Source organism: Chiloscyllium plagiosum, unplaced genomic scaffold (genome assembly GCF_037043375.1).
Source record: "Chiloscyllium plagiosum isolate Xiang-an unplaced genomic scaffold, Cpla_swu_hap1 HiC_scaffold_28, whole genome shotgun sequence".
NCBI classification, from domain to species: domain Eukaryota; kingdom Metazoa; phylum Chordata; class Chondrichthyes; order Orectolobiformes; family Hemiscylliidae; genus Chiloscyllium; species Chiloscyllium plagiosum.
Genome location: NW_028270166.1, coordinates 14711639 through 14855817, shown reverse-complemented (window position 1 = coordinate 14855817; position 144179 = coordinate 14711639). Strand labels below are relative to the sequence as shown.

At 39.8% G+C, this 144179-nt stretch overlaps 1 protein-coding gene across 1 annotated transcript; it reads left to right on the top strand.

The window, feature by feature from the left end:
• Positions 1 to 25462: 25462 nt before the first annotated feature.
• Positions 25463 to 138209, top strand: LOC122565383 (guanine nucleotide-binding protein G(q) subunit alpha). The gene is made up of 7 exons (XM_043721311.2): positions 25463 to 26049; positions 97382 to 97566; positions 110745 to 110899; positions 122104 to 122232; positions 124591 to 124720; positions 125062 to 125215; positions 130644 to 138209. Exons 1-7 carry the CDS (start codon positions 25914 to 25916, stop codon positions 130832 to 130834), a joined length of 1080 nt encoding a protein of 359 aa, XP_043577246.1. The 5' UTR covers positions 25463 to 25913; the 3' UTR covers positions 130835 to 138209.
• Positions 138210 to 144179: the final 5970 nt, after the last annotated feature.

Below are 144179 nucleotides of genomic sequence, written 5' to 3'. Positions count from 1 at the left end.
CAGCATCCGACCCTATCCCTCCAAACCCGTCCCATATATATTACCATCCAGATGCCTTTTAAATGTTGCAATTGTACCCAGCCTCCACCACTTCCTCTGGAAGCTCATTCCATACATGTACCACCCTCTGAGTGAAAAGGTTGCCCCTTAGGTCTCTTTAAATCTTTCCCCTCTCACCCTAAATCTATTCCATCTAGTTCTGGACTCCACCCATCCCAGGGCAAAGACTTTGTCTATTTATCCTATTTATGCCCCTCATGATTTTATAAACCTCTATAAGGTCAACCCTCAGCTTCTGACTCTCCAGGGAAAACAGCCCTAGCCTATTCAACCTCACTCTATAGCTCAACTCCTCCAACCCTGGCAACATCCTTGTAAATCTTTTCTGAACCCTTTCAAGTTTCACAACATCCTTCCGATGAGGAGGAGACCGGAATTGTAGCCAGTATTGCAGACGCGCCCTCACCAACATCCTGTACCGCTGCAACATGACCTCCTAACTCCTATACTCAATACTCTGACCAATAAAGGAAAGCATACCAAATGCCTTCTTCACTATCTTATCTACCTGGGACTCTACTTTGAACGAGTTAGGAACCTGCACTGCAAGGTCTCTTTATTCAGCAACACTCCCTTGTACATTACCATTAAGTGTATAAGCTCTGCTAAGATTTGCTTTCCCAAAATGCCACCCCTCGCATTTATCTAAATTAAACTCCATCTGCCACTCCTCTGCCTATTGACCCATCGGATCAAGATCCAGTAATCTGAGGTAACCTTCTTCGCTATCCACTACACTTCCAATTTTGCTATCATTTGCAAACTTACCAACTATACTTCTTATGCTCACATCCAAATCATTTATATAAATGATGAAAAGTAGTGGACCCAGCACCGATCCTTGTGGCACTCCACTGGTCACAGGCCTCCCCCAGTCTGAAAAACAACCCTCCACTACCACCCTCTGCCTTCTACCTTTGAGCCAGTTCTGTATCCAAATGGCTAGTTCTCCCTGTATTCCATGAGATCTAACCTTGCTAATCAGTCTCCCATGGGGAACCTCATCGAACGCCTTACCGAAGTCCATATAGATCACGCCCACCGCTCTGCTCTCATCAATCCTCTTTGTTACTTCTTCAAAAAACTCAATCAAGTTTGTGAGACATGATTTCCCACGCACAATGCAATGCTGACTATTCCTAATCAGTCCTTGCCTTTCCAAATACATGTACATCCTATCCCTCAGGATTCCCTCCAACAACTTGCCCACCACCGATGTCAAGCTCACCAATCTATAGTTCCATGGCTTGTCCTTACCACCTTTCTTAAATAGTGGCATGATGTTAGCCAACCTCCAGTCTTCCGGCACCTCACCTGTGACTATCGATGTTAGAAATATCTCAGCAAGGGGCCCAGCAATCACTTCCCTAGCTCCCCACGGAGTTCTAGCGTACACCCGATCAAACCCTGGGGATTTATCCACTTTTTTGTATTTCAAGACATCCAGCATTTCCTCGTCTGTAACATGGACACTTTCATGATGTCACCATCTATTTCCGTACATTCTATCATGTTCTTCTCCACAGTAAACACTGATGCAAAATAATCGTTTAGTATCTCCTCCATCTCCTGCAGCTTCACACAAAGGTTGCCTTACTGATCTTTGAGAGGCCCTATTCTCTCCCTAGTTACCGTTTTGTCCTTGATGTATTTGTAAAACCCTTTAGATTCACCTTAACCCAATTTGCCAAAGCTACCTCATGTCCCCTTTTTGCCCTCCTGATTTCCTTCTTAAGTATACTCCAACTACCTTTATACTCTAAGGATTCATTCAAACTATCTTGTCTATACCGGACACATGCTTCCTTCTTTTTCTTAAGCAAATCCTCAATTGCTTTAGTCATCCAGCATTCCCTATACCTACCAGCCTTCCCTTTCACCCTAACAGGAATACACTGTCTCTGAACTCTCATTATTTCATTTCTGAAGGCTTCCCATTTCCAGCCGTCCCTTTACCTATGAACATCTGGCCCCAATCAGCTTTTGAAATTTCTGCCTGATACCATCAAAATTAGCCTTCCTTCAATTTAGAACTCCAACTTTTAGCTCTGCTCTATCCTTTTCCATCACTGTTTTAAAACTAATAGAATTATGGTTGCTGGCCCCAAAGTGCTCCTCCACTGACACCTCAATAACCTGCCCTGCCTTACTTCCCAAGAGTAGGTCAAGTTTTGCACCTTCTCTAATAGGTACATCCACATACAGAATCAGAAAATTTTCTTGTACACACTTAACACATTCCTCTCCACCTATACCCTGAACACTATGGCAGTCTATGTTTGGAAAGTTAAAACTCCCCTACCATAACCACCGTATTATTCTTCGAGATAAGTGATATCGCTTTATAACTTTGTTTTTCAATTTCCTGCTGACTATTTGGGGGTGTATAATACAATCCCAACAAGGTGATCATCCCTTCCTTATTTCTCAGTTCCACCCAAACAACTTCCCTGGATGTATTTCCAGGAATATCATCCTCCTTAAGTAGAGATGTAAAATTATAGTTTATCAAAAATGCCAGTCTCCCTCCTCTCTCGCCTCCCTTTTTATCCTTCCTGTAGCATTTGTATCCTGGAACATTAAGCTGCCAGTCCTGCCCGTCCCTCAGCCACATTTCTGTAATTGCTATGGTATGCCAGTCCCACGTTCTTAACCATGTCCTGAGTTCATCTGCTTTCCTTGTTCGGCCTCCTGTATTGAAATAAATGTCCGACCTTGTTCTCTGCTTTATCCCTGCCTGCCCTGACCACTTGACTCACTTCTTTTCTCAACTGTACCAGTCTCAGGTTGATCTCTTTCCTCACTACCTCCCTGCATCCCACCCCACCATACTAGTTTAAATCCTCCCGAGCAATTTGAGTAAACCTCCCTGCCAATATATTAGCCGCTTCCAAATCAGGTGAAATCCATCCTTCTTGTACAAGTTACTTCTACCCCAAAACAGCTTCCAATGATCCAAAAATGCGAACCCTTTGCCCATACACCAACTCCTCAGCCACGCATTCATCAGCTTTATCCTCCTATTCCTACTCTCACTCGCTTGTAGCGCCAGGAGTAATCCAGATATTAATACCCTAGAGGACCACCTTTTTAAATTCCTGCCTAACCTTCTATATTCTCCTTTCAGAACTCATCCTTTTGCCTTCCTATGTCATTGTACATGTTGTAACCAATGACCTCCTGCTGGTCCCTCTCCCCTTTGAGAACATTCTGCACCCTCTGAGACATCCTTGATCTTGGCACTAGGGAGGCAACACACCATTCTGATTTTTTGCTGCTGGTCATAGAAACGTCTCTCTGTGGCTCTGTCTAGAGAGTCCCCTAACACAATTGATTGCTTCGAACCCAACGTACCCCTCATTGCATTCGAGCCTGTCTCGGTACCAGAGATTGGACTGTTCATGCTACATTCCCCTGAGAATCCATCACCCCTACCTTTTCCAAAACAGCATACTTGTTTGAAATCGAGATGGCCACAGAAGACTCCTGCATGACCTGCCTACTTCTCTTACTTTTCCTGGAGTTAACCCATCTATGTGACAATATCTGCGACTTTTCTCCCTTCCTATAACTGCCACCAATCACACCCCTTTGCTCCTGTAAATTCCTCATTGCCTCTAACTGTCGCTGCAGCCGATCCATTTGCTCTGATAGGATTTGCAACCAATGGCATTTGTTGCAGCTATATTCCTCAGTAACACGTAAACTCTCCCTAAACTCCCGCATCTGACAAGAAGAGCATTTCACTCTACTAAAAGCCATTTTTGCTTCTTCCAATCTACTCATCCAGAAAATAGCACAGTCTTATTCCTCTACAAAACACAGCTTCAAGCTAACTTAATACTTATGACTCCAGAGGCATATCTCAATAAAACATATAATCAATAAAAGAACTCACTCTACTCAGATTTACAGCAAGGCTATACTTCAAACTGTTCACTTATCTGTTTCTGCGCTCTGACCTCCCCCAGGCAGGTTCTTCCAAGATCAGTTGCGAATTTCACTGTTTGTTAAATTTTCCTAGATGCACTCCAATGTCCAGCGATGCACGAATTCAAACAGCAAAGGCAGTGACTGTGCAGATTCACTGCTGTGTCAGTTTTCTTTCTGTCTTTCCTTCACTGACCATGTGCTGCCTTTGTCTGTTCTTCTCCCTTTTAAAAGTGTCGTTGTTATGGCTTTTTTATTCTCCAAACTTCCAAAACAATGCAACAGCATATAAAACAGCAAATGCTGCTGTTTTGCTGTTGTATTGCTAATCTTATGGAATCTTCCCTGAATTAATGGAATTTTGAAAATTTAAAACTAACATCTGAGCTATCTGACTCACAACTTCTATGAAGACCCAAGGAAGAAGTCTATGAGAACCCGGAGTGATTAACTTCAACAATTTGATCAGCACCATTACCAATAATCTTGAGTTCCTCCAATGCCGACTTATTAATGTATTAATATTCTCCTTTGTAAGGATCAATGCATTGGTATGATCAAAATTATTACTCAAACCACCTTCATGTTCGCTCTCACTCCTTAGAGATCCAAAGCTTTCCCCTGCCCAAGTCCATGTAGCACATTTAGTTGCGCTTAATGCACTCTTCAGCATGAAAACCCTTTTCAAACCCTTGCATCCTTATGCACCAAGTGGCAGGTGGCTAAGTGAATGGTGTGGCGAGATGAGGAAAGTGACTGGCTGATGGGTGGCAGATCATAAGGGGACCTGATAGATCAAGTGTTGTGGGTGGGACAAAAGTATGGAATTGGCTTATCAGGTATCTTAAGCAGTCTGAAAAGCACTTGCCTTTTGGATCTTCTTGCTCCTACCTCCCTCAATGGCCAGGTTTACTGAGCTCTGAGGGATCAATCCACAGCACTTAAATCTAAATGGCCAACCCTCTCTTTGAGAGTGGTCACTCAGCTTATTCAAAACCCTACAGCAGTTAAACCCCAAAGAAGTAGATTTGACATACTGAGATTTGGTTTCATAATTTTTCCAATGTTACTGCCCTCCACTGCAGCCCCAACAACACCCCAACCCCAACCCTGTCTCTAGCATTGCTGAATATTTACTGCTTTATTTCAGAAAGTGAATGATAAGTCTTTGTAACAAGCTTCATTGGGGGATGATGGAAGTGGAAAGTGAGAATGTACGCAGATGTAGATTGGATGGATTCTTTTTCTAGTAATCGCCCTCAGAATGTACACAAGTAAAGAGTGAAGTAAAAGCAGTCTCCGCGGACCTACTAGACTACATGGCAGCTGTGTCATTAGAGAAAAAACTGATGGTGGTTCAACTTTAGGTCACACCTCAGGTGAAGGGACAGGTTAAGAAGGATAGACCTTCATGGTAACCTCAGCCGGTGTGGGAAATGAACCCATGCTGTCAGCATTACTCTGCATCGCAAATCAGCCATCCAGCTAACAGACCTCTCCACCCAAGTGGAACTGTTCAGACTATAAGATGTGAGTTTTGCAGCAATTAAGCTTTTACAGCAGATTGCTATGTACTGCACAGTATAATACTTCAGGCCTTGTAAAACTTAACTATGTGCAAAATCTGAGCATGCACTAAGCCATGAGATAATAAATATGACATCAACAATGGCTTCTATGGTGTCATCTGAATATTTCCTCGTCATTCCACTACTATTCCTCTCTGTGCATAATGAAATCTTTCGAAGAAAAGACACTGAACAGCTTTCCAATTGGAAAGTAATACAGCTTATTTTGTTTTTTAGCACTGTGAAGAAATGATTGCTAATTAAGTATGTGCAGGTAACATTGAGAATTGTGTTAATACAAGGTACAACTGTTTCTGATTATCACCTTCAGGTTAACAGTAGGTCCATTCCCTCTGAGAGGATAAAAAAAGTGTATATCATATTAAAATTAAATACAGTAAACTCAATTTTGAGCATAATCACTGGAGATGACAGAAGGCCATTTGTTAATCATGCATATCTAAGAGAATGAATGCATGTGATTCGCCATTTTCAGACAACAGGAAGCAACATAAATCATTATAAATAAGTTATAAGGAAAGAGGCATTGGCATTATCTGCTAACTTGAGAAATGCGTGGCACTTTCCAACCAAATTTGGTCCATTTTATTTGATTGTGTAAACTATTACAAATACACAAGCTTCCATCTAGCTTTTGTCCAGCCTCCCTCACTTGAATGCCTTGGACTCCCTACTGGGTATGGTTCTGTGGATGTGCTCCACTATCTTTTCCAAAATGCATTCTTCTTGTGTGAGCAGGGAAAAATGAAAGAAGGTCTTGCAATCAAGTTCTAATCTGCACTTAACCGATGTTCACACGTCTTCCTTTCCCACAGTGATTGGTCAAAGCAATCAGGAGTGAGAGTCCTGAACTTTGATGTTTCTCTAACACAGACACACTGGACCCAAAAACCCATAAAAAAGGAACATGTTGGCATTTGTGACTAGGTGTATTTTCTCAGGCCATTTTTTCTGAATCTGACAGAGGTTTACTGGTCAATACAAAAGGTCCCTTGCTTTGCCCAGTATTGGCAGTAGTTGTGTCAGTAGGGTCTGCCTGACGCTGTCTCATTATCATTGCTAATAAATTTCTGATCATCCAATTTCCCTTCCTGGTTTCACATTGTAGCTGTTAATGTTAACAGTTTCCTCTTTTCTGGTGCTGCCCTCGCCTCAATTTTGACATAATCACCTGGCTCCTCACACTCACTCTTGCGCAATCTATGCTTTCAAACTATTGTCTCGCATTGCCCACCTCCTTTTCCTCTCTAAAGATCTCAAACATTGTCACTTCCCTAATCCACGCTCAGTTTCCTACAATTCCATACCATTACCTCTCCAATCAGGTTACCACCTGCCACAAGACTGAAATGATGCTTTCCTTAGGACCATGTTTTGACCAGAATCATTCTGTCTGGTTTAAATTTAAATAAAGCTTGGTGATTAACTCATCAGCTAACTGATGCATTCTCCTTGGCAATGCGTCCACTAATCTTACTAAAGTCACAAGTGACATCCTGTGCTACTGTGACAATGTGCAATTTTCTAAAACTCAAAATTCTCCAAATTGTATTCAAATTCCTCCATGCTCTCAACCTTCCCATGTCTACAATCTTTTTCGGTCATGGAGCCTTCCAGGAACTTCTCACTCCTCCAATTCTGGTCTCTTACACCATTGTAATTTCGTATGCCCCAACATTAGACATCTACAGTCTTTTGAACTCTCCTCCTTGAAAGGAAGTGGAAGCAGATTCTTCAAGCTTAAGACAGAAGTAGATAGATTCTCAACTGGCAAGGCGTTGAAATATTGTTGTAGGCAGGCAGGATTGTAGAGTAATCAGAGTAATTCAGCGATGATCTTGCTCAATGGTGGAACAGACTTGGAGGGCCCAGTGGTGTTTTCCTAATCCTAGTTGGCATGATTGCATCTACATCTTTAGAAATTCTTCTTTAAAACTACTGCAACCCAATCTCTCTCCCCTTTTCAAAACCTCTTAAACCTATCCTAATGTCACCTTATATGGTATGGTGTTAAATTTTGTTTGATAATGTTCCCGTGAAGCACCTTGGGATGTTTTTGCGACACTGAAGACATGACGAAATGCAAGTTGATCTTCAGCAGATGCCCCACCAAAACTACACAGTGGTAGAATGAGGACTGCTGTAGAATTTCTGGACCACCAAGAGTAGTATTACAAGTACTGCTGAGATAAGTTAATTGAGCACGGAATATAAACTTGAACCCTTGAGTAAGTTAGCAGTCATTTATTGAATCACAAACATTTTATTGCTCTGCTTAAAACGTTGAATGTTCTAATGGTGACTCACTAATGCATGCAGACACAAGAAATAGTTTGTTTCATTTAGCACCATGTGATGAAAATCTTCAGTCTTGCAATATTGAATTACCAGTTATCTTCATACTGTTTAGTGCTGTCTTAACATGAATCACAGAAATTTAACATTGCCGGCACAGCATGCAATTAGGAAGCCTAATAGTATGCTAGATTTTCCTATAAAAGGATTTGAGCATAAAGAAAATAAGTCTTACAACAATTATAAAGGGTACTGGTGAGATCACACCTGGAGCACTGAGGGAAGTTTACTTTTCCTTTCCTTCCTTTGGTAAAGAGACATAAATTATGCGGAGTACTTCAGGTATGGTCTACCAGTGCCTTGCTCTCCTACAGCAGGATCAGGCAGAACTTTCTCTCAACTGGGGTGCAGGTGAACAAATTTCAGAAAGATAAGGTTTGTCACCTTATTGCAGGGAAAAACATGTATTGCAGGGAAAAAGACAACTCCATTGCGATAAATTGATCATTTAAATGAGTAAATAATAGAAATGAGCTAAAAATAATACCAAATCTGCAGAGCTAACAAACCTTTTTTCATTTTTGGCTAAGATGCAGAGCTAAAAACAGAAGTAGACTAGGTACGAAGTCTTCATCACGAGGGAATTTTGTGGGGGACTGAACTGAGCTAGTTTCATTCACTCATCCCTCCATAAGGCATCCCCGGTCTGTCACTCACTCACTTACCTATCCGGAACCATTCAGTCTCTTGCTACCCAGCATTTGGTCAGTCAGTCACCCACCCAGCCAGCCTCACCAGTCATCTGATGAAGGGCTTTTGCTCAAAATGTCGATTCTCCTGCTCTTTGGATGCTGCCTGATCTGCTTGGCTTTTCTAGCACCACACTCTCGACTCTAATCTCCAGCAACTGCAGAGCTCACTTTCGCCTCACCAGTCATATACTCATCCACCCATCCAGCCTTATTTCCAGTTAGTCAGTCGGTCACTCACTTCTCATCCAGCCACTAGTCATTCTCACATCACCCTGAATAATAATAAGACCATGGTCTTTCTTCACTGTTTCTTGGCAACAGCTCCAAGCTTTCGTGCATTCCTCAGCACATAGCCCTGGACCCTGGAACATGCCAGTCTGCAACACTCGGCCGAAGGTAGCTCTTTACACTGGGAAGACAAGAAGCTTTGGACAGACCAAAGAGCGTGTCTCATCGAGTTGATGGTCCTCCAGATGCAATTGACATTTGTCATGGTGTGCCTCCATTCCACAGATTCAATACCATGGACCTCAAGTAAATAAAATCACTCATGTTGGGCTGCTCACTGCTCTTCCAATTATAATCACCCACATTTTCTGCTGATTGGTTCAAAGCAAATGTGCAAATAACTAGATTGATTAAAGAAACAGCAGGTTTAAAGAATCTACCAGTTCAACTTCCTGATAATTTTGAACAACATTCTCACCCTATTATCTCCAGGACAAGCCTGGAGAGGGAATGCAATATTGGTTCACTGGACTGGCTCCTGGGGTGAGGGACATGTTCAATGAGGAGAAAATGAGAAGACTATATATATAATCCCTAACTGTTGACATAAGAGGTGATCTAATTGAAATTTGTAAAATTCTTGGAGTTTAATAGGGTAAATGCTGACAAAATAGATTCCCTTGATTTTGAAATCTAGAACATTAAATCACAGTCTCAGAATAAGAGGTCAGTCATTTAGGATGGAGGTGAAGGGAAATTTTTCCTCATCTCAGCACTGGCAATCTTTGAGAGTCGAGAGATGTTGGTAGAATTTTAGACATTAAGAAAATTATGGGCTGTGGGGATGTAATGGTGGAGCTAAGGTACAGGGTCAGCAATGGTCTTATTAAATGGAAGAGAAATCTTTAAGCCTCAAATGGCCTACCCAAGCTCCTATTTCTTTTGTTCATGTTCTGTCACACAATACCAATCATAACTTCACAGGGATAGGGGTGTGTAGGGGTAGTTCAGGCTCAGAATTACTCAATACTGGATCCATTGTTGCTGTGGAATTCTTTTTACGTGAGTTTACATTCGTGAAGTTTATCATTTCTTTGGTCTGTCAAAAAGGTGTATTGTCAAGAATTTCTTGCATGGAAACAAAAATAAGTGTTCATATGCACTCCATCATGAAGTCATGTCTTGTCTATCTCGAATGTGTGGAAGATGTTTTGGCTACACCTTAATTAAGTAAGTATTTTATTTTATGCTGGTGATGACATAATAAAGGACTGACATTCCAATATAAATAGAATCTTTTCTCAACCTTCTTCCCCAAGAATATTGTCACTGACAGTAGTAATACACCTCTTGCATAACAGAAATATTTGTGATTCAGACTCTCGCATGAGTGCATGTTCCATAGTGTTCCTTCTATTGTTTTCTAACTGTATCAACATTGTGCTATTTATGCTCAGTGAGGTGTAGCTCCATGACATCTTTCCAGGGGTTTCTCCAAGGTCCTAAAGCCATTATACAACAAAGGGAGAATGACTGCCCTTGATATCAGCATTTAACCTCAATGGTATCTGAGGTCCAAGCAAAACTTCAAGCAATGGGAATAAAAGAAAAAAATTCTGCACTGCTTGGAGACATACCTAACAAAAAGGAAGATGATTGTGGTAGTGGAGGTCAGATATTGATGTCGGAGACCCTCAGGTTAGTGTCCTAAGTGAAATCATTTTCATTCACTACATAAAATATCTTCTTTCTATCCTAAGGTCAGAGACTGGATGATCACAGATGATTAGATATTGTTTTTGACTCTTTAGATACTGAAGCAGCCCATGTTCAAATACAACAATACCTGGACAATATCCAGAAAGGCTGATAAAAGGCAAGTAACATTTGTGCTGTAGAAGTGCTATATCACGTCCAATGCCAGTAAGAACAAATCTAACCATCACTCCATGACATTCAATCATATTACCACTGCTGAATTCCCCATTATTAACATCACAGGGTTCCCATTGATAGAATCTGAACTAAAATAGCCATACAAATACCGCAGATACAAGAGCATTTCAGAAATAGGTATTCTGCAGTGAATAACTCACCTCCTACCTTCCTATGCCTGTCCACCACTTACAAGGAATATGTCAACAGTTTGCTAGAATATCCTCCACTAGCCTGGAGAAGGACAGCTCTAACAACATGCAAGAAGTTCAACATCATCCAGGACAAATCAGCTCAACTGACTGGCATCCCACTTATCATCGAGGAGAAAGTGAGGGCTGCAGATGCTGGAGATCAGAACTGAAAATGTGTTGCTGGAAAAGCGCAGCAGGTCAGGCAGCATCCAAGGAACAGGAGAATCGACGTTTCGGGCACAAGCCCTTCTTCAGGAATGAGGAAAGTGTGTCCAGCAGGCCTGGGAACCCTCCAACCACAAGGGATGAACTCAGATTTCTCCAGATTCCTCATTTCCTCTCCCCCCACATTGTCTCAGTCAAATCCCTCAAACTCAGCACCGCCTTCCTAACCTGCAATCTTCTTCCTGACCTCTCCGCCCCCACCCCACTCCGGCCTATCACCCTCACCTTGACCTCCCTCCACCTATCGCATTTCCAACGCCCCTCCCCCAAGTCCCTCCTCCCTACCTTTTATCTTAGCTTGCTGGGCACACTTTCCTCATTCCTGAAGAAGGGCTTGTGCCCGAAACGTCGATTCTCCTGTTCCTTGGATGCTGCCTGACCTGCTGCGCTTTTCCAGCAACACATTTTCAGCTCCCACTTATCATCTTCAACATTCACTCTGTTTACCACTGATGCATAATGATAGCATTGTGTACCATATGCAACATGCACTGCAGTAATTCATCAGGTCTCTTTCAAAAGCATCTCACAAACTTCCAAACTCTACCACAAGAAGGATAAGGGCAACTAATACATGGCGATACAACCATCTGCAAGATTCCCCCATTCTCCAAGACATATAACATCCTAGCTTGGAATAAAATTGCCATTTGTTCACTGTTCCTTGGTCAAAACCCTGGAACCTCCTTTCCAACTGTATTCTGGGTGTCCCTGCACTCCAAAAACTGTAATGGTTCAAAGGAGGCAACTCACTTTTTCAGAGAAATTAGGGATGGACAGCAATACCTGGCCACAATGGTCACATTCAATGAACTATATAAACATAAGAGAACTCACATTGTAATTCTCCAGAGTCAAGGTTGTGCACATTCGAGGCATTGAGGACCTGTGTAGAGACAGTCTCTTTCATTTTCAATATGTCAATCTGAAAAAACACTCATGTGCATAACAACAAAATCTAACTTGGTACATAGCTTACCACTTGTCAGGATGAATATAACCTTAACAGTTCTTAAGAGGAAGAAGAAGGCTTATGTTAGGATAAGATGTGAAGGCTCAGTTAGGGCCCTTGAGGGTTACAAGGAAACCAGGAAAGACCTAAAGAGAGAGCTCAGAAGAGCCAGGAGGAGACGTGAGAAGTTGTTGGTGGATATGATCAGGGTAAACCCTATAGTTATCTAGGGAATAAAAGAATGATGAAAGTAAGATTAGGGCCAATCAAGGATAGCAGTGGGAAGTTGTGTGTGGAGTCAGAGGAGATAGGGGAAGCGCTTAATGAATATTTTTCGACAGTATTCACTCTAGAAAATGACAATGTTGTCGAGGAGAATACTGAGATACAGGCTCCTAGACTAGATGTAATTGAGGTTCACAAGGAAGAGGTATTAGAAATCCTGCAGAGTGTGAAAACAGATACGTTCCCTGGGCCGGATGGGATTTATCCTAGGATCCTCTGGGAAGCCAGGGAGGAGATTGCTGAGCCTTTGGCATTGATCTTTAAATTGTCATTGTCTACAAGAATAGTGCCAGAAGACTGGAGGATAGCAAATGTGGTTCCCCTGTTCAAGAAGGGGAGTAGAGACAATCCAGGTAATTATAGACCAGTGAGCCTTACTTCAGTTGTTGGTACAGTGTTGGAAAAGGTTGTAAGAGATAGGATTTATAATCATCTAGAAAAGAATAATTTGATTAGGGATAGTCAGCACGGTTTTGTGAAGGGTAGGTCGTGCCTCACAAACCTTATTGAGTTCTTTGAGAAAGTGACCAAACAGGTAGATAAGAGTAAACCGGTTGATGTGGTGTATATGGCTTTCAGCAAGGCATTCAATAAGGTTCCCCACAGTAGGCTATTGTACAAAATGCGGAAGAATGGGATTGTGGGAGATATAGCAGTTTGGATCAGTAATTGGCTTGCTGAAAGAAGACAGAGGGTGGTGGTTGATGGGAAATGTTCATCCTGGAGTCGAGTTACCAGTGGTGTACCCGCAAGGGTCGGTGTTGGGTCCACTGCTGTTCGTCATTTTTATAAACGACCTGGATGAGGGCGTAGAAGGGTGGGTTAGAAAATTTGCAGATGACACTAAGGTCGGTGGAGTTGTGGATAGTGACGAAGGATGTCGTAGGTTACAGAGAGACATAGATAAGCTGCAGAGCTGGGCTGAGAGGTGGCAAATGGAGTTTAATGCAGACAAGTGTGAGGTGATTCACTTTGGTCGGAGTGAGCGGAGTGCAAAGTACTAGGCTAATGGTAAGATTCTTGGTAGTGTAGATGAGCAGAAAGATCTCGGTGTCCAGGTACACAAATCCTTGAAAGTTGCCACCGATGTTGACAGGGTTGTTAAGAAGACATACAGTGTTTTAGCTTTTATTAATAGAAGCTGTACAAAACTCTGGTGCGGCCGCACTTGGAGTACTGTGTACAGTTCTGGTCACCGCATTATAAGGAGGATGTGGAAGCTTTGGAAAGGTTGCAGAGGAGATTTTCTAGGATGTTGCCTGGTATGGAGGGAAGGTCTTACGAGGAAAGGTTGAGGGACTTGAGGCTGTTTTTGTTAGAGAGAAGGTTGAGAGGTGACTTAATTAGAGACATATAAGATAATCAGAGGGTTAGATAGGACGGACAGGGAGAGCCTTTTTCCAAGTATGGTGATGGCGAGCACGGGGGGGCATAGCTTTAAATTGAGAGGTGCTAGATATAGGACAGATGTCAGAAGTAGTTTCTTTACTCAGAGAGTAGTAAGGGTATGGAATGCTTTGCCTGCAACGGTAGTAGATTCGCCAACTTTAAGTACATTTAAGTCGCCATTGGACAAGCATATGGATGTACATGGAATAGTGTAGGTTAGATGGGCTTCAGATTGGTATGACAGGTCGGCGCAACATCGAGGGCCAAAGGGCCTGTATTACGCTGTAATGTTCTATGTTCTATATTAAGCCTAATTGCATTCAGGACAGATCTGTTCTCTTGATCAACTTCCTATCAGTGAATTCAATATTCACCTTCTACATGACTGGCAACAGTGACCACACTAAATATCTTCAACAGGGTACATTATAGAAATTCACTACAGTTATTTTGACAGAATCTCTTTCCCCTTACACTGGAGAGAAGGTCAAGAGCAGAAATGTCATAGAATGCAGTCACCTCCAAACTCCCTTCCAAGCAACACACTGCCTTGACTTGGATGCATAACGTAATTCTTCCAAGCAAACAACTGAAGATGCTGGATATAAGAGATAGAAAAAGAAAATGCTGGAAATCCTCAGCAAAGTCAGATAGCAACTGTCAAGAATGAAAAGTTAATGTTTCAGATCACATACCTTTCATCAGAATCATTCTACTGCACAGTTTTATTGACAGGATTTCTGAACTAAATGAATCAAGAAAAATGGGTTTGCTTGCTGATATGTAGCCAGATGTGTACATCGACAGATACTTAACCAGATCTAAAAAGTTGCTATTTACATTGCTATTGACAACAATTCAGTCGTTAGAAATTTAAATCAGTTGACCAATCTGATTAAAGATCCATTTCTACATTTTGGTCAAGGAACAGAACATTTTTGATTTCCCATTCAGAAGCAATGTCTAAACATAATTAAGGTTGAACAAGCATGTTTAGCCATCTGTAAGATCTTAAACAAAATTAAAGCACAACTATTAACTATTGCAAGTAAATAGGTACATAGAAGATATAGTGATACCAGATCAAAATAAAATGTACATGATTCACGAAGGATTATTAAAGGAATTATTGAAAGTTAATGATATATGCACGTAGTAAGTTTACTTCAAATTATGGGTGGCACAGTGGCTCAGTGGTTAGCACTGCTGCTTCACAGCGCCAGGGTCCAGGGTTCGATTGCTGCCTCAGGCAACTGTCCGTGTGGAGTTTGCACATTCTCCTGGTGTCTGCGTGGGTTTCCTCCGAGTGCTCCGGTTTCCTCCCACAATCCAAAGATGTGCAGGTTAGGTGAATTGGCTCTGCTAAATTGTCCATACTGTTAGGTGCATTAGTCATGGGTCAATGTAGGGGAATGGGTCTGGATGGGTTACTCTTCGGAAGGTTGGTGTGGACTTGTTGGGCCGAAGGGCCTGTTTCCACACTGTAGGGAATCTAATCTAATCTAAATTAACCCAAAATCTTACACTGTAGATAAAAACAAAAAAAGTACAAGAATTTATTTGGTCAAGAACTAAGAAAAAACCTATACAAGTAAGAAACATTTCAATAAGTTTCGTGAAAACAGGGGAAAAAAACAATTTTATGGCTACAAGCTCAGATTTCATGCAAAAACTTTATGCTGAAAATTGTAGCTACATATTACAAAGTAAAGAGACACTGTCTTAAAATGCATGGCATTAAGAGTAATTGTGAACAACATTTTAGACAGTGGCTTGCTACTAATTACTGGAGGATGACCTGTTCCAAAATCATGTTAAGGGACTTAATTGAATTAAGCGTAGCACAAGAAATTTCAGGTGCACATATTAAGTACGAAAAAAACCTAACCTACCTTGAGCTTAACCAGCAATCTTACAGGGAAAAACAATTACTCCAGTGTCAGAAAATTTACTTCAGATTGTTATTAGTTGGAGAAATTAAATCTTCCTTTTCTACAATTGACTTTTACTGCATTGTAAATGTTAGTGTTTCCAATCCAGCTGTGTCTGTCTGACTATTCAAAAAGCATCATCACTGATGTACTCTCACAACATTACCTTTCACTCATCAAAACAGTGTCCCTCTCCAATCAAATGATCATTCAAGGCATCACTGTAAAAGGTGTCAGAGATAGCAACCTACAAACCTCACGAGAATTTGTAAATATTGGTGGCACATTCCCTCTCTCTGAAAGTGAAGGGAAGGCAGCAAGAAGGGTAATTAATTGGTTAAGTTCGCTCTGGAGAGATGTCTGGCATCTCTCCACCACGTCAATAATTAAGTGCTAGAAAGAAGGTCCACTGGGGACTTTCTTCATTCTTCAGCTATTGAAACCCCTAAGTGGTATATTAATAGCCAGTTAAAATCCTTAACTCACCATTGGACCAGGCTAGGAAAGGGTATCCTGCCGAAGTAACCATGGTGACCAGAGTCATAGAGTCACAGAGATGTACAGCACGGAAACAGACCCTTCGAACCAACTCGTCCATGCCGACCAGATATCCCAACCCGGCCCAAACTCTTCCTATTCATATACCCATCCAGGTGCTTTTTAAATGCTGTAATTGTACCAGCCTTCACCACTTCCTCTGGCAGCTCATTCCATACACGTACCACCCTCTGTGTGAAAAAGTTGCCTCTTAGGTCTCTTTTACATCTTTCCCCTCTCACCCTAAACCTATGCCCTCTAGTTATGGACTCCACCACCCCAGGGAAAAGACTTGTGTATTCAGTGGTTATTTCAGATTTTCAGCATTTGCAACATTCTGCTTTTGTAGATAGAGTCAGGAACAAAGGGGCATAACCTTAAAGTCTACTCCTACATAATTCAGGGATGCTGCCAACAAGTACCCTCCTACTCAGTTAAGCTCACATTTAAATGACGAGCAGCATTGAGCAACATCGGCTGGTCCACCAATGCTGACGTGAATGAACAAGGGTAACCTTGCGCATCACAAGTAACAAAGTACTCAAGACACAAAGGCAACGTAATCTCATGAATTACAGAATCCCTACGGTGCGGAAGCAGGTCCTTCGAGTCCACACCAACTTTCTGAAAAGCATCCCACCCAGACCTAATCCTATCCCTGTCATCCCATGGCTAAACTATCTAGCCTGCACATCCCTGGACACTACAGGGCAACTTAGCATGGTCAATCCACCTAACCTGCATATCTTTTGATAGGGTGGGGGGAAACCAGAGCATCCGGAGGAAACCCACATAGACTCAAGGAGAACATGCAAACTCCGCACAGTCACCAGAGGGTGGAATCGAACCCAGGCACCTGTGAGGCAGCAGTGCTAATCACCTTGCCAGCCCTTCCTTTCTGTTTAGCTGAAATAGAGAATCCATCTGCCACTATCTCAGCTTTTTGGGCCATAAACTGAATGAGTCAAAACTGAAACAGACTAAATTCCATTCAGAGTGACAGAAGTCAAGACAGAGGTCAGCCACAGTTTAACTAAAGTGAAGGAACAGGCTCAAGGAGGTTGAAAGGCTTCTTTGTGCTCCTAGATAGGATGCATTTTCCTTTCTATATTCCTACATTAAAATATGACTCAAAAGTTAAAGCTAAAAACTAAGTGGATTTTTAATTGTGATCCAGCACATAATTTAAATAAGTTAAACTGAAAACAATGCAAGGACTTATTTAAGAGATCTGCTAGAGGTTGGCTGACTCTTTAAGTGGCTCAACTTTTGATTGCCTTTTAACAGCTCATCTCAGTATTCATTTTTGCATCGTTCTGAAGGTGTCATTTCCAAAAATCATTGAGGTGTCGAACTATCACATTTTTAGTCCTAAGAACGTAGTGTACTATCTTTTGCTTTGACTTTGTATTAGTTGCAATGGATTGCAACTTTGGACAACATTACCTTTGTATTCATATTCTGAGAAAACACTAGAATGGTATCTACCCTGGTCCAAGCATCGGAATGTTCTTTTAAATGGGTTAATATCTCTTGCGCCATTCGTTGATCCATAGCCCGAGAGCTTGGAAACAGACCATGGCGACCAAAATGCCAAACTAAACTAGTCCCACCTGCCTGCTCATGGCCCATATCCCTCCAAACATTTCTTATTCCTGTACTTACCTAAGTATCTTTTAAATGTTGTAACCACACCCACATCCACCACTTCCTCATGTAACACTTCTAACCTTCATCTTCCCACACTTCGTGTATTGCTGACCTCTACCCCTCATCCACTGTCCCTCCTATATCACTGACCTCAACCCCTCATGAATCACTGTCCTCTAACCCTCATCCACCCACCTTCTTGTGTATCACTGACTTCGAACTCTCATCCAGTCATGACCTTGTTCATCAAAACCTGAAGCGTGTTCTATTTACCCTGGTGCCCTGGTAACATGAGTGACAGATGGTCAAGAATTAGCGGGCAGCTGTCATCTTTATGAACCAGAAACTGCCATCCTCTGATTGAACTGAAACTTCTAACAAGACCTGTCTCCACTGTTGAGGCCAATGATTGGCCGAGAAGCTCATTTGTCAACTCCTTACAAATAATTGGAGCTTGATTCAGTGAGCTTCACGAATGTTGAAGTGATGATGCAGTCACGACTGAACATGCCTGTCCCCACATGAGTCACAACCTGAAATTCTGGATATAAGTTAATCTTTTCAAAAACTGAAGAAAATGTTTTAAGGATGCACCCTCTGTCAGAATCTAAAAGGACAGGCATCCCCCTCAGTGTTGTAGAGAACTGTTATAATTCCAGCTGATGGACAAATCAGATCCAAGGCTGCAACCTGACTTGATTAATTACAAATTTGATTTTTTCAATTTGATCACCATGTTGATCAACCTTTGAACATATTTCCAAGAGGCTGTCAAAGTGCATTTAGAGAGGGAACTTCAAAGTTTGTTCGACACAAAGGAAAAAGAACATCAACTATTTGACACTGTATAAGAACTCTTTGAAAGGACTTATTACTAACACAACTAAAAAATCTAGCTCAATTTAATCCTTAGCTGGAATCAGAATGCTCCCCTCAAATATTACTACTTTTTTTTCCTTGCTGTAAATTTTTCTTGAGCTAAGTTACACTGTCTGACTTTCCTCCTTGTGATGAAGCATTTTAATTCTGTTTTACTTCCCATTTTGTTTACCTCTGTCCATTTCATTTTGCTTTCCTAACTCCTCTCTTCCCAATCGAAGTTTTATTTTCAGCTCTTTTCCTTTCTTTCTCTTCCCATTCCATTACTCTTTTCTTTGCATACCAACTTTTCCATTTCTCTACTTTTTCTCTTTTTCTTTCTCATTCAACTTTTTCCATTTCAGTTCTGAAGAGTCACCGGATTTGAAATGTTAACTCTGCTTACTTTCCACAGATGCTGCCAAACCTGTCAAGTTTCGCAATTTCTGTTTTTGTTTCAAATATTTTAAGTATTTAATGAGCACTGCATAGTTTTATCAAAGTCTGGAAAGGATAGAAAAGTTATGAATGATGTGAAAGATAATTTCAATTATATTGATGAACGGTAACAGCATGGCAAAAAATGACTTGCACTCCAGTGGATGCCAGCTGATGTGAATGTTATGGAAAAGAATTGGCTAGAAAATGCCACAGAGTGGTACTGTATGAAATTGAATGCAACACCTTCAGAAGAAACAATGTCCAAACCATGACTACTTGTCTCCAGGTAATCATTTTACCTGGTTATTTAGGTTTACTGCTGAAAATGTGTTGCTGGAAAAGCGCAGCAGGTCAGGCAGCATCCAGGGAACAGGAGAATCGATGTTTCGGGCATAAGCCCTTCTTCAGGAATCTTAGGTTTACTGAGCAATAGTGTATGCCATGATTTTACAATGTTGCAGGGTAAGGAGCTAGGTTCCAAATCTAGCCCCTCCTGTACGGGGATCCAATTTCATTTTCTTGATTTGGAGACAGTAAGAACTGCAGATGCTGGAAGTCAGTATATGTGAAGCTGGAAAAGCACAGCAGCTCAGACAGCTTCTGGGGAGCAGGAAAGTCAGGAAGTTTCAAACTATACACTCAGAATCCATCAATTTATCTAACAAGCCTCCTAAGCTATAACCTTGAGGTTTGATATTTATGAGTGTTTTTGAAAGTCTATGTTGAATTTGGATCAAACAAGTAGCTCAAACTAATAATGGAAATTTAGATGTGGCAACAGGAAGAATGGTTAAATCACAGGCAAGTCTGAATTATGCTTGCAGATAAATCACTTTATGCTTTCAATCCCACCAGTATATAAGTCAGCAAAATATACTGTGAATATGGAGGAAATAGAGAAATACATTGGAAAATTTGTACCTAATTCAGAATGACTATGTTTAGGGCTGTGGGGAATGGCATAGAAAGAAGTAAATGAAATGTACAGTATGTTCAGTTATAGTGGGTGTTGGCTACTAGAATGGAAGTTTTAACAGGTTAGTCTGGATTGAGTACATCATTAGAAAACTGAAAGCAGAAGATGTATCTGACTGTGGTCACTGTGTAGATAGTTAATTTTGCTAAACATGGAAATGGCTGAATGCAAGATGAGTGCAAAAGGAATGCTGTCTTACTACGAAGTAAGCAAAAATGATGAGCAGATTAAAAACGTAGATAGGCCCATGACATTTCAATTACAGTCAAGAGGAAATCTCAGTAGAACAAACAGTGCATCTCAGAAACTGACGTATAAAGCAAGTGATATGTTGAAAGTTAGCAACTCAATGCACCAAGATTTTGATGGAATAACAGTGAGAAGAAACATTGATTGTAGCATCTATGGGCTTGTAATGATGACAGCATGAATGTCCATTCAAAGTCCTCTTATGTGTGCAAGCAGTGAAATAGAAATAGCATATTTTCAACAGGTAGCGCTTGACTAAATGCTTGCTCTCCTCTTGACACAAGCTTGGCAGACTGAATGACTACCGAGCAGTCCTAATTAGGAGTATGCTGCTCACGTCCATTACGAAGGGCTTGAAAAGTTGTCCATAAATGCTTCACTAACTGCTGGCACATTTTCAGCAGCTAAGGGGAAATTTACAGATGTGATCAGAGAAATAAAAGAAGCAAATATTTATTTGGAGCCAAAAACCAAAAGAATTGCGAATGCTGGAAATCTGAAATAAAGCAGCATCTGTGAACAAAAATCAAAGTTAAAATTCGGGTCCAGTGGCCCTTCTTCACAACTGATATTCCAGCAGTTTAATTTTTGTATCCAATCAAAGCAGTTTGAAATGCGAGAAAACTCCATAATATTGAGTCAACAAGACAACCTGAATGGGAAGGTGTGCTGCTCATGAATTAATATGGCATAATGTCAACAGTTTAGTTGAAAGTTGGTTTAAAAAGATTGCTAAAGTATGCACTTTCTTCTGGTTCTGATGTTCCACGGAGAACTTAGGATTGTCTTTGCTGGGAGATCTCTGACTAAGTCACTGAGGACTATAGAAATTTTATTAACTCATGAAAGTTGACATCTCTACACAAACCATGAAAAACTTGGATTAAACAAAATAAATTCCGTGGAGATCCAGAGCATGCAATCTCATTGATTGAAACACTGAGCAAATCAGAGGAGAGTTATTGGTAGGCATATTACCAAACCTCCGACTCAACACCGCCGTCTTTAACTGTCCTAACTGTCCATCTTCCTTCCCACCTATCCACTCCATCCTCCCCACTCCTCCAACCTATCACCATCACACCCCCATCTGCATCTACCTATTGCCTTACCAGCTACCTTCCCCTCACCACCACCCTCCTATTTATCTCTCAGCCCTCTTCCATATCACCCGCACCTCCCCTCCCCCCCCAACCGCCACATTCCTGATGAAAGTCTTATGCACGAAACGTCAACTCTCCTGCTCCTCGGATGCTGCCTGACCTGCTGCGCTTTTCCAGCGCCACACTTTTCAACTCTGACCTCCAGCATCTGCAGCCCTCACTTTCTCTCATATTACAGATAAGTCCAACAGTTAAGAAACACTATTGCTCGGTATGTGTACAAAATCTCACGTGTATGAAATTCTGAAGGGCATAGAGTGGAAAGCGAGGGAGAAATTTATCCCCATTGTCGGGTCAATAACCAGGGGCTCAGTTTGAAGGCAAGCAGCAAGTGGTTTATTGGAGATGAGGGGAAAAAGAAAAATCATTCAGCATGTTGCAGGTTTCTGGAATTCACTGCCTAAAAGAGGTAGAGGCATTTAAGAACTATTTTGATGAACACTTGAATCACCATAGCACAGAAGGATAGAGATCAAGTGCGAGAAAACATGATTGGAATAGGTGGATATTTAATGACTGACATGAACATGAAGGGCTGAACAGCCTTTTCAGATGCTGTGAAAACTCCATGACATTTAACAGATTCCTACACATAATGGGTGGCTGGTATGTTATGTCGAAGAACACCAACAGCATGGATTCAATTTCCACATTAGCTGAGGCTATTATGATTGGGGGGGGAGGAGGGAGGTGGTGTGGGGGTGGGGAGAGAAACAAAACAACTGCAGATCCTGGAATCCAAAGTAGACAGACAGGAGGCTGGAAAAACACAGCAAGCCAGGCAGCATCAGGAGGTGGAGAAGTCAACGTTTCGAATGTAATCCTTTTTCAGGACTCTTATGGTGGACTCTCGTTCTCAACCTCTCCTGTTCACCTGAGGTGTGGTGACCCATAGGTTAAACCACTACCAGTCATCTCTCTCTAAAGAGAACAGCCCTCTGGTCTGCTGGGACTCTGGTGACTTCACTGAAAGTAAATCCTGGAGATCACAGCAGGTCAAATAGCATCCACAGAGAGAGAGAGAGAGAACGCTAATGTTTCGAGTCCAGATGGCTCTTTATCACAGTTCAAGTGAAGTGCCGAGGGAACACTTTATACTATAGTTTGGGAGAGATAGGGGTGGGGTTATTGCATGCAAAGTGCTGATGCAGAAAAGATGTCGATTGATCAGTTTAAGTGATTGGAATGTGAGAATGGTAGAACAATGGTGTCTCCTGCCAGACTTGAAAGGACTTGAAGTGGAATGGGCGGGGGGGGCAGGGGGGGGGGGGGGGGAAGAGGATATGACAATAAGCTAAAAGAAAAAGAAGAAATGGGAATTGGTTCACAATTAAAACACATTGAACTCAATGCTCATCCTCATCTAGTCTGAAGAGATGTTGTTTTTCCAGTTTGTGCTGTGATTCACTGGAACACTACAGCATGCAGAGACAGACATGTGGGCAGGATGCTGCGTTAAATTGACTGACTGCAGGAAGGATGGGGACCTGCTTCAGACCATAAGACATCGGGGCAGAAATTAAGCCATTGGGTCCATTGACTGGTGGAGCAGATAGGTTTTTCAACTCAGTTTTCCCCCCTTTATCCCCATAATCTGTGATGCCGTTGGCAATCAAGAACTTGTCTGTTTTAAATACATTTAATGACCGGGCCTCCACAACCTTCTGTGGCAATGAATTCTACAGATTCATCACTCCTGGCTAAAGAAGTTTCTCCTTATGATTAGATTCCCTACAGTGTGGAAACAGGCCCTTCGGCCCAACAAGTCCATTCCAACCCTACGAAGAGCAACCCACCCAGACCCATTCCCCTACATTCACCCCTGACTAATGCACCTAACATTATGGGCAATTTAGTATGGCCAATTCACCTGACCTGCACATCTTTGGATTGTGAGAGGAAACTGGAGCACCCGGCGGAAATCCATGCAGACATGGGGGGAATGTGCAAACATGGGGAAAAAGTTGCCCAAGGGGGAAAATTGAACACGGGTCTCTGGCACTGTGAGGCAGCAGTGCTAACCACTGAGCCTATCTCCATTCTAAAAGGTCTTCTCTTCACACTAAGGCTGTGCTGTCGGGCCTTTGTCTCTCCTGCCAATGGAGGCATCTTCCCAACATCCACTCTGTCCAGGCTGTTCAGTATTATTTTGTAAGTTTCAATCAGATCCCCCCTCATCCTTCTAAACTCTATCAAGTATAATCAGAGTCCACACAGGCCAGATGTGTTCTGCAAAGTGGTCACACAGTTTGCATTTGGTTTCTCCAATGTCGAGTAGACCACATTGGGTACAGCAAATACAATACATATGATTGGAAGAGGTACAGCAAAAATGCTGCTTGACCTGGAAAGACTGTTTAGGTGCATCAACGGGCAGCACAGTGGCTCACACTGCTGCATCACAGCACCAGGGTCCTGGGTTCGACTCCCACCTGTCTGTGTGGAGTTTTCACATTCTCCGTGTGGGTTTCCTCTGGGTACTCCGGTTTCGTCCCACAATCCAAAGATGTGCAGGTCAGGTGAATTGGCCATACTAAATTACTCATAATGTTAAGTGCATTAGTCAGGGGTGAATGTAGGGGAATGGGTCTGGGTGGGTTGCTCTTTGGAGGTTTGGTATGGACTTGTTGGGCCGAAGGGCGTTTCCACACTGTAGGGAATCTAATCAGAAGGAGAAACCTGTGCTAAATTACCCACAGTATTAGGTGTGTTTGTCAGGAGTAAATATAGGGTAGGGGAATGGGTTTGGGTGGGTTTCTCTTTGGAGGGGCGGTGTGGACTTGTTGGGCCGAAAGCCTGTTTCCACACTGTAGAGAATCTAAACAGTCAGTAGGGAGGTGGTGAAAGGGCAGGTTACATGGCTTTGGAAGTGTGTGCGTGCACGCATGCCTGTGTGTTGGTGGCTGTGGAATGGAGTAGGGTGTCCCAGAGGGAACAATCCCTGCAAAATGCACACAAGGGGAATAAGGGGAAGATGTGTTTGATGGCCGCATTCTGCTGGAGTTGTCTGAAATGGTGAAGAATGATCCTTTCAATGTGGAGGTTGGTGGGATGAAAAGTGAAGACAAGGGAGGGTGACTTCACCTTTACTCAGAGCAAATTAGAGACATGGGCAGCATTTATTGGTCAACATGTTACAGGTGAGTCAAGACATAGTTGGTCAGGGATAATCTCAAAGAACATTCTTCAGGCTTGCAAACAAATACAAAACGATGTAGACACGTTCTCTGCAAAACAAGTTACAAGGGAGGCTGCAGCATAACTTTTTGTTCTTAAATCCACTGGTCCAGATACACACAAAGAAAAACATAGCCAGTCTGGCAGCATATATAGAGACAGAAACAGACTTAACATTCCAGATACAGTGACTCCTAAGAATTGATAAATTTCGCCAGCAATTTCTGCTTTTGTATCAGATTACTAGCGTCCGAAATTCATTGTTTTATATTAGGCTAGGACTTGATACCAAGGCACTCCTGGTCCAAATACTACCAGAAGATCACAAAAACCCCTTCGACGCTCTCTACACTGACCTCCCCTCACAGCCCGTACCTAAACGAAAGCTTAGAGACGCGCCTCCACCCAAGACGCATGCGCCAAACAGCAACGGTCGGAGCTCGTGGGGGGGACATACCGCCTACCTCTTCCCGATTGGTCGGTGGGCGCCGGCCAATCCTCGGCGCCATTGGTTGGAAGGCAACGCCAGTCAAATACAGTTTCCCCGCCTCCTCTCACCCCACCCTCCGCAGACTCAGACACTCACTCGTTTCCCCCCACTTCCTTTTACCCACAGCATTCCCTTTCTCCGCCCACATTCCCGCTCAGGGCTAACGGCGCGCCTGCGCATTGTCCTGTCTTCCCCCCCTCCACCCACTCCATTAGCCTTCGCTTCCGGCCGTCAAGTTGGCTCGAGCGGGTAGGGGTGTATGTATGTGTGAGAGAGAGAGAGTAAGAGTCCGCTGAGGAGGAGGAGGAGGGGGAAGACATTTTATTATTGTTTTGCTTTTTTAAAAAATATGTGTGGACAATTAGAAGAAAAGACGATTTAAAAAAAATCTGAAGGAAAAACATCAAGGGAAAAGAGGAGGTGGTCAAGAGTTTGAGAGGGAAAAATATTTGACGGAGGAGGGTTATGTCTCCACAGTGAAAAAAATAACCCGGGGGTCTTTTGTGAAGTGTTTTTTTTGGAATTCCTTCCGCCTCCCCTTTCCCCTCTTCCCTTCATGTTTGCCTTTCTGTGAGGAGAAAATCATCCCCAAAATACCTCAGGCTTCATGACTCTCGACTCTATCATGGCGTGCTGCCTTAGTGAAGAGGCGAAAGAATCCAAGAGAATTAACGCCGAGATAGAAAGGCAGCTTCGCAGGGATAAGCGGGATGCACGCAGGGAGCTGAAACTGCTACTCTTGGGTAAGAAAAGCCATGAGGAATAAGGTGTGGAGGGGATTGTAAAGAAGGGGGGTGGGGGGGGGGAGTGCCTTCATTGATTCCTTCATGTTATATTGCATCTTTATTTTTGTTTGTTGCTAGTAATCCCCATGATTTCAGTCCACCTACCACCGCCCCCACCTCCTTTCCTTATCATCGTCCTGGTTTCATTTTTCAGTTTGGGCATTAACACACACCCCTCAAAATTAGTAAATCAAGGGTGGCTTCCATCTTTTTTTTTAAACAAGGATTTTTTTGACATTTCATTTCATCTCACCCCGTCTTGGTGTTTGCAACTGTTAGCCCTCCTGCAGCAGCCGAGGGGATTGGTAATAAGTCATAGAAAGGCCTAGGAAAGGCCTGGGGTTTTCAATGCCAACAGTTTACAGATACCTAGCTTGTTTCTTTTTGTTTTAATTTAAGATAATTATATTTTAAAATGTAATCAATTTTGTTCATTTCTAAAGTGTTTTGGGAATAAAATTTAATTTTAACTGAGCTGCTTAATGTTTAATTATTTTGCTTGTCAAGTTAATTTTCTTTTGCTTGAAGTTAAATTAATATATATTTTTAGCTGGTTATGTAATTTGCACTTGAATTCTTTGGGATGTATTTTTGTGTAGTGAGCTCTGCCATTTTTATGTTAGGGCATTCACTATTTCTGTAAACCTGTTCCGTTGTGGTTTTGACATGCTGGAATATAAAAAATCTAGATGAAGGCTTTTTCCAGATGTTTCGAGATTTGTAATAGTGGGGGATCAATTTGTTATGCAACTGAAAATACTAAAGGTTTAAAGTCTTTGCATGTGTGGTTTAAGTTTTTCGAAGGAAGACTGTAGGTTTTGCTTTCCGATGACACGCTCAAAGTCTTACTAAACTTATCATGATTGTACCTTAAGACTTTAAATTTAGCTATTAAATCAGTTAATTCAAACAAGACTTGGAAATGTTATTCTCCAATGTTCCAGCCTAATGTTTGAAAATGTGAAAATCCAAGGAGAGCAATGTTTTCATAATACTGATGATCCCTACAATACTGCACTATTGCCATACCAGTGTTTTTAGATATACAGGTGCAAAAAAGGGCATCGCATTCTAGAGCATCAACTAAGTGAGACTCCTTTCAAGTGATGATCTTTGTACAGCAGTTAGAGGAATTAGAAACAGTTATTTAGCTTGCCTTTATGAAGAGGTCTAATAAATCAGGCTACCCTTGTGTGTTTGGTGATCAGAAAGATTGACTTTAGCAAGAAAAGTGACTAAAGTTGAGATTGCTTTTCATGATAGATATCGAAAGTGTGAGGAATACTGCCTGCCTTCAACACTCAACTGATAGCATTACCAGATGCTCACAGTGAATTCAGTATTACAAGCATATATATTTCAGTTTATGTAAATATGAGACGTTAAAGCCCATTCCTTGTCATTCATCAATTTTGAACAGGAGCCGTGTTTTCATTATCTTTCTTGTGACTCCAGACTGTGTTGATCTGTGGCAATAATTAAGAAAAATCAGTTCAATATTTTTGTTTTCTAGGTTTAACTTTATATTTCTTCCCTTGCAGTTTGTCTTGATGCAGATTACAGTTTGTTCCAGGAAGAGGATGCGCGTGCAGCTTGGTTTTGGGCTTCTGTCAGTGTGACTGGAGGTGGACCCAAATATAGTTGTGTGGGAATGATGCTGTCTGAATTTCCCCCAACCAGAAATGTTTAGTGCCTGTCTTTCAGTTAATGACATGAATGCATCGAACTGAATGAAAAGCTACAAACCCCACTCTCTGGCGCATCATGTTCTATTTCTCTTCCTTTTTTAAACATATTGTTTTAGAAACCGCATTCAGTAATTTCTTATCATAGAAGTTGATTGGCATTTATTTAGTTTCAACTGTCATTTTGCTAAACAGAAAATACATTTTGAATGTTATTAGATTGCGTACTCAATGAACCAATATAAAAGAATGGTTGTAACTTGAAGTTTGCAAATTGTAAATGAGTAATGTTTATTGTAATTATATGTAGTTGTATATTTCAGAACACAACTACATTTATGTATTTTGGGGAATGAAGAGGAGGTGCAAGTGCGGCCTTTTGGCCTTCATAGAAGAGAAGGGAGATAGATTTATGTTGTGATTGGTGAAATGTTTGTGCTTTCAACTCAGATATTCAGAATTTAGTATGAAGTCTATTCCAGACAAGTGAGTGGTGATAGATCCATAGGAACATGTTTCAATCACGTTATGTCTGAGATACAGAAGTTATAAGATGTAGGAGCAGAAGTAGGCCATTCAGCCGATCGAATCTGTCCACCACAAGATATTGCATTGCTCAGTGTTCCAGTAACTGGACACTCTCTTAAACTACAGAGCTGTTGTGGGAAGTCTTTTTACTTAGTATGTTGAGATGATTTTAAGCTGAACTTGAGGCATGTTGTTGAACTGTGCAAGGGGAGTTTTACACTCCAACTGATTATGCACTCCCTGATTTGTGAAAAATGTCAAAAAAATTCCATTTAATTCCTAGCAGTAACATGTGGCATGTCAAAAACAAATGCTGAATCAAAAGTTAAATATATTTACTGTGTGAAATTACACCATTAATGTAAAAATATTGATATTTAAATGGGCCGTTTCTCATCATTCTAATTTGTTGGGAAATTCTCATACAGTTCCTCCTTACTAGAATGAAATCAGTATCCCAGTTAGATTTTTTTCTTCTGAATGTTGTCTGGCAATCCCATTTTGTACATTATAACACAATGAAATAAGAGGATTACTGTTCATTTGTGATTATGGTAGAACAGTTTGAAATGAGAAATTAGAAGTATCATGGAAAACTTGAACTTTGGCACATATTTAAGTCTTTTAGATTTTTTTTGTAGTGTAATAATTTGAGTTCATAACAACGAAGTATTTTTGCAAACTTTAAAATCTAAATCTTCAGTTGGGAAGATCTGTGTAAACAAATTGTGTTTTGGGAGGTTATGTGTTTGGTCACCTAATGGCATAAATTTGGTGTTCTAAAGTATTATTTTAAAAATTATAATTGGGCTTTGAGGTCTGTTTCACTTGTAAAATAAGTTTCTTTTTTGCCAGGTGTTTTGGGCATTGTCACAACTACTGCAATGAAAATTTGAATTTAAATTCAATATTTTCATATTATTGTATTCACATTTTTAAAAAGTGTAACAGACAACAAAATATGTATCAAAGTATATTCTAGGTGGGTTGGAATGTGTACACACATTTTGGTTTAGAAGTGATACAATGTCCCTGCTCTAAGGTTGATTTGAAGTCCTTAAGCAAGCATATGTTTGAGAAAGGTCAGAGTTTTTAAATTTGAAGAACAGTTTAGATGGAACATCTATGGATGTTTTATATTGAGCTTATTTACTAATTTTTGGGGCAGTCTCCGGAATAATACGTGTTTCATCATAAAGTCATTTGCAGATATGCTCAGGATTGCACCCAATAAGTGTTTAATATTTTAAATGTCCTGCATGGTACAAATGCCAAGTGAACAAACAGGGTTAGGGTTAAAATTAAGGCATAAGGTAGCAATAATATGTACTTTGTTCCACTATGCACCAAGAGAGGTTTTGCAGTAATGAAGTGATTGGATAATTTTGGGAAGGGAGAGACTGTATTGATACAGTGATACAGTGCTTGGTGGAACAAACAAGAGCAATGGCATTTTTTTGCACCTCGAATATAATAGAATGTCCAAGGAATCCATAAAAAAATCACTGAGCTGCATGAATTGAGGACGGATGACCAAAGGTTTAATCGAAGGCACATATTTAAATAATGAGGGTGAAATGGAGGGATTTCTAGAGCTTTAGGGCCCTAAGAGCTGAAGGCATGGCCACCAGTGGTTCCACAATTAAAATTGACTATGTTCAAGACCAAAATTGGAGAAGAGTCCGGTGGAAGGTTGTTGGGCTCCAGGAGGCCATGGCTTGGAAAGCAAAGATGAAAATTTTAAAGTAGGTGTTGCTTAATTGTGGACTAATGAAGATCTTTGCGTAGAATGATGGTAGCTGCACAGAACCTAGTATGAGTTGGGTTATGGACAGAGTTTTGAATAATTGGAATCCTGAGTAAGGTTTTGTTGGATGTTGGTCAATGATATGATGCAGTAGTTCAAGGTAGCAAAGTCCAGTTTCAGCAGCAGATGAGCTGAGGCAAAATTCTGACGTGTTTAAGTGGGAATCCAAAGAGAGGGAAAGAAAGGAGAAATTTTCAAAACCATGAATAAAAATGAAATGTGTATGGAGGCCTTTGAAAATAGAACAAGATATGCTAAAATTGAGGATTTTGGAGAGACATTTAGAGTGTAAAAATGGCAGAGACTAAATGGGTGACTCGAGGGAAAGCCAAAATCAATGGTTGAATGAAGCTATAGAGAGTTCTGTAACCTTGAATGAGAATTTAGAAATATGATAAAGGCATTGGGGGAGTAGGAAGTCACTGGAGACCAAAGAATTGTAGAATAACATTTTCTGCGTCCTTGACATTGATGGAGTGATATGGACCCTGTAATTGTCTTTCATGAATGCAATTATTTTGCACTATACAGCAGATTTACCTTTTGGTGAACTTGTGTATAGTGAAACACTTTGTACTTAAGATTTGTTGAGAACTGTCTTTAATAAATTGTGCTGAACGGGTGTTCCATTATAGTTGTAGTTCCTCGGTATTGAGGATTAATTTCGTGTATGCATCAATTTAGTTGCTGTAATTAAATGTATCTTACTGTGCATTGTTTGTATTTTGACTGAAATACACACAGTTGGGGAAAGTGCTTGAGATTTTTCAGATTACCATAAAATATGATTATATCTTTGTATATAGATATCATTTACAAATTGAAACAAAAGACAGTTTTGTAAAAATCCCTGGATAGAGGATTGGCATAAATTCATAGTTACAATTTTCCATTTCGTATCTTGGTATTGAATTTTTTTTAAAATGCATTTTCTAGTTTTCTAGTATCACTGTGTATACTCTTTTCCATTTGCTGGATGACGATTTTAAATGTGTGGTGGATAATTTTCTCTTTTGAAAGTTAATAATCATGGATAACTGAAGGTACACCAAACATTACGCAGAAATTTTGCAGATGGTTCTTGTGTGTTTTAAGTATAGAACGCAGTTTGAGGAGATGAATTTGTAGACATTGTGTCTGTAAATGTGAAGTTCTTCCAGTAGGAATGTCACATTGTTTGGAGAGTATATGAGTGCATTTCAAAAAATAATTCATGATGAATAAAATGAATTGGATGCTGCCAAAATGTAGCACTTTTGTAGTTTTAAGTAAATAACTTCAAATAGACTAAGTCTGTGCAAATGAATTAAATGTTAATTATACAGCATGTAGTAGCAATATCAGACCTTGATCTATATATGTGGAATACAATATTTCTTGCTTGTATGGATTATGCTGTCAGAATTTGGGATTACATAAAAAAGGATAGGAGAATGCTCATACAGAATATAAATGCTGACACGGAAGTGTTGACTGAATACCCTGTTTCTGTTCTATAAAATACTTCTCTAATACTTGGAATAACTTCTGCATGAGTAAGTAAGATAAGAAAAATTTAAGCAATTGGGTGTTTGCTTTAAGACTGGTGGGCTTTTTCGTGCTATTATTATTATACGTGCACTTTCAGTACTATCAGTAGAATGTTAGAACTAAGTAATTTAATGTTAGTTGTCAGCATCCACAGTGACTTATGGCATTATCTATTTTGTAGTCCACTTCAGCTGATTTTAGTGAGACAGTGTTTTCCCCCCTACCTGTGAAGGGAATGGTCACCTCTTATTTGTGATTTTGATTATAAGTTACTGGTTATGATTTGTGGGAATCAGTTAATTCGGTCGGCTGGATGGCTGATGCAGTGACGCCAGTAGCATGGCTTCAGTTTCTGTACTGGCTGAGGTCACTGGCCTTCTGAACCTCACTCTGAGCCTGAGATGTGGTGACAGTCAAGTTAAATCACCACCAATTATCTCTCACTGTTGTGAGAGTAGCCCTATGGTCCTTTGAGGCTATGGTGACTGTAAAAGTTATGGAATGCACAGAATTCAACAAATTCACGTAAATGTTTTCTTGTAAATGGTTTTATTTAACAACATAATTTTAGTTCCCTTTGCTTCATAAACTATTTATTTCCCCTCCCCAAAGGCTACTTGCAAGTCTATTTTCTGCCTCAACTGTTTTATCCCTTGTTTGACCTGCTGAAAGATTTTAGTTTTTTATATTTAGTATATTTATGAATTCTTTTGGATTTTGCTCACTGGAAAAACAGGTTATCTCGAGAATACAAAACTTTTGTTCCCAGATGAATTAGGTTTTTAATAAATAGTTATACTAGTTTGGGAAGCTTCTATAATGCATACTGTGAACATTGGTTCCTGAATAGATTTGAACTATGAACAACTTCATTAATGCTGCTTTGTGGTTAGCTGGTAGGCTTTGTTGTGGATTCTGAGGTTAAGTTTTTTACACTAAGCTGAAGCTGATATCTTGCTTAGATTGTCAGTTAGTACTTTTTTTAAATGAGGCTCCAATGTGAAAAGATTGAAACTTGTACATTCCTACAGTAAGCACTAATTCCCAAAAGTAGTGGTCTCCCATAAGACGAATCAATGACAAAAGTTGTTTTGAAGACGAATTTGTGGATGTAAGAATGGTCGTGATGAATTACCAGTTAACCCATTCGTCTCCGGTTTCATATTTTTAAGTCTTTTCTCCTTGTTTCAAATCCGTGCCAATTCTCCTGACCTCATCAAATCCAAGACATGGGTCTCTACTGTGCCTCTGCAACTGGATCCTCAATTTCCTGATCCACAGACTGCAATCAGTAAGAATAGGCAACAGTACCTAATTAATGACAATCCTCAACACTGGCACCCTGCAAGATTACATGCTCAGCCCCTGCTGTACTCTCTGTACCCTTGTGACTGTGTGGCCAAATTTCATCCTAACTCAATCTACAAGTTTGCTGACAACACCTCCTTTGTAGCCTAGATTTTAAACAATGGCGAGACAGAATGCAGGAAAGAGAGTGCATGTTGGCGTGTTATGGAGATAACAACCTCTCCTTCAATACAGCAGAATGAAGGAGCTGGTCATTGACTTCAGGAAGCAGGGTGGAGTCTATATTCCTATCTGCATCAATGAAGCTGAGGTGGGCATGACACCACCTCTTTCCTCAGCAGGCTGAGGAAATTCAGCATGTCCATAAAGACTGTTGGCAATTTTTATAGATGCACCATAGAAAATATTCATTCCAGATGCATCATGGGTTGATATGACAATTGCTCTGCCCAGAAACTAGAGTTGTGAACACAGCCCAGTCCATTATGCAAGCCAACCTTCCATCCATTGATTCCATCTATACTTGCTGCTTTGGAAAGGCAGTCAGCATAATCAAAGACAACTCTCACTCTGGTTGTAATCTGCTCCAACCTCTCCTGTCAGGCAGAAGATACAGAAGCTTAAACACCCGGATCAAAGATTCAAGAACTGCTTCACTGCCATTATTAGACGTCTGAATGGACCTTACAAATTTCAAATTTAATGTTCATCTCGCTCTTTGTGCAGCTGTAACATTGTATACCCTACTCAGTTCTACTACCTTTACGCATTTTGGTATGATCTGCCTGTACTAGATACAAAACAAAACTTTTTACTGTACCGAGGTAGACATGACAACAATACTGGCATTTCTTCTACAACGCAATTGTTGCGTTCTTGTGCAACCCCGTGCTATATAAAAATTGCACAATAAAAATAGCATTTAAAGTGTTGGCAATGCAATCGCGTTATAGCCAACACGCGTTTTTAAAGTTTGCGCTTTAGAAACACCGTCCCCTATTCGTCAATCATGTTACAGCAATTCACATTGACAAAACGTGTATTAGAGTCGAACGACTTGTAAATCGAATCAAATCCTAAATTGATGCAGCTTTCCTCAGTGATTACAATGAAATTTACTTTGACGACTCGCTTGTACTTTTTTTTCAAGGCCATTGGCTCAGTGGCAATATCCCTCACAGCCAAAAGTTGTGGGTTCAAGTCCCATTCCATAGCTCATTGGCAGCAGAAGGAGCATTCATGTTCAAACAGCTTGATAATTGGTATAGTTAATGCTCCAACCTCTTTGCCAATATGTCCTGTAAGGTTGGAAAAGTGTGTGTGAAGATGAAAGCAAACATACTAACCCTCTATGCATAATTTTTTGAAGTATTTCTCAACTTTTAGATATATTTTAAAATAAATAAAAGTAAAATATTCATTTTGGTTAAGAGAGGAATATCAGAATCTTATCTTGCTAGTTAATGCAGTTGACATCTGTAAATTCAGTCTGTGGGTTTGAGTTTGGAATTTTCTCTTAAATGAGAGCGTAACATTGTCCAGCAAAGTTGTATTGTGATACCAGTCCATGTATGGGGCAAATGTTTCAAATAAAATCAACTTTGACTTAGGTAGTAAGTACTAGAGTTCAAAAATCTGGTAGTTGTAGATTAGTTGCATTGCTGACTAATTTTTAATTTTGGAGCTATGCCAATTACATGTAAAATTTTGAGTACTTTGACTTGTTTTGGCCCACAGATAAATATTATTTAACTTTGCACAGAAAAAAAATCTGATTCGAGAATTAGTGTTTTCCATTACTCTGAATAGTGTTCGGTGTTGGCTGAAACCTGTAGATTTAAATAATTTTAAATAGTGTAAATTTGTACAGGTGGACTCTCTTTACCATAGTTGAAGACAGAAATTCCGCAACTATTATTGTCAATTTAAAATCGTGGTTTCCTGCAAACATGATTAACCTACCATTATTCACTTGTAAAGGATAAATTGACTTTCATGTAATTAAACCACACTATGACATAGATTAATATAAGTTTGGGAGGAAGAAAGAGCAGCACATCTGACATTTTCTAACCAACTTGCTGCCACATTGTGGTTGAGCTTAATATGTTAAAATGTGCTTCTAGATTGATTTACATATTTAATTACATTTAGTATCAATATTAGGCTTAAGGGTCACTTTAAAAACGTAAACAGTAGCTTGATCGTATCATAATTTTTGTTTTCTACATGAATGGTTTATGAATTTGTCAGGATGTGGAATAGAGCAGTCAGAAGGGTCATTGATATCATGAAAGAAGCTTTATTTAAGCCAAGTGTTCAGCTTTTTTGAGTTAAGCCTGACAGCAATAACTCACATTTATGTTGGACATTTTGCATTTGAGCAGATCTTCATGAGTGCAGAAAATTGGAGATGTCACTGAAGAAATAATAAAAGGTGAATTTTGAAGTGGCTTTTTGAAGATGAAGAGAGATGTAATTCAATGAAAAGAATTCCAAAAATGGAAGGATAATGGTGGCAGAAGGTTTTTCCATCAGTATTGGAGAAATTAGATATCTGCATTTACTGGATAATGGAATAGTAAAAATGTTGGCCTAAGGCTGCATGAAATTGTAGACCTGGAATCGAGCATTGACTGAAGAGATTTGAAGAGGAGGAATTTCGTCTTAAAATCCTTATACTGATTGCATAACTAACTGGTTGGTACTGAGGAGTTGAGGTGTGGGATAGTATATGATGTGTTAGTTGGGGATTTGTTTAAGATGAATGAGGCTGATGAGGATAATCCTGTAGAAAATGAACCTTCAGATAGTGAAAATGTGGACTAATCTTTAAGCAACATTTCATGATGATGAAAGACAGGTGCTGTTCTGGAAGTTGAAGAAGACATGGAAAACTTAGTTCGTCTAAGGTGATATTAATGCATTAAACACGTCCAAATTCTTTAATTAGAGGACCACTTTTTAAAAAAAATTCAGTAGCTATCTAATACTTATACTAAGGATGACTCCAGAACATTTTAATAAAACATTTATTTTCTTAAGTGACTACTGAACAAAATGTTTAAAATCTGTCTTTGTCATGTGAATTGCTATGCAATTTCTGCTTACTTGGCTGTTAGTGGAATTGATACACGATGTTTTGAATTTGATGAGAAGTTGTAAAACACCACATCAGCAAGAGAAGGAAAAGCAGAAAATCAGAAAAGTGTGGACCTAAAAATGAAAGCAAGCCAATCAATGAAAGCAGTAATAAAACAAAGAACAATGAATGCTGGAGATTTTAAACCAAAACAGAAATTTCTAGTGAAATTCAGCAGGTCTGCCAGCATCTTTGGGAAGAAAGCAGAGATCATGTTTTGAATCCCGTGACTTTTCAGTGATACTTTCTCCTCACAGATACTGCCAGACCACCTGAGTTTAACCAAAATTTCTGTTTTTGTTTGAAAGGTGTTAATCTGAGTGCTAGACACAGGAATGGGGTGAATATTTTTCTTCACCCTCCCAAAGGGCTTTGTTTGTTCTGCATTGTTAATCTCATGACTAAAATTGTTTTTATATTGTTAATATTGCACTGTTTTTAAGACTACACCCTTTGTATAATTTTCTGGTAAATCAGCTAAATTTCCTATGGATATACTTGAGTCATACAGTTGTCGACGTTTCTGATGGGCAGATGGTTGTTTCAGTGTTGCAGATGGGAATTGCGGGTCAGGCCCACATGGAAGCCCAATATGGCTGATTCCATGGTAATTACCTGGAAGGTTGAAAATTGCACCATGACCTTATCTGGAACCTTCCAAAAATGTTCCCAAAATTTCGTTGAAACCTTGGATTGTTGCAACTCCCTGAGGAACATAGGAACAGGAATGGGCCATTCACCTCCTTGAGCCTACTGTCTCATTCAATAAGATTATGGCTGATCTGTCCCTGAACTCCATATGCCTGCCATGAGCGATGCCTTGTTGCTCTTGCTTAATAAAAATGGGTCTATCTCCGATTTAAATTTAACAATTGAATTAGCATCAATGGCCATTTAAGGAAGAGTTCCACATCTCCATTACTCTTTGCATGTAACAGTGATTTCTAACATCTCTCCTGAATGGCCTGGCTGTAATTCTTATATTGTGTCAATTCATTCTAGAATCTTTAACCCACGGAAATAGTTTATCTTCGTTACGATTTGAAGATCTCAATTAGATCAACCCTTAGCATTTTTAAATTCAGGAGAATAAAAGCCTAATTTGTTTACTCTCTCCTCAATTTAACCCCTAAAATCCAGAGTCCTTATAAACCTGCTTAAATATGATGCCTACATTTGCTGCCACTACTCAGAAGGATTTTGTATAACTGCAGCATTACATATGAATCGTTGTACTCCAGCCCCTTAGATACAAAGGCCAGTATTCTATTAATCATCATGACTATTTATGGCCTTTTAAATAGCTGTGCACCTGAACCCCCAAAACATTGCTCGTTGTGTCCTCCCAATATCAGTAATTACCCATTATTCCAACTCCATTTGCAGTTACTCAACCAATTTCCTCCTCTTGTTAGTAATTTAAGTTTAATTCCATTGGCTTCCATCTCAGCTAACAGACTCGTGGGACTTCATCAAAAGCCTTCTGGAAGTCCACATTAAAAAACGTCCCTCAACCTAGCTCTATTCATTACCTTTGTCATCTCTTCAAAAAAAAAAGAGGTTTGTCAGACATGACCTACTGTTCATAAATCCTTGCTTGCTGTTTCTAATTAACTGAAATGTTTCAACTTTATCAATTACCATATCCTTGACTATAGATTGCAACAATTCATATCAGGCTAACTGGTCTGTAATTCCCTGGTTTCGCTCTGTTGCCCTTCTTAAGGAGCAGAGTGTCATGAGCAGATTTCCAGTTCATCGGTTCAACTCCTGAATGCAGGAACTCTGAAAGATTAGGGCATTGGCAATGTGCTTTACTATGTCCTCCTTTTAATACCTGTAGATAGAAACCATCAAGTTCTGGATTAAAAAATCACACACCACCAGGGTATAGTCCAACAAGTTTATTTGGAAGCACTAGCCTTCGGAGCGATGCTTCTTTAACAGTTGGTTGTGACAATCGCCTGATGAAGGAGCAGTGCTCTGAAAACTAGTACTTCAAATAAATCTGTTGGACTATAACCCGGTGTTGTTTGATTTTTTTTTAACTTTGTACACCCCAATTCAACACCAGATTCTCCAAATCATGTCCTGGGGGTTTGTCACTCTTCAGTTCCATTAATCTCCACATTGTTGGTTATTTACTTAAGCTAATTTTATTTATACCCTATCCCTGATCCTCTATTAATCTGTTTGGGACTTCTGGCACTGAGTTGACTAGTTAATGAGCAATTGTCAGAGAAACTGAAACCAACTTAACTCCAGGCTAGTTATATAATTGAACCCCTTGACTGACCACCCTGGTTCACCCACATAGCCAATGTGATCTTGCCCACAAACCCATCTGAAGCCTCCTCTGTCTTTTCAGCGCCAATCCATTCTGCTGTTGGTTGCCAGGTTTCTTGAATTCTGCTGTACTTCAGCTCGAAGTTTACTCAGTGGGTAATGTTTAGTTTGACCTGGATCTGAGATGTGGTTTCCAACCCAGGTCAGAAGATTTTGCTCACATTTTCCAATGCTCAATCTTCATATGTAAAATTATTGCATCACTTCGCAGGTTCTGATGCAAGCAGGATAAGTATCTCGCTCCATATGGTGAAAAGCATGAATAGCAAATAAGAAATCAGGGATCAAATTCAAAACAATAATCTAATCTGTGGGGACAAAAGGATCACATTTAGTCATTGCTTATCCTATTATCTGAATTTCTTGGAAAAGCTGGCTTTTGATTTCTCTTTGATTCCTTTTTTCCTGACTATTTAAGGGATTGAAATTGTAAATATGGTTGGAGACATGATAGATTTCAGCATTGATGAGAAACCTACCTGGGCAAGTTAGTGGCGACTAAAGCAAGTAAGAGGCAAGTTATTCAGTATTTGTCAGGGTTATCCCTAATTCCGAAAGAATTTTGGTCTGCAAGGCTCGTCAAGAATGCTATACCTGAAACCATCTAGAAGTTGCAACAGTTGAGAAGCTTGACACCAACCTTAGAAAAACACATGCTTAAACATTCTCTGCTCCCTCCACCAGTATACCATGATTGTGGCACATAATATATATACATTATCATTTTTGAGTTTTCTTGGTAACAATTCATGCAGTGACTACGGAAGTAAAAAGGCAGTCGATGCATAGTGGTGCTATCATCTTTCATTCATGTTACACTCCATTTTCCAGTGGACATATATCACAGTTCCTAATTCTTTGGGACTTTGAGGATTTCTGCTCAAACAGAATTGTGAAGGTACTGTTGTCATCTGGTGTGCAGCTGCTAAAGATGGCCCTCTATCACACTTTTTTTTTTCAAGGATGTGTAGAATAGGTAATAAAATGCTAGTGATGCTCACACTCTGCAATTCAGCTTGGCATTTGTGTGGCGTGAAGGTTAGTTCCCATTTGTCGGCTCAACACTGGATATTGTCCAAATTTTGTTGCATTTGAACTGCTTCAGTATCTGAGAAGTCACAAATGGTGCTGAACATTGTAGAATCATTGGAAAACATTCCCACATTACCTTATGATGGAGGGAGAGTCATTGATGAAGTAGCTGAAGATAGTTGGGCCTAGGCCACTAACCTGAGGAGCTCGAGACATGTTTTGGAGTTGAGATGATTGACTTCCAGCAACCACAACAATCTTCCTAAGTACCAGGTATGATTCCAATTAATGGAGAGTTTGCCCATTGATTCCAGTTTTGCTCAGGCTCCTTCATGCCACACTTGGTCAAATGCGGCCTTGACCTCCAAAGGCGTTCACTCTCGCCTCTCGATATGATGTGGGAAACCTTGGTCTTTGAGTGGATGCAATTGAGAATTTTAGCTGACGTAAAGGTTGATTAAGTGTGATGTTACTATGATCATAGTTGAGGTTGTGTGAGCATCGGTTTTGATAAACTATACTTGAGAAACAAAATAGAAATCTCTGTATGACCCAGGCCTAAAGATGAAGCATTCTGCAGATACGGAGAAAGGAGACCATAATGTAGTCATGATAATGTCACTGTGGTTATGTGAGAATACGTAAATAGGCAGAACTGTTGTGTTGATGGCACAATTTCATCAATGCTAATCCATCAGTCAGAAAGTTTGCCTTCTGGCCCACGACGCATTTACTAATCTGAAGTGATTAAGAAGCTGCAGCTACCCCAGAATGGTACTGTCTTTGAGGTCTGTAACAGTATGTGTTGATAACCAAGATTCACAGTGGCCTCATGAACAAGGTTAAAGAACAATAGGTGCTTGAGTAACCATTTCACATCAAGAAGCTGAAGCCTGCTGCATTGAGAATGAAAATAAGCAGAAAATCCAATATCATGTAAATTACTGAAGAATTCATGGGCTGTAATGTAGTGTTGCTTTCTTTGAGGAATTAGCTGTTAACTGACCTATTTAAATAAGTAACGCCCAAGTTGTGAGGAAAGATGAGTTAATTAGAATATCAATGTATAATGAAATGTACAATTCTAATCTGCAGAGTTTTGTGTTTAAATACTGTGTTTTTTTGCAGTTATGTGAAGTTAATTTCAATTCATTTTATACCAGATGGGCTCTACAGCGACAAGTTAGTCTATTATAGCTAAACAAACAAACTTCATCAGCAAAAGCAGAAGTTGCTGAGAAAGCTCAGCGGGTCTGGCAGCATCCGTGAAGAGAAATCGGTGTTAATGTGTTGGGTCAAGTGAATCTTCCTCAGAACTTCGGGTCATCGCCCACAAAACATTAACTTTGTTTTCTCTCCATAGATGCTGCCAGACCTGCTGAACTTTTCCAGCGATTTGTTTTCATTTCTGATTTATAGCCTCTGCAGTTCTTTTGGTTTTCAAACAAATTTCATTAGTGACATGTCCACTGCACTTCCAAACGTAATGGGATTGAGGATGCCTAGTTTATGGTGTTGGACATCCAGAAAATTAACTTGGATTTTTATGCATAATCTTTGTTTTAAGCACATTTATAATGATAATTTGGTGTTTTTGAAATGTGGCACAGATGGGTTGAAAGGTATGGTTTTTCTTTCACTCCAGCTATTTGAAGAGGTGAAAATAACAACATTAAAACATTGAGTAGTGGGGTGAATGTTCTGGGCAGCATTTATATTCGGGGTCCCAATTGCTCATGAGAACACTGTACGCTAGTAAATATAGGTCCGCAGTACTATTAGGGTAAGGAGATGAGTATTTTCACCCAGCATTGATGAAATATTAGCGACAAACTTTCAACTCAAGGTGACTTACAATTGGAGTTGATTTGCACATGGTGGTGCTAGTTGTTATCCTTTCCATATAGGAGAGGAACTATTGTAGTGTTGATGAGTTGTTGCATTGTGTATTATAATAACTTTAAGAACAGAAGAATAAGAAGCATGAGTAGACAGTTCAGCCCCTTGAGCGTGTTCTGTCATTTGATATGATCCTGCCTGATCTTACCTTGGCCTCAACTCCACTTTGTTGCCCACTCTCCATAAACCCTTCAACTCATTACTAATTAAATATCTGTCCACCTTCTTAGATTTAAATCTATGTTCCAGCATTCGTCACACTTTACAGATTATGGATGATACAAACTTTGTCACTGTTTTGCAGGTGGTGGATGGGATGCCTGTGAAGCAGTTTGCTTTCTTATTGATAGTGTTTACTTGAGTGTTACGATCCCAACCAGACTCCAAATTTGTTACAGCCTGGTTAGGGACTTGTAAAATTTGATTTTTCAATATAGACAAGTGAGAGATCCAAGATTCATGGTTTTGAACAAACAAACAAACTTTGCAGTACAGTGTTAAATGGTAGTGCAACCTGCATTACATGTACAACTTGTATTCTAACACACAAAGACAGAAATTGCTTAAAAATCTCTGACAACATTTGTGGCGAGAAACTTTAGTTTCAGAATTATTTATAGAGTCAGAGATATACATCCCAGAAACAGACCCTTAGGTCCAACTTATCCAGGCCAAGCAGGAATCCTAAATTCGCCTATTCCCATTTGCTGGCATTTGGCCCATGTTCCTCAAACTTTCCTACTTGTATACCTATTCAGATGTTGGATATAAGTTTGCTTACTGAGCTGGAAAGTTCGTTTTCAGACGTTTTGTCACCATACTAGGTCACATAAACACTGAGCCTCCGGTGAAGCACTGGTGTTAGTGATCTGCTTTCTATTTGTGTTTAGGTTTCCTTGGGTTGGTGATATCACTTCCTGTAGTGATATCGTTTTCTATTCTTTTTCTCAGAGGGTGGTAAATGGGATCCGTCGATATGTCTGTTGATAGAGTTCCAATTAGAATGCCATGCTTCTAGAAATTTTTGTGCATGTGTCTGTTTGGCTTGTCCATAAATGGGTGTGTTGTCCCAGTCAAAATGGTGTCCTTTGTCATCTGTATGTCAGGATACTAGTGAGAGAGGGTCATATCTTTTTGTCCAGATGAGAGTGGTGCTGGAAAAGCACAGCAGGTCAGGCAGCATCCGAGGAGCAGGAAAATCGACGTTTCGGGGCAAAAACCCATCGTGTCTTTTTGTGGCTAGTTGATATTCATGCATCCTGGTGGCTAGTTTTCTGCCTGTTTGTCCAATGTAGTGTTTGTTACAGTTGCAAGGTATTTTGTGATTTACATTAGCTTTGCCTGTTGTCTGTATAGGGTCTTTTTACATTACCAACAAATACATCCAATTTAGACCCCATTTACCACCCTATGAGAAAAACAACAGGAAATGACATCACAAAATGACATCACCAACCCAAGGAAACCTGAACACAAATAGAAACCGGGTCACAACACCAGTGTTTCATCGGAGGTTCACTGATGATGTTACCCTGTTTGCTAACAAAACATCTGAAAACAAACCTTCCAGCTCAGTAAGCAAATATTTTTATCCAGAACCTCAACCTGAGCTACAAATCTTCTCCAAACTCTCTCTCCAAATGTCTTTCAAAGGTTGTAATAGTACCCATCCCCACCACTTCCTCCAGCAACTCAATCCACACACATAGCACCCTCTGTGTGAAAATGTTTCCCCTTTGGGTCCCTTTTAAATCTTTCCCCTCTCATCTTAAAGCTATGCCCTCTAGTTGGGGACTTCCCCAATAGACCATGTCTATTTAACTTATCCATGCCCCTCATGATTTTATAAATGTCTATAAAGTCACCCCACAACCTCTGCCGCTCCAGGAGAAAACATCCCCAGCCTATTCTGCCTCTCCCTCGAGCTCAAACCTTCCAACCCTGGCAACATCCTTGGAAATCTTTTCTGAACCCTTTCAAGTTTTACAACATCTTTCTGAAAGGAAGGAGACCAGAATTGCATGCAGTATTCCAATACTAGCCTAATTAATGCCCTCTACAGTTGCAACGTGACCTCCCAACTCCTATAATCAATGCACTGACCAATAAAGGCAAGCATACCAAATTCTGAAGAAGGATCACTGGATCTGAAATGTTAAATCTGATTTCTCTCCATGAATGCTGTCAGACATTCTGAGCTTTTCCAACAATTCTGTTTTTGTTTCAACATTTCCAGTAACTGCAGTTCTTTTGGTGTTTGTTTTTTACACAGAATGAATTTGTTGTTCCTACACGTAACATGGATACTGACATTCCACAGTGCACGTCAAACAGATCCATTAGATTTCATAATAAATCCCCCCATCCATACATTAAGTGAAAGATTATCAAATATCTCAGTTTCACAAGGGACCACAATTCACCCTGCTCATATGATCTTGAAACTCAGTCTTGGGTGTTCTTCCACCTTGACTGTGTAAAGACTGCTCCTGTTCTGGTTGATCACCCTTCTTTCCCAGTTCAACACTCCCCTGGACACCAAAACTGCACTTCAGTACTTGTTGACAGGTACAGCTTCAGTTTTTGAGCCGGTGGTCATTTTACCAAACTGGAACCTCGCCTTTTCCAAGCTTTAGTCTTGTTCAGTTGGATCAAACTCATTTTGTCCAGCTGTGTTGAGCACATTGGGCAGATTGAAGTACATAAATGGTGAAAGATATTTTACTGCTTGATTTTTTTTTTAAGATGATAGTTGATTTGAATTACATCTTGAAATTCATCCGAAATGAATTCTGATAACTTGTGCTTTGTTCTACCTGTCTCCAAGTTATTCATGAAACAAAAGTAAGGGTTGGTAGAAGTTCCTAAAATTATTTTACTTTGTCAAACATATATTTGACAACCAATACAGAATTTGAGCTGTAGTTGTCTGGCTGACAAACATATATGCAAACATTCATGAGCATTGTCATTTATTTGTTTTCTTGATATGTTTATAAATAAAAAGTACACTTGCGTTATGGCATATAGTTTTCAGATTTTTGTGCTGATATACTTGACAAAATTGCAACCTAATGATGTTTGCATAGGATACTAAATTTGAATAGTGTCATGTTCTGCTAATACATACTGGCTGGCTTGTGTTGAAGGTTCTAACGTGTTTGCATGGTTTGAAATGGAGTAAAATTGAAGTAAACAACATGTATATGAAAGATTAACATAACTGAGTACCTTCTGGAAATTAATTTCTGCAATGCTGTATCACAATACTGAGTTCTTAGTTCCCCTTTCTAACCAAAGCATTGGTGTTACACTGCCAATTTGTGTGAATTTGATGTGATATGTATATTACCATATATACTTTTATATAGGTAGATCTCATATATAAGTTGGTGCCTTATTTTGGCCAAAGATTCTGGTATTTTTCATATAAGTCGATCCTAGTTTTCAGGGTTCTCTTCCTGACTATCCCATAATATTTGTGATATATGGTCTGAAGTTTTTTGCTGTGAAAATTAGTTTTTGATGTAAAGTATTTATTGTATATTAACAAGTTCATGCAGTCCATTTTAATAAAATATTATCAGTCTTTTTATTTTTTTTACTACTCCTCTGTTTTTAACTTCATGAATTGTGTGTTGTACAAATAGCCCCAGTAGATAGCCTGACCACCTGCTGGTATGCCTATTGACTTATGTTCATATATGCAGACCTGCATGCATTTTATGGTAATAGTTACTGGAATATAGTACGACAGTACATTTCTACCATAGCAGGGAGAATGGAGACAGTTATTTTGTAGATAAATATTCAATAATGGCCATAACACTTTTTTTCATTTATTGATTATTTTATGTAATGATCTGGCTCTTGTTCATCCATTTCTTGACTCAGGCCAAGCATGAATTTTATCCCCTCAAAAACAATACCTTGTGTATAAGTCGATCCTCTAATTTCAGCTTAAAGTCCACAAAACTTGAACTGTATACTCGTTTTTATGGTAATTCTGAATCATTTGGGTAAAATAATAGCACAGATAATTTGAAAATTGGTGCTGCAGACCAAACTGAAATCTGTAGGCTAACTTTCTGTCCACTTTTAGCACGTCCCCGATCTCACGGGACTGCTGTGCAAGTATGCAAACCAAAGAAGTATATGCCTGTATGTGTGCAATGATAGTTGAACCACTGATTATTACAAATAAATGTTGCACGGTCTGTGGTTGAAGACGTTTCTCCTTGTCTCCATTCTAAAAGTTCTAATGAAGTCAGTGTGACTACGGGGAAGAGTAGGCAGGGAGCAGATGATGACCACAAAGGGACAGGTGGTCTAAGGTGCATTTGTTTGAATGAGAGATGTGTAATAGGTAAGACAGATGAACTTAGGTCTTGGATTAGTACCTGGGAGTATGATATTGCTATTACTGAGACTTGATTGAAGGAAGGGCATGATTGGCAATTTAAATATCCCTGGATAGAGAGGAGGTAACAGGGGTGGAGAAGTTGCATTACTTGTCAGAGAAAATATCACAGCTATGCTGAAGGAGGCCACTATGGAGGACTCTAGCAGAGAGGCAATATGGACAGATCTCAGAAATAGGAAGGGTATGGTAACAATGTTGGGGCTGTACTACAGGCCTCTCAACAACGAGCATGAGAGAGAGCTACACATAGGCAAACAGCTTATGGAAAGATATAGGAGAAACAGGATGGTGGTGATTTTTAATTTGCCCAACATTGACTGGGATTCACTTAGTGCTAGAGCTCTAGATGGAGCAGAATTTGTAAGGAGCATCCAGGCGGGTTTTACAAAGCAGTATGTAAATAGTCCAACTTTGGCAAAGGGCCATACTAGACCTGATGTTGGGGAATGAGCCTAGCCAGGTGTTTGAAGCTTCAGTAGGAAATTATTTTGTGAATAGTGATCACAATTGCATAAGTTTTAGAATACTCGTGGATAAAGAAGAGGTGGTTCTAAAGGATGTGTACTAAATTGGGGGAAAGGCCAACTGTAGCAAAATTTGGTAAGAGCTGGAAATGTGGATTGGGAGCAGCTGTTTGAAAGTAAATCTACATTTGATATGTAGGTGGCTTTTTAAAGAGAGATCGATTAGAGTGCAGGACAGACCTGTCCCTGTGAAAATGAGAGAAATGGCAAGATTAAGGAACCATGGTGAAATTGTGGGACCACTTTAGATGAATAAGGAAGCCTACACAAAGGTCGAGATACTGAAAACACGAAGCTTTGGAAAAATATCGGGAAAGTAGGACCAGTAAGAAACCAGGAATTAAGAGAGCTAAAACTGGTCATGAAATATCTTTAGCAAACAGAGTTAAGGAAAACCCTAAAGCCTTTTATTCGTATATAAGGAGCAAGAGGGTAACTAGAGAACGAGTTAGCCCACTCAAGGACAAAGGAGGGAAGTTGCGTGTAGAGTCAGGAAAATAAAGTACCATACGTCGGTATTCACCAAGGAGGGGGAAATACCGGATGTTAAGGTTTGGGATAGATGCTTGATTAGACTCTGTCAAGTCGGCATAAGGAGGGTCGAAATGTTGGGTATTCTAAAAGGCATTTAGATGGGCAAGTCCCCAGGTCTGGATGGGATCTATCCCAGGTTACTGAGGGAAGCGAGTGAGGAAATAGCTGGGCATGAGCAGATATCTTTGCAGCATCCTTGAGCATGGGTAAGGACCTGGAGGACTGAAGAATTGCTAATGTCCCCTTGTGTAAGAAGACTAGCAGGGATAATTCAGATAATTATAGAAAGGTGAGTCTGATGTCAGTGGAAGTTGCTGGAGAAGATACTAAGGGATAGGATTTCTTTACATTTGGAAGAAAATGTGCTTATGTGATGGGCAACTTGATTTTGTGCAAGGAAGTTGTGTATTACCAAATTAAGGAAGTGACAAAGTTGATCGATTAGGGAAGAGCTGTAGATGTCATATGTGTGGATTTCAGTAAGGCATTTGACAAGGCTCCCCATGGTAGGCTGATGGAGAAAGTGAGGTCGCATGGGGTCCAGGGTGTACTAGCGAGATGGATAGAGAATTGGCTGGGCAGCAGGAGACTGCATAGTAGTGGAAGGGAACTTCTCAAAATGGAGACCTGTTACCAGTGGTGTCCCACAGGAATCTGTGTTGGGACCAGTTTTGTTTGTGATATACACAAATGATTTGGAGGAAGAAATAGGTGGTCTGATTAGCAAGTTTGCAGATGACACTAAGATTGGTGGAGTAGCAGATAGTGAAGGGGACTGTCAGAGAATGCAACAGAATATAGATAGTTTGGAGAGTTGTGCACAGAATTGGCAGATGGAGTTCAGTCTGGGCAAATGTGAGGTGATGCATTTTGGAAGATCTATTTCAAGAGCGGACGATACAGTAAATGGAAAAGACCTGGGGAAAATTGACGTAAAGAGAGATCTGGGTGTTCAAGTCCATTGTACCCTGAAGGTGGCACTGCAGGTTGATAGAGTGGTCAAAAAGGCATACAGTATGCTTTCCTTCATCAGACAGGGTATTGAGTACAAGAGTTAACGGATCATGTTACGGTTGTATAAGACTTTGGTTTGGCCTCATTTGGAATACTGTGTACAGTTCTGTTTGCCACATTACCAAAAGAAGGTGGATGCTTTGGAGAGGGTATATAGGAGGTTCACTAGGGTTTTGCCTGGTATGGAGGGTTCAATTACTCGGGGTCACAAATTCAAGTTGAGAGGGGAAAAGTTGAAGGGAGATGTGCATGGAAAGTTCTTTACGCAGAGGGTGGTGGGTGCCTGGAAAGCGTTGCAAGCAGAGGTATTAGAGGCGGGCGCCATAGCGTCATTTAAGATGTATCTGGATAGTTACATGAATGGCAGGGAAGCAGAGGGATACAGGTTCTTAGAAAATAGACGGCAGGTTTAGACAGCGAATCTGGATCAGCACATGCTTGAAGGGCCAAAGGGCCTGTTTCTGTGCTATAATTTTCTTTGTGGTTGGTTCTTTCTCTTACCTTTACTCTAAGGCTGTGCCCTTTGGTCCTCATCTCTCCTACGAATGGAACATCTTCCAACATCATCTCTGTCCAGACCATTCAGTATTCGTAATGTTTCAATTAGATCACCTGTCATCCTTCTAAACTCCATAGAGTATAAACCCACAGTCCTGAAACATTCCTTTTATGTTAAGCTTTTCATTCCTGGGACCATTCTTGTGAACCTCCTCTGAATATGCTCCAGGGCCAGTACATTCTTTCTGAGATACAGGGCCCAAACCTGCGCACAGTACTCCACATGTGATCTGACCAAAGTTTTTTAGAGCCTCTGAAGTACATTAAAGTTGGCGAGTCTACTACTTTTGCAGGCAGTGCAGTCCATGCCCCTACTACTGAGTAAAGAAACTACCTCTGACATCTGGTCTATATCCATCACCCCTCAATTTAAAGCTATGTTTCCTCATGCTCACCATCACTATCCGAGGAAAAAGGCTCTTACTGTCCACCCTATCTAAGCCTTTGATTATCTTATGTCTCAATTAAGTCACCTCTCAACCACCTTCTCTCTAATGAAAACAGCCTCAAGTCTCTCCACCTTTCCTCATAAGACCTTCCCTCTGTAACAGGCAACATCCTAGTAAATCTCCTGTGATCCCTTTCCTAAGCTTCCACGTCATGTCTATAATGCGGTGACCCCAACTGTACGCCCTACTCCAAGTGCAGCTGCACCAGAGGTTTGTACAGCTGCAGCATGACCTCATGGCTCTGAAATTCAATCGCTAAATGAATAGGGATTTCAAAAATCCATAAAAGTTAACACACTGTATGCCTTCTTAACAACCATGTCAACCTGGGTGGCAACTTTCAGAGATTTATGTACATGGACACTAAGATTTCTCTGCTCATCTACACTGCCAAGAATCTTAACATTAGCCCAGTACTCTTTATTCCTGTTGCTCCTTCCAAAGTGAATCACCTCTCACTTTTCTGCATTAAACTCCATTGCCACCTTTCAGCTTAGCTCTGCAGCTTATCTATGTTCCTCTGTAACCTGCAACATCCTTTGGCATTATCCACAACTCCACCTACCTTAGTGTCATCCACAAATTTGCTAACCCACCCTTCTGCGCTCTCATTCAGGTTGTTTGTAAAAATGACAAACAGCAGTGGACCCAGAACAGATCCTTGCAGTACACCACTGGTAACTGAACTCCAAGATGAACATTTCCCATCAAACACTGCCCTCTATCATCTTTGAGCTGGCCAGTTTCTGATCCAAACTGCTAAATCACCCTCAATCCCATGGCTCCATATTTTGTGCAATAGCCTACTGTAGGGAACCTTATCAAACACCTTACTGAAATCCATATACACCACATCAACTACTTTATCCTCATCCACCTGTTTGGTCACCGTCTTGAAGAACTCAATAAGCTTTGTGAGGCAAGATCAACCTTTCACAAAACTGTGTTGACTATCTATAATCAACTTTTTCCTCTCTCTAGATGATAAAGCCTATATCTCATAACCTTTTCTAACACTTTACCCATAACCAAAGTAAGGTTCACTGATCGATAATTACCAGGGTTGTGTCTACTCCCCTCCTTGAACAAGGGAACAACGTTTGTTGTCCTCCAGTCTTCTGGCACTACACCTGTAGACATTGACGACATTAAAGATCAAAGCCAAAGGCTCTGCACTCTCCTCCTGGGCTTCCCAGAGAATCCTAGGATAAATCCCATCCAGCCCAAGGAACATATCTATTTACACACTTGTCAGAATTGCTAACATCCCCTCCTTGTCAATCTCAATCCAGTCTAGTCTGTTCTTTCTACCAAAGTGCATGACCTCACACTTTTGCCCACCTTGTATTCCATCTGCCACTACTTTGCCCACTCTCCTAACCTGTCCAAATCCTTCTCCATCCTCCCTTCCTCCTTAGGGCTCGCTGTACCTCTCCTGATCTTCGTGTCATCTGCAAACATAGCCAGAATGCCTCCAGTTCCTTCATCTAATTCATTAATGTATAAAGTAAAAAGATCTGTTCCCAGCACTGAGCCTTGCGGAACACCCTTGTCACCGGCTATCATCCTGAGATGGACTGTTCCATTCCCACTCTTGACTTTCTGCCAGAGAGCCAAGCTTCTATCCGTGCTAGCATTGCCTTTAACACCATGGGCCCTTATCTTACTCCGCCTCCTGCGGCTCCTTGTCAAAGGCCTTCTTGAAGTACAGTTAGATAACAACATCCATTTGTTCGACTTGGTCTAACCTGCTTGTTACTTCCTCAAAGAAGTCTAGCAGATTTGTCAGGTATGACCTCCCCTTGATGAAACCATGCTGACTTTTCTCTCTTACCATACTCTTCCAAGTATTCAGAAATCTCATCCTTCATGATGGTTTCCAGGATCTTAACCACAATCAAGGTTATGCTAATTGGTCTGTAATTTTCCATGTTTTGCCTTATACTTTTTCAAAAAGGGGTGTCAAGTTAGCAATTTTCCAGTCTGAGACCCTCACTCATTCTCAGATTCCTAAAGATCACCACTAACATCTCCATGATCTCTTCAGCTATCTCCCTTAAAACTCTGGGGTGTAGTCCATCTGGTCCAGATTATTTATCCACCTTCAGGCCATTCAGTTTTGATGACACCTTTTCCTTGTTGATAGCCATTATACTCTGCTCCCTCACTCTTAAATTTTTGGGATATTAAGCGTGTCTTCAACTGTGAAAACTGGCAAGTAATTGACCACTTAGCTTGTGGCTCAGGTAGTAATCCAGAGATTATTACCTTTTTTTGGTTCTATTTTTTATTTTAGCTTTTAGTTGTTCGTACTTCCTTAGCAGGACCTCTGCCCTAATTGTATGCATGTTGTTGATACCTATGTGGGCCCCGACCACTGGATCTTTACTATCACACTTGCAAGTTCTTCTGCAGCCCGAATAAGAGATCCCGAACCTTGGCACCAGGCAGGCAACACAGCCTTTGGAACTCCCAATCCTGGTCACAGAACACAATCTATGCCTCTAACTATACCATCCCCAATTACAACAACTTTTCTCTTCTCTCCCTCCCATGTGAAGGTGCTGCGGTCAGTTGGCAGTCCCCATTCCCATCCACACAGAGCAAAACTCATGAACCTGTTGGACAAGGGCAAGGACTGAGGCTCCTGCAACTCTACCTCCTGGATCCCTCTACCTGCCTCACTCAGCCACACCTTCCTGTCCCTGACCACTAGCCAAATTCAAGTTAGTTAATCTAAGGGGTGTGTGACTGTCTCCTGAAACACAGCATCCAGGTAACTCGATCCCTCCCTGATGTGCTGCAATATTTGAAGGTTAGACACCAGCTCATCAACGTTGAGCCAGAGTTCTTCCAGCAACCAACATTTACTGCAAACATGGTCACTGGGAGTCAGTAGGGTGCACCAGCTTCTACAACATGCAACAACAACATATCACCTGACCCTCTATCCTTATTTAATTAGTTTTGAATTTGGCTTTTTAAAATTTTTAATTGTTTTTATATCTTGGCTAATGCAAGTTTTAACTAGTGCATTAAAATTAAGCTCGCTCTCTCCATTCATGAATGTTGCCAGATCTCTTGAGCATTTTAAACTTGCCATTTTTGAGTTCGTTAACTTGTCAACAGTTGACTGAACTGTGGGAATATGAGCCCATATTCAGTTTATCTGACTTTTTTTATACTGTAATGATTAAAAATTTCAAAATTATTTATGATTGATCAGGACTTTCTAGCCTTTGTATTTAAAGCAACTAAAAAAATAACCAGCAAATTTTCCTCTCTTTATTTTTTCCCATAAGCCTTTCGGATTTCAGAGAACTTTTTATCTTTACTCTGAGAGAACAGCTTCTAGGTTGAGCTGAGGATGTTATGTTTTCAGGTTATATATTGTCCCTCTGTTCTCGTTCCCATAATGGGCTAAACAAAATTTGATTTGTTCTTCCGTTCTGTCCTTCACCTACTCTCAGGCTGACACTTGATCATGATCAGTAATTGAAACGCATTAAATCTCCAGTGGGGCAATTTCTAATGCTATAGCAAGTTTCAATATATCCAATAATCTGTATTTCCTTTGTACAAGTATTAAGCTTTGCTTGGAGAATTTGAAATATTATGATATACCTACTGGATATCTTTGTGGAACAGGTTATCGGACTGAGTACACTGCACACTTCAAATCTGCATCCAATTTTCTGCTGAAGTATTTTTCGCTGTCATCATTGTGCTTGTCATGACTTTGGAATGCGTATAATAAACAGATTCTTATCCTGGTGTCCTCTTCTTAAAACAAAAGTTTAGTTAAAGCAGCTAGTAAACACTTAGTCTAACATGAAGTTTTTAGAAGATAAGCAAGGAAGATAATTTTAATAATAGGTTTTGTCATTAGGGTGTTCGTTGAAAGGTGCCTTACAAAGCTTGCACTTTTGTGGTTAGTGACTCCTCCAAGTCAAATAAAATGGCATAGTCTGCAGTGGAGATCACCAAAGTATTCAACAAACAAAGAATAAGGTATAAGGTTTTTTTTAACAATTTTTAAAAATAGTTTTTAAATGTGGAAAAACTTTGCATGAGACTGCCATTAAATTATAGAAGAAAATCACTTCGTAGAGAGTACACTTCAGTGGGGCAAGAAAATGGCTAGGCAGGCTAACTGGACTGTGTGGTTGGTAGGAAAAACTTAACAGCGATGAAGTGCCATAAGATGTTTTGGCTGTAATCAAGGTATATTCCCTCAATGCGACAAGTCAAAGAAACATCCAGCACTGTCTGGATGGCAAAAGAGCTAAACATAAAAATAAAAATGAAAATGTGCTTTGGACATGTGTCAGCTAGAAAGTAAAATTAAGAACTAAAAGGAATATCGAAGGTTGAGGCAAGGTGAGAAAGCAAATAAGAGAAGCAAAGTGGAATTATGAAAAATATACTGGCTGCCACCATACAGGTGTCCCAGAGTCTTCTATGGTCATAGTAAAATAGGAGTAAAAAGAGAAGTAGGGTCAATTTGATGAGGAAGGGGGTGTGGCTGAGTTGTTACATGAACACTTTGCATCTGTTTTTAACCAAAGAGAGATGCTACGCAGACCATGAGTACAAAATTGATGAGGCAGAAGTGTTGGACAGACAGTTGGTATTTAAAGATGCTAAGGTATTGGGACTGGTTGGGATGTGTCCAAGGATTTTGTGGAAGTGAGAGTGGATGTGGAGACACTGTGCACAAACTTTAGGTCTTCCTCTAGGCTTAGGGAAGATGTCAGAAGACTTGAAAAATGCAACAATATGGCCTTGCTCAAGAAAATTTGTAAGGATATACCCAGGAATGACAGACTATCTGTTTATCTTCAGTGATGGGGAAGATTCTGAAGATAGTTATTCACGATAGAATTATTAGATGGATGAGATAGTAGTTTAGGAAGAGTTAGCATAAAACTCTACATGGGTAATCATGTTTAAGTAACTTGATGGCATTTTTTTGAATTTGAAATAAAATTTCAGCACTGTTCGTGTGTATCAGGTCTTTGATACAGTGCCACACAATAAAGTTTGTGAGGATAGTTAAGAATAAAAGGATCAGTGGTAACCTGGACACAACTGGCTGAGTGATAGTGAACAGAAGGTTCAATGGATTTTTTTTGGGGGGCTGCAGCAGTGTTTGTAGTGGAGGTCCTTTGGAAAAGCAGTAGTCCTGTTACATAAGGATGATGTGGATCTTGGTGTGTAGGCGGCAGTTTCCAAATTTCCGATGACCCGAAACTTGGAAGAAATCCAACAACCGTAAATCTATTAGTTTTAACACGGTGTTGGAGAAGGAGAGGCCGGATCTAAAAGTTGAAGTTATAAATTGGAAGAAGGCCAATTTTGACTGTATTAGGCAAGAACTTTTGAAAGCTGATTGGAGGTAGATGTTTGCACATAAAGGGATGGCTGGAAAATGGGAAGCCTTCAGAAATGGGATAATGAGAATCCAGAGATAATGTATTCCTGTTCGGATGAAAGTAAAGTCTGGTAGGGGCATAGAATGCTGGATGAATAGAGAAATTGAGGGTTTGGTTTAAAAAAAGGAAGGAAGCATATGTCCGGTATTGACAGCAGAGATTGAGTGAATCCTTAAGAGTTTAAAGGAATTATGAGTATACTTAAGAGGGAAATCAGGAGGGCAAAAAGGGGACAGTAGCTTTGGCAAATACGGTTAAGGAGAATCCAAAGTAATTTTATGAATACATTGAAGAAGAAAAGGGTAACTAAGAAGAGAATAGGGCCTCTCTCAGATCAGAGCTGAAAATGTATTGTTGGAAAAGCGCAGCAGGTCAGGCAGCATCCAAGGAACAGGAGAATCGATGTTTCGGGCATAAGCCCTTCTTCAGGAATCAGGAATGATTCCTGAAGTAGGGCTTATGCCCGAAACGTCGATTCTCCTGTTGGATGCTGCCTGACCTGCTGCGCTTTTCCAGCAACACATTTTCAGCTCTGATCTCCAGCATCTGCAGTCCTCACTTTCTCCCCTCTAAGATCAGCAAGGCAGCCTATGTGTGGAGCCGCAGGAGATGGGGGAGACACGAAGCGAGTATTTTGCATTAGTATTTACTGTGGAGAAGGACATGGGAGGTACAGAATGTGGGGAAATAGATGTAACATTGAAAAATGCCCATATTACAGAGGCAAAGTTGCTGGATGTCTTGAAAGGCATAAAGGTACATAAATCCTAAGGACCTGATCAGATGTATCCTTGCACTGTGTGGGAAACTAGGAAAGTGATTGCTAGGTCCTTTGAGGTACTTGTATCATCAATAGTTATAGGCGGGTTGTTGGAAGTCTGGAGGTTAGCTAACATGATGCCACTATTTCGGAAAGATGGTAAGGAAAAACCAAGGAACTATAGACCGGTGAGCCTGACATTGGTGGTTGGCAAGTTGTTGGAAGGAATCCTGAGGAACAGGAATTACATGTATTTGGAAAGGCAAGGACTGATTATGGATAGTCAACATAGCTTTGTGCGTGGGGAATCATGTCTCACAAACTTGATTTTTTTTTAAGAAATAACCAAGAGAATTGATGAGGGCAGAGTGATGGATGTGATTTATATGGATTTCAGTAAGGCATTCGACAAGGTTCCTCTTGGTAGACTGGTTAGCAAGGTTAGATCTCATGGAATATGGAGAGAACTAGCCAGTTAGATACAGAACTAGCTCGAAGGTAGAAGACAGAGATGGTGGCGAGTTGTCTTTCAGACTGGAGGCCTGTGACCAGTGGAGTGCCACAAGGATCGTTGTTGGGTCTACTGCTTTTCATCATTTATATAAATGATTTGAACATACGAGATATAGTTAGTAGTTTGCAGATGACACCAACATTGTAGGTGTAGTGGACAGCAAAGAAGGTTACCTCTGATTACAATGGGATCTTGATCAAATGGACCAATGGACTGAGGAGTGGCAGATGGAGTTTAATTTAGATAAATGTGAGGTGCTGAATTTTGGAAAGGCAAATCTTAGCAGGACTTATGTACTTAATGGTAAGGTCCTGGGGAGTGTTGCCAAACGAAGACCTTGGGGTGCAGGTTTGTAGTTCCTTGAAAATGGAGTTGCAGGTAGATAGGATAGTGAAGGTGGTGTTTGGTATGCTTTCCTTTATTGTTCAGAGTATTCAGTTTAGGAGTTGGGAGGTCATGTTGCTGCTGTACAAGACATTGTTTAGGCCACTTCTGCAATCTTGTGTGCAGTTCTGGTCTCCCTCCTATCGAAAGGTGTTGTGAAACCTGAAAGGGTTCAGAAAAGATTTATAAGGATGTTGCCAGGGTTGGAAGATTTCAGCTGAAGGGGGAGGCTGAATAGGCTGGGGCTGTTTTCCCTAGAACATCGGAAGCTGAGGGATGACCTTTAGCGAATTTTATAACATCATGAGGGCATGGATTGGGGTTGTGGAGTCTAGATCCAGAGGGCATAGGTTTCGGGTGAGGGTGGAAAAATTAAAAAAGGATCTAAGGGGCAACCTTTTCACACAGAGCATGGTGTGTGTATGGAATGAGCTGCTAGAGGAAATGGTGGAGGCTGGTAGAATTGCAACATTTAAAAGGCATCTGAATGGGTATATGTGCAGCAAGGGTTTAGTGGGATATGGGCTAAGTGCTGACAAGTGGGACTAGCTTAGGTTAAGATATCTCGTTGGCATGGATGAGTTGGACTGAATGGTCTGTTTCTGTGCCGTACGTCTGTATGACTCTAATTGTAAACTGAGGATGACAGCACTGAAATTCAGAAAAATCTGGGCACGTTGCTAGATTCACTAGTTATGTTGCAGGTTTTCAGTGCCAAGAAGTGTGAGGTATCATTTTGGTAGGAGAAAGTGCAAACTCCACACAGTCACCTAAGGCTCGATTCAAACCTGGGACCCTGGTGCTGTGAGGCAGCAGTGCTAACCACTGAGCCACTGTGCTGCCCAATGCAGTATAAAAGCAAGGAGGTGCTGTTGAAGTTGTATGTGATACTTGTTACACCTCAGTTGGAGTCAGCTATTAATTGCAGTTCTGGGCGCTATTTTATAGGGGATGTGGATGAATTGGAGAGAGTTTTATGACAGAGTCTATTGATGAGTAGCTTTAGCTATGAGAATAGATTGAATAAATTTTGAAGAGAGTTTAGACAGAAGAAGGACAGAGGAGATCTGATGGAAGTTTCCAAAATTGAGTGGGCAGGATAAAGGAGACTGGGAGAAACTGTTTGCTTTTGTAAAAGGAGTTAAAGGATATAGACTTCAAGTGATCTGCAAAATAAGGAAGAGTGAAGTGAGGAAACAGTTTTTCATTCGGTCAGTGGATTGAGGTGTGGAATGCAGTCTTGGAACAGTGGTGGAGGCTTAATTAAGGAAGTTACGAGGGCATTAAGCAATTATTTGAATCAAAGTAATATGCAAGAGTATGGGGGAAAGCAGGGAATTGGTATTTGGTAATCACTAAGGAGCTGGTGCAAGCATGGTGAGTCAAATGGCCACCTTCTGCATCGTGATACTTCTAAGTCTGTGAAACTGCCCTGCTGTTCATGAATATGCTTTTATTTTCATAATTTCATTCTTTTCTCTTCCTGTGCTTATCATTATCAAGATTTAGGGTGTATGAGTGAGAAGAACGTGTGCATTTAGGTTACCCCTGTAGAGTGCCAAAATGCTTTTGCAGTCCACTTATTGCCCATTTGTATATGGCACTCTCCCTTAAGTGGCAGTAAGGCAGATGTCCAGATGATACATTTCAGCAGTATTGGTTGAGGATGAATGGTGACCAAGGGTTGGGGAGAGTTCCTGTATTTGGAGACAATGTTTAGATTTTTTTATTAATGAAACTTCTTTACTGAGAGTTGTTAGGGTTTGCAATGAACTGCCTGGGAGAGTGGTGGAGGTGGATTTTGTCATTTTAAAAAGAGCTGGAATTGTACTTTAAAGTAATGAATTGAGGGGGTGCTAAGATAGGGCTGGAGAATGGAACGAGTTGGGTATCTCTTGCAGGAGCTGGTGCAGACTTGATGGCTCAAATGTCCTCTCCTGTACTGTAAACTTCTATGATCCCAAAGACAAAACCCCCTGACAGTGCAGTACTCCCTCATTGGATTATGTACTCAAATTCTAGACTAAGACTTCAAGTCAAAATGCACTCACTCTCAGGTTCAGGTTCTGCAGCTGTACCAGACTGGACTTAAACTTGACTTCAACCCGCAGGAAGAAAAGTTAGAACTGCACCTACAATACTATTTACCCTGTGTTTTTAATCTCTGAGCTCTTGTCGATTTTGTGTGCTATGTTCTCTGTTCCTGATGATTTGATGAGGAAGAGTACTGAGACTTTGCATAGTGACATGGTATCTATTTGTTTTCTTTTGCATGTCTGATGAAATTTTCAATATTTTCTCAACTGTCAATGTGGGAGATTGAAATTTCAGTGGAGGATCTCCTAATCTATATGACACTTACTACTGATGTCATGCTTATTAAACTTGTAGTGTGATTGTCTCTTGTCAGTGATGCCGAGCATATTAGCATTTAGTGTCATTGATGTCAGCTGCTTCTAGTGCAAAGCAAAACCTGAACTGATTTAAAAATTCACCTAACTTGATGCTCTGCTTTGGTTTAAATTGTCATCACTTGAATTTAACCTTTTAGATTGTGTTCCTGGAAACCTATTGCTTAAATTTTGGACTTTTTTTTTTCGAGATGTTTTGGCCCAACTTGTTCAGTATTACTATTTTACAAGTAGGTTTCACATTCCTCGACTTCCAATATAAGATGTTTCCAAAGTGAATATTATCAAATAACTAATAATTTGTAAAGCCTTGACTGTTTCACATACATTTGTGTTGTTAATGGAGATAATGATATTAAAAGCAGTTTACTTATTATTTTACAGCAAAATAAGGAATGCTGCATTACACAGTATACTATTGCTGTACTTTTCGTGAGGCAACATGTAGTTTGCTGTTGGATTTTCTTCTACTGTTTCTGGCAAGAATTCAGATGTTTTAATAAATACATTTTGCATTGAGTGAACAATACTTTTTGATTTATCATCTTTTTGATACCATCTTCAGCTGCTTCATCAATGACCATCCCTCCATCACAAGGTCTGAAGTGGGGATGTTCACTGATGATTGCATAATGTGGTCAACGTCCAAATGCAATATGATCTGCACAACATTCAGACTTGAGTAAAAAAAACTGTGGTGCTGGAAAAGCACAGCCAGTCAGGCAGCATCAGAGGAGCAGGAATGTTGGTGTTTCAAACATAAACTCTTCATCAGGAATTCCTGAAGAGCTTATGCTCAATGTTGATTCTTTTGCTCCTCCGATGCTGCCTGACCAACTGTGCTTTACCAGCACCACACTTTTTGACTCTGATCTCCAGCATTTGCAATTCTCACTTTCTCCTAATATCCAGACTTGGGCTGACAAGTAACATTCACGCAACACAAATGCTAGGCTACGACCATTACTTATAAGAGACAAACTAACCACTGCTCCTTGACATTCAATGGTGTTACCATCACTGAGTTCCCCACTAGCAATATTCTGGGAATTATCATTGATCAGAAATTCAACTGGATTCAACACACAAATGCAATGCCTACAAGAGCAGGTTAGAGGCTAGGAATAACGCGGTGAGTAACTCACCTCCTGACTCCTGAAAGCCTGTCCATCATCTACGAGGCACAAGTTAGGAGTGTGATGGAATACTCCCCACTTGCCTGAATGAGTGCAGCCCCAACAACACTGAACAAGCTTGAGCTTGTCACCATCCAAGACAAAGCAGCCTGCTTGATTGGCACCACATCCACAAGCATCCACTCCCTCCTCCACCGATGCTCAGAAGCAGTAATGTGTATTGTCCATGAGAGGCACTGCAGAAATTCACCACCACCTTCAAGTTCCCTCCAAGCTATTCACCATCCTGACTTAGAAATGTATAGGCATTCCTTCATTGTTGCTGGGTCAAAATGCTGGAATTTCCTCCCTAACGTTAGCCCACAGCCGGTGGGTTGCAGTGGTTCAAGAAGCCAGCTCACCACCACCTTCCTAAGGGCAACTTGGGGCAGGTAATTCATGCTGGCCAGCCAGTGACGCCACATGCCACAAAATAATTTTAAAAACTGGACAAATGAGATGCATGTTTGAGTTTGTTTTATACAGAATTAACGTTGTTGAAAAGGGTGGTGCTGAAAGGGTGCAGCAGGTCAGGAATGTCCTGATGAAGGGCTTATGCCCGAAAGGTCAACTGCCCTGCTCATCAGATGCTGTGCTTTTCCAGCACCACATTTTCGACTCTGACTTCTCCAGCATCTGCAGTCGTCACTTTCTCCTAGTTATTGAAAACCTAACTGTGAAACCTCTTCCAAGGATGTCCAGCTTGAAGTTCTCCTCTTCACTCCATAACTACCTCAGCGAATATCTCTCCCACCGAACTCCCCAGATAATCTCCTCTGCCCCTAAGCTCTTCAACCACATCCTAAAGCAGACCTGCTGTTACAGCAACATCTCCTTCCTCAGCACCTGTGTGTGCAATTGACTCATCCCCTATGGACTCCAGACTGCATTCAAACTAACATTCCTGATGAAGGGCTTATACCCAAAATGCTGACTCTTCTGCTCCTTGGATGCTTCCTGACTTTCTTTGCTTTTCCAGCACAACCCTTTTTGACTCTTTCTCCAGCATCTGCAGTCCTCACTTTCTCCTCAGAATTAGCATTGTTTTGTTGAAGTGCCAAGCCCAGATTTTTCTGTAACCACTAACCCTGTTATGCTGTGTCCCTATTTCTATATCAGCTTAGAGTCCTACAACGCATTGAATGCTTGGATGCATTTTTAAATGTTTACAAAAAGAAGCAGTGTTCTGTGAGAATATTGTAGGAAATTCATGTCTGCTGCATGATGGTTGTGTGATGGTGTGTCTTTAAGTTTAGTACTGTTCCGTTTCTGTCAAAGAGGAGATTTTGAATCTGGTGCCAAGGTATCATCGCCATGGAAAACATTAAATAGCTTTGGGTTTTTTTAAACCAAGACAAATGAAGCATGAGTGGATGGAGTTGCTCACGCTTCCAATGTAGAAAGTCATAGAGTTGTAGTCATAGAGACATACAGCACAGAAACAGACCATTCGGTCCAACTCATCCATGCCGACCAGATATCCCAACCAAATCTAGTCCCACCTGCCAGCACCCAGCCTATATCCACCCAAACCCTTCCTATTCATATACCCACCCGAATGGCTTTAAATGTTGCAATTGTACACCACTTTGTCTGACAGCACATTCCACACACTCACCACCCTCTGCGTGAAAAAGTGGTCCCTGAAGTCTCTCTTATATCTTTCCCTCTCACACTACGCATATGCCTTATAGTTTTGTACACCTTTCCCACCCCCCCGGGAAAAGACTTCTATCTATTTACCCTATCTGTGTCCCTCATGATTTTATAAACCTCTCAGCCTCAGACGCTCCAGGGAAAACAACCTCAGCCCATTCAATCTCTCCCTCTAGCTCAAATCCTTCAACCCTAGCAACATCCTTGCAAATCTTTTCTGAACCCTTTCAAGTTTCACAACATTCTTCCAATAGGAAAGAGACCAGAATTGCACGCAGTATTCCACAAGTGGCCTAACCAATGTCCTATATAGCCGCAATATGATCTCCCAACTCATGTACTCAACGTTTTGAAAGCATGCTCTTTGAATAAGTCCATAAGTGATTTAGTTAGTTTTAAAATATCGCTTGTTTCGTCATTGGTCAATACTGTACAGTGTAATCAGAAAGAACCTATTAGGCAAGTGATGTTATGATCAAATGACCATCTAAGTTAACAGAATGTTATGCTCTTCACTATTCAAAAACTGCAATTTTACACGAAATTCCCAGAAGCAGTAAAAATGCTTAAGAATTTGAGCAATAAATTGTGTAATAAATGATTGTCTTAGATATAATTTAAATGTAATGTTTGCTTTCTACATTAATTCAATATATGATGTATTGCAGGGCAGTTTTAAGATCTAATATATGGGTAAAAGCCAAATTGAAAGTGTTTACAATGTAAATATATGCTAACCTGATCAGCTGAGTCATAAATCAAATGCGTCAGTGTCTCTAAAACCTCACTTATTCCTTGCACACTTCCCCTTTTGGTGATCACTATTCCCATTGATTCCACTGCTGAGAACAATCTTTCAATTTCTTATACCAGAAAAATGTACGAAATTTGAGTAGATAATGGTAGCCAATTGTTTCATGGGGTTAAACACCACTGATTTGTGATCCTTCTATATATCACCTGATAATGTATTATGGCAAAGCTTGGTAGACCCAACCAGAGGGTGCTGAGTTGTCGCTCGTTTGCATTCTGGGAATGCAATCAGGGTAGGTGTGAAAAGTATCCTGGAAGAACCTGCTGTTTGCCCCAAATATTACATGACTGTAGTGTTTCCATCCTTCCTTCCTTCCTCTAACCAAATAAAAGGGAAGAGGCAAGGTTCAGAGGAGACAGAACATTGAGAGAGGAAGGTAAATAGTGACAGTTCCAGCAGGTAAAGGAGCACAAGCCTAAATTGTGTCTTGAAACTGTTGTTAATGAGTGATAGGTAGGTTTTGAGAAATTGTTATTGGAGCAGAGAGCATCAGAAGCTTTAACTTAGTATTAAAAGTATTTAACACGGTCAGGTTTAAGTAACTTAAGAGGATGGTGGTGGAGGGTTGTTTTTCAGACTGGAGGCCTGTAACCAGTGGAGTGCCACAAGATCGGTGCTGGGTCTGCTGCTTTTATTCATTTATATAAATGATTTGGATGTGAACATAGAAGGTATAGTTAGTAAGTTTGCAGATGACACCAAAATTGGAGGTGTAGTGGATAGCAAAGAAGGTTACCTTAGATTACAGCAGGATCTTGATCAAATGGGCCAGTGGGCTAAGAAGTGGTAGATGGAGTTTAATTTAGATAAATGTGAGGTGCTGCATTTTGGGAAAACAAATCTTAACAGGACTTGTACACTTAATGGTAAGTCCTAGGGACTGTTGCTGAACAAAGAGACCTTGAAATACAGGTTCATAGCTCCTTGAAAGTGGAGTCGCAGGTAGATAGGTTAGTGAAGGCAGCGTTTTGGTATGCTTTCCTTTATTGGTCAGAGTATTGAGTACAGGAGTTGGGAGGTCATACTGCAGCTGTACAGAACATTGGGTTAGACCACTTGTGGAATATTGCGTCTAATTCTGGTCTCCTTCCTATCGGAAAGATGTTGTGAAACTTGAAAGGATTCAGAAAAGATTTACAAGGATGTTGCCAAGGTTGGAGGAATTGAGCTATAGGGTGAAGCTGAATAGGCTGGGGCTGTTTTCCCTGGAGCGTCGGACGTTGAGGGGTGACTTTATAGAGGTTTACAAAATTGAGGGGCATGGATAGGATAAATAGGCAAAGTCTTTTCCCTGGGGTGGGGGAGTCCAGAACTAGAGGGCATAGGTTTAGGATGAGAGGAGAAAGATATAAAAGAGACTTAAGGGGCAACTTTTTCACGCAGAGGGTGGTATGTGTACAGAATGAGCTGCCAGAGGAAGTGGTGGAGACTGGTACAATTGTAACATTTAAAAGGCATTTGGATGGGTATATGAATAGGAAGGGTTTAGAAGAATATGTTCCAGGTGTGGGCAGGTGGGACTAGATGGGATTGGGATGTCTGTTTGGCATGGACGAGTTGGACTGAAGGGTCTGTTTTCATGCTGTACATCTCTGTGACTCTATGACTCTATAACGTACAGGGGTAAGACATGGCAGGAGAGCTCTAAATTGTAGTCTGCTACTCTTGCTGGATGAGGGAACCTGGGCACATTTTCAGTGCCCAGGACTTGCATGTGTGCAAAACGTGTCTCCAGCTGCAGTTTCTGGAAGCCCAAGTTTCAGAGTTGGAGCGGCATCTGGGGACACTGGAGCATTTGCAAGGCGAAGTGTGTCGTGGATAGTACATTATAGAGAGGTGGTCACATTTCAGACTCAGACTGCACAGGCAGGAAGGGAATGGGTAACCAGCAGGCAGAGCATGAGGGCTAAGCAGGTAGAGCAGGAGTCTCATGTGGCTATTTCCCTGCAAAACAGAAATGCTGTTTGGATAGTGTTGAGGGAAATGGCCTCTTGGAACAACAGCAGCAGATAGTGGTTGGGGAGACTTTAAACTAGTGTGGCAGATGATAGGAACAAGAGGAGTAGGGTTGTAGATACAGAAATTCAGAATGGTAGAAACCAAGATAAGCATGACGAAGAACAAGAACAAATCGAAACACAGCTGAAAAGAGCAGGGGAGGTGTCTGAAATGCGTGTTTTTCAATGTGAGAAGTTGTGGATGAACTTAAAGCTTTGGTTGGTACTTGAAAGTATGTCATTATTGCAATTACAGAGACTTGGCTAACAGAGGGACAGGAGTGGCAGCTGAATGTCCCAGAATTTAGATGTTTCAGGTGTGATAGGAAGGGAAGTAAGGGGGTGGGGGGTGGGGATGATATTATAACCTTGGTCAAAAAGAAAAAGGAAGCGAACATAAGATCTGGGAGGATGGGAACAGATGAAGCCCTTGAAATATACAAAGAAAGTACGAAGGAACTTAAACAAGGAATTAGAACAGCTAAAAGAGGTCATGAAAAGTCATTAGCAAACAGCGTTAAGGAGCATCCCAAGGCTTTTTACATGTATATAAAAAGCAAGAGGGTAGCCAGAGAAAGGGTTGACCCACATAAGGACAAAGGAGGGAATCTGTGAGGAGCCAGGAGAGGTAAGTGAGGCCTTAAACTAATATTTTGATTTGGTATTCACCAAAGAGAAGGAATTGGTGGGGATGATCTCTGGGAAGGGAGCGTCGAATTTCTAAGCCAAGCTGCTATTAAAAAGGAAGCCGTGTTGTTGCATCCAGGAGCAAGTTATTGTTGAGCAAGTGCTACTGATGACTCCTTCCATAATATTGCTGAGTGGTATTCCGAGCATTACGTGTTATGAAGTGTTTTCATACTCTCAACTTTTTGAGATTTAAAAATGTCTTGTTCATTGTTTCCCAAACTAGACAGCTGTAATAAAATTTGTCTGACAAAATCTAGTGAAATTATATTTAGTAAGCTAAGTGAAATTTAGAAGAAGATTAATTTCTTTTAGATAGGAATATTGAAACAAGAGGGGACCATTCAGCTCATCAAGACTATTCAATTAGATTTGGATCATTGGCTCAGTGGTTAGCACTGCTACCTCACAGCACCAGGGTCCCAGGTTTGACTCCAGCCTTGGGTGACTGTCTGTGTGGAGTTTGCACATTCTCCCCGTGTCTGCGTCGGTTTCCTCCCACAGTCCAAAGGTGTGCAGGTTAGGTGAATTGGCCATGTTAAATTGCCCTTAGTGTTAGGTGCATTAGTCAGAGGGAAATGGGTCTGGGAAGATTACTCTTCAGAGTCGTGGACGAGTTGGGCCAAAGGGCCTATTTCCACATTGTAGGGAATCTAATCTAATTCACCTCAGTACCACTTGTACTCACTATCTCCAATTTTCTTGATGCCATTTACTAATGAAAACCTATTGATTTCTGTCTTGAATGTTCTCAAGGGCTGAGTTCCAAATGCCTGCCCTATTCCTGAGTTAAAACCCAGTTACACTGCTTTCAACAAAAGTTGTAATTTTTTCACAGTTTACAGCAAAGCTCAATGTTAAAGTGGAAATTTGTGTCTGTTAACGCTATGTCCAAAGTTTCCATTAGTGCAAAATTCAGCATGCGTTCTGAAGGATCCGGGAAACACCAACATCAGTGTTTGGATTTCAGCAATGGAATGTGCATGTCTGTTTTCATTTTCACAGCTCAAACGATGACATGCTGAGTTTTACCATTATTAAACTGCAAATTCCAGCCACATGTATTCCATTGGATTGGGATGAATTTTTGTTTGTGTCTGGTCAGACTGTTCCTTGCACTAAAAATAAACACCACCATAATTAGATGCATTGTCCACTAATTTGATAATCTGACACTGTCAGAAACACAGTTATGGTTTGTTTTCTAGAAGAAGAAAGGCAGTTATTCAAAACATTATTGATGGTATTCCATCTGGCATGGTCTGATTTTTGCAAGTAGATAACTGGGTATTTTCAAAATACCATCACTTGCTATTGGGTATGTGTCTTGTATCAATGTTGTCATCTGAGCAGACACCATAAAATAAATGCACACCAACTTGGGTATTAAAAAGAGACATTGAAGGAATAGATTTTTAGGTACATATTGTCAAAACCTGGTACAAGTTTGACACCGAATCAAGAAAAGGCCCTAAATTTTCAAGCTCGAATAGTGGTTAACATGATGCTTGTTTTACATCAGTACAGTTTGTACTGTGCAATTTCCATTGTACTTGCAGAACATGGATTACAATTTCAGATCATTCACTTTGTTTTTCCATTTATAAACCATTCGTAGCTAATGAAGTAATAAAGTCAAGTTTGCGTTAGTTCAGCAAAGTTTTATCTTTTAAATGGTGCCTATTTTTAATTTCTAAATGGCTGTCATAGCTGTATTATGCACTTGTGAATTTTGTTTTAGGGATGTTATTTGGTTATCTATAGGAGGCGATCAAATACCATTTATATTTGCTGCTTCACGTTTTCATTAGTCCTTTTGTAGTCAAGTCTATCTTGTTTTTTCGTGTTAAACTGATGGATGATCGAGCCATTATCACAAGTCTATAAGGTTGAAAAAGTGAGTACAGTGTGTACTCGTATATAGGTTGAATTTTGAAGGCCTTCTTTTAAAGCTACAATTATGGGGTTGCCTAATATACGTATTGTTTTCGAGAGGATGAAATTCATGCTTGCTATGAGTCAAAAAATCGACAAACAAGCCAGATCTTTTTACAAAATAATAAACAACAAAAGGAAAAAAACTTATGGCCGTTATCGAATATTTATCTCCAAAATAACTGTCTCCATTCTGTCTGCTACGGTAGAACAGTACTGTCGTACTGTATTCCAGTTACCAATAACATAAAGTGCATACAGGTCTTCACATATGTACAATAGTTAGTAGGCATACCAGCAGGTGGTCAGGCCATCAACTGGAGGTATTTGTACAAGACACAATTCATGACATAAAAGCAGTGAAGCAGTAAAAACAAAATTAAAGTATGATAGTATTTTGTTCAAAAAAACTGCATAAAACTTAATACAGTATACACTTTACATCAAAAAACTGATATTCACAGCAAAAAACACTTCTCACCGTATATCACAAATATTATGATATAGCTTCTGAAAACAAAAATTACACGCGAAAGTCCATTAAAATCTTTCAAATTCACTGTCCTCATTACTTGCAGTACTGAATAATTTATTCCAGTCGGCTGGGTCAAGCATATCGTTGTATGGATCACCTTCATGTCCAATCTCAAGGGGTCGCCAATTGATTTGTCATCACTTCATCTAACCATAAAGTCGTCTTCCATACCATCTAAAGCATTAGAAATTCCACATTTTTTTGAAGGCTTTCACAATTTCAGTTTTTATCTCTTTCCAGGTCTCAACAATCCACTCATATACTGTTGCAAGTAATGGAGCACTCATGTTGCCACCCCTTTGTGAAGCTTTTTTATCCTTGCATCCAAGTGTCCCATTTCTTCCGTACTTAGTCCTTAAAAGGTTTATTAATGTTAACATCCAGTGGCTGCACCAGGCTCGTAAGGCTTCCAGGAATTATTGCAATGTTAGTATTGTTAGCTCAAAGTTCACTGATAACACTTGGCTCTGTGTGATCTGAACATATCCCAAACCAGTAAGCTTTTCTTCCTTTTTAAATCCACCTGGTCACATATTCCAGACCTCCCTAATCCAATTCTTGCAGCCACCTTCATCTATCCATCCTTTTTCGTGGATGAGGACAACAACGCCTTTTGGAAATTTCTGTTTGGGCAGAGTTTTCTGCGTGAAAATCACCATAGGCTTTAATTTTGTTCCATTTGCTTACAACCAAGTCCCTAAGTGAATCAACTCCTTTCATAGCCTGTAGTCTTAACCAAAACTGTTTTTGCTCCACTCTTGTCCACAGTTCTGTTCCCTGGCATTTCAAAGTTCATTTGGGTTTTGCCCATATTGCTGATGTATGAGAGCCTGTACTCGTTTATCTTCTGACTTCTGATTACAAAGCGATGGAACTCAATTAAACCTGTCATTAGTTCTGGTAGATGTTGGGCAATCTTGGTACTAAATCAAAACTTTTTATAAACCCACTGCACCATCCAGCACTGGTTTTGAAATCACTGAATCCATCTTTTTTTTGCTTCGTTTTTAGTTTGTATTCTTATACATTGTCGAGTCTCAATGCTTCCATTCTGACAACACTGAATTACCCAGACAACAATCTTCCAGTTTTGGCTGCTTGTTCAGCTTTTCTCAGTTGGCATACTTTGTTTTGGGATTGCCTTTAACTGTGTGGCTTTTTTCCTCCAATCTCAAACAAGTTTTTCAGAAACACAGAACTCCCTTGCAGCTACGCTATTGTTGTTCCCTGCAACTTCAATAACTTTTAGATTAAATTGTGATGTATCTTTTTTCTTCATGATGCCATTTTGTCAGAAGTAGTTTGGGGAGTTTTACAATAAGTACAGAGCACAACTGTATGCAACACTACGTCTAAGAAACTGAGGCAACAGCGGGAAGACAAGGTCTAGGACTGGAATAAGGTAGATATTTGCATATGCAAGTCAAATATTTGAATGTAAATATTACATAAATATATAAGTATAAAATTCAGCAGTATTTTAGTTATCAACATTCAATTTAATGATTTGAAAATAATGCGCAAATGTATACTGGTGCATGTAACATTTGAATCATAAATGTGCAAACCATGCCCTTTCAGGCTGCATATATGGTTAGAAAGAGAGCCCTGAAAAACTAGGGTTGACTTATGAAAAATACAAGATTTTTTTGGCCAAAAGAAGGGGTTGACTTATACATGAGATCGACCTATATACACGCGTATACGGTATATGGGCTTGCCACCTCATTACGCTGTGCAAGCTGCTACTCATGAGAGGGGTTGCACCCACCACCCTCAAGGCCCTCACCAGGCCTGCTTGGTCCAGCAAGCTAGAGGAAGCCACTTCTTGGCCTAACAAGCTAACGAGGCGTAGGTTATCCTATGATGGTAATTAGTTACAAGTCACATTGATGTGATTGACACTGTTACAAAAAATGAGAATCAGATGCTCGATCTCACTCCTTTGAGATTCCAAGCAGTTCTTTCCACAAGTCCATATGATGATATTGTAGTAGGTGGTGCATAAGACATTCCTCATATTAACCCCATCAGATCCATTTACAACAGCTACTAGTTTCCATTGAGTTCTTGTGCTGGGACTATTGCAAGATCCCACTCCAACATAAGTAAAATGTATTGGACCTCTGTGGGAAATTAGTTGAGGTAGCATTTTCCAGGGCTATTGTGGTACATTGGTAGTATTCTTACCTTTGAGCTAGGAGGCTCAGGTTCAAATCTTACCTGTTGCAGAGGTGTGCAATAACATCTTTGAACAGTTTGATTAGAAAATAGTTTTTTTGAACACAATTTGCGATGCAGTACTTGCCGTGTTTGCAGCTACATTGATAAAAGCTAAAGCTTCTGTTCTCAAGACAAAATGTTGTCTTGTTTCATCTCGAAGAGAAAACAAATGCATTTACGTAGTGCTCTATATGGCTGCTGAGCACCTCAATGTACTCTTGATTCAGCTAAGTTCTTGTCTAAACTGTTCTAAGTCACTTGTAATGTAGGAAAAGCAGCAGCTGTTACGCAAATCTATATTATGTAATATTTTAATCATACAGTGCAGAAACAGACCCTTTGGTCAAATGCTGACCAAGTTACTCAAAATAAATTGGTCCTATTTGTCTGTGTTTGGTCCAAATCTCCCTCAATCTTTTTTTTAACTCATGTACCTATCCACATGTCTTTTAAATGTTGCTCGTGGGCGGCACAGTGGTTAGCACTTCTGCCTCACAGCGCCAGAGACCCGGGTTCAGTTCCCGCCTCGGGCGACTGACTGTGTGGAGTTTGCACTTTCTCCCCATGCTCCGGTTTCCTCCCACAGTCCAAAGATCAGGTGAATTGGCCACGCTAAATTGCCCGTAGTGTTAGATGCAGGGGTAAATGTAGGGGAATGGGTATGGGTGGGTTGCGCTTCGGCGGGTCGGTGTGGACTTGTTGGGCTGAAGGGCCAGTTTCCACACTGTAAGTAATCTAAAAAAAAAACTGTCGACATGCATCTTCCACTTCCTTGGGCAGTTTATTCCACATACAAACCACCTGTGTCCCTCATGTCCTTTTTAAATCTTTCTCTTCTCACCTTAAAATTATGCCCCCTAGTTTTGAACTCCCCCAGTTTACAGAAAAGGCCCTGTTATTCACCTTTTCTTTGCCCTTCGTGACCTTATAAGGTGGCCCCTCAACCACCTCCAGTGAAAAATGTTGCGGCCTCAACTTTGAAATCCACCAATCCTGACAAGGTCCTTAAATCTTTTCTGAACACTTTGAAATTTCACAACATTCTTCTGATAGGAAGGAGACCAGAATTGCACACACTATTCCAAAAGTGGCCTAACCAATGTCCTCAACAGTCACAGCATGACCTCCCAACTCCTGTACTCAATACTCTGACCAGTAAAGAAAAGCATACCAAATGCTGCCATCACTATCCTATCTACCTGCAATTCCACTTTCAAGGAACTATGAACCTGCACTCGGAGGTCTTCGTTTGGAGCCTCACAATTAAGTGTATAAGTTCTGCTCTGGTTTGCCTTTCGAAATGCAGTACCTCATATTTATCTGTATTAAACTCCAGCTGTCATTCCGCAGCCCATTGGGCATCTGATCAAGATCTTGTCGTACTGAGGTACCCTTCTTTGCTGTCCACTAACCCTCCAATTTTTTTGTCATCTGCAAACTTAGTAACTATTACCTCCTATGTTCATATCCAAATTATTTACATAAATGACGAAAAGCAGTGGACCCAGCACTGATCCTTGTGGCACACAACTGGTCACAGGCCTCCAGACTGAAAGGCAACCCACAACCCCCACCCTCTGTCTTTGAACCAGTTCTGTATCCAAATGGCTAGTTCTCACAGCTCTGCCCTCATCATTCCTCTTTGTTACTGCTTCAAAAAACTCAATCAAGTTGATGAGGCATGATTTACTATGCACAAAGGTAAAAACAATGACTGCAGATGCTGGAAACCAGATTCTGGATCAGTGGTGCTGGAAGAGCACAGCAATTCAGGCAGCATCTGACGAGCAGCAAAATCGACGTTTCGGGCAAAAGCCCTTCATCAGGAATAAATGCACAAAGCCATGTTGGCTATTCCTTGCCTTTCAAAATACATGTAAATCCTGTTCCCCAGAATTCTCTCTAACAACTTGTCCATCATCTGTGTCAGGCTCACCGGTTCCCTAGCTTTTCCTTTCTACATTTCTTAAATAGTGACATCATGTTAGTCATCACCTGTGACTTTCGATTCAAATATTTCAAGGTGCCCAGTAATCTCTTCCTTAGCTTCCCACTGAGTTCTAGGGTACACCTGATCAGGTCCTGGAGATTTATCCACTTTTATGCATTTTAAGACATCCAGCACCACCAGCTCTGTAATATGGACATAGTTCAAGATGTCACCATCTACTTCCGCTCATTCGATACTTCCATGTTCTTTTCCACAGTAAACACTGATGCAAAGTACTCGTTTAGTATCTCTCCTATCTCCTGAGGCTCCATACAGAGGCTGCCTTGCTGATCTTCAACGGGCCCCATTCTCTCCCTAGTTATCCTTTTTTCTTAATGTACTGTATTTATAAAATCCCCTTGTATTTTCCTTAATCCTATTTGCTAAAGCTATCTTATGTCTCCTTTTTGACCAACTGATTTCCTGCTTAAGTATACTTCTACAGTGTTTATAAGAATTCGCTCGATCTTTGCTGTTTATACCTGACATCTGCTTCCTTCATTTTCTTAACCAAAACCTCAATTTCCCTATTCATCCAGCATTCTCTACACCTACCAACCTTGCCTTTCACCCTACCAAGAATATGCTGTCTCTGGACTCTTGTTATCTCATTTTTGAAGACTTCCCATTTTCCAGCCGTCCTTTTATCTGCCCCCAATCAACTTTTGAAAGTTCTTGCCCAAGGTCAAAATGACCTTCCTCCAATTTAGAACTTCAATTTGTAGATAATAGATTGTAGATCTATCCTTTTCCATCGCCATAATAAACTATAGAATTATGGATGCTTGCCCCAAAGTGCTTTCCCAGCAGTTATTTGAACTGACTGAGCACTAAGGATCTCTGAAGTTTGTCACTGAACATAAATGTTGCATGGTAACAGAACTAAACTCAACTCATTGTGAATTTACCAGAAACTGTTGTCTTGTTCATTAATTACCAACACCTGAGGATCAAAAGTAGTTAATTATATTTCTTGTTCATAACTAAACAATTTTCAATGTTTTCATTGGATAAGTGATTTCTGTACTCTTCATAGATTGCACATGTATACTTGGTGTATGTGATGGAAAAATGGCAAGGTAGAAAACTATGTGCAACAACTTTTTGACCACTGTGCTTTATTTATTTGGTGTTGACTGGTGGTAGATGTTAAGTAAAATACACGTGCAGTATGTTCACTTGTCTTTTCTAAGTGTATTTAAGGAATTTTCTAATGAAATTTGATGCTTATGACCTATTCATGTACTTAGCCAAATGTCTTTTAAATGTTGTAACTTTACCTGCATCTACCACTTGCTCTGGTAGTTCATTCCACACACTAACCACTCTGTAAAAAGGTTGCCTCTCATGATCTTTTTAAAACTTTCTCCTCTCATCTTAAAAATATGCCCCCTAGTTTTGAACTCTCCCACCTTGGGGAAAGCAGCCTTGCTGTCACATCTGTGACTAGTCAGTGATTTTTCATAAGCAATTGTCTTTAAAATGAGATTCAGAAATACGGAAGAGGGAAGAAAGAGTTCAACAAAGGGCAAAATCTCAATAAGAAACTCTACACTTAAGACAGGTGGAGAGGAAGTTCATTTGAGGGTTGTGAACCTGTGGAATTCTTCACAACATAGGGCTGTAGAGGTTGAGTCATTAAGTGTATTCAAGGCTGAAATAAAATAACTTTTAAAAATGGAGTAAAGGGTATGGGACAAAAGCCAGGAAAGCAGTTCTGAATTGTCCAATCAGCTACAATCTCACTGAATGATAGAGCAGACTGTGGTTTAAATGGCCTATTTCTGCTCCTATGTCTCAGAACATTTAAAACTAGAAAGATGGCTGTTCTGTCAGCATGGAAATGTTAAGTGGTGGAGAAAGGAACCAATTCTCAGTTCAAAGTTCAGAAAATGGAGCAGAAGGAAAACTGGTTACAAAGTGCTGCAGAAGGTCACTGTTTCTTAAAGTTTGGTTTGTATAAGATGAATATCAGGATTGGAATGTGCCAAACAATTCAGACTTGAACTGTTTTGTCATCATACTGTAATAATACTCTCAATGTGAAGCTTCTCCATGAACAATATGTCAGTTCCTCTTTTGATTAAGCTCTTGTCACTGCTTTTGTCATGTCAATTCTGAACTGCTATCTTTCATCCTCTAAATCTTACCTTATGAAAAATGTTATTGTTTATACCCTGTCTCATACTAATACTGACTCACCACTGTCCACTGATTCGCATTGACTTGCAATATCTCAAAATTATAATTTGTTTCCTCTCAACTTCTCACTCTGGCTCTGTTGATCACTGGATCAACTCTCAGCACCCTTTTCTGCAAGTCTCCCAGATTGTCTATTTCCATGGAAACAAGACCATAAATGTAAAGCATCCCTATTTGGCTTTACTTCTCACCAGTTGTCATACCAAGACTCTGATGGCAGTGTGGCTCTTCGTACCAAATCACAGCATGGTCACACTGCTGCCCTTCAACTTTTCTCCTGTTTTGAGCTTCTGCAGTTCTACTTTGGGCCTAAGAGCGGGGTTGGAAAACATTGCAGGCGTCTGTCTGCAGACATACCTTGTTTTGCATTTGTTCAACTGCACATTCATTTCCACATTTTGATGCTTAAGCCCCAGTAAATGCACTGGTCTGTCTTGCCTTGGCCATTCCCTTGGAACAACCTCTTGTCCACACCCTTAAATCCAAGGAAGGCAGGCTTGAATGGGTATGGTGGACAACTTCCTTTGACACACATTGCCAGGTCTGACTGCAACACAAAGGATTACAGGATCCTGTTTGGTCTGCTAGAACAGCTTGCTACTCTCGAATATTTGGGAATGCAAGGATAATCCCAGGCTTTTTTTAAAACAGAAAACTTCTTAAATCCGTCTTGCAGTCTCTTCCATCACTCGAAACCAAAGTACAAGGTGTTCGTGGATATCTTTGTCACTAAACTTAAAACGTCCAACCAGCTGTCTTTGCTGCTTTCCTTATTCCATTAGCCAAACAAACATTGCAAGCTGTCCTCTGCCCTAACTCTTTTTGTTTTCTCTCGGATCTCCTTTCTGTCTACTCAAAGCTCCTGTTCACAAACTCATTTCCTGCTCTTTCAATTCCATTCCCACTAAGCTGTTAATTATCTAACTTTTCTATTTGTGCCCTACATTGCGTAATACTGTTAGAAGCATTATTTTTCAGGTAGCATCCATCTGTCTAATTCTGTGTTCACCCTTCCTTCAAATAAAAGCCCTTTAACCCACTCATCCTGCTAGCTGCACTCCAAATTTACTTGTTGCTTCCAAAATCCATTTTCCCACTTTAACAGAATTCCCTTTTTGAAACCCTTCAGTTTTATTTCATATCTTGCTACGGTACCGAATTCACGATGGCGTATTCACTGTGTAACAGTGACAAAAGTAAGTTACTCTTCCTCATTGTTCTTTTCATCCTGTCAGTAGCCTTTGACCATGCCAGCCACCTCTTTATTTCATTTAGCCGAGTGGGAATTTTTATATCTCCACCATCTCTTTCAACTCGTGCATTGCAGCTAAATTGTCTGACTAATCTGACTTCTGGATGAGTAGAAATATCATTAATTTAACCACAAGTAAGGTCAAGTGCACTCATACCACCATGGACTCTGTTCTCTAGTCATGAGCTCCATTCCTATTGCTCACCCAGACCATTTGTAACCTTGTGATATGACCCCAAGTGAGGTTCTGGCCATGCACAGTCACCAAACACCAAACTAAAACATGCCTTCTCATGTGTTCAATTTCTCTTCCTATAAAGGCCAACATTTTCCTTTTGCATGCTTATTTCCAGCAACTGGTTTCGAAGGACACCCAGGTCTTGTTGCACCTCCTGCTTTCCCAATCAGTTGCCATCCAGAAAATCTGCCTTCATCTGGATTTACTCCTCATCTGTCACCTCAGGGTGTAATTTTAGAACATATGCAAACAGTCTTTGCGATGTCTTGTTTTCTGCAATTCGGCCAGCTTGTGCTTCAAAATTCTGTCTGAAGCAAATGATTTACATTCACAGTGAGGAAGAGCTTGGTGTAGAAAATTTTTAATTGGAAATAAAATTACAGGGGACAGTACCAGAAATTGCTTGAAAAACTCATGGTTCATCAGGAATGTTTCAGAGATGGGATATATTCCAAAATGAGTTTCTGCAGCAAAGGGAAATTATTTTTACTAATGAGTTGTATGGAATTTCTACTTTAGTTGGTGAGTAAGACTGATCAGTCAGATTAATACAACGTCAATTGATGCATGAAATGCAAAAATAAATTGCTTCCATTTATTTATTGCATTAATTCATTTAATACCGACTCCTGTCTGGAGATGCAAGTTTACCAATCCACTATGATAAATTATCCGAAATTTGACAAAGATCTCAAGCAACAGTAGCCTAATGGAAGAGAAATGCCATCTCATATTGCTGAATGTCAGCATCACAGAAAAAATGTACATAGACCATAAAACACAGGAGCAGAAATTGGGCCATTCTGCCCATCAAGTCTGCTCCGCCATTCAATCATGGCTGATAGTTTCTCAACCCTGTTCTTTTTGCCTTCTTCCCATAACCTTTGATCCCTATAACAATCAAGAAGCTATCTATCTTAAATGTACTCAATGATCTGGTGGTCTCAGCCTTCTGTTGCAATAAATTTTATAAACATAGGATGGGCCTACTTTAAAACAGTTGCATTATTTTGTATTAAAGATCAAGGTACTCCCAGATTTCATTATCTTGGCTGAACTGTGGGTGTCTTTAGAGAGATGGTTGACCTTGATTTTTCGAGGAAAGCAGTTTCAGTGAAAAGAGCACATAGAACCATTTGTTATCTACCAAACAGTGAAATTGTGCCAAGAAAAAATAGGACATCTATTTATGGGCTTTGTAAAAGTAACTTCTATGTTCAATTCCTAATACCTTAGTATGGGCATTAATTTAAAAATAAACAGAAGTCATTGCCAGCATGATGACTGACCTTTTGCAAATTATTGTTAACTAAGAAGTTCAACTGAGAGCCAGTCATGGCTTCTTCAAGTACTTAACATTGGAGTAAAGCTGAGAAGTTGACCTGGTAACTTATTCAATGAGCAGCACTAAAAAATAATTGATAGTTAAGCATTCTATGGGCAAAGTGTCTCTATGATGCAGATTATATTCCATGGTATTGCATTACTCGTAGAGGGTTTCAGAGTATGCTCACTGAGGATAGGATTATGCAAAAATGATAAACAGATGAATCACCAAGAATAACTGCTTGAGGCAGGTACACCGATTGAGAGAGTTGCAGTTGAGCTATGATTCCCTTGCAATAGGGGATTCCAGACAAGATGGCACAATCTAAAGTACAGAATACAAAAGAAGAGATGTCTTACTGAGGCTTTATATGGTTCTGGTCATTTGGAATATTGTAAGCAGTTTTGGATCACTTATCTAAAGAAGGATGTGCTGGTATTGAAGGACATTCAGAGGTGGTTTACAAGAATGATTCTGCAGATGCACGGCATGTTATTTGAAGAGCATTTGAGAGCTCTGGACTTGAGGGAGTTTAGAAGGATGAGTTCTATTGCTGAAACAGAAAATTAAGAGGCCTGGCTAGAATGGATGTGGAGAAGATGTTTTCATTGGTAGGAAAGGCTAGGATCTGAGGGCACAGGCTCAGTGAACTGGTGACACTTTGGAACTGAAGTGAGGAATTTCTTCAGCCAGTGAGTGGTGAATCTGTGGAACTCATTGCCACGATCGCCAAGTCACTGAGCATCTTTAAGATAGTGATTTGATTCTTGGTTGGTTTCGAGATTAAGGATTAAGAATGGCCTAATTTTACTCTTTTTTTTTTTATGGTCTAACTCGGCCTTTCAGGAGTCAAATTGGAATTTATTTCCACAGTGCAGTGGATCCTTTCCTCCAAAAGGCAGTGAATTCTGGGCTCGTGTGTTAAGATTAGATTAGATTAGATTACTTACAGTGTGGAAACGGGCCCTTCGGCCCAACAAGTCCACACCGACCCGCCGAAGCGCAACCCACCCATACCCCTACATTTACCCCTTTAACCTAACACTACGGGCAATTTAGCATGGCCAATTCACCTGACCTGCACATCTTTGGACTGTGGGAGGAAACCGGAGCACCCGGAGGAAACCCACGCAGACACGGGGAGAATGTGCAAACTCCACACAGTCAGTCGCCTGTGGGAATTGAACCCGGGTCTCTGGCGCTGTGAGGCAGCAGTGCTAACCACTGTGCCACCATGCCGCCTTTAGTTAAGTCCCTTTACTAAAGGGGTATTGAGGCAGCAAGGTAGTGAGGGTGAAGTATATTGTAATACAATAGAATTGGCTCCAGTAACTGACACACACCCCTTTCTATAGGCCACCGTTGAAGTTGGAAGGTATTGTAACAATTCATTCAATAATTAGTTTACTTATACTTTGTGGGAAGCTAGGAAAGAGATTGTTGAGCCCCTTGCTGCGATATTTGTATCATGAAGTAATGTGTGAGGTGGCAGAAGACTGCAGGGTTGCTAATCTGGTGCCATTGTTTGAGAAAGGTGGTAAGGAAAAGACTGGAAATTGTAGACCAGTGAACCTGACGTCAGCGATGGGTAAGTTGTTGTAGGGGATTCTGAGGGACAGGATGTTACGTGCATTTGGAAAGGAAAGGACTGATCAGGAGTAGGCAACGTGGCTTTGCATGGGACATTGTGTCTCACTAACTTGATTGAGGTTCTTTTTTGACGAAGTGGCAAGGTTGAAGTCAGAACGGACGTTGTCTATACAGACTATTTCAAGGCACTTGACAATGTTCCGCATGGTAGCCTGGTTAGCACGGTTAGCTCGCATGGAATTAAGAGTGAACTTGCCAGTTGGATACAAAATTGGCTTGAAGGTAGGAGACAGAGTGATAGCAGAGGATCGCTCCTTGAACAGGAGGTCTGTGACCAGTGATCCACTGCTTGCTGATATTTATGTAAGTAATTTGGATGTGAATTTAGGAGGTATGGTTAGTAAGTTTACAGATGACGCCAAAACTGGAGGTGTAGTGGACAGCGCAGAAAGTACCCTCTGAGTACAATGAGATCTTGATCAGATGGGCTAGTGTGCCGAGGACTGACAAATGGAGTTTAAGTTAGATAACTGAGAAATGTTGAATTTTGGTAAGGCGAACCATGGCAGGACTTGTATAGTTAATAGTAGGACCCTAGACAGTGCTGCCGAGCAGAGAGACCTAGGGGTGCAGGTGTATATTCCTTGAAATTGGCGTTGCAGATAAACAGGTGGTGAAGAAGGCATTTGACATGCTTGTCTTCATTGGTCAGCGCATTCAGTGTAGAAGTTAAGATGTCAAGTTGCAGCTATACGAGACATCGATATGGCCACTTTAAGAATACTGTGTTCAATTCTGATCTTCCTGCTATAAGAATGGGTTCAGAAAAGGTTTACAAGGATATTGCTGAGATTGGAGAGTTTGAGTTGAAGGGAGCAGCTGAGTAAGCTGTGGCTGTTTTTTTGCCCCTGGAATATTGAAGGCTGAGGGATGATCTTGTAGATGTTTATAAAATCATGGGGGCCATGGATAGGGTGAATAGTCAAGGAATCCAAAACTAGGATGCATAGATTTTAACTGCTGAAAATGTGTTGCTGGAAAAGGGCAGCAGGTCAGGCAGCATCCAAGAGCAGGAGAATCGACGTTTCGGGCATGAGTCCTTTTTCAGGAATGAGGAATATGCATAGATTTTAAGGCCAGAGGAGAAAGATTTAAACTTCCTGAGGCAACTTTGGGCCAAATGCTGCAAGATTAATTGGGACAAGATTAATTTAAGATATGGGGGCAGCATGGATGAATTGGACCGGAAGGTCTGTTTCTGTGCTGTACATCTCTATGACTCTATTGGGAAAAGCAGTATCAACAAACTTGCCTCTGAAATGAATGTCAGTAAGTGAAGTTGAAGAGGAGCTGCAATTCATTTGTACAGGAAGTAACTAACTGACTTTCAAGGAAACATATTGACCAGGGGAATAAATAAATGCTGACAGAGATCCAATGACATGAGAAAGGGAAAAAGAATGGTGATTTTTATGGGGCTAGGAGCATTTGCAGAAAAATGTTGCCCTTAGTGGAACAAGCTTTAAGTTAGTTTTTTTATCCTACACCCCAAAAGGAGCTACCCATCCACTCCAGAAACAAATTGCTGTCAGGTCAACAGAACATAAAGGGAACAAAGACTTTGAAGTTGACCAACTGTACTTTAAGTGAACTTCATGTGTTAAAGGCTCCCATCAACTTCATGAGTACCACACCTATTATCTGGACCACATGGTAGAGGTGTGAAAGCAGTAACTTTAACTATTCATGATTCATGTGAGCTGTTCTGTTACAGAATAATAAAGATTTCTGATTTTGATTCTTTGCGTTTAGTTATTTTCCTTGAGGTAGTAGATCTTATCCATGTTGGTACACATTTATCACTGTTTGGGAGCTCCAACAGAGTCACTGCAATTATATCGGGTCTCAAAAGATTGCGGCAATTTTGAACTTCAAAATTAAGGGATAATCTAATTGTGATTTTGAAAATCATAGCACAATTATGTAGGGTATATATAATGAGGTCTCTTCATGGGGAATCCAGAATAAAATTGGAGCTGAGACATTTAAAGTTAAATTGGAAAACAAACTTCACCTAGCAAGATTGTGGTGATCTGCAACTTTCTCAAAAGGCTGAATCACTTGGAACTTTCTGGACCAGGATCAGTGGATACTTAGAGTGAGTATCAAGAGCTGTGCTGCAAAGAGAAACTTGGCAGAGAAAAGTGGTTCAATGCAATGTTCATTACATCTGTAATCAAAAATGTTAACCTCTGTGCAGAACATTTTTCATTTTATGAAATAAATGACCATACTACAAAGAGCAGAGATACAAGCCAGTCATGAATTAATTGGATGTTGGAACGGTTTTACAGGGCAAAGTTGACTACTATATTGATAAGTTCTTTGTGACCTGGAAGTATTCTGTGTGATAGATATTCTAAGTGACAAAGTAAAATGAGCAATAAGCAGCATAATTTTAACATGTCAAGTCTTTTCTGTTTATTTCCAGTGAGTAGCATGTGCTACACTATTTCAGATGATTTTGTGCATGATTTTTCTTTGCTATCAATTGACTTTAGTGGTAGGATTGCTGAAATACTCCTATTAAATGTGTGGTTAACAACCATGGTTGAATAAGGAAGTATGTAGTTACATTTTGAATAAACCGCAGTTTCATTTCCGATGTTTGAGGTTTTCCTGTGCAAAAATATTATACAGTTGATTGTTTTAATACTTAGTGTCTATATTTTGCAAGCGTGCTGTATTTTTTATTATGGATATAATTAACATGACATAATCTCCTCATCTAGCAAATTTCTGCTTACCCTCTCTTTCCTGGAATTGTTTTCAATTTTTTCCGCCCCAAAAGAGAAAATAAATGCCTGTCAAGATAATCATGAAAATGTGGTTCCTTTTAAATGTTGCAAAAATCCAAATGTTGATGGAAATTTATTGTTAAAGGGATGAGCATTGTGTGCAGTGTAAAAATCCACAATATTTGTCTATGATTTATTAATATACAAAATGTTAAATTGCAGTATGGTGCATAAGATCTCTCACTTTTAACAAAATCATAAACATTAGTAAATATTCTGGAATGCATTTCCACAGTCCTGAAGATTACTGTGCCAAGGATGTATTGGTGGGTTCTATTCTGTGTGACACAGCATTGAATGTCACAGTTCGAAAGAGAAAGCTATCACTTAACTACCAACCTGTTGCACTTATATGATACTGATCTTGAGGCTGTGAAGGTGTGACAGGGAAGGTCTCACCCTTTGTATTAGCTGATACAATTTCAACTGTAGTGACTGAAGAGTTAACTAGAATTCTAAAGACTCAATGTTGAGAAGATTTTGAGTAGATTTGGGTAAAACTGAGAAATTGATGGAGAAGCTATGCAGCATCTGTGGAGGGAAAGTAGAGTTTACATTTAGAGTCTAGTGACTCTCTCCATCAGAATACGTGTGGGGCATATTCAGTTGCATGGAAGATTATGGAAAAAGTTGAAGTGAGAGAGGGGTTGCAGGTTACTAAAGTTTCCAGAACAAATAATAGGAAAGAGTGTGGAAAGGATCAGGAACCTAACTTCAAGAACAGCAGGTGAAAGGACGACCATGCGAAGGAGTGAGGGGGTGGGGGCAGTCAGTGCAGGACGAAGGGTGTTGTACTTATAAATGCATGTAGTATATGAAACAACGAGCTTAAATCTTAAAATTGGCAGGTACAGTGTTATGGGTATCACAAAGATGTGGCTGTAAGGGGATGAGGGTTGGGAACTGAATATCCAAGGATGCATGTCCTATGGAGTTAAGGCACCTCAACTCTGCCTGTCCTTATTTGTAAGAAATTAAATTAAATTGATAGTGAGAAGTTACATAAAGTTGGAAGGCATAGAATCTATATGGATATAATTGAGGATCTGCAAAGGGAAAAAGACCTAGATGGGGATAGTAAACAGGTCTCCTAGTAATAGCCAGGATGTCGGGCAAAAAATAAATCAGGAGATACAAGAGGCATCTAAGAAAGACATTATTATAACAATTGTAGGGGGCTTCAGTATGTAGGTGGACTGGGAAAGCCAGGTTGGAAGCAAATCGCAAGGAAAGGAATTTGCAGAATATGTACGAGATTTATTTTGGAATAGCATGTGGTCAAACCCACAAAGGAATAAGCAGAAATGGATTTCGTGAAGCGTATTGAAGCATATTTGATTAGGGAGCTTAAGGTGAAGAACCTCTCTTTAAAATGTGTGCATATATGTCCATAATATGATAGAAAGTATCCTGCAATTCAAGGGAGAAAAGCTGGAATCAGATGTAATGGCATTACAATTGAGTAAAGGTAACAACAAAGACACGAAGGAGGAATAGGTGAGAGCATGGTCAAGCAGCAATGGCAGGAGTTTCTGGGGATAATTCAGAAGGCAGGGAAGAAGAAATGCAATAAGGGGAGGCTGAGGCAACCACGGCTAACAAGGAAAGTCAGGGGCAGTATAAAAGCAAAACATAACATATACAAAGTGTTGAAGATAAGTGGGGAAACTAGAGGATTGTGTAGTCGTTAAGAGCCAGCAGTGGATAACTGAAAAAATGGTAAGGAGATTAACTATAAGGCTAAGTTAGCTAATATGACAGAAGATTGCAAGAGTTTTTGTTTTTTTAGGTATCTTAGAAAGTAAGAGAGAGACAATAGTGGGCATTGGACTGTTGGAAAATGAGGTTAGATAAATAGTAATGGGGAAGAAAGAAATGGTGGAGGGACTGGGGAAGCTGAAAGGTCTGCAGATGGATGAATCATCTGGACCAGGTGGACTACACCCCAGGCTTCTGGAAGAGCTAGCTGAGATTGTATAGGCAGTGGTGGTGATCTTTCTGAAATCACTGGAGTCAAGGAGTGACCCAGAGGACTGAAAAATGGCTGATGTAACACCCCTGTTTAAAAAGGGAGAGGCGCAGAGGACAGGAAACCCATCGGACAGTTAGCCTGACATTTCTTGTTAGTAAGATCTTCGAATCCATAATTAAGGAAGAGTTTGCGGAGTGTGTGGTCAGTTAGGGCAGAGTCATGCCTTACAGATCTGTTGGAATTCTTTGAGGTGGTCACAAGCAGGTTTGCAAGCATGGCAACAAACCCTTCAACCCAACTTATCCATGCCAATCAGACATCCCAATCTCCTGTAGTCCCATTTGCCAGCATTTGGCCCATATCCCTCAACACCCTTTGTATTCACATGCCCATTAATGGCATGATCCATTTGGATTTCCAAAAGGCCTTTGACCAGGTGTTGCCCAGCAGAGTGCAAAATAAGTTTCGTACCCATGGTATTAGGGGTGAAGTGTTGGCATAAATAGAAGATTGGCTGACTGGCAGAATGCAGAATTCAGGGATAAAGGAGTCTTTTACAGGCTGGCAGTTCCACAGCAGTCTGTGTTGGGACCACAGCTATTCATGTTATACATTAGTGATCTGGACAAAGGGACTAAAAGCATTGTTGCTAAGTTTGCAGGCAGTGCAAAGATAGATAGACAGATAGGTGTTGAGGAAGTGGGGATGCTGAAGAAGGACTTAGACTGGCTAAGAAAATGGACAAAGAAGTGGCAGATAGCCTCACACTCCCCCACATTGTATTCTATGAACTGGGTTTGGAAGAATAGAAACAGACCAATTTCAGAATAAAGAAAGGCTTTGGAAATCTGAAACATAGAGAATCCTGAACAAAGTCTCTTTTAGAGTTAATATGCAGGATCAGTTGGCAGTTAGGAAGACAAATGTAATGTTAACATTCATTTCAAGAGAATGTGGTGCCAGTGGTGGACTGGAATGGACAAGGTCACAAGTCACAAGACACCAGGTTATAGTCCAACAAGTTTGTAAAATCTCAAGCTTTCGAAGCACTGCTCTTTCGTCAGGTGAAGTGGAGAGAGCACCCAAATTCAGGGCTTTATAACCAGCGAGATCAAAAAATGTTACAGTTGATATGAGTCGAGCGTTAACAGGTGGAATAATAGGTCTCTGCATGTAGTGAATGTTTGTTTTGAGAGGCCAAGAATACAAGAGCGGGGATATTCTGTTGATGCTGTATAAGGCTCTGGTCAGACTGCTTTTGGAATATTATGAGTAATTCTGGTGCCTGTACCTAAGGTTGGATGTGCTGGCATTGGAGGAAGTCCGTAGGTGGTTTATAAGAATGATCTTAAGAAGGGCTTGTCGTATGAGAAGCGGTTGAGTACTTCAAGCTTGTACTTGATGGAGTTTAGATGGATGTGGGAAGGGGGATCTAATTGAAACTTGCAGAATGCTGAGGGGCCTGGATAGAGTGGATGTGGAGATGTTTCCACTACAAGGAAAGACTAGGATCCAAGGGCACAGCTTCAGCTTGAACTGGCAATCCTTTAGATCTGAAATGAGGAATTTCTTCAGTCAGTGTAGATAATTTGTGGATCTCATTGCTGGACAAGGTTGTGGAGACCAAGTCAGTGAGTGGACCTTGAATTGAGATTGAGTCTGAATTTGTGAGGGGATCAAGGATTCTGGAGGAAAGGCAGAAGAATGGGGTTGAAAAACACATCAGCCATGAGTGAATATTGCAGTAGACTCTGGGCTGTGTGGTGTAATTCTAGGCCTATATCTTATGATAGGAGTGAGGCGATATTAAAGATTTTGGTGTGCTTAAAAGTGGGCAAAACTCATCTAAACCTGGGTGTGTGTCCTGGTTATTATGGGAAATAAGGGAGGAAATTGAAGGTGCCCCCTTTGAAGAGCCATAATTTGAAGGTGAGATGCAGAAATTTAGAGAGGATTTTGGGAATATTGCTTTCATCTGGAGGATGGTGGGAATCTGAAACGCACAACTTGGTGGGGTAGTTGAGACAGGAAATCTCAAACCTTTTTTAAAAAAAGGTACTTGGATGATGACCTAAAATGTTGTAATAGTCAAGGCTATGGACCATGTACTTGAAAGTGGGACTAGTGTAGATTTAGAGTAGTTTTTGTTGATGCAGTCTTGAAGGGCCTTTTCTGTACTGCATGATTCTATGATTCTAGATGTCCAACTGTTTCGATAATAGGGCAAAATAAGCTACTGCTGTTGATGAGGCCATAACTGGTGGAATATTTAGGTCCTGATGGGTTATATTGGAGGAGTGTACAACATTTGGGAGGTATGAGACCATGGAAGCATTTGAACAACAGACTGATTTTAAATTGAAGACATTAAGAATCTGGAGCTAATGTCGGTCATTCAGTGTCACAGTCAAAGGTAAAAGATTGAGTAATGTTTACGCTCACCAACATGGGAATAGTGCGGTTTTGAATTAATGTAGTTTTGCAAGATGGAAGGAGGGAGTCAGGTCAGCAGAGCTTTAGCCTGCAGGTAGCCAAAACATGGACAGGAGGTTTCAGCACTGCTGATGCAGGCATAGACACAAGCAGTGCTGCAGAGATGAGTGTCAGCAGTTTTGTAATGGTGAGTTTACATAGTCAAAATCTCAGCTTAGTCTCAGCACAGTTGGCTTCAACCAGATACCATGCTCTGGGAAAATCATGTAATTGGTGACAAGATAACGTTGTTTGTAATGGTTGAGAAGTCAGTGAATGGTGCCTTTAGTTTTACCAATATTCAATTTGGGGAAATTTCTATTCAAATGAAAGGAAATAAAAATTGAGCCATTTCTGCAACAGAGCAGAGGTTTTATGCTTGGCTGACAAAATAGAAAACTGATTCTTGAAGACACAATTGAAATAAATAATAGTTAACCTTCACTCACTAGTAGCATATTCACTACTTAAGTGAGAAAATTGTGATTTCAAACCACACTCCAGATACCTGAGCATACATGATCAGCTGGCACCTCGCTGCAGTGCTGAGGGAATGTTCCTTCTGAGGTACTGTCTTTCAGATGTATGTTTAAAATGACATATAAAAGAATCCCATAGTAAATTACAAAGAACAGTAACAATGTTCTACTGGCTCAGAGGCTAATGTTTGTTCTTGGTCAACATCGAAAATAAATTATTTTAGCTATTTAATTGCTGTTTGTAGGAGCTTCAGTGCATCATTTAACTATTAACCACATTACAATAATGACAGCACTTCAAATCTATTTCATTAGTTATGAAGTGCTTTAGAGCAACTTGAGATGCCAAGAAGCACCAAATATACTCTGTTCCCTCAATTTTGATTGAAAGGATGCATACATTTCAGGACCCCCCACAATATTCTGTTGCTCTTGGTTTATTTTGACCTGATTAATCAAGCTGCACTTGATTATTTGGGATGAATAACCTAATCAAATGCAATGATGCTTGAGTTCACAGACTGACCCACAGGCTTTGCAGATTAATACTGCAAAACAACTATATGGCTATAAGTGCACGGCTTCAAATATATTGAAATAGTAATGTGTGTGTGTGTCTGTAAACACGACCAAGGTTTGTTCTGCAAAGGCCAGAAACAGTTTTATTTATGTGGAAACTTTGCTAAACAGGTCTGACTAAGAAGTTTGCATTTTGTGAGTGAAGCATTTTCTGTTTGTTTACATCATGCAGTGGATAATTTTCAGGAAGTTTATGTATCTAGGTTTTGTGCAGGGAGTTGGTTGTATTTTAAACATGCTGTAAGTTATTTACATAAGTTTTGTATGACTTCAAGATTAGCTTTGCATTGATAATGCAAGTGAAACAAATGTAATATACGCAGCTATTTTATTAATATTCAACTATTATTGACAACTTTTTTTACTGATTACTTTAACATTTTTCTGGTAGCTATAAATAGTTTGAACTTCCAATGTTATCTGCTCAAGTATATTTGAATACAGAAACAGAAATGACATGTTAGTAATTTCAGAAAGAGTTTGCAGGACAGCTAATATATAAAATTGCAAACTCAGTTATGTGTCCATGGATCCTAGCTTGCCCAACTTATGGTTTTTGGCTACCAAACAGGAAAATGAAAAAGACTATTGCGGGTTAGTGAAAGCACCTCCCATCTCTCCACTTACACCCCACCTCCCATTTTTGTGAGTATCCAGCTTTAACTGGAGGTTTCAGCCATTGAAACAAAAGTTATCAAATTCAATCGTGAATGTGATGTTTAGGGACTAATGTGTAGTTTGAGTATTGCATATATATTTGAAATTCTAGGTCACATCTTTCATGTAAATTGACTCCAAAATCACCCTGACTTCCTTGTGCATTCTTTGATTTTGCAGTCAGGCAAGCATTTGGCTTTTGTGCAAAGTTTTAAGGTAATTCTGAACAAGAGTTCACATTCTAAAATGTGTTTTCTGGGCAGATGCTGTTTCTCTTTAGGATTTTTTAAAAAAAGCATTCTCTGTTCTTCATTTTGTAGCGTGTGAAATATTCTTGTTTAATTCAAGTTGTTACTGTGTTAATCCAAAAGTCATTGGTTTTCTAGCAGTTGTATAGCCTATAATTTGCTGAGAATTAAATTTTACTTTTTCATCATTGTCAAAAATAAGCAAAAGTTCTAATCTTCTTCTAAAGTTTAGATTTGCTCAAAAATAACAGACAAATTCACACTAAACGAAGTAATGGTGTAAATGTATGACACAGTAATTAAATGTGATTGATATCAATTTGCTCTCAAAGTTAAAAAGAAATATGGATACAACCCTGTTCCTTCTGGGCATTCAGCCTGAAAGCCCTAATACTGCCAGTTCTCATTCAGTTCCAGGGTTGCTTAAGTCTTAAGGTACTTTTAACACAAAAGCAAAATATTGCAGATTGTGGAATAATGACAAGACAGAGTGCTATAAATTTGTGGTGAGAGGGGTAGGGTTGATGTTTCAGATAGTTACCTTCCTTCAGTTATTCATTCTTTGCAGACGTTGCCAGACCTCCTGTGTGTTTCCACAATTTTCTGTCTTTATTTAAGTGTCTCTGATGCTCAAGTTAGCTTGAAATGCATAACAAATGTGCTGTAAACAATGAGGCAGCATGCAGAATAACTAAACAGCAAGTAAATTGGGTAAGTTGAGGATTATGATTAAAAATCAAGGTGAAATCTCATCAAATGAGCAGCCATTATAATATTGGATGGTAATCATTCAGAGTTTGCTGACCTTGTCAGTCACTTTAATGTGTGCATTTAGTGTTTTACCATTGAATTAAAAATGTGGAACCTGCTACACCAAAATACTTTTGGAATAAAATGCAGTAAAGCTAAAATAAGTATCACTTGTTTTGAGATACAACGGATATTTGTTATAATGAGGTAAAAGATATGTTGTTTTCAGAATGTAAGCCTCTAGGTTTTACAATATTGTCCTTGATCTTGAATTGTTTTCTTTGAATTTTTCACCAAACTAAAACCCTCAGTTGCACTTGTTGAGAGCCATTGTACTATTAAAGCTCAGTTCACTCTAATAAATCAGCAGTTGTAACAGATTTAGTTCAATCTGTGCCCAAAGCTTACATGTGCTTTCTTGAGAAAAGGAATTTTGCATAGCTTTCTGGGATTTCTATAAGACTTTTGCATAGATTTCACGACTAGAAGTGGCGTGATGATGCGTGTTGTTTTGAAAAAAGCGTTATTTTATGTTGGGGTGTTGGTTCCTTAGATTAATTTTTTCTCGAAGATCTCTTGTAAAATCAAACTGCATGGGAGGTGTTAAAAAAATAAATCCAAGGGTGCCAGAACATAATTACTTGTGTATAGATTCCTGTGAGGACTTATGTTTTCATGCTGTTTAATTGATATCAAGCTGGATACAGGGAGCGTCTCATTATATTAGAATTCAGTTCAAATTTTGACTGTTGATAACTTCTTAATAATTAAAGGATTCTGAGCATTGAGTGGGACTTCTGGGCTAGTCAAGCTGAGAAAAGAGACAGGCAGCTTTGCAACATGCAAGACTCCAAATTTAAGACATGTTGGAACAAGCGTTGTGACTTGGAATAGGTGCGCTTAAAGATGCTACCAACAACTGATTGAATTGGGACTATATGAGCCTTGGGTACAATAGTACAGCACAGGAGAAAAAGAGAAATTGCTGGAGAAACTCAGGTTAGCAACATCTGTCAGAAGAAAGGGTTAATATTTAGAGTCTGGTGACTCCTCCAATACAGCACAGGAACAGGCCCTTTGGCCTACAGTGTCTGTGCTGACCATGATGCCGTTCTAAACTAATCCCATCTGCCTTCATGTAATTTGTATTTTCCTATTCCCTGCCTTTTCTTGTGTCTGAGGGCAAAAAGAGGTGGAGATTTTGAGGCAACATTGCCAGATGTTGTAGAAGGTTCAGTAAATCCCAATTATTCTGCAAATCTTCTGAAGCGTGACTGATCAAGTGGATAATCTTCAACTTCTAATAAGTATTTGACTAGCTTTTTGCGAGTGTAAGCCAAGTAGGTTCAGAAAGAAGTTTAATTTAAGTTCAATATAGATTTCATGTAATTATATTTATTATGCTTTACTATCTTTAACGTAACTGACTCTTTGAGTACAGTATCATTATTATTCGAGCTATTCCATTTTAGCACAATAAAGGTTTTTTGCTTTAAGCAGTGGACCTTGTGGCTTTATTCTCTAAGTAAAAATCTGTGGTTGTGGATGTCCAAACAAAGCTTGCAGGTCTCAACCAGATTATAATAGGCCATTCAGCTCCTTAATTCTTTCTGCTATTGATCATGGTTGATCTGCAGTTCAACTTTGTTTATCCACGAGATCAGAGATCCCTAGCCCTATACACAGGGACTTTGATTATCTGAATACCAATTATCTGAAAATCGGATTATCAGAAGGAGACCTCGAGGTCCCGATAGAAACATTATATCAAACACGTTTCCAACACTGACCGCGTCTTTTGATTAAACAGGTGCCGTCTTGAAATGACTAACCTCCTGCCCTCTTCCCCTCTCTCTCTACCTCTAACTCTCGCTCCCTCTCCCTCCCCCTCTCCCCCTCTCCCCCTCTCCCCCTCTCCCCCTCTCCCCCTCTCCCCCTCTCCCCCTCTCCCCCTCTCCCCCTCTCCCCCTCTCCCCCTCTCCCCCTCTCCCCCTCTCCCCCTCTCCCCCTCTCCCCCTCTCCCCCTCTCCCCCTCTCCCCCTCTCCCCCTCTCCCCCTCTCCCCCTCTCCCCCTCTCCCCCTCTCCCCCTCTCCCCCTCTCTCCCTCTCTCCCTCTCTCCCTCTCTCCCTCTCTCCCTCTCTCCCTCTCTCCCTCTCTCCCTCTCTACCTCTACACAGAGGGGTGTACCCTACCCCGCCCTCCCCAGATAATCTCTCCAAAATTGTCCTTCCTGTACAGGGCAAACATAGAACCTGTCAAAACGTTGCAGTAAAAAGTCTGTGTGTGCCCACAAAGCAGCAGCAGTCCTGTTGGTGTACAGTCCGGCTACCCCGGAGAGGGGTTGGCGTGCACGCTATTGGTTGGGGCCGGGGGGTGGGAGGGGGTGGCGGCTTGCGTGTTGTGTTCTGCAGGGCGGTGTTGGTGGCAGGGACTTGCGCGCGGTATGCTGCTGCAGTCTCCTGAACGGGGAGCAGACTTTAAAAACTCCAAGTCCCAGAGAAAAGGTATTTAATCGATTAACTGAATAATCGATTATCTGAATGGAATAGCGTCCAGCCATCTCATTCGAATAATCAAGCTTCCCCTGTAGGGAGAAAAATGCTTCCTGATTTCACTTGGAAGTGGCTCAGCTCAAGTGTCTTAGTTTTATGCACCCTTGTTTTGTTGCCCACTGGAAGTTCCTCGATCTGTCTGTGACCTGTTGAATCCCTTTTAAATATCATATTCAATCACTCTTCAAACATTCAATTCAAGTTTGTAAGTTCATTTTATATAACCTTTCCTAAAAGATTTCCCCTTTTTAAACCCTGGTGATTCTAATGAATCAGTTCTTTATCCCTTTCCGGGTATTAATCCTAAAATTTGATGTCTAGAATTAAATGCAGTAGTCCCAATGTGGTTTGACCAAGGCTGTGTGCTAATGAAGCATTATTTCCTCATTTGTATTGTAACTATTTTGAGATAAATGCTAGAATTGTGTTAGCCCTTTAGATTATCTGTACCTGTTCACTAGGTTTCAGTGACCTGTGTAATGAATGCTCAAATCTCTTGCTGAGACCCTTATTTCTTTGACTCGTAGGAATAGCTACCATTTCCTTGCCTCTTAGCAATGGATATGATTTCTCTTTCTTGTTCACCGCATTGTGCTGCTTTAACCACCATTGAAATAATTGTGTTTTAGTCCAATCATCAGTAGGAGCTACAGCTTTAATAGTAACGCTGTAGACCACACAGCTCATCTTAACTCTGCCTGGTTCTTCCTTTGTACTATATGCTGTAACATCTGAAATTATATTCAAAATTTGATTTGGTACAGAAATCCAGAAATTGTCGTCAGGGTGGGAGTTGGAATCAGCTACTCTTTGCCCCACTCCTTCAGCCATTATAAATTTTAAGAGTTTTACCTGAGAGTCTATTGCTAACCTGCTGAGGTTATGACTACTTTAGTTTGCTGTTGATTCTATGGTTGATTGGGACCTGGACACTTTTTCCTGGGAAATCCGTTGCTCTGTTCTGTGCCATTGTTGTGATCTCTACCATTCCTGCTGTTTTCATCAGAAATTGTATTCTTTGAGCAATTTTGAGTGCAGTATCTGGTCACCTTCTTTCTTCCATTTTGCTCCTGCGAATTTTTCGTTTTGCACTTGTATACACAAAGACTGGTAAATATTTAGAGCTCTCTTCCATAACTGCAGCACGTTTGATCAGTTAATTTTTAAATTTGAGGTAGATATAATTTTGTTCAGTGAATAAGTTAAGGGATATTGATCAAAGGCAGGTATATGGAGTTAGACTATAGATCAGCCTTGATCTCATTGAATGGCAGAACAGGTCAGAGGGGCTGAACGGTAGGAGTCGTAGGCCAATGTTTGCTATGATATTGCTGATCTGTCCCATCTAGTTCCAACTCTGCTGTGAATTCTTCTTCGCTGCGACAGGATGATATGTTTTGCTGCTTTTTGCCAGCATCCCATCTATTCCACTGTTGAATCCTTTGATGCTCTTTACTTGTTGCTAAGGCCATTCCACAATTTCTGCTGGTCCTGGATAAATGTGTACTTGAGGTCAATTCCCCTAGCTCTTCGATGGAAAATGTGAGCCATTAAGGCACCCACTAATACTCTCCCTTAAGAACTACCTATACTCCATTCACATTTTGAGCCCAGGCATCGATTTCAGCTGATTCCACTCATCTCCAAAAGGCATTAACCCACTGTAGGTGTCTTTTGACTGTTATTGTTTCCTCCTTCCCCTCATTTGCAGGCAAGACATATTGGTCCTACCTTTTGCTATGCTTCTACCATCTGAATTTCCTCCGACTATTCACTTTTGGGTGATTACGACTGTGTAGGGATATTACTTGACCATGGGACACACTTCCCCATTTTGGCACAACCTCCAGATGTTAATAGGAAGGAATTTGCAGCATAGTGCATGCTGTTACTATTTCCTGTGCCTGGATTGAATGCAGGCAGTCTGCATGGTTTTACTCCTTTTTGACTTGTACAGTCTGTTACAATGGAGTGACTTTCCAAAGGAGAGTTATGATACAGCCACAATGTTGTGGTCTGGAGTCATATGTATGTCAGACTGAGATGGACCGTACATTGCTTTCCCAAAAGGTTATCGGTGGACCAGATTGAGTTTGACAACAATCAGGTAATTTTGTAGCCACCGTTGAGTTTAATGACATTACTGCCGTGCCACCATCTCCCAGGAACTTAACTATTTCACTGTTCCTTCATTGCCACTTTGTATAAAACCTGAAACTTTGTTCCTCCCTGCACTGTGGGTGCACCTACCTTAGATGAATTGCAAAGTTCAAGCTTCTCAAAGGCAAGTAAGGATAGACAATGTCCTTAATTAATAGAGACATGAAAATCTCATGAATAATTTTGTAAAAATCCATTAGATCAGAATTCGAGTGAAAAAATTTGTTCACTTTGACCTGAAGCAGTTTACAATCTCCGGAAACAAAATTGCTTCTATATAGAAGTTTTACATACTTGGGGCTTCACAGCTAATAGAATACTTCTGAAGTGCAGTAACTATGATAATGTAGGAATAGTGGTAACACCACTGGATTAATAATCTAGAGGCTCCGAATAATGCTCTTGGGTATGTCAAGTAGCATGACAAAACTGGTGAAATTGAACTATTAATTGTTTTTATTATTTCAATCAATAAATTTGAAATGGAAAGCTAATCTTAATAATGGTACATCAACATTACTTTTGATGTTTTTTTTTTAAGAAATCACAGCTGTTGGAATAAAGCCCTTCAGGAAGGGAGATTTGCTATCTTCACCTGATCCGGTCCACCCGTCGCTTGTGGTCTAGGTTTTTGTAGAATATTATTATTTGGAAACTTGGATTCTAATGTAGAGGAAAAGTAAATAGATTTTTTGTTTTAGTTCTGTGAAGGTGACTTATTTCTTTGAGCTCACTGTTTAGAATAACTTTATGAATACTGTTCGAAGATAATTTTCAAGAAAACATGTGTTAAGTTCACTGACTGGATAAACTACCTGGAGAGTCGATTCATGACTCTTACCAAGTCGAAAGTCTCTGACGTACAGAACAACAGGCCAAGGGCCATAATCTGGTTTCTTTCAAGTAGAGCTGTTTTATACCACCAACAGAAAAGTGGTTTAGTTTGTGGTGGTCTAGGCTTTCATAGGAAGAAGGAAAACTTTAAACCTTTTCCTGTCATTTAAGTAGATAGGACTTTAAAGTGCAGTTAGGAACATCAGTGAATTATCTAGTGTTTGGGAATCATGGGGAGAAACAACAACTGAGAAAACCCATGAGAAAACTGACTAAGTTTAAGAATAAGTTTATGAATACTCTCAAGGTGGACATGAAGAACTGTTATAATTATGACGGGGCCAAGGCCAGAGTGAACCTAGATCCCTTTGGAAAATGAGGCTGGGGAAACAACGGGGAACTAGGAAATGGCAGAAGAGTTAATAAGTGCTTTGCTTATGTTTTCACAATGGAATGCACTATTCTCATTCCAAAAATAATGAAAAATCAAACAGCAAAAAAAAGGAAGTAAATACAAAACCTATCACGAGAAAAAGTACTAGGGAGCTAATGGGGCTAAACACTTAAGTCTCTTGGACCTGAGAGTTGCATCCTTACATATTAAAAGAAGCTACAAAGAAAGTGGCTTCACTGGTGAAAATCTTGCAAGAATTCTTTGTTTCTGGAAAAGGACTGGATGATAGAAAAATTGCCAAAGTAGCACCTTTTTTCAAAAAGGAAAGAAGATTTTAAAAAAAGCTAACCATAGTGATCTGTTGTTTGGAAAATGATATTCAATGAAAGGAAATTTTATAGTTGAGCATTTAGAAAAATCTAATATAACCAAGCAGCAGCATTGCTTCATGATAAGGAAAACATGCCTGATAAATTTATTAGAACTTTTTGAGGGAGGAATAGGCAGGATAAAGGGAAGCAGTGAGGGTAAAATATATTTGGATTTTCTGAAACTGTTTGATAAGGTACTGCATGTTGGGGTACTTAATAGGCTAAGAGCATATGGTGCTGGAGGCAATACTTGAACATTGGCTGATGAATAGAAAAGCATTGGAATAAGGGGGCATTTTGAAGATGGCAATCTGCAACTAGTGGAGTGCCATGGGGATCAGCACTGGAACCAAATTATTTACAATATATGTTAATGACTTGGATGAGGGAAGTGAATATGTTATAACCAAGTTTGTGGATAGGCAATGAGCAAGGATGACAGTCACCCAGCATATTGACAGGTTAAGTGACTTGAAGATTTGGCAGATGGAATAGTGGGCTTGATAAGGTAGATGCAGAGAGCATCAGAGATCTTAATTTCAGCGTCGAGTGTCACCCATTTAGGCAGAAATGAGAGAATTTCTTAAACTAGCGAATATATGGAATTCTTCACAGCAGCGTGTTGTTGAGGTTGCATCATAAGTCTATTAAAGGTTGAAATAGATGGATTTTTAATCAGTAAGAGAATCAAGAGTTATGGGAACAGTGCAGGAAAGTGGTATTAAGTAGAATCAGATTAGCCATGACCTGAACGAATAGTGAAGTAGACCTGATTTGAAAAAAATGACCTACTTCTGCTCCTGTGTTTTCGGTCTTATGGTGCAAGGAACTGCTTGCAACTTTAATTTAGCTAAGAAATTAATGGTAGGGTTTTGAGTAGTGTTGTAGAATAAAGGAACCTGGGGCAGAGACACAATTCTTTGAAGTTTGCATGACATAGAGAAGGTGGTTAAAAAGGTGTTTGGCATGCCTAACTTCATTGCTCAGTCCTTTGAGTAGAAGAATTGGGAAGTGCTGTTGAGGTTGTACAGGACAGTGGTGAGGCCTTTTCTGGAATACTGTGCCCAGTTCTGGTCACCCAGTTATAAGAAGGATATTATTAAGCTGGAGAGGGTTCAAAAGAGATTTACCACAATGTTGCCAGGTATGAAAGGTTTGTGTTATAAAGAAAGGCTGGAATGTTTTTCACTGAAGCATTGGAGGTTGAGAGACAACCTCAAAATAATGAGGGATATAGATAGAGTTATTGGTAATTGTCTTTTCTCTAGGATGGGGGATTTGAAGACAGGCATATTTTGAAGGTGCGAGGAGAGAGATTTTAAAAAGTGCATAAGGAGCATTTTTAAAAATAAAAACAGGATATGAACTTCATGAGGAAGTGGATGATGTGAGTGCAGTTACAACGTTTAAGTACATGAATAGGAAAGGTTTGGGGGATGTGGGCCAGGACCAGGCAGATGGGACTAGTTCCCTTTGGGATAATGGTCAGCATGGACTGGTTTAACTAAAGGGTCTGTTTCCATGCTGTATGACTCTGACTATGAATTAAAGCATGAAGATGAGAGTGATACTTTTCTGGGTTGATTGTCTGTGAAGGATAATGCTGGGAAAAGGGTTACCTTTTTCTTTTTGCTGTTTAAGATCTTTCTAAATTATCTCATTTTTTTTCTTTGTGTAATGAAGCTGTTTTATTTTGAGACCATTCACAGACTTGTGTGAAATTGGTCAGTGACTGATCTCCACAAAAACCAAATTGCGAAAATAAAACCTGTGATTTATCGAGCCAAGTTTCACTCTATCTGACTTACTCAGTACTGCCATCAGCTGGGATCTTCCAAATCGACAGTTGTGTCGTTGATTCTTAATGGTCCTAAAATGGCCCAGCAAGCCACTCCGTTAAAGGGATGGGATATAACAATTAATCTTGTATATGATGTCCACATCCTATACAAAAGAATAAACTATGAAGATTGTTAGCAATCCACTTGACCCTACACTGAGTTTCTGATCCATGACCCTGTCTATTGCAAATGCTGTCGACCTTTAATATTGTCATCATTCACCCTACCTTAGTTAGTCAACCCCTCTCCAATGCCTCTTGTAATTCAAAATAGAATATTTCAGATTTGTAGCTCATCAGATTTTCAAGGGTCCAAAATGTAGAGTTAGAATTTTGCCAGTGTTCTCACTAGCACACAATCCCAATCAAAGGTATCATCGTGTATAAATGTAGTTTAATTGAATTTGTGGCAGTAGTAAATCAAAACTAACAGAAAACAAATGGGTATCTGGGCAAAATAGTTTGATTTATTTTTTTCACATGTAGGTGCTTAAAAAAATGCTTTTCTCCTTTGTACAAAGGGCATTTAAACTTTATTTCTAGTAAGTTTTCATGTTACATTGTCACTGAGTTGGTGTATTTGCCTTATTCCAGGGCATGCTGGAAAACAGAATTTGTGGTGTTTGCATAGCCAGTTGATTTTTTTTCAATGCTCAAAATTTATAAGTGATTAGTGTACTGTGGTAACAGAAATTTGTTCTTCTGGAATCTTATGAATATACACCATCCTGGTTTATTACTGTACAAGAAAACTAACCATAACATCTTACTATTTGAACTTCTTAGATCACTGAATTTGTTCTTGGTTGTCTTTAAAATGCTTTTAATATATTAATGTATTTTCTAGAAGAAAAGTCAGGATCCTATGTCTCTGAGGCAGCTGAGCAGTTAGATCAGGAGGAAATAAATATGCCAGAGTTGGTTTAATTTTTACCCCTTAAACACTGCATGTTCTCCATTGCATCATCTCCTCCCCTCCCCCCCCCCCCCCAAACATTTTCATCAATACTGCATGGTAAACTAAAATTAATTTCAACCCATTACTTTCTTACATTTCTAATTTTCTCTTCATTTAAATGTTTTAGTAAAGATGTCTTCATTATGGAATGGATTTTAATAAATATAATCAGCATGCCATAGGGTTTGAAGTAAAGATGATATGGTGAAATATTCAAATTTTCAGTCTGTTTGCTGATGTTGTGCAATTGTTCTTTCCTAGGTACTGGTGAAAGTGGCAAGAGTACATTCATTAAACAGATGCGAATTATACATGGGAGTGGCTATTCAGATGAAGACAAACGGAGCTATACGAAGTTAGTCTACCAGAATATATTCACTGCCATGCAATCCATGATCAGAGCCATGGAAACCCTTAAAATCCAATACAAATATGAGCAGAATAAGGTAAATTTCTAAAAGCAGGTAGAGCACTTGTTGCAGTAATTTATATTCAACTGTCAATGTCTGCAAACTGCACTTTTTGCCATAAAAAGAACAATCTCGAAGCTCGCCCACCACACTGACTTTCACTTTGGTCAATCATTTTCTTTAATGATTCTTCCTCTTGATGAAAAGAAAGTTCCCTTTTGTCTTTGTTATTCCTGGCAGATAGCAAACCTACACCCAAGTTTTTGCTAATATTATTTGTAAATGCTAGGAACTGCACAAAATTAGATTGGACTCTTTTTGAATAATCTGCTCCCCCTTCCTACAGTAGGAAAGTGACACTTTGCATCACCTTAACCTGATGCCTTAACGCGTCAATATCACTGAAATCAGAAACATGTTTCATTAAGAATTGATCCATGTGACGAATAATTCAAATTAGCATGGTAATAGAGATTTCTGAATTTATGCAGTTTGCATTTATCTCTGAACTGTGTTCATTCGAACTGCTAAGTAGAATTAAAATCAGATGATGCCAGGCATTGATTGACCAATGTATTGTCACTAGGGATGCAATTTAGAAGCATTGCACACTGGGAAAAGCAATGTTGATCTTCAAAAGGATTTTGAAACGATAGTGGAGTGGGCAGGTTGTGGCAATTGAAGTTCAATGCAGAGAAGTATGAGGTGATACAGTGTAGAAAGCACATGAGATACATTATGAACTATCCTACATAGCTGTAAATTGTGTGCAGGAGCAGAGACTTGAATATATGCACATGGAAGTTAAAAGGTGGTAGGATAGGTTTTTGATTTTGGTTTTATTGTCATGTGTACTTAATTAAAAACAAAAATACATAAGTACAAGGAAAAGTGCATAATTTTGCCACACATGGCACCATCTTAGCAACATGTACCTAGGTATAGAATCTTAAGAAGGAGGGAGAAAAATCAAAGATAGCAGTAATTGTAATACAGTGACATCTTCTTAGTTTTAAGCAAATGAACAAACAAAAGCTGTAAAGTGCAAACATTACAGTATTCTTAAGTACTTAGCCACTGTTGGACTACACATCAAGGAATCACCTCGAGATTGGAAGTCCATACTGAGACCATGCCGGGCTGAGAGACCGCCACATTGTGCCGCCATGTCGATCCAGGTGGCCAGTGCACTGGGTCTGCACTGAGTCCAAAGCTGGGAAAAGAAAGAGTATGCAAGAGAACGTAAATGTTATGCTGAATTTGTGACTAAATCCAGAATATAGTGTGCACTTCTGAGCGCCACACTGTAGGAAGAATGTGAATGCATTGGAGAGATATTAAGACAGGCTTACAAGAAATATTCCAAGGATGAGAAACTTTGGTTATGAGAATAAATTGGAAGTGTTGGGACTGTTTTCATTAGAGAGGAGAAGGCGAAGAGAAGATTTGATGGAAACTTACAAAATTCTGAGTAGTCTTGTCAGTGAAGACAGAAGGAACGATTGACACTTGTAAAGGAACAAGAATGAGAGGGAACAGATTTAGTGATTTCATGCAAGAAGCTGTTTCACACAGCAAGTATTAGGTTCTGGAATGCATTGTCTGCAACAATGGTGGAGGCAGGCAAATCTAGACACTTGAGAGACATTGTTTCTGTTCATGGAATCATTTAATTGCAGAGATATGGGGAAATGGAAGGATAATGACGCCAAGTCTTTTATTTGAATGATTTGTAAAAGGTACAGTTAGTAAGTTTGCAGATGACTGCAAAGTTGGAGGTGTATTCGTCAGCAAAGATGGTTACCTCAGAGTACAATGGGATCTTGATCAGATGGGCCAATGGGCTGAGGAGTGCCAGATGGAGTTTAATGTAGATAAATGTGACATGCTGCATTTTGCAAAGGCAAATAAGAGCAAGACTTGGACACTTAATGGGAAAGACCTGGGGTGTGCTGCTGAACAAAGAGACCTTGGAGTACAGGTTTATAGCTCCTTGAATGTAGAATCGCAGTTAGAATAGTGGAGAAGGCATTTAGTATGCTTTCCTTTATTGCTCAGAGTATTGAGTACAGGAGTTGGGAGGTCATGTTGTGGCTGTTAGGACATTGGTTTGGCCACTTCTGGAATATTGTATGCAGTTCTGGTCTCCTTCCTATCTGAAGGATGTTGTGAAACTTGAAAGGGTCCAGAAAAGATTTACAAGGATGTTATCAGGTTTGGAGAATTTGAGCTATAGGGAGTGGCTGAATAGGCTGGGGCTGTTTTCCCTGGACCTTTGGAGGTTGAGGGGTGATCTTAGAGGTTTATAAAATCATGACGGGTATGGATAGGGTAAATAGACAAAGTCTTTTCCCAGGGATGGGGGAGTCCAGAACTAGAGGGCATAGGTTTAGAGTGAGAAGGGAAAATTTAAAAGGGACCAAAGGAACAACTTTTTCATGCAGAGGGTGATATGTGTATGGAATGAGCTTCTAGAGGAAGTGGTGGAGGCTGTGCAATTAGAACATTTTAAAAGGTATTTGGATGGGTATATGGGTATAAGAAGCATTTAGAAGGATATAGGCCAAGTGCTTACAGATGATACAAAATTAATCTAGGATATCTGGTTGGTACAGATGAGTTGGACCGAAGGGTCTGTATCCGTGCTGTATATCTCTGACTCTATGCCAAATGTAGTGGGTTCTGATAACATGTGATAGTTCTGTTCTTTCTTGATCTCTCAAAATAAGAAAATCGCGTAATGGCCATGCTATTTAAACTAATGGGGCCAGAATTGCGTTATAGCCAATCCAAGTAAGGTAAGCTCATGTTTGACAAGTAACAGTCTAAATTCTTCAATCATGTCGAAGAAACATGCGTTATAGCAGAAGGGACTGTACTCATTTGGAAGTCTGATGTAGACATTATCGGCTGAATGGCCTCCTTCTGTACTGTAATTATTCTGTGATTCATTGCAGTAAATGGCCCCAGTTAATCATGAAGGCATCACCACAGTGTTGGTATTTTTAATTAGCCATGTTCATGGGCCTTATTACACACCTGGAGCAGTCGAGATTGAACTCCGGTCTCCTAACATGGGCAGGGACACTACCAGAGCTGTCCATGTGGAGTGAGATTGTAATAGTTTTTTAGGTAATGTTTGAATTGGCTTTGTTTCCTTGTGAATGAATCATGTCATTTTGGTGTGGATTATTTTCATCCGTTTTTGGATGTTATCGTTGCTGGCAGGGCTGGCTTTTGTTGCCCATCTGTAGTTTCCTTTATGACATGGCAGTGGTCTTTTTCTTGATTTTCTCCCTTAGCATGTTGATATTACTGCCTGAAGTCATCTAGCAAAGCCTTTGGTTGTAGGTGTCATCCTTGGTGTGTGCCATAGCTATCTTTTAATGGGTAAGAGTATCAAGCTTTCTTTCCTAAAGGCCTTCCTAACTGCCCGGCCTTCAGGACAACATACAACCCTGTCACGGTGGATGCTGCAAGACATGCCAGAGTGTCGAAATGGATACCACTATCACATGTGGGAACACCACCTACCATGTACGCGGCAGGTACTATAACTCGGCCAATGTTGTCTATCTCATATGCTGCAGGTAAGGGTGCCCTGAGGCATGGTACATTGGCACGACCAAGCAGAGATTACGGCAACGGATGAATGGACACGGCACAACAATCAGGAGCTAGGAGTTGTCCTTCCCAGTCGGGGAACACTTCAGCGGTTCGGGACATTCAGCCTTGGACCTTCGGTTGACCATCCTCCAAGGTGGACTTTGGGACAGACAACAAAGCAAAGTGGCCGAGCAGAGGCTGATGGCAAAGTTCGGTACCCATGGGGATGGCCTCAACCAGGTCTTTGGGTTCATGTCACTCTGAGCTTACCCCACTGCGCTACACACACTTTCACACTCACTCTCTCACACACTTTCCCCCTCTCACCTGCAATGCAGACCTACACAGTCTCAGACTGTCTCATACAAGCTCACATTCACACCACCCCACACGCACCCATACACGCACCCTCTCTCAGACTTATACTCCTTTACACTCAGGCACAAGCATGCACACTCTCATGCACACTCTCATAGACACTCACACCTCCCTGTGCGCGCGCACAAACACACATACATTTGTGGGGTGAATTTGTACTTGCGGAATTACATTTTATTTTGCTGAAAACCTGCACGAATCCATGTAAGATTCTGTAAATCCCTTTTTTTAAAGAGAGATTTAGTTTGAACATTGGAACACAGACTTTAACTTTAAACCTTCAATGCATTATCTGAGCTGACATGGCACCCATTGTTAAAGTACTTGAGAATGTAACTTTAAAAAAACTCTGGGATTTACATATAAAAGAATTGAAACTAACATGGTCATTCCAAAAGGTGAGAGACTTAACAAACAATCCAAGTATTTTTCAATATATCATTTCAGTTGCATCACAGTAAATTTTTGTTCTAAATTCTGTCTTACACCATCACCTGATCAAGGAGCAGCACTCTGAAAGCTAGTGCTTACAGATAAACCTGTTGTACTATAATCTGGTGTTGTGTGGTTTTTAACTTCATAAAGGCCAATAGCAAATCATATGACTATTTGCAAAAGTTCAAGAATTTCCTGATTAGTATTATTTGCAACTTTTTCAAATTGAATTCAAATTTTTCAACTGTGTTAGTGGGATTGAAACATAGAACGTTAGAGCGCTTGATGTTTGGCCCTTGATGTTGCGCCGACTTGTGAAAATAATCTGATGCCCATCTAACCTGTATTGTTCCATTACTATCCATATGTAGGTCCAATGCTCATTTAAATGCCCTTAACGTCGGTGAATCTACTACTGTTGTAGGCAGGCTGTTCCATGCCCCTAAGTAAAGAAGACACCCCTCATATCTGTCCTGAATCTATCACCCCTCAATTTAAAGCTATGTCACTTCATGTTAGCCTTCACCATCCAAGGAAAAAGGCTCTCACTATCCACTCTCTCAAACCCTCTGATTATTTTATATGTCTCAATTAAGTCACCTCTCAACCTTCTGTCCAATGGAAACAGCCTCCGTTCCGTCAGCCTTTCCTCGTAAGACCTTTCTTCCATACCAGGCAACATCCTAGTCAATCTCCTGAACCCTTTCCAAAGCTTCCACATTCTATAATGCGGTGACCAGAACTGCACGCAGTACTCCAGGTGCGGCCTTACCAGTGTCTTGTACAGCTGCAGCATGACTTCGTGGCTCTGAAACTCAATCCCTAAATATATAGGGATTTCATAAATCCATAAAAGCTAACATAACTATTGGGTCTTCATATCTTGTCGCACTTAATCTGAATAATTAAATATTTGGCCCCTCAGCTGGTTCGTAATGTAGCGATGCCGCTAGAATGGCTTTAATTCCCATATCAGTTGAGGTTACCATGAAGATCCCTGCTTCTCATCCTTTCCCCTCACCTGAGGATTGGTGACCCTCAGGTTAAACTTCCATCAGTTTTCTCTCTATAAGAGCAGCGCTATAGTCCTCTGGCAACTTACTCTGTTCAGGTCCTGTTAACAGCAGTAAATGGTTGGTGTTATTGGCTGAGGAAAAGATATTAGCTGGACGATGAGATGAGCCCCTGTTTGAACAGTGCAATATGTACTTTAAATGTTTATCTGAACCACTGGAGCAAGCAGACATAGAGATGACGCCATCTGGTGTCAGCCGAGGTTGTGATCAAGTTCAAGCATAGAGATTAATTATGAAATTGAATGGCATCGGATGAACCCATTATTTGTAGCACGATGCAGTGTGTGTTTGCTAAATGTTCAAAACTTGCTCAGCGGCAGAAAATAAAGGGTACTGGTTGACACCTGATTTTGCATCGCTTTCAAATAAGTATCCACAGATCTCTGTTCTCTGATGTGGAGCTGATGGTGTTGGAATGGGCTGGACACAACCTGGTGTCGTATGACTTCTGACTATCATCCAACAGGTTAATTTGAAATCGCAAGCTTTCAGAGCACTGCTGCTTCGTCAGGTGAAGCGCCGTCAGATGAAGTGCTCTGAAAGTTTGTGATTTCAAATAAACTTGTTGGACTATAAGCTGGTGTCATATGACTTCTGACTGTTGGACTATAAACTGGTGTCATGGGACTTCTGACTGGCGTCTTGTACCCGAAGACACATTTGAAGAAATTATATCAGATCAAAAGTTTGCTTAAAGAGTAGTTGATCAGTTCTTTTGTGGGATGTGGATGTTGCTGTCAAGTTCAGCATTTGTTACCCATTGCCAATTCAGTATTGCTTTTTCAATTATTTCACAAGGCAGTTGAGCGTATATCTCAAATCTAGCAATTAATGAACCACAATCTCCGTTTTTCATGACACCATTTCATTTCCAGATATCTTAATTGAATTCAAATCGCACCAGCTGTCATGGTGGAATTTGAACTCATTTCCAGAGTCTGGGCCTGTGAATTATTACAGCAGTGTCATTTCTATTGTGCCATCTCTTCACAGGTTGAGCATGGGAGAGAGGTCGGGCAATATAGGAAGGCAATTCCAGAGCTTTGAGCTTAGGCTTCTGAAGGCATGGCTAACCAAGGTGAAGCAATTGTAATTGGTACTGCACAAGACTCCAGAATTTGAAAATTGCAGCTATCTTTGAGGGTTGTGGATTAGAGGAGAATGTAAAGACGGGGCATGGTCATGGAGAAATGTGAAAATGAGAATGCAAGCCACTACAGGTCCAGAAGCTGATTTGGAGTACAAGAGTTGCTGAGAGTTGAGACATGAGCATTAGTCTTTTGGATGACCTCCGATTTATGGAGGATAGAATATAGGGATTTGAATTCTAATAATCTTGTAAAAATTGAAGTCTGTTAAGATTAATCCCCAGTTTGAGATTTGATTGTGTTCCTATTCTTGTTTCCAACCCTTGGGAATGTTTGATATGTAAAACCAGTTTCAGGTTGCACTGTTTAAAGGATTTGTTTCGTGAACTCAATGATGTATTGGTAGAATTTTCGTATTTGTTTAATGCAGTACAGCCCTAGATGAGTATCCTCTGTTTAACTGACCTTTCTTGCATGAAATTAAGCAAAGAGTCTCCAAAGGCTATCTAATCTTTGGAGATACTGCAGCTAAGACACATTCACACATTTACTTCCAGTTAGCATCTTTCCATTTGTGAGAGATGATGAGAATGCAGACTCAGAACTTTACTGAAGTCCGATATGATTATCTGCACTATGTTTGGGTGAACAATCTGATTCTGGAGTGGTAGAAGTCTGCCACAAGGCCCAGAAATTCAGTTTCTCCTTACCAACTCTGAGTCACTTATTCTCCTTAAACACCTTAATGATTTCATGTTGTTCAAATGTAACTACACCTTATTTCTTAATTATTCTTAATCCAATTGAAAGGACTTTTGGCTTTGACTTTGAACACTGTTATTTCAATATTATCAGGGATGTTTTGTTTTTCTAAAGTTATGCCAAATGCTAATATTAACACCAGGCCTTGCTTTGCTTCACCATCCTTGCACTCTACCAAGTGTAAAATTAATAATTAATAATAATTAAAAAGTGGAGAGAGGTGCAAGTGTTTTGAAACCTCCAAGTTGCTCCTCATTTGTGATAAGCCTATCTATTCAGCTGAACTAATAAATTTGACCAGAACATTAAAACATTTTTATTGTAATACAATTAGAACAAATTCATCAATGTTTTATGTTTGGTGCTGCCAGATGGTGTTTTCATGCTTTCAGACATTGTTCTTTCCGGCCTCTCCAGCCAATTCCTGTCATAATTGTGAAACAGCCACCATCTAACTGCAATAATTTTATTCTTAAAAAATTGTACTTCCAATAAATGGATAGCCTGATGTTCTTCCCTGTCTAATCTCTCTGGCTTATAGTCCATCCAATAGATAAGTGACCTGAATATTGAGAGTTGGATGGCCAACTTGGAAAAAGTTGTACTGATGCATTTGAGTCTGAAACAAATATTCAGAAATTAAGGAATTTGTTATAAGCGAGCAGTATTTTGCTCTTTTATCCCTCCTGTGAAATATATTCATAAGTACATCACAGTTGTACAAGTATGCAAAGTTTTAAGAATGTACAGGTTTGTATAATGCTCTCTTCAGAAATGAGGTTTGACTGCTTGTCATTGTACTGTCTGTGTGTAGAGACACTAACCATTTTTTTAAAACTTAGTAAGTAGCTGTATTCAGGAGCAAAAATTCCAAGTATTTCTTTATTTCAAATAATGTTCAACTTCTGACTTTTTTAAAAAAAAATTTCTAATGTTTGGCATTAAGGTCATCACCAATACTAAGTAAATGTCTGCTTTAATATCATCTTAACAAATTGACAGGTTATCTTTCTTCACATTCATTGAGTTTTAGGTAATAATGAAAAGCAGAGTACATTCACTTGCATTTGAGCATAAGGGTTTAGCTCCCCTACATTTATTGGATTACTACTGACCTACTCAGATACCTTGCATACATGGGCTGTGCCTGGAGGCAGCCACTTTACTCGTTGTCTACTGATGCTACTTTGTGAGGCACTCTGGATAGCTTTTCTCTGTGGGAATTTGTCAATCCACTTCAGATCAGTATATTGTAAGGATATGAGGGCATTACATAAATCATGCACTAAAGTGAAGGAAAGTTCATCAGCAAGTTGGCTAGAAGATGATCTTTCATTCTTGCTATAAAGATGTCTGGTTTCATGATTTTTCTCGTAATTTGTATGTTAGTTAATAGATCTCCGCAAGTCCAAAGCTTTCCAAAACTTAGTTGTTGAGACCTGATAATTACTATAACTGGAGTAGATCTAGCAAGAATCTTTGTGAAAAAACCACAATTTATCCCTGTTTGTGAGTTTACTATTTATTGAGAGGAGGTGAGGTTAAGTGGTTCCACCAGGCAATTACTGAGTCAACTGTATTTAAGAGGTAATTTGAGTCGACCTGTAAAACGTTATTAGATTTATTAATACAGTAGTAACAATAGTGATGTTAATGGTGTTAAAACATTCCAAGTATTGATCCTGAATTCAGAGCTGGGAGTTAAATTTCAAGGGAATGTAAATTAGAGAATCATTGCTAATCCCTTAGTTCTTCAACCTGTTTTACCTGTCAGTTTAGTTCCTCATAGCAAGAAATTGCCAAATGACCCTTTAAAAATTGATCATATCAATTGAGACTAAGCCTGCTTTCAGAATCAAGACTAATTCCTCTTTTTAAATTAATTTTTGCAAGGGGTGTACTGTTTTTTCTCATCACTGTCTGGCAATTTTCCCATAACAGAGGTAACATTTACTAAATGTTATTGTTTTGTATATTTCCAGCTTGAAAGTGCGAGTTCTTTTGATCTTGAATTCCATCTGTTTTCAATCAAATTCGTTGCCAAGCCCGTCTACTTCGCAACTAAGTATCAACGAGACCTAGTATTTGGTCTACATCTGCCTGTTTAAACGAGAAATTACTACTTTTGTACAGGGAGTCCACATTTAAAATCAGAGTTGCGTTCCTGAAAATTTAAATTTTAATTGAAAAGGCTTTAAGTGAAGCATTGGTTTCCATAGAGGTTAATGTTAAAACCAGAGTTGAGGTTCTTCAAGATCTTCCTTAGAATGCTTTTAAAATGCACTGGTGCACTCTACTTTGAAATGCACTACTACCCATGCCTTAAACAACTCAATTTCTACATTGCTCAATGAAGTAAGTTAAAATAAACTATGTCTAAAAATAGTAAAGAAAACTTCTACTTAGTGTGCCCCCTGTAGTAAACCTTCCGAGTGGAGCCAGGGTGGTGGTTTGACTATCTGTGGTCTGCACTAAAGGGGTTTATTCTTGTTCGTTAGACTCTGGACCAGCTGCTATGGCCATTATTGTTCTTTGGCAACTTATTAAGGTCTACAGTTGCCACCTTGTTCTCCTCAGTGTGGCTGTGCTTCTTGGCTGGCTGCAGTTATTTCCTCATCCTCTCCCTTCTCACTTCTTGGTCGTGGTTGGATTTACTAGCATTTATTTCTCTCTCCTTCTGTGGTGTTGGCCAGTGTCACAAGGCTAAGGTTCCTGCCTTGGGATGATGACACACAGCTCATGGGGAAACATGGAGGAGTTGTCTGGGTTTTGGAATGATAGCTACGTGGTCTAGATGGAGTTTGGTGGCTCATTCTATTGGCTGTAGACCACAACCTCAAGGCAGGAGGTGCACCTGCCAAACACTGACCTGTCCAGTTCCCTGTGGGCAGGGAGAGGGTGGGGCTGCTGAGCACAAGTGAAACCAGTGCCCTAGTGGGGGATGCCTTGCCAAACTCAACAATAGCCAGTACCTTGCATGCTGGGAGAGGTAGCACAATGGTGTCTGGGTGGGATCCCTCCTGCATCCTACGTAGCATCTTGGCTGAATGGGTGACAGTGTTTTTTGCAGGACAGTGTGGAGGCTGATGAGTGGGGAAATCCTGGTGAAGACCTGAGGCAGTGATGCACCATAGGGAAAGTTTGCATGTCAGAGAGGGAGTGGTCACTGCGAAATTACCCCATTTTGGTCAGTTTCGTTATTGCAGTAAATTGGATTAGTATAAATCATGATACTTGGTGACATTTCTGGTTCTAATAACTCAATTTCATGAAACACCTCTAAAAGGAACAATGTTAGTCGCTGATTCCCTGTAACATTAAAAATATGTTCTTTAGGTGTATAGTTTAATTGAATATCTGCAATATTTATGACAAGGTCAGTGGCATCCACCTTTTGAAAGATAGCAACTTTCTGTTCTATAATGAAAATATATCATGTCCTTGAGTTTTCAAACTCCGATGCTGATGAGATAAAGAAATTGAGGCCTAATATTCATGAGTCTAAATCACAGATGTACACTGTTTGAAGTTATGTTGAAAAATGTCTTCAAGTAGAGAAGGAATGTACATATGGCTAAAAGTACTGATTGTTTGGTGAATGCTTGTTACCATGTTTTCCCTAATTTCAGATTTGTTTAAGGATTCCATGGAATTTTGAATTTGATACTAGATTTTTGAATCCAGGGTTCCAAAATGGTCAACAGGAATTCGTTCACAGATTTACTTACTTAAAGAAAAGAGTGCTGTCTACTGTTCAACAGTAACTTGAATTTATATTATAGTTTAAGCAAAATGGTTTAACTTGGAAGGGATATGGTGCACATGTTAAAAATGTGCAGCAGATTGTATAAATTTAGCTTGTATTGTTTTGTATTTGCAAGATTGATGAGCGGCGGATAAAGAGTGTTTATAATGGATTTGTTAGAATAAAAGAAAAGTGTTTTCTTTGGTAATGGAATTGTTAAGAACTTGCATTGCTTCAGGCTCCAGCAATGAATTCTGGCACTGTGCAGAGTGGTACCATGATAGGTTATGTGTGCTTTGTGTGTTTGTCTTTAAACAGCTGAGGGGTCTACACGTTAAAATAGTAGTGCGTTTCTATTAAGGTGGCTGAAATGAAAGAGGAGACTTTGGTACTGAGGAGCACCTGAAGGGAGAGTTTGTTGAATCTAGTCATATGTTCGAAGCAGAAAGCCACTCCCTTCAGGCTGTTGCTTAGTCGAGAGGAAAAGGCTCCATATAGCAGATGTGTCTTGTTAGCTTGAGAAATGTTCTAAGGAATTGAGGACATGGCAGAATGTCGCTGAATCTGTTCTAGAGGGAGAAAGAGCAGCCAAAGAAAGTGTTACTACAAATGCGAACTGCTGTGCTGAGCTGTGAAGAGTGGGGAGCTCACTGAAGCCCAGGAGTCATTTAGTAGCTAAAAATGGGAGAGAAGGCAGACTGCAAATGGTATTTGAACCATGCAAATATTGGATTTACAGAAATGCAAGGTCAGCATCAGCTTTAAGAAACTAGTAGTTTGCGAAGAGTTTGAATAGTGTTGTGTTGTAGGTGTTAGAGTGCAGCCTCGAGAATTCAAAGGAGTAGAGTACAGGGAAATGGATTCAACCACTGGAAGGTGAATAATAGTTAAAACAGTCCGTGACCAGCAGCTTTGTGAAGCATTCAAGGATGGATTTTCAGATGTGAGGAATTGTAATCCCCAATAAAGGAGGCCAAGATTGGGTTGCTTAACATCTGGGTAGATTGCAAAGAAATCCATGGAATCTGTTGAGACCACATATGTTAGTTGAAGTGATCCATGTGTTGTTTTTTGTACAAACAATAAAATTCAGGGGATGTGGGTGATTTGTTGCCCGTCCCTATTTGCCTTTGAACTGAGTGGTTTGCGAGGCCATTTCAGAGTGCAGTCAAGAGTCACCCACGTTGCTGTGGGCCTGCAATCGCACACAGACTAGACCAGATGAAGATGGCAGTTTTCCTTCCCTAAAGGACATCAGTGCACCAGTTGAGTGTTTACAGCGGATGACAATGGTGTCATGGTCAACTTTAGACTTTTAAAACCACATTTTTTATTGGACTCCTATTCCACCATCTGCCATGTTTAGATTCAAGCCAATGGTCATTTCCTGAGTCTTCGGATTACTTTTCCAGCAATGTGCTATCAAGCCACCACCTTCCTGGATGGTTTGCCTCTGACACACATTTGTCTGATTAATTTTGGATATTAGAACATAAGTCACATGTTGTTTTACACCTCTAACTCTGTACCTAATAGAGTTCATTTTATTTATTCACTTTATTCCCTTGATGGAGCTCAAACTTTAACTTTTTTTTAAACCTAAAAAGATACTGGTCCCTAACCACATGGTAATATAAGTTTGGTGATCTTGACTGAGATTGTAAGAGTTCAGAGCAAGTGGTCTTAACACAGGATTAGAACATGTCAGACATACAAGTGTCTTCAACCTTAAGGCCAAGGGAGCAGGGTGTGGAGTTAGATAGTAAATATCTGCCTATCCTGCAGTCAGAGGAGCGGTCCTTATCACTCATGGTTTTATGCTTAGTTTTTGCTTTTACATAATCAGTGCCTTATGTATTTAGCTTGATGATGGATAACAATACAGAGGAACCTTGATTATCTGGCATTCGATTATCCAAATATCGATTATCCGGCAAGATCACAAGATCCCGATGCTCAGCTAAACTATGCTATCCGGCATTCGATGATCCAGAATTCGATCAACCGACTGAAATATTCCCTGCCCGTGTCCTTTGGATAATTGAGGTTCCTCTGTAGATGGCAATTCCTTTTGTTGAAGAGCCAAGTAGAGAACCAATTATATTTTCCATTTTTGTTCTTTAGGCGAATGCACAATTGATTCGCGAGGTTGATGTAGAAAAAGTGGCATCGTTCAATAGTCCATATCCAAGTGCAATAAAAACTCTGTGGAATGATCCAGGAATTCAAGAATGCTATGATCGAAGGCGAGAGTATCAATTGTCAGACTCTACTAAATAGTAAGTACGTGACTCGTTTGGAGCAACTTGGGTGAAACCAGGATTCGAGACTCGCGTGACTTCTCAAGTCAACGAATATGATCTCTGAATACTTTGAATACAAAACAAAGCTCTCGCAAACTTGTATATTTATAACTGCTTTCATTATGTAATTGTCATTTTGACCTCAGTAGACGTCCTAACGGGTTGTCCACATACCACAAATTGTGAAATCCAATGTAGCACTGCATTCTCTGAACTGGTTTTTGACTTGACTCACACTTAAACGAAGAGGGTTACCTCCGATTACAACAGGATCTGGACCAGATGGGCCAATGGGCTGAGAAGTGGCAGATGGAGTTTAATTCAGATAAATGCAAGGTGCTGCATTTTGGGAAAGCAAGCCTTAGCAGGACTTAATGGTAAAGTCCTAGGGAGTGTTGCTGAACAGAGACCTTGGAGTGCAGGTTAATAGCTACTTGAAAGTGGAGTCGCAGGTAGATAGGATAGTAAAGAAGGCGCTTGGTATGCTTTCCTTTATTGGTCAGAGTATTGATAACAGGAGTTGGGAGGTCATGTTGCGGCTGTACAGAACATTGGTCAGGCCACTGTTGGAATATTGCGTGCAATTCTGGTCTCCTTCCTACTGGAAAGATGTTGTGAAACTTGAAAGGGTTCAGAAAAGATTTACAAGGATGTTGCCAGGGTTGAAGGATCTGAGCTACAGGGAGAAGCTGAACAGGCTGGGGCTGTTTTCCCTGGAGTGTCGGAGGCTGAGGGGTGACCTTAGAGGTTTACAAAATTATGAGGGGCATGGATAGCATAAATAGACAAAGTCTTTTCCCTGGGGTCGGGGAGTCCAGAACTAGAGGGCATAGATTTAGGGTGAGAGGGGAAAGATATAAAAGAGACCTAAGGGTCAACTTTTTCATGCAGAGGGTGGTATGTGTATGGAATGAGCTGCCAGAGGATGTGGTGGAGGCTGGTACAATTGCAACATTTAAGAGGCATTTGGATGGGTATATGAATAGGAAGGGTTTGGAGGAATATGGGACGGGTGCTGGCAGGTAGGATTAGTTTGGGTTGGGATAGCTGGTCGGCATGGACGGGTTGGACCGAAGGGTCTGTTTCCATGCTATACATCTCTATGACTCTAAACAAATGGAGAAAGCAAACTGAATTGATGAGGGTCCAAATTCAAACATGAGCAACAACTCCTAGTTTAACCTTTTATGCCATGCTTGAGACTAAAATGTACTGCAAATAATTATAATAAAAATTTTGAATTCATTCCTTTGATTTAAGTAACAAAATCTGAAGAACTTTGTGAAACCCACTGGAACCAATGTGTCCTATTCCCTTTCTGGTGATAGACTTCAAATTTAATAATTTGATATGTTTGTAAATCTCTAAAAATGAAATGTCTCCAAACAAAGCAAATTTTGTATTGAGAATTCTTTTGTATGACTTGGCTTTAGACTTAATTGACTCCTTACTTCCCATTGCTCTGCAAGATAGGCTGTGTTGGATTATTTTGAAATTGATCAGAAATGTTGTCATATAGCACCTTTTGTAAGTTGGGTAGTGTGATGCGTTCTATATAGCATTATTTATTTTTAAAATGTGGTAGCATAAAATTTCACCTGTTTATACAATTTTTAATGCGCCTACTTTGCAAGCAAAGTTATTGGATGTACTAAACTTGAGTATTGTTTTAAAAAAAAAGACATTTTGTTGAAGTCTTTTGTCTTGCATTCATCAGGACAATACAGTGTAAGTGTGTTGCTGGAAAAGCGCAGCAGGTCAGGCAGCATCCAGGGAACAGGAGAATCGACGTTTCGGGCATAAGCCCTTCTTCAGGAATGAGGAAAGTTTGTCCAGCAGGCTAAGATAAAAGGTAGGGAGGAGGGATTTGAGGGAGGGGCGTTGGAAATGGGATAGGTGGAAAGAGGTCAAGGTGAGGGTGATAGGTCAGACTGGGGTGGGGGCGGAGAGGTCGGAAAGAAGATTGCAGGTTAGGAAGGCGGTGCTGAATTCGATGGATTAGACAGAGACAAGGTGGGGGGAGGGGAAATGAGGAAACTGGTGAAATCCGAGTTCATCCCTTGTGGTTGGAGGGTTCCTAGGCGGAAGATGAGGCGCTCTTCCTCCAACCGTCGTTTTGTTGTGGTCTGGCGATGGAGGAGTCCAAAGACCTGCATATCCTTGGTGGAGTGGGAGGGGGAATTGAAATGTTGAGCCACAGGGTGGTTGGGTTGGTTGGTCCGGGTGTCCCAGAGGTGTTCTCTGAAACGCTCCGCAAGTAGCCGGCCTGTCTCCCCAATATAGAGGAGGCCACATCGGGTGCAGAGGATGCAATAGATGATGTGTGTGGAGGTGCAGGTGCATTCCGTAAAGACCACTCCCTCCGTGACTCCCTCGTCAGGTCCACACCCCCCACCAACCCAACCTCCACTCCCGGCACCTTCCCCTGCAACCGCAGGAGGTGCAAGACTTGCGCCCACACCTCCCCCCTCGCCTCCCTCCAGGGCCCCAAAGGAAACTTCCATATCCGCCACAGATTCACCTGCACCTCCACACACATCATCTATTGCATCCTCTGCACCCGATGTGGCCTCCTCTATATTGGGGAGACAGACCGGCTACTTGCGGAGCGTTTCAGAGAACACCTCTGGGACACCCGGACCAACCAACCCAACCACCCTGTGGCTCAACATTTCAATTCCCCCTCCCACTCCACCAAGGATATGCAGGTCTTTGGACTCCTCCATCGCCAGACCACAACAAAACGACGGTTGGAGGAAGAGCGCCTCATCTTCCGCCTAGGAACCCTCCAACCACAAGGGATGAACTCGGATTTCACCAGTTTCCTCATTTCCCCTCCCCCCACCTTGTCTCAGTCTAATCCATCGAATTCAGCACCGCCTTCCTAACCTGCAATCTTCTTCCCGACCTCTCCGCCCTCACCCCAGTCTGACCTATCACCCTCACCTTGACCTCTTTCCACCTATCACATTTCCGACGCCCCTCCCCCAAGTCCCTCCTCCCTACCTTTTATCTTAGCCTGCTGGACAAACTTTCCTCATTCCTGAAGAAGGGCTTATGCCCGAAACGTCGATTCTCCTGTTCCTTGGATGCTGCCTGACCTGCGCTTTTCCAGCAACACATTTTCAGCTCTGATCTCCAGCATCTGCAGACCTCACTTTCTCCCCAATACAGTGTAAGTGTTGTTTATTTTTGGCTTATAATCATAAGGACAATTGCATGAAATACCAAAGAGGTTTTACGAAATGTGCCTTGTTTTCAGCAATGCGTTTTTGGGTAAAAAGAAGGCAATATATTGCAAATTCTACTGAACTTGGGCTGCATCTATAGTATCAGTTGGTTTTATTAAATAATATAATCTACAGGTTCTACATAGACTGAAGTGTGATGGTACAAAAAAGAACTGAAAAATAGAGACTTGTTACATTTTGATATAGATCAATTTCCACCCTCAACAACAGCTGTCTGTCAAGTGCACTTCACAGAACTTGTAATCATTTCCTCAAGTTTGCTGCCGATCTTGAATTCCCAAACAATGCCTAGGTGAGATGACCTTTGTGTTGGGGTTCCCTTAAATGGCAGATCATTAATCCTATGCCATTACAGTTCAAATAGACAATAACAATTGAGTAAATTGTTCATACAATCGTGAAGAATGACGCTTGCTAAGTCACTTTATCAAGACAGTTGTAATACCTATCTTATATATTTTGGAAAAATAGGTTCTGGAGTACAGTATAAAGGAAAGAGATAATAAGGGAATACTGTGTGGAATCATCAAAATTGGTGTCAATCAGTATTTCAAGAGGATATTAAAAATGTATGGGCTTAGTTAAAGATATAGCATAAGACTCTTGCTTCCTCAATGTCAAATTACAGTCTTGAACTAGATATCCTACCTCCTGAACGGATAAAGTTTTGAATTCTGGTGAATTATTATTGGTAGTCCATTTAGAGATTTCAGATACTTGGATTTTCTTAACAATGTTCCAATTATTTCACAGATGAAGTATTTTCTGTGTCTGATTTTCATTCCACATAAAAAAATAAAGGGACAGCCACTCTACGAAAGATTGTGATAGCAACAGATTTGGCCAATAAAATGTGACGTGTCCAAAAGCATTGACTATCCAATTCTGTCCATTTATGAAATTTTCAACTTTTGCAGAGAACTTGGACCTGTTCATTGCTACTACAAGTGAAATAGACTTAAGAAATTAACATATTCGTATGTGCAAGAATAATCCAATCTGGCCAACTACAATCTCATCAGTCTACTCCCAATCATTAACCAAGTAATGAGATGTCAATTGGTGTTATTAAGCACAATTTATAGCATTTATTGACCAGAACAAATTGTTTAATATGGGTTCCACAAGACCTATCACCTTCTGATCTCGTTTGAAGCAAGTCTGCAATATGGACTAAAGAGCTTTACTCCAGAGATAAAGTGACAGAGGTTGCCTTTGATATCCAGTTAACATCTGACTAAGTATGGTATCCAAGAGCCTAAGCAGAACCTGTCATTAGGATTTGAGATCAGCAGAGAAGTTCCTTGCTGCTTGGAGCCAACCTTGGGACAAAGCAAGGTGGTTGTGGTTGGGGTTGGGGTTCAGTCGTAGTCCTCTGGTATGACTGTGGGAGTTATTCAGGGTGGTACCCAGAGGGTTGGTGAATCTATGGAATTTCCTGCCCAGTGAAGTAGTGGAGGTTTTGTCAGTAAATGCTTTGAAAACTAAGGTAATTTTTTGAACAGTAAAGGAATCAAGGGTTTTGGTGAAAGTGAGAATAAGTGAAGCTCAGGCCACGAAAAGATCAGCAATGATTTTATTGAATGATGGAGCAGGCTTGAACATCCAGATAGTGTATTCCTGGCCCTAGTTCTTATATTCTTATGTATCTTAGTTCAGGTATTTTTTGCTGTTTCATCAATGACCTGTCCTCCGTCATAGGTTAGAGTTAGGGATGCTTGTGAATGATTTTGCAATATTTAGGAGCATTTGTACCACTGTCTGTTGACCATCCAGAAGATACAAATCAGTAGAGTGATGTAATACTCTACACTTCCCTGGATGTGTGCTGCTCCAGCAATACCCAAATAGGCACCATCAGGACAAAGAAGGCAAAGTATGCCATTCACAAGAGGCACTGTAGTGACTCACCCAGGTACTGTGACCTGTACCACTTAAAACAAGAGCAGCAGATTCTTGGGAGTCCTGCCACCTGCAAGTGCCCTTCCAAGTGCCACATAATCATAACTTGGAACTATATCGCTGCTCTTTCACTGTTAATGGATCAAAATCCTGAAAGAATTCCCCCCCCCCCCCCCCTTGTAACAGTGTTGTGGGTGTACTGCACTGTCAGTTCTACAACTGTTTGAGAAGGCATTTAATTCATATTTATTCATGAAATGTGAGTATTGCTGGTTGGGCCAGCATTGATTTCCAACATATAATTTCACTTGAGGTGGTGGTGGTGAATTGTTGCCTAAAACTGCTGCTGTGCATTTCTGTTGCTATTCCTACAGTGCTATTAGAAAAGGAGTTTCAGGATTGGCCTGAAGTAATGGCAATAAATTTCCAACTCAGAATGGCGAGTGACTTGTAGGGGAGCTTGCACTGGTGGCATTCCCATATATCTGTTGCCCATGACTTTCTGGATGGAATTGGCCCAAGGTTTGTTAGCTGCTAAGAGTTTTTAGATTAGATTAGATTACTTACAGTGTGGAAACAGGCCCTTCAGCCCAACAAGTCCACACCGACCCGCCGAAGCGTAACCCACCCATTCCCCTACATTTACCCCTGCACCTAACACTACGGGCAATTTAGCATGGCCAATTCACCTGACCTGCACATCTTTGGACTGTGGGAGGAAACCGGAGCACCTGGAGGAAACCCACGCAGACACTGGGAGAATGTGCAAACTCCACACAGTCAGTCGCCTGAGTCGGGAATTGAACCCGGGTCTCTGGCGCTGTGAGGCAGCAGTGCTAACCACTGTGCCACCGTGCCGCCCATTTTCCAGCACATGTTGTAGGTGGTACACACTGCTCCTACTGAGCATCACTGGAGGAAGTGGTAGATGTTGGTGATTATGATGTCAATTAAGTGGGCTGCCTTGTCCTGCTTCGGGTCAAGCTTTTTTTCAGATTAAATTAGATTACTTAGTGTGGAAACAGGCCCTTCAGCCCAACAAGTCCACACCGACCCTCCGAAGAGCAACCCACCCAGACCCATTCCCCTACATTTACCGCTTCACCTCTGGTCAATTGTCTGAGGCGGGAATTGAACCTGAGTCTCTGGCACTGTGAGGCAGCAGTGCTAACCACTGAGCCACCGTGCTGCCCATTTTCCACTGTGCCGCCCATTAAGTTTCTTGACTCTTAGAGCTATACTCATTCAGGTAAATGAGCCTGCCATGAAACTACTGATGTGTGCTTTGGGGAGTCAGGAGGTGATTTGCTCACTAGGATTCTAGCCTCCGGCCTGCTTTTTAGCCACAGTCTTTGTATAGTTAGTCCAGTTCAGTTTGTGATCCATGGTAACCCTAGTATGTTGCTAATGGGGCAAGTCAGGGATGCTAACACTATTGAATGCCAAAGACTGATGGTTAGATTCTCTCTTGGTAGAAGTGGTCACTGCTTGACGTTTGTGGAACACAAATGTTACTTGCCATGTGCCAGCCTAAGTCTGAAACATTGTCCAGGTCTTGATGCATTTGGATATGGTCTGCTTCAGTGTCTGAGCCTCGCAGCATGCATCTTGTTGGCTTTCTGTGAACTAATTGAGTTAAACATTGTTAAACAAGATTTATTTTGCAGAGGTGATCTGCTAAAATTGAATTGAACGTTAAATTTGTGCGAATCCAATCACTTATACGCTGTCCATTGGGCCCTTGGTAGTTGCCTTGTCATGTTGAATGCTTTGCTACTTTCTGATTAAATTTTAAGAAGTCTTCACTCCAATTTGAAAATCCATTTATTTTGGGAAGATAAAACTTTGCATATCTTTTGTAGCGCCCTCACTACAAGTGATGTCATTTTAATTATCTCAAAGAGCAGTGGAAACTGAACATTCTGAACTTGAAGGTAACTTATTATAAATGAGCTTAAAACTAGTTCACTCCAATTTCAGTAATTGTGGAAAAAAAGAATTCCTTGGTTCCTTTTGGTGCTTGTCCAGCTTGAAACTGCAGTTTTATGCGTTTAAATATAGACATTCAGTTTTGAAAACAAGCTAAAATTCAAATTGCTGTTAACAAACTTACTTCCTTACGCCACAGAGTTTTGTATTCCTGATTCATTTATTCAAATCTGATGCAAGAAAATGTCAATGCTTAAAATTCCAGCCTTTATTTCTGATTGAAGCTATCCTCTGTTATTATTTGGGTCCATTTTTTTTAAATTTAGATAATCTTACACTAAAAACGATCACCCTCTTAGCCTTGTAAAGTGGCATTACATCATACTTCACTTTCTATACTGCAGGACATGTCAAATTAATTCATGCTTCCAGTAGCATGCATATATTGTACACATGCAAACAAAATATTGCAGTAGGCCACATAATTTTATTTTTTTGCTTTTAACACGGAGCACTTCTAAGAGATGCTTTTTAATTCTTTACTTTCAAAACCAGTTTGAGATGGTGTTCAAAGTTGAAGCATTCAGTTTTTATCCCCTGACAGTAAGTAGAAATCGTAGTACAATTTTGATGTTCTCCATAGCAACTGTTCTGTCAATTCGTGTAACACAGAGCGGTAAGATTGGCTTGTGCTGTCTTTATATCAAGCTATTGTTGCATCATACAGTGATAATGAAAGTTGATGTTGAAGTGGAAGAAAATTTGACTGGAAAACTTTTGTGAAATAGGGAAACCCTCATACTCAATTGAAAGTGGAAATAGAAGCAATTGGGCTGTGGTCTAAAATGAAGTGGAGTAGAGTACCTACTAAAGGAAGCTATCAGTGATGACTGAAGTACGAAACACTTAAAAGTTAGAGGGGGAAAGCAGCAAGATACATTTAAGAATACAATTGGTGGGATAGTGGTACTTTTCAATATGTAATGTAATGTGTATTTGCATCCTGAGGATGTTGATCAATTCATTGGCAATTTAAAATATCCAAGATTGTAGTCATACCATTTTGTTTGTTGAGAAGCTTCTTCTCATGCCCAATACTTTGTGTGATTTTAACTATAGGAAATGTTTAAAAAAAACTTAACTAGTTAGACTATACACAGAAGCATGGTTGAATTGGATGTAATGGAGGCTTTGTTCTGTTCAGTCTTGGTCTCTGTTGAGATATGCAATATGATATCACGATGCAACCTAGCTATTAATCCCATATGCTGCCCACCCCCATCTAAGTCACTAACATGAGCCCTAAGTCATAGCGATAGTTTGAGCAAACAGCCTAATTTTGTTGTTAACTCCTTTGGAAGGCTCAGATCAGTGTCTCCTTGCAGAAGGACGTATAAAACATGTTGTGGCATAGTCAGCTGTTGTCTTGATCATCTGAGTGGTGTGCCCAGTTTAAGTCCACCTTCTGATGTTTACCAGTACACGTTTTTCCGAAAATCCTCTGATCATTGTGAACAAAGACCATGGATTAATTGGCTCAAAACTTGGTCTTTTGAAATTTAGTTGCTGACACCCCTGTCTTGAGTGTAAGTCGTGGTGTGTCTGAATTAGTTGTGATCCTTTTATTCCCTCACTGGTTTGTTTTCCATTGTGGTAGCTCAGTGGTTAGCACTGCTCCCTCACAGCACCAGGGTCTTGAGTTTGATACCAACCTCAGGCGACTGTCTGTGTGGAATTGCATGTTCTCCATCTGTCTCCAATTGCCTTGTCTGAACAACTGATGGAATCTCAGACAGCAGACAGGTTGCAATACTTCTACAGTCAGGAAACTAGCCACCTATGTTGCCTGCTGGGAAGTAAGTTATTGTCTGCATGGGTTTTATCCGGGTGCCCTGGTTTCCTCCCATAGTCAAAGAAATGTGCAGGTTAGGTGGATTGGCCATGCTAAATTGTCCATGGTGCTCAGAGATGTGAAGGCAAGGTGAGTTAGCCAGGAGATCTGTGGGGTTACAGGGATAATATAGGATGGATACTTTTCAGAGGGTTGGTATGGACTTGATGGGCTGAATGGCCTGCTTCCACACTGTAGGGATTCATCTGGAGGCTCACCGATGTTATCCAGTATGGTGATGAAACATCTGAAAATGAGCCTTCAAGCTCAGCGAGCAAACATACATCCCGAACCTCAACCTGAGCTACAAATCTTCTCAAATTTCGCCAACGTCATTATTTTTCAAAAATATTTTGTCGTGTACACTGTGGCACCATGGGTGTTAATTTCCCACCCTGGAGGTGACATGTAAGCAAAACAATTGGGCAGATTAACCTTTGAGATTATTGCCATCTTACTAATTAAGTTCTGAGTGGGAAGGTCCATGAATGACTCCTAACTCCCCAAAAAAACCAATTAAGTGGTCAAGTAATACCTATCTAAGTGCCTTAACTTGCCAATAACCTACTTCCCAGCAGGCAACATAGGTAGCTAGTTTCCTGACTGCAGAAGTATTGCAACCTGTCTGCTGTCTGGGATTCCATCAGTTGTTCAGACAAGGCAATTGGAGACAGATGGAGAACAAGGATTTGTTCTCTGAAAGCCACCACTTAGCTATCTTTGCTCACTCTTCTTGCAACCCTCAGCTAGAAAGAAAAATATAAAGTACTTGCCTTGTTGTTGCTGAGCCCCCATTGAGCCCTCTAATTTGTCTGGAAACCTGAACACCGGTGTTGAGACCTGTGATGGGCTGAGAAGCTCGTCATTCGGCTCTTTAACTACTGTGCGCTAAACAGCTTGAGTTTGAGTGGTAGGGGTGGCATGTTCGTCATTGCCTTTCGCACTCACCTCAACTTTAAACAACATATTGGAAAATTCCACTGCATGTATAAATATCATGAGCAGATTCTGGGACCTTTGGATAGCAAGGACTGGGCACCATTCTAGTGCAAACTAATTAACTATTTACACCAGGTGCATAGACATGGCTGAATTGGACTTTAACCTTCTTCCATCACATTTGACATAATTTAACATCACTGATGATTGTTAAGCCCAAATACTACTAATAGTGATTCTGCAGATTTTGAAATTAACGAAATGTAACTTCAAGTACGTTTTTACAGTGTAAATTTCCTTTCAATATAAGGGTCTTCATGTCCTCAAAGGGAACCTCCACTATCCGCTAAAGGAAAAGGGCAACAGGTACATGAGAACAACAGCACTTCCAAATTCTGCTTTGTACATGTTCTGTTAACACTGGCGTGGACTGATTTTCTTTCATTGTCACTGGGTCAAAATCCTGAAATAAAAACATGTGCAGCACCTTCAATATTTGGACTGCAACAGGTGAAGGTGACCCCATCCCCACCACTTTCACTGTTAATGGGTAATATAGACTAATCTTGCCAGTGACAGCCATGTGTGGGATGAGATGTGGATGGTAATTTGATTAACCGAAAGGTAGGACATTTCAATTAATGAAGCTGATCATGCAAGAAAAATAAACCAATTTCTTGCCTATTTATTCTCATTCAGTTCTGTGATCACTTGGGTAAAGAAGGAAACTGCTGTGCTATTTGGCTGCTCTAAATGTTTTATCCAAGTTATAACTCCAACACCCCCTTTTTACTGTTGATTTGTCCCCACATAATTTTGTCCAGCATTAATTCACAATGGTTTCAGCAAAGGCTAATTTTCCATTGAGTTTTTTGTGTTACTGTCTCATTTTTCCAGAAATTTGTTTTGCAGATGATGAGCAAGAACATTTTAAACATACGTAAGATGTTTTCTTTTCTCTTTGAGCATTGTATTGTCAAAGTGACTGTCAACTGTTGTTAGATTATGTGGCTGCAGGTGAAATAAAATTTGTCGCTCGATTGTCCTGAGAGCATGCTCCTTGTATCACTAGATGTAGCTGTAAAATTCACTGAGATACAGAGGTCACCAAAGAAAAATATTCTGTCCACCCCTCTCCATCTCTCTTAGAAAATAAAATAACCCCTAAGGGATATTCATAACACACATTGGGAAGCTCATTCGCACGTTTATAGTTGGGTGTTTAATGCTATAATTTTTGTATTAATGTGTTTTTCCTTCATTTATAGCTATCTTAGCGATTTGGATCGTATATCGGATCCTGCCTATCTGCCCACTCAACAGGATGTCCTTAGAGTTCGAATCCCAACAACAGGGATAATTGAATACCCATTCGACTTGCAAAGCATCATCTTCAGGTAGAAGGTGGTTCCTGAAAATCCGTAACTGATTTTATCTGCTGCATTGCATTTTCGTGCATGCTCATTCTGGAAATGGATGTTTTTACTGAAATCTGTCTAATACTTTTTGAAACGAATTTGGTCCTTTCATTTTTAAAAGGAAACTAAAATATTGCTGTGAATTTATGCCTTATTCTTCTTTGTTTTTTGTAAGATGATTTATTTGGTGTAAAGCTGATTTGAACAAGTGAACTTAAGTAAAATTTAATAACAGTTCACATTTATACTAGATTGGAAATACTAAGAGAAGTCGTCTATGGATAAATAGGACGTTTCCATAGAAAATTAGGTCGTTCAGTTTACTGTAGTGTTATTTTAGTCTACCTCTACAAGGCATCATTTGTCAAACTGGTAAGCTGCCATGTCCTATACACCAGGGACTAAAGACACTCTGCCTAGAAGCTTTCTTTTCTTTATAAGAAAGCTAGTATTCAAATTTCCTTGTTCTTTGCCCTTAAAACTTTTGATGTGTTGATTTTCATTTATGTTCTGGTTTCTGAAAACTTTTATGTCAGGGTCATGAAAGTTTAACCTACCCTCTTGCACAATACGATTTGTGGTGAAAATGTGTGAGCAGCATTATTGTTTTGTAAAAATAGAATAAAATGGTCCTTCACCTAACCATAAATAGAGCTTGAAGAAATTTTTAAATTGCAGGGCCTGACCTTGTGCCAGGTTTTGTTTGTGGGCATATAACTTCTGCTGCTGTCCGGTATGTTCCATATATGAAGCACCAGCTGCTAAAAAGTTGAAAGAAAAATTGGTAATGAATTTCTCCTTTTGTTTGCCTTTTTAATGTAACAGATTCCAATGATTTATAATTAAATACTTGAGTTTCATTTCAGAAAAGTTGCAGGATCAGTGGAACTTTGTGCCATCTTTATTTTAGTATGAAGAAATTCCTGCCTACCATTGAATTCATGCATTCTTCATGGAATATGTCATTATGACTGAGATAAAATACCTCAAATATAACTATTTCTCTTTAATTATAGGAAATTGATTATCAATGCTATAATTTAGATTATTGCTGAAGAGATGAAAGAACATATTTGAGTCCCATTTAAGCATTTTATTTGGATACTGGCATGGTTAAAAAAATGGCTGTGCTGTTTGTTAGATTTGTGGGTTGGCATCTTAAACCATCTCAAAATGTTAGACCTCTCAGATATTTTTGTTCTTTTCATGTTACTTCCAGTTAGATGTTGCACAATGAATAAACAGTTTAATGTGACTGTTAAAACCATTTCAAACTTGTTACTTTTAAGTATTTTATATACATTAACTGCTTGGATTAAAAGTTTGATTTTACATTTTGCGGTCTGTGTTAATGTTCACAGTAATTAAATTCAAATAAATGTTTAACTGTGGTGTTAACGTAATTCCTTTCACAAAGTCTATGCCTTTGTACCTGCTCTGCATTGGTAATTGAAAAGTACCATTTTGACTGCATCTGCTGCTAGCACCTTCTTATATTAATCTGAATGCTTACAATTTCTTGCTTATTTGGAGTTAATAATTTTGAGTGATTTGTGAGAAATTATTGCAGTATGAGGTAGAGAGCAGATGTGAAGCAACTGATTGCCTTAGCTGGTTTTCTTAGTCAGAAGGAAAAAGAAAGGGTTATTCCTATTGCTGTTAGTAAAAGTAAAAGCTACCATTTTGGAGTATTTGCAAATGTTATTTGGGATTACTGCTCTATCCTGAGAGTTCTTTTTTGCCTTACCTAAATAAGAACCATCATTTTAAGAACTGTTTTATTTCCTTTCCCTGCTTTTAAATCTTTTATCTATGGCAGCATACTTTTGACTCCTCAACCACTGGAAATGCCTTACTACATCTAGCTTGTCTCATCCTTTTCATGATATTATACACTTTCCTGTCACACAATCATCTGCATTTTACAAATAAAAATAAGAACCAGTCATTCAAGTCAGTTTTCATAATCGTGTTTTCTCTTACTAAGCATTTTCAATGTGTATTTTCAAAAGACTTAGTATTTTTTCCTTGTTATTTGGAGCTCTGCGCTGCAGACAGTACTCTGACTTAGTAAGAATTAAAATAGATGTATAATATTTTGTTTTAGATAAAGGCATTATAAATCAGTGGCGATTTTTTTTTTAACTTTATCAAGTGATCTTTTTGGAAAGCTCGTCGTAGAAATATTGTGTAAAATCCTTTTTTAAAAAAAAACTCATCGATCACGTTATACTGAGTGAATGCATAATTCTTTATATTTAATGTATTGTAGGATATTGGTTGATAATTTAATACTGTATGTACTCTTAAATATTACTTTGATTATGTCTTTTTTAGAATGGTGGATGTTGGAGGCCAGAGGTCGGAAAGAAGAAAATGGATTCATTGCTTTGAAAACGTGACATCCATCATGTTTTTAGTGGCACTTAGTGAATACGACCAGGTTCTTGTAGAATCTGATAATGAGGTACATCTGTTTTTCACGACAGTCTTCAAGCCGGTGTTGCATTAGATGCTAAAATGTGAAGTGAAAACTGCTTTAATAGATTGAAAATATTGTATGTTAAAAGTGAAAATATGGCAAAATAGTTTTTGTGGTCTGGTACCCATAAATTTTAGACCCTTTTTGAATATTTAAATGTAAGGAAACTAATTTCTGGTGGTGGTGATATACTAAATACTACATAAGCTTTGAATAATTCTTGTTACTTAAAATCTTTATGAAAATTTATGAATGGAAGTTTACAATAAACTCATCAGAACAACATTTGGTGTAGTTTTCAACAGTTATTGTAACCATATTTCCAGAATCGAATGGAGGAGAGCAAAGCACTATTTAGGACGATAATCACATATCCCTGGTTTCAAAACTCCTCAGTCATTCTCTTCTTAAATAAGAAGGATCTCTTGGAAGAAAAGATTATGTACTCCCATTTGGTTGACTACTTCCCTGAGTTTGATGGTGAGTAGTGTTTCCTGTATGTGAATTTCCTTCAGAGATTTTTGAGAAGTTGGAGGAGAGAAAAATAGCATTGATCTTTCGCAAGAAATGGCATAATCAGACTTTTAAAGCCGAGGTGTTTTGCTGCTTGTATGATGACTACAGAGTGATAATGTAATTTTGTATATTCAGACAACGAGGAATCAAAGGTATAGAAATATCAATGTAAGGATATTAAAAATGCTAGTTTTAGATCTGCCTTAGTTTTGCATTCTTTGAGCGGCATGTTTCAACTGCAAATTTTCTATTAATAATTAATTTAAAGTTTGATTAGGCCAAACTTTGGCAATTGCCCTGAGAACTGAACCACAATATGACTCATCTATTTTTGTTCCATTCAAACAAGTGCAGTGTGTGCATGTCCATTCTGCCTGAAATGATAGAGACTTGTGTATTAATATATGTAGCTTGCAGTATTTGCATGTGCTCTGTAGAGTAAGTCTGACTGGCAATTTGAACTCTTTGCGCACACAGGATTATATATAAGAAATATACAGTTGCAGAATCACTTCCAATCTGTAACACTTTGCAGTAAGTTTCATAAACATGGATTGTTTGGGTGGGTTGATTGTTGCAAATAGCCAAAGGGATGTGCTATTTGATAAAATATATCAGTCTTTGGGACACATGCTCTACAAACTTAGAATTGCACTGTTACTGAGTTTGAACTCATCTAGTCCGAGCACGGTAGCTGTTATCCACTATCCACTGAAGATGGTGAATCTTAGAAAACGTGCTTAGCTGAACTGAGGTGCGCATACTGCAGGATTCCAGATTACTTGACTGATTTTCTGATGCAGCTTAAATGTTGACAGTACTGCCAAGGCCTCATGGTCAACTCAGATATCCATGACAATGGGACTAGAATGGGAGAGAGGGAAGCATAGTTGTGATGTCGCTGTATGTCTGATGTCAGGCTGATGTCTGGTTTGAAAACTACCTAGGCAGATGGTAACATTTTAGTTCAATTAAAAATCTGGAATAAAATACAAGTACAATAGCAACATTTAAACTCCTGTCAATTGTCTTAAAAACCATTTGGTTCACTTGTGTTCTTGGGGTGGATAGGAGAGGAAGGAAGAGAGAATCTGCCAGCTTTACCCGGTTTGGTCACCATGTAACTCCAGATTCTTAGCAGTATGGTTGAGAATGAACTGTCCTCTACTCAATAAATGCTCACTTGACCAGCAATGCCCCAATGAATCTGTTTTTTTTAAAATGTCATCCTTAACAGGCATGACTATATCAATACAATCTTTATGACTGGTCCAAATTTGTATCCATTTTACCTATTGCTTAGCATGAGTAGATAGTCTTGCTTAAAGGAAAAGGTTTGCTGGACTTGTGTAAGAGTAGTGAGCTTATTTATGACTGGTTCTGTGCAACATGAACTGGCCATATGGCTCGGTGAATTGCTATAACCAGTTTTCCACGTATGTAGTGAAAAGTTCCTTCATACTTGCCAAGAGGTATACAAGACATTCATTGATAACATTGCACTGTTCATGTGCACATCTAACATTGTTAGCCTATTCTCAGTGTGTCACTCTAGAAAGCCATAGACATTTGTACACAGCACCGTGCCATGGTGATCCAAGCCAGCTGCCATTGAGAATCTTTGAACTTGTGCAACTCTCAGTTCAGTTTTACCAGTGCAAGGTATGTCAACTAGATGGTGTTGCCATGGATCCCAGCACAAACACCTTTGACACCCATGAGAAAATTGTCTTCAAATCTCCTACCTCTTCCATGTTTCTAATAGATTTGCTATGTTTGAATATAGTGCTGCATTTAAGAATTTCCTTCATGTTTTAATGGGTTCCATCTTGTATATTCAAACTCATCTTTGAAACGGAGCTGTCAAATCAGCTCCATTTCCTTGATGTCCTAGTTAAGAAATTAGCCAGGAAGTTCTCAATACATAGGCAAATGATCCAATCATAGTGGCCATTATCTCACAGCATGGTTTTGATTCGCTATATATTACCACAGAACTAACAGCGAACAAATGGCTCAGGTCCAATTTACAAGGTTCCTAATAAAGCCAATGTTATAGCACACTAAACTGTAGGAATCTCAACATCAGTTAAGGTAAGTTTGCGGTAGACAATAGCAAAGAACTTCTTGGCTAATTTCTTAACTATTGTCTACCACAAACTTACCTTAACTGGTGTTGAGATTCCTACAGTTCAGTGTGCTATAACATTGGCTTTATTAGGAACCTTGTAAATTGGACCTGAGCCATTTGTTCGCTGTTAGTTCTGTGGTAATATATCGCGAATCAAAACCATGCTGTGAGATAATGGCCACTATGATTGGATCATTTGTCTATGTATTGCACAGAATTATGAATAGGCCTAAAACTGTCACTTTTGTTCCTGAAAAGTGCAGTCTATCTCAAGATACCCTGAAAGGTAAGGTATTTTGAATGTTTGAGCAACAGTTCCTACCATAATAACATGAGTGATGTTAGCCATTAATGAATGCTACTGTCAAGCCAGCAAGGAATTATGCCTAGTAATGAGTATTTTCAGTGCTGGTGTGATCCCTGATACCTATGCCATGCTTTCTAAAGACAGACATATCATATCAGATAGTAAATCTGCTGTCTGGGGCAAGCAAAGTGTTGATTGTACCAAAACCAGCCCCATCATGGAAACAGTCTCACCATTGTTCAATAATAGATATCAGTCTACAATTGGACATCATTTGTTCCATAATCCTGAGTAGAGTCATAGAGATGTATAGCACAGAAACAGACCCTTCGGTCTAACTGGTCCACGCCGAGCAGATATCCTAACCTAATCTAGTCCTTTTGGCCAGGACTTGGCCCATATCCCACTAAACCCTTCCTATTCATATAACCATCCAGATGTTTTTTAAATGCTATAATTGTACTAGTCTCCACCACTTTGGCAGTTCATTCCATACGCAGACCACCCTCTGTGTGAAAAAGTTGTTCCTTAGGTCCCTTTTAAATCTTTCCCTTCTCACCAAAAACCTATGCGCTATAGTTCTGGACTCACCCATCCCAGGGAAAAGACCTATCCATGCCCCTTACAATTTTATAAACCTGGATGTAGATTTGCTTGCTGAGCTGGAAGGTTTGTTTTCAGACGTTTCATCACCATGCTAAGTAATATCAGTGAGCCTCCAGATGAAACGCTTGTGACATGACCTGCTTTCTATTTGTGCTTTCTTGGATTGGTGACTCCATTTCCTGTGGTGATGTCATTTCCTGTTATTTTTCTCGAGGTGATAATTGGGATCAATGTGGATCAATTGGGATCAATTGGGATCAACAGTCAATGTGTCTGTTGATAGAATTCCAGTTGGATCTGACTTCACCACAGGAAATTACATCCCCAACCCAAGCCGTGCCACCAGCGCTTCATCCAGAGGCTCACTGCCGATGTTTCCTAGAATGGTGACAAAATGTCTGAAAGCAAACCTTCCCACTCAGCGGCCAAACTACATCCAGAACCTCAACCTGAGCTACAAATCTTCTTAAAACTCGCTAACGTTTTACAAACCTCGAAAAGGTCACCACTCAGCCTTCAATTCTCCAGGGAAAACAGCCACAGCCTATTCAGCCCTTCGCTATTGCTCAAATCCTCCAACCCTAGCAACATCCTTGTAAACCTTTCTGAACACTTTCAAGTTTCACACCATCCTCTGATAGGAAGGAGACCAGAATTGCACGCAATATTCCAAAAGTGGCCTAACCAATGTCCTGTACAGCCGTAACATGACCTCCCAACTCCTGTACTTAATGCTCTGACCAATAAAGGAAACCATACCAAATGGCGCCTTCACTGTCCTATCTACCTGCGACTGTACTTTCAAGGAACGATGAACCTGCACTCCAAGGTCTCGTAGTTCAGCAACACTCGTTAGAACCTTACCATTAAGTGTATAAGTCCTGCTCAGACTTGCTTTCCCAAAATGCAGCACCTCCCATTTATCTAAATTAAACTCCATCGCCACTCCTCAACCTATTGGCCCATCTGATGGAGATCTCGTACTCTGAGGTAGCTTTCTTGGCTGTCCACCACACCTCCAATTTTGGTGTCATCTGCAAACTGACTAACTATACCTCCTATGCTCACATCCAAATCATTTATATAAATGACACAAAACAGTGGACCCAAAACCAATCCCTTATGGCACACCGCTGGTCACAGGCCTCCAGTTTGAAAGGCAGTCCTTTTCTGTATAAATCCAGTTCTGTATCCAAGTGGCTAGTTCTCCCTGTATTCCATGAGGTCTAACATTGTTAACCAGTCTACCATGAGGAACCTTGTCGAATGCCTTACTGAAGTCCGTATAGATTGCATCGACTGCTCTGCCCTCATCAATTCTCTTTGTTACTACTTCAAAAAATCAGTCAAGTTTGTGAGACATGATTTCCCATGCACAAAGCCATGGGAATTCTTGCCTTTCTGAATTGATGTAAATCCTGTCCCTCAGGACACCAGTCTACAGTTTCCTGACTTTTCCTTACTGCCTTTCTTAAACAGTGGCGTCACATTAGCCAACCTCCATTCATCCGCCACCTCACCTGTGACTATCATTGACACAAATATCTCAGCCAGGGGTCCAGCAATCACTTCCCTAACTTCCCACAGAGTTCTCAGATACACCTGATCAGGTTCTGGGGATTTATCCACTTTTAGGCTTTTCAAGACATCCAGCACCACCACCTCTGTAATATGAGCATTTTTCAAGGTGTCACCATCTATTTCCCCACACTACATGAAGCATTATGCTGAAAACCAATTTTAGACTGTCAGTTTTGTTTCCTTAAATGTACTGGAAGCTCCATATACAGACTGTTCTTCGCAGACAGGAAAAAAGCACATGCAGGCACTGCACCTGTTCCAATGCAAGAGGATAGGTGACTGCCATTTTCTGCTTCATTGCACAAGACAATGTCTCAACCAATCAGAATCTACTTGCCAACAGCAAAGATGATTTGTTTCCAACTGGATATTTTTTGACAACGTGACTTTTGGGCCAGGAGGCAAACTGCTCTGCTGGCATTGTCAAACATGCATGTTATGATGCTGTGTGTACCAATGCTGTTTTTACGTCTTCACTAGTTAATTTGCACATGCATGGAATGCAAGGTCTGAATGTGGAGTTTATCGGAAGAAAAGCTGCATATTACAAAATAAGTGGGAATTTAGGCTCAGCGTCCCAAAATTTGAACTGCAACATTGTAAAGCAGTAGTTTAGTTGAGATGACATTGCTATGCATTATTAAGAAACTATTGGTTGCTTATCAGGCATTACAATGTTAGGTAATATTTTAGAACAGTACTACCTTATTTTCTTGAACTTATGAACAAAGAGGAAAGAAAATTGCCATTTTGTCTATGTTTTATAGGTCCACAGAGAGATGCGCAGGCTGCACGAGAATTCATTCTGAAGATGTTTGTTGACCTGAATCCTGATAGTGACAAAATCATCTACTCTCACTTCACATGTGCCACAGATACAGAGAACATCCGTTTCGTCTTTGCAGCTGTCAAAGATACAATTCTGCAGCTGAATCTAAAGGAGTACAATTTGGTCTGACCAGACCAGAGAAAAGGAGAAAAGAAAATTTAAACCATAATGACCGCAATTGTTATGATCTGTGAAGTTTGCAAACTGCTAATTGTCATCCTGGATTCTTGTCTGTGTGTGTCCACAGAGTTGTAGCTTCTTCTAAAACAAGAAAATGGTTTTATTCAATGCAGGATCGGGGAGGGGCAGGGAGACACCTTTTTAATGTGCATCTTTTTGGGTGCCAATCTACATTTCCATATTTTCAAATATCACTTAATAACTAGCTGTATAACAGATAGTTGGCTTGAGCTACAATCTCTCTAATGCTTGTTCAAATGAAGAATAGCAGGTGTTATTCCACTTGCAAAATCAAAATGCAATGCCATCCCCTCCCCTCTGCTCTTTCAGTTTTGCTGGCCTTCTGCTCCTTCTGCTGTCTGATCACAGATTTGCTCTGTGATGCACAGTGGTGATGTTTCAGGGCTCTGTCTGACAGAAACCAAGCCATCACTTGCATAATTGATGTACTGTTTCTGGTTTATTTGTTTTTTTTTCTGATCAATGAGAACGTATTGATACTGTGATTTATTTTTTGATTTTTTTTAAAAATAAATTATTGATGTTATACATATAGTTTGCTACTTGCTGTATTTCAGCCATGGACTACAAAGATGGGAGCTCACTAAGCATTAGCAGGTTGAGCAAATATCATGGAAACTGGGAGGGGGGTGGAATTGGCTTAAGTACTTAGAAACCTGAGATGTGGAAATAATGATTACTTGGCAAACAAATGAAGCCAAATCTAGTATAAAGAAATAAGTGTATTTATCTAATTTATGGACCAGTATACTTAGGCTTGATTTCAGATTAGAATGTTTCTGTATGAGTTGGTTTACAGATGCTCAGCTGTTGCCAAACTTTGATTTTTTTTTAACTGCTGTACACTACAGTGGCAAGTTGTGGAGTCTTTTTTAGGGTGACTTGCTAAACAGAAGTTGAAAGTTTATGCTTTTTTTCAGATGAGGGGTTTTAACCTTGAAAGTGTTTAATAGCAAGTTAGTTTTAATGTGGTCAGGTACTTTTACAGATTTTTTTTTAAAACATAGGTATGATATCAGGCCTGTTTGAAAAGAAGACCTCTGTGTTTTATAGGAATGCAGGTGGCAAGAAAGTTGCACTACACAGCTCTTAATTTGTGTGATTTCTCTGTACAAAAGTGAAAGAATGGCTTTTATACATGCTGCACAGTGCCATAAATATATTGTACCTTAAGTTGAGAAGGTTTGACCTCGCCAAACAAATATCAGGACTACTTTGTAATGTTAAAAGTTGTAGGCAGCCTTTCTGGTACAATTGCTACATCCCACACTCGTGGTTTAAATACTGTGGTTTGGTAGAGATGGCATCTATAGAAAAAACTGATCTGTGCTTTTCTTTTTCTTTTAATGTAGTTGGAGATGCATGTTTATCTTGCATTCAAATCATCATGCTGCCACCTATTCAGTATACTTGGTGTATAAACCTTAATGATGCCTTTTCGTTGTACCTACTGACTTCACCAGCAGGGGTGCCCTGTCATTTGCTCCAGGCATTTGGCTACAAAAAGGGCTTCATATCCAAAATTATCATAATTGATTTAGTACTAAATAGTTTTTAATCACACTAAAACAACTGGGATATGTTAGAGATTAGGATGAGTTTGAGCATCAACTGTTGAAAGTTGCAGCACTTTGCTGTTTGACTATAATCTAAAATGCTTTTTCAAGTATCAATGCTTAAAAATATAATCTTAGCTAATTGATTTCTGTTTTATTTTATAATAATGGAATTCCAGACTAATGATTCAGAACTAAATAAATCTCAAACTGTAGACATTATTTCAAATGTGGTTGAAATTGTGATTTTGTCAGCTGTGAATTTGATATAATGAAATGTAATGGTGAGAGAGTTATTTGGTTTCAAAATGTTGTCAAAATGTTGTATTCATATTGCATGGAAGAGCAGATAAGTGTTAAAGGTTTTGATTGGCAGATCTGTGTGAAAACAGGTGGTAGCAAGAACATGTCATTCCAGCCCTTAATATTAATTCATTTATTAAAATATGATTAGTACTTGACTGTTAAATCAAGTAATACAACTGTTTATATTACTGATTTTTATTTTTGGTGAGTATTATGATTTTGCATTCGCCATAATGCAGTCACTAAGCTCAGTGCCCTTTTTGAAAAGGATCTTCTAAAATTAAACGTATGCGATATCAGAGCAGATGCATATAAGAGTATAAATGTGGCACCATTTAACTTGTAAGATCTTGTGGGCCTACCCACAGAAAATCTAAGGAATTTGGAAATGCCAAAGCAACATTTATAGAGCTTTTTGAAAAAGTTTCCAGAGTTTTTGCATGTGGGAATAATGCCTGCCATAAACATTTGATTTCATTTAAAACACCTAACTGTCAGGGAGGACTGATGTTAGAGAATTTATTGTTTTTGCTAAGTTTTATATGTCTCTGGTCTACTTAGACTGCTGCGAAAACAGCCAAATATTGTGTACACTACATACCATTGCTAAACACTCCAATATCCTGCAAAACTATTCTGTAAAAACTAAATGCCATTGTTTTAATAAACCAGTATGGTAACATGGCATTAGGTTTCCTTACTCTTAAGTTTACATGAAAGGTCTTGGAAGTTTTGACAGGACTAGACTGTGTGAACACCTAATTTTGCCCAATTAAAATGATCTTAAAATGAAAATGTGGAAATTGTCTGGGGAGAGATAAGATAGTGTTTATCTTTGTTGAATTTTATGGCAATGAAGTAAAGCAGAGGAGTGCCTTACCTAATCCCAAAATGATTTTTTTTGCCAGTAATAGACACCCTGAAGTTTTATTCTATAGGGCTAGAACAAAGATTGTTACTCCCCTTATATTTAAATTTAATAACAATTCAAAAAATCACATTTAACTATAAGATATTTGTGCAATTCAAGAGTGAAATCAAAACATAATGAAATTTTAATTAACCAAGGGATGTGGGTATGTTTAATAGCGATTTTTGGAAAACTAGGTTTGCTCAATAAAATTTCAAAATTGATAAAATATTGTTATCCTGACTGCAAGCAATCTAAATGTCTAAAATCTAACAGACCGTAAAGGTTTTACTTGTCAGCATGCAATAGATTGTTTCAGCTAAACATACCACATAATGGAATATGCATGCTTATAATTGAGGATACATTTTAGATATTTGCCCTCATGCTACCGATGTCCACATTTCTAGAGTTGACTTTTGCAGAATTTAATGCAGCAGGAGCTTATTTTCCCCACCGTGCTTTTTAAAATGGTAGCAATCCTTTCATCCATTCAGATGTAATGAATTAATTAAAAATGAGTATCATCTTGTGTACAATGTGTATACATGTTTTGTTTGAATGCTATTGAACAAATTGAAATTTGCGGTGGATAATATTGTTTCAGATGACTGTTGCAGACTTTCAGCGGTCACATTATGTTCTAATATTTTCAATATCTAGCAATTCTATAATTTATTTCAAATTAACTATTTGTTTCAGTGAAAGCAAAATTCTGAGGCTGAATTTGTGAGCATATAGTTTTGTTTTTTTTCTCAAAGGGTAGAAAAAATATTCTTGAATAATCCTAAACAATCTTCTCTGGGTTGTTGGTGAACTTTTAGCTGAAAATAGCTGACCAACATCTTCCCAAGTCCCTTAGAAAGGAAAAACTGACTTTTTTTTTAAAAAGAGGTTTATTTGCAGTAGTTGTGGATTTGATAGTTTCAGAACATTTAGCTTTTGAATAAGTTTCCCACCTCCAGTCAGGATTAGTCAGTTGAAGTCAGCATATATATGTCACAGTTGGAATTAAAATCTAATATTTTCAAATGTAAGCAAAGCATTAATTTTCACTCTTAATATTTGACAAATAAGTGTAACTTGTTTTATCTTTAAAGCCAGCCAACCTGTGTAAATAATATTTTGATTCACTTTATACCTATTGTCATCTAGAGTTTCCAAGGGAAAATTCCTTTCACTTTGGATGCAAGAGTTTTAAGAATAAACGCAAGTTTTAAACTAACTGGGTGATCCATACTTGGCCTGGGTTCAGTGCAGTTTTAATATTGTTGTTATGCATAACTTGCAAGCATGTTGTTGAGAACATGGGCCCATAGTCAGAAAAGATTACATAGAATGCATAGTGTTGGGATTCCAATTTACACTTTTTGCACATTTACTTTTGTGAATATGGGTCCCTGTATAAGGAAAAATAATTTAACAAATTGAGGGTGATAGGTAGTTTTAATTTTTAGCCAGATTTGCAAAAAATGTATAAAATGTATGTAGCATATGCTTGCATAATATAGGAAACTAAATGGGAAATGTCTCTTTTGTATTGTATTTAAACCAGGGGACCAAGCTTCTGTCAGAAAACCTATTTTAATTTGTTTTATTTGAGAACAAGAAAACGTTTGATTTTTAAAAATATACTGGCATATTAGTAATTGCATTATTGTAGTAATCTTCCTGGCTATCTGTTCTACAGTATTGAAAACTGTCTAGGCTATTTTTCCACATCACTTTCACTATCGCAAGCTTCTGCTTTTGCCACTGTTCTGTGAATATTTAGAGAAATTGGGGATTGAGTAGCTATGTTAACTGAATGTACCATGGTTCTTTACTGCTTGCTTATTTCTTAGCTTAGGGATTCTGTGACATAGTGGTAATATCTGTGCCTCTGAGCCAGAAGGCTTGTGTTCGAGTCATACCTGCTCCAGAGGTGTACAGTCACATCCCTGAACAAGTTAATCAGAAATGTCTAGATTGTGATGGACGGAGTATTTTGTTTAAATATGAAACAATGCTCGTGTACAGGTAGGCAAATGTTAGAGGATTGGGATTATTTCTGTAATATGTGAAAACCTTTATTACAAGCTAAAATCAATTAAATGTTTATGTTCCTTAATTCGAGTATGCAGTTTGTTGAACTAACTACTTTTTTAAAAGCACAAAATGGTGCAACTTAAAACCTATTTTACAATTATTTGGGCTAAGATTTTTAAAAATCTTAATTTTTTTTTGTTACCTTGTCAATTGCCAAATAATCATTTTTATAAAGTGGATTAATAATTGCTGAAAAAATTCATTTGTTTTGCAGTTTTCAATTACTAATCAATCTCGCTTCCCTCACCTCCGCTTTGGCTGTTCCATGAGGAACAACAAATTCATGTCAACAGCATAAGTCAGTTACCATGTTTAATTCATGTGCGTGAAGTTGTCCTTACACCTTGTAATTTACAGATGAATGTTTTGCTGTGAACTAGATTGTAATGTTTATAGTATAACATTTGTTATGTTGAAAGGTATCTACTAATGAAGTGCCAAATGGCCTTTTGCAAAAGGAGTTACTAACTTTCGATCAGAGTACAAAGCATTGCATTTGAGTGTTGGAACATTGGCCTGTACCTGGAATTTTTCAATTTTATTATGACATGAAGAGTTCCCAAATGAAGGTGGTGGAATTCGCCCATTAGAAAGAGTGAAATAAATAAATAATCTGATTGACTTGTATGTAACTTGTGTCTCAAAATGGAATATTTTTGTGCAATCTTGGAATACGTATGAAGCCCACAGTCCTGCATGGAAAAGATATATGTAAAAAAGGGGAGAAATTTAAAGTTCCTGGCAAGAATGGAGGAATGAGTATTTATTTAGTTTGTGCTCCTAGTTTACCAACTGGTGTCTTTCCATTTAATTTTATTTGTGGTAGCCTTATTTTCCAGACTCTTCTTTACATTCCTGTTCTCTTTATTGGATTTAGCCTTTGCTTCTGCTTATTAGAATTAGGTTTATTGTCATGTGCTTAAGTACACTGATGTTACAGCATTAATTATTAGGGGCCTGGCTATGCTCATTTTCACAGGGACATTTAAGATTGATCTTGCGTTAGAAATTCCATATTGTTGAATGTAGGTTTTATATTTGTATTACGAATGCTAGGATATCATGTTTTTTCCTTGCAATGTTAAAAAGGGAGCAGCACTAAATGTGAATGTGGCAACATTCCGCAATGTTTGAAGACTATAAAGAGAGAGTTTAAATGTAAAAGAGCAAGTCGGACTGAGGCTGTAGAGTGTGGTGGTGTTAGTGGGCGCAACTATTATAAACATAGCATTTGAGGAAGCAAAACATATGGATGAACTTAACTGACAAGTTTAGTAATAAGATGTGAATTTGAATGTTTTTGTGCTATGATGATAAAAAGCAAACAATTGCGTATCATTTTTAGTTAGCCTTTGGGAAAGGAGTTGGTGGGAGAAAATACTCAATACATCATCTCTGGCCATTTTTAATGGAGAAAGTGGTATCTATAGCTCCTGCAGAGCCACAAAATAACTACTTTGTCTTAAGTTTCCAAATTGCATTGCTGAATAGACGTTTTGTAAGCAACAAAATGGGGTGACAGGAGAATTTAAATCTTTCTTTGCAGCTTATTGCCTAGACAGCAAGTAACACTAATGGGCATCATCGTCAACAGAGATATATGCAGGAAGGGAGATTATGGAAACAAAAATCTGACAAGACTTTGCCTAAACGCAGTGAATCATAGAAGCGTCCTTGCTATATTTAAGGTACTAAAAACTAAATGTGGAAAAATAAGCCTGTTCAGTTATTTGGGAATAATGCATTTTGAGCTGAAAAGTTGTCATGGGCTTCAGTAAGGTTGTATATAGAATGAATATTAGACCTCTGTAAATGTCCTGGCTTCATGCAAAGTAAATGTTCTGTCATAGACCTGGGTTGTTAACATTTTAGTATTCATTTGGTGGAATCTTCAAACTTCATCTTTTGTTGTGTATTTTTATGCTTGTAACTTTTTGAAGAAAATTGAAGCATGGCAGCCATCAGCAGTGGTGTATTGAACTAAAATATGTATTACTGATCTTTCACAGATTTTTTTTAAGTAAACCAAATGTAAATTATGTAGAATAATGAATTAAAGTGTGCCAAGTCCCTTCTTTGTAGTGCCAGACTCTCTACAAGTGCCAATGTGGTGGAAATTTAGGTTGGACTTGTATATTAAGTCCTGTTAAAAGGAAACTTTAAACTATTTAAGAGCTATATCTGCTGTTTTTAAATTGTGTCATTTTAATGCATGTATTGTTGTTTTGGAGGGGCCTAGTTTTTGAAGTAAAACAAATCTTGTACAATAATTACCTGAGAAGGGTCTTACTGGTTATTAATACAGTATTTTTCGGCCATAATTTTGTAATAGTTTAATTTGACCTCTGTTGCTTGACCCTCATGGAAACATGGACTTGATTTTCATATCCTTCTCCTGAAATTCTCTGTTTGAAATTGGAATAAATTTTGTTCCTATATCGCTTGCAATTTGTCATTATTTTACTGCACAATTACATAGAATGTTAGACGCCAATACTTGCTGATAGAGAAGAAAAAGATTTCACATTTCAAATATCTCAAAATGCTATGAAGTGTGGTGACTGCTTTTATGGACACAAGATTGTGGATACTTATTTATTTCCTATTACAATCATTATCTTACTGGCAACTTTATCCTATTAAACTTGTCCTTAATATGCAAAGGAAAATGTTTGTAGACATTGATTATTTTGAATGACACCCCCCAGCGATTTTTGTTTTGTGGAACATTTTGCCCGTTCTCATTAAAACATTTCATCTTGCTGTTCTGAAATCTCTTTTCCCTCTTCTATTTCTAAATGTTTTGTCTCCATTTACTTAGTTTTATTTAGTAAACGATATCTGTTTGAAGGAGTGTGGAGCTCTTCTGCGTATAAAATTAAATTGTACATTTGAGCTTTACAGCCTGTGATATACATACAATTTTTTTAAACAAAGCATTTTAATTGGGAAGTTATTGATGTCATTAACTTTGACCGTATTTTGTAAACATCTGCTATTCTGCATTGAGTGTTCGGACTTGTTTAAAGATTTAGCAAGTCTGCCTGACTCCCTGCTTTTAATCAGGTTCACAGGTTCTCTGCTACGGTGCTTCTGTCAGTCATATTACATGTTCTGAATTTTCTGGTGCAGCATTTCACAACATCCTCTTGATTTCCAAAAAAAAAAGTGATAAATCTTTAGATGTCAATTTTTATCAGTTGCTCATAGCTTGGTCATACAATTGATCTTAATGTGAAATACCAAAGATGAAATTGGGAATATGGATAGACTTGTACTTCTGTGCTTGATATTTTGTTGCCAAGCGACTTTGTTGCCCTTAAAGTGAAGTTCATGTGAGTAGATATTATGCACCAGACCAGACCACTCAAATATTATGTTAAGAAGGTAGCCAAGACCCAAACTACTACTAATTTTGAAGGTAAATGTGAAGTACTGTGTTCCAGATGCAATTTGATTGGTCAAACTACTCCTCATTAAGCAATTTACTAAAACATGATAATTAGCATACAACAAAAGAAAGAGGAACTTGGAAAGTTTAACAGAATAATAGATTATGTTGTGACAAAATAGTAACTATTCCGATATTATAACATCCTTTATACCCACCCTTGGCAGAATATAAATTCTGAAAACACAACTGTTTCACATGCAACTCCAGCAACCCAAGTGGAACAGCATCCAGAGAAAACGGAGGGTAGTAAACTGGAGAGGTTCACTGCCTTCCACCCCTGCTGAGATCCCAGCAACAACTGCTGCAAAAACTTAAGACTCTGGTTCTGTGGGGGTATGACCACACATTCTGGTTGCTTCTATTGTTACAAGTTTTTAATAAAAAAAACAAGACCCCTCAAGCTGTTTACTGGCTTTCCACCTGAACAGCTCAGAACCTGAATTGAATTGAATTTGTCACGTGTACCGAGGCACAGTGAAAAGCTTTGTCTTGCGAGCAATGCAGGCAGATCAGAGTTTAAGTATCATCGACAAGTAAATAATAGGTAAACAGTGACAAAAACACAAACACAGGTGTAGGTGAATGTTAAGAGTTTGAGAGTCCATTCAGTAATTCTAACAACAGTAGGGTAGAAACTGTTTAGAAACCGACTGATGTGTGTGTTCAGGTTTCTGTACCTTTTCCCCGATGGTAGAGGTTAAAAAAAACCATTGCAGGATGGGATTGATCTTTGAGAATGCTGGTGGCCTTGACAGCGGGCCTGGTAGTTGGCCTTTTTGATTCTGTGCTGAGTTCATCACACTCTGTAACCGTCTCCAATCTTAAATGGTACAGTTACCGTACCAGGTAATGATACATCCAGACAGATTGCTCTCGATGGTGCACCAATAAAAGTTGGCAAGGATATTCTGTCTTAAAACCTCTCTTTTAAGAACAAGGACGAAATAACCTCTTAAAACCCCAGCACTATCACAATATGTACATACAAATTTGAGAAAGAGTGGATCACTTGGTCCATCAGCCCTGCTCCATCATCCAATAAGATCATGACTGTAATCTTTCAGCCCCTTGTTTGTCATAGTCCTTTTTTTTTCCTAATGACACACTGTTGTCTGTAAAGTTAGTCATCCTTCAATGGTTGATCAAAATAGCTTTTCTTGTATTAAACTTTTAAGCTTTCTTGGTTTTTTGCGCTTTTTTCGCATGAGGGGCAGATGGATATGTTCTGGATGTTTCTTCCATTCCCTTAGAACCTCTACGTGAAGCTTTTCAATAATCTCTAGCTGAACCAGAGGGCTGTTTGGTTGAATGTTCTGAACTGGAAAGGTTTTCAATGTGATTCACCCACCCCTCCTCCCCCCCCCCCCCCCCCACCCTACCCCACACACTCACTTCCACCCCATTACAGCTGATACTTTGCATAGGTCAACAATATATGCAGCACTTGATTTTCAAGTTGCATAACATTCCTGGTATTCCAATTATAGCAGCCCAATATCCATTTCAGTTTAGAGTCCAAAAAAAAAACAAAACTATGCAAATATGTATAACAATGTATGACAGCACTCCGATCCTTTGGCATTTCAAATCTCTGAAATCTCTCATCATTTTTTAAATGTGCTTCTTTATTCTTCTTGCCAGGATATTTGCCATAGGCAAGAAAATGTGATATGCAGGCATTCATAAGAATAGTGACTTAATGAGCAATGTATGATCATCCAAGGAACAACTTTATACAAGTAATACTGTTCAGTATAAATCAGGCTACAGATGGAGACACCTCGCAGCCAACTAGAATGCTAGTCAAATGTAAGTGAACACTGGAGTTTTTCTGTGACAGAAAGAAGAGCAAAATCTAAACTTTAGCAATTTGTTATGCAATCAAATATTTAACTTTTGTGGATAACAAAACAATGAGCCAGATCTTAAAGAAAATATTAGCATTGTAGTTATAATGAAAGTAGATTATCTAAGGATTGAAAGAAGTTTAGCAATATAAATTTAAGAAGAATTTTAATGCTATAGATATGCAAAAGTAAAATGTTGCCAAAAAAAAGTTTAATGCTGTATGTATGCAAAAGCAGTGTGTTGCAGATCCTGAAAATAAGTGCTGGAAACGGCAGGTCAGGCACCATCTGTAATGGGTGGCGGGGGCGGGGGGGGGGGGTCAATGCAAAGGAGAGAGGGATGTCAATGTTTCACCTTTGCCTCTTATCAGGGAAACACAAGCTTCTGCTTAAGTTCACAGCTGAAACATAAACTGCCCCCTCTCCCAAAAGATTGGCATAAGGCATGCACCAGTCTCACCACATCATGGCACTTCTCCATCCTTTAGCAAGTGGTTCTCCACTTCAGTGCTACACTGGTAGAGTTTCTTTAAATGTTTCAGCTGCACATGTCACATCCAGAACAAGTTTCCAACTCATCAATTGAGCCAGGCTGCTTCTCAGGGCTGCTTGTTCTTTTTAGCACTCAGTTTGTACCTAATTGGATTCTGACAGCATCTCTGCTTTCCCTTGCTGTATTGTGGTTTGCCACCTCATTTGCAATTACAGGCTCGCTGTCCTGGTGCCTTGATTTGCCTTTTAGTGCAGACATGTATGCAGGCAGCTTATAATAGTTGTCAGCAGTGATCAGTCAAGGAGCAGAAAGAAGACTATATGGCACAGTGTTAAATCAATGTCGTACCTACACCATGTGTCAGCAATGTATGAGGTAAACACACGGAATGTGCTTCACCCAAATGTATCTTAGTCTTAAGGGAGCATACAGGGCCATATACAGCTGCTGTGCTGGGGTAATCATACAAGATTTAAGGCAATATGATGGGATGCATTGAGGATAATAGTGAAGGGGGGATGCTCAACATGTAAGGGTTGGAAACAACAGACCATAGTATGGCAAGGTTTGGTGGATCATTGACCATTTCAATGGAGGGGGAAGAGATACTGCACGACTAAGCTATATTCCTCAGCCTCAGGTAGCTAAATAAATAAGTGAATTGGGTGGATAATGGGAGAAAGATCAAACATGCTGGAGTTGACAGAGGGCAAGGACAAAAGGTACGTTCATGATGGGGGGACTGGGGGCTCACTAAAACAGACTGAGCCTGTGATAAACTCTGAAGTATGATGTGTGGTGTTTTCCATTCTTATCCAAATTGCAAATGTGCAATGGAGTAACCATACCAGGAGTGGGCAGAGCTTTCTTTTCTCAAAGGGAGGGAATTTAGGCAAGCTCTCCATTGGCAGGAGTCACACCTTGCAAATAGAAAAAAATGGTTGTGGTTGTTGGATGTCAGTCATTTCATCTCCAGCACATCTCTGCAGGAGTTTCTCAGGGTAATGTCCCTATGCTGAGCCATCTTCAGCTGCTTCATCAGTGAACCTCCCTCCATCAGAAGCTCATGGGGATGTTCACCCATGCTTGCACAATTTTTAGCACCATTCATCACTCCTCAGATAATGAAGCAATGTTCAGATGCAGTAAGATCGAGACAATAACTACGGTTGGACTGACAAGTAACATTTGTGCCACACACGCTTAGCAGTGGCCATCTCTAAAAAGAAATAATTTAACCGTTGCCTCTTAACATTTATTGGTGTTCCGTGATTGGTCAAGAAACATTCTCAATTGGTCTGGTCCTTTTAAGATTTCAGACTTTATTTAATACGGCTGGACACAGATCATCCAGAAACAGAGGTTAAACACTTCCGTGTTCCTCCGAGGAACTGCACACATGGCTTAAAACAGACATTTTTATACTTTTCTTAGAGAGGTACAGGCCACAATTGTACAGTTCATTCAAACAATTGTCAATTTAACGAAATGGTTTTATTGACAGCAACTTAGCCCAATGATATTTCCTTGCAACCAACCTTGTTTTCCAATATCCAAGTTACTCTTATCTCATGAACCTAGTCTCTGCACCTGCACTTGAAGGTCAATTAGAATGGCCAGTAATGTCTTATCTAGTCTAGTTATTTCTTTGCTGTAAAGGAAGCATTGTCTGCTAGTCTCTGTAGAGGCAAACTGTGGTCAAGTCAATTGTGCAGCTTTAGCAGGGTTAAAAGCCATTTTATGTAACTTTAAGCAGAATTGTCAGTTTGCACCCTAGAAGCTATTTTGTCATGTTATTTGCATTAAGAAGCTATTTTATTGCTGCCTAAGTTAGCAAGTTCTTGTATTAAGTGGTCCCCCACAACAACTAGTTACTTCAGCCTGTATTCAGGTTTCAGATCGTCAACCTTATCTATGCCCTTCATTATTTCATAAATCCCTCAACCTCCTACGCTCCAATGAAAAAGGCTTACCCTTGTCCTAAAGGGTTGGTTGCTCCAACTATCTTAACATGTTTGGAGGGCCACCTGCCCCCATTTGAATTAAAACATCCTTCTCTTCTCCCCACCTTAATTACTCCCTACAGTGCAACATCCTGTCACTTTCTCCATGGCTGCCAGCACCTGTACCAGCTGCAAATCATGTTCCTTTATAAAGTCCATGTGAGGTTTAGTCAGTGCAGACTGACTTTGAGCTATGCTAGACATTTACCATGTTGGCCGCCTGCTATTGTAACCAGTCTACCAATAAAGTGGTAAGCACTGGCTGGATGCTGAAATCAAAACATTGACATGCTAGCTGTGCTTCAATCAGTAGATGAACTTTAATTGCATGTTGTAATCCTGGGGGCTTTCGAATTCCGTCTCCAGCATTATACGTCGGTCTGCAATTCTACAAAAGATAAATTGCAATTCTGTGTTCCAGACTAAATATACCAAATGCCAGAATAAAACTAAGAACTGCAGCTCTGGGGTGATATGGTGGCTCAATGGTTACCACTACAGCTTTAGTGCCAGGGACCTGGGTTCAGTTCCAACCTTGTGTGATTGTCTATGTGGAGTTTGTACATCCTCTGGTTTCATGTGGTTCAGTGGTAATGTCCCTATCTCTGGTCCAGGA

What these genes read in the sequence shown, in the direction of transcription:
- LOC122565383 (XM_043721311.2), top strand. Translation starts at nt 25,914, where the DNA reads ATGACTCTCGACTCTATCATGGCGTGCTGCCTTAGTGAAGAGGCGAAA. An exon ending in ACAAATATGAGCAGAATAAG is followed by an intron (nt 97,567 to 110,744) that starts GTAAATTTCTAA and finishes TTTGTTCTTTAG; the next exon opens with GCGAATGCACAATTGATTCG. An exon ending in TTGTAGAATCTGATAATGAG is followed by an intron (nt 124,721 to 125,061) that starts GTACATCTGTTT and finishes CCATATTTCCAG; the next exon opens with AATCGAATGGAGGAGAGCAA.